This window comes from Ascidiella aspersa, chromosome 6, assembly GCF_963924565.1.
Source record: "Ascidiella aspersa chromosome 6, kaAscAspe10.2, whole genome shotgun sequence".
NCBI classification, from domain to species: domain Eukaryota; kingdom Metazoa; phylum Chordata; class Ascidiacea; order Phlebobranchia; family Ascidiidae; genus Ascidiella; species Ascidiella aspersa.
Window position 1 is genome coordinate 23,054,509 of NC_139452.1, and position 102,242 is coordinate 23,156,750.

The 102,242-nt window shown below is 38.1% G+C and overlaps 7 protein-coding genes across 7 annotated transcripts; 4 read left to right on the forward strand and 3 right to left on the reverse strand.

Annotated features, from left to right (window-relative positions):
• Positions 1 to 5,293: 5,293 nt before the first annotated feature.
• On the reverse strand, positions 5,294 to 9,125 carry LOC146140850 (uncharacterized). The gene is made up of 8 exons (XM_083392722.1): positions 9,045 to 9,125; positions 8,230 to 8,344; positions 8,039 to 8,161; positions 7,753 to 7,818; positions 6,496 to 6,537; positions 6,122 to 6,294; positions 5,879 to 5,982; positions 5,294 to 5,446 (listed from the first exon to the last, which is right to left on the reverse strand). Exons 1-7 carry the CDS (start codon positions 9,123 to 9,125, stop codon positions 5,971 to 5,973), a joined length of 612 nt encoding a protein of 203 aa, XP_083248848.1. The 3' UTR covers positions 5,294 to 5,446; positions 5,879 to 5,970.
• Positions 9,126 to 17,717: 8,592 nt separating this feature from the next.
• LOC146140851 (NACHT, LRR and PYD domains-containing protein 14-like) lies at positions 17,718 to 28,666 on the forward strand. Its single transcript, XM_083391864.1, has 10 exons — positions 17,718 to 17,903; positions 18,780 to 18,849; positions 20,884 to 22,673; positions 23,343 to 23,504; positions 23,655 to 23,816; positions 24,013 to 24,174; positions 24,303 to 24,464; positions 26,009 to 26,170; positions 26,370 to 26,522; positions 26,941 to 28,666. The coding sequence occupies exons 1-10, from the start codon at positions 17,769 to 17,771 to the stop codon at positions 27,019 to 27,021; spliced, it is 3,039 nt and encodes a 1,012-aa protein (XP_083247990.1). The 5' UTR covers positions 17,718 to 17,768; the 3' UTR covers positions 27,022 to 28,666.
• Positions 28,667 to 50,570: 21,904 nt separating this feature from the next.
• Positions 50,571 to 57,040, forward strand: LOC146140852 (uncharacterized). The gene is made up of 4 exons (XM_083392073.1): positions 50,571 to 50,985; positions 52,146 to 52,222; positions 55,715 to 56,100; positions 56,173 to 57,040. The coding sequence occupies exons 1-4, from the start codon at positions 50,588 to 50,590 to the stop codon at positions 56,350 to 56,352; spliced, it is 1,041 nt and encodes a 346-aa protein (XP_083248199.1). The 5' UTR covers positions 50,571 to 50,587; the 3' UTR covers positions 56,353 to 57,040.
• A 2,347-nt stretch (positions 57,041 to 59,387) lies between these two features.
• Positions 59,388 to 70,940, reverse strand: LOC146140853 (KICSTOR complex protein SZT2-like). The gene has a single exon (XM_083392723.1). The coding sequence runs from the start codon at positions 70,938 to 70,940 to the stop codon at positions 60,213 to 60,215; it is 10,728 nt and encodes a 3,575-aa protein (XP_083248849.1). The 3' UTR covers positions 59,388 to 60,212.
• Positions 70,941 to 78,108: 7,168 nt separating this feature from the next.
• Positions 78,109 to 79,835, forward strand: LOC146140854 (peroxisome assembly protein 12-like). The gene is made up of 4 exons (XM_083391183.1): positions 78,109 to 78,284; positions 78,348 to 78,841; positions 78,926 to 79,135; positions 79,404 to 79,835. The coding sequence occupies exons 1-4, from the start codon at positions 78,153 to 78,155 to the stop codon at positions 79,552 to 79,554; spliced, it is 987 nt and encodes a 328-aa protein (XP_083247309.1). The 5' UTR covers positions 78,109 to 78,152; the 3' UTR covers positions 79,555 to 79,835.
• Positions 79,617 to 90,554, reverse strand: LOC146140855 (pre-rRNA-processing protein TSR1 homolog). The gene is made up of 17 exons (XM_083391182.1): positions 90,407 to 90,554; positions 89,016 to 89,119; positions 88,446 to 88,652; positions 87,878 to 88,034; positions 87,508 to 87,656; positions 87,244 to 87,354; positions 86,514 to 86,675; positions 86,075 to 86,234; positions 85,037 to 85,227; positions 82,742 to 82,932; positions 82,310 to 82,469; positions 81,706 to 81,816; positions 81,228 to 81,354; positions 80,970 to 81,086; positions 80,554 to 80,694; positions 80,071 to 80,145; positions 79,617 to 79,807 (listed from the first exon to the last, which is right to left on the reverse strand). Exons 1-17 carry the CDS (start codon positions 90,513 to 90,515, stop codon positions 79,632 to 79,634), a joined length of 2,448 nt encoding a protein of 815 aa, XP_083247308.1. The 5' UTR covers positions 90,516 to 90,554; the 3' UTR covers positions 79,617 to 79,631.
• A 4,065-nt stretch (positions 90,555 to 94,619) lies between these two features.
• Positions 94,620 to 97,090, forward strand: LOC146140856 (hematopoietic prostaglandin D synthase-like). The gene is made up of 4 exons (XM_083391502.1): positions 94,620 to 94,880; positions 95,169 to 95,371; positions 96,251 to 96,352; positions 96,877 to 97,090. Exons 1-4 carry the CDS (start codon positions 94,748 to 94,750, stop codon positions 97,042 to 97,044), a joined length of 606 nt encoding a protein of 201 aa, XP_083247628.1. The 5' UTR covers positions 94,620 to 94,747; the 3' UTR covers positions 97,045 to 97,090.
• The last annotated feature ends 5,152 nt before the right edge of the window (positions 97,091 to 102,242 follow it).

Consider the following 102,242-nt stretch of genomic DNA (forward strand, 5'->3'; position numbering starts at 1 on the left):
TTTAGTATAGGTTGGTCTATCATTTACAAAATGGCGTAAAATCTAAAGAAATTGTCAATATTTTATGCGGTATAGCTGCAGTAATGTGATATTTACCTGTGAATTTTGGTATGCGGTCACCGTTATGAAAACAGTTTGTGGGAATGCGAATGTTGACATCAATTGATGTCGTATATTGTTGATGTCACTGCTTCGGACAATGTGTATTCTGGGTTGATATCTGTGCATTGAATTTAAGACAATCTGCAATATATCCAAAAAAACTTTGGTTAGAAATGTGAAGAGGACAACCAAAACGCTTGAAATATATTGTTAGGCGTTTTATATTTGTTTATTTAAATAATACCCTCAAAATGTGGTAAAATATCAATTCCAATACATTTTTGTGTTAAAAGATACAGTTTAAGGGGCCACTGAGACAAGCTTACCTTATCCGTCGTTTTTGCGCTGCTCGAGTTTGTGAGTTTGACTTTATAAAAGGAAACGATGTCTTCCATCCATTTGGCACCGCAGGCGGGACTTTCCGGGTGAAGAAACAGCCGCTGCTGCATGTGGGGCTCTCCCCGACCAGCTACCATCCATTCTCCTTGCTGTAAAGTTCACAATGTAATATAAAGTTATTTTCTATATATAGAGATCAACATTTTAAAAAAGTTTCATTTATAAAGACGGACTATATTGTTAGAACTTTATATTGAATTAGATTGTCTGATAGCAAAGCTTCTACAAAACATATGAAATAATGCACGCCACTGCTGTTAAAGAAATGACGAACCGCCAAGATAAAATAATATAATATATTTATACCAACATTTTGTAAAAGATGGATTTATTATTACTTTTATGGTTAATTACAATGCCTGCTTGTCGTGCTTCATTAAAACGTATAAAATAATGCAAATAAATGACTTTTTATAGAAAATGCTGTTAAAGAAATGATGAACCGCCGAGATAAATTGTTTTTATACCTGAAACTTGTAGCGATGGTCATCCACGTTTACTATATCCATGAAAACACAATATTGAACGTTGGGATCCAAGCCTGAGATCTTGATTCGGTAGCCAGGAAACATACGCCTGGAATATTTTTAAAACAATATTTTAATATTATTAATGAATTTAACGTCAATACATGAAACTCAGGGCAAACATTAAACAATAGAACTGCAATTGCAGTGAGTAAAAAATATTAATACGCAAGCGTTTGTTGCTAGTTGTAGTTATTGTTTTCATCCCACAAAGGAACAATGGCGTTAAGAGAAAGCGAAAAGGAAACGTCGCCTTGAGCCGCCATTGTTGCATCTCTCGGCAGTAAAAGCGCTAATAGCGAGTGTTGCACTTCGAGCAGCAATTTGTTATTTCCTGGCCCGGGGGGCGAACGCGCCCTGCCGTTGTTCAGTGAGAGACGCGGCGGCTCGAGACCCGGCTTTATCCGAATGCACAATGGCTAATTAATTGTTACTGCTTGTAATTGTTTTCCGCTCCGGCCGGCGAAGTGAACTCTCACTTGCGACAAGGCATCAAACGAACCCCGCGCTGATAACGCTGTGATAGCCAAGGACGGGACCCGCAAAGCCCACAGGTAAATATTTGTCATCTCCAATAAAGAAAACAAGCTTGACATTCAAATATATAGTACAGCAAAATTATTTTTAACTTGTGTTCATGCTCACTTTTACATATCTTTATTATCATAGTCATACGATCAGAGATAGCAAAAAGTATTTTTCGCCAATTTTTCGGCTTCTTAACCCTTCCACGATAAAACGCACAAACAAACAGTTGCAAGCTTCTAATACAGTGTTTCCTAACCTTTTTAGCGCTCTTTTGAGCTTTCATGAAATTTTCTCGTAGTCTACAATGGCTGGCGAAAGTATATAAAATTGTAATAATAGGAATTAAAATCAATGTATTTATAACTTACGTGTTGAAAGAATGCATTAAACACAGTCTTGTAAGGTGAATAATATTTACAACACACAAACAAACAAACAAACAAACAAACAAACAAACAAACAATCAGACAATTAACTAATGGCTTTTTGTTGTTGCGTTTCGTAACTCACGCATTCTTCACAAATGTGCCTAAATAGCGCTTTCGATGACAAAGACATAACGAAAATCGTCTATTGCATTTTGCTAGGTAAACGAGCGTAAAGATGAGAAAGAGGTCTTCAGTATTCAATGACGTACCTTCCCGACTTGGTTACTATCATTTCGGTGCCAACTTGCGAGAAACTCTGCCACAGCTGCCGATCGAACAACTCCACGCTTAAATCCGGGTCGCTGGGGTCTCTCGGGGTGTTCAAGGTCATCGGAGGCGGTTGAAGGTCGTTCCTCATTAAATGGCGAAAGTCCGGAGGATGGGAGGCGTCAACCGAAACAACGGCATCTGTTGAAAAATAAGAAACGGAGTTTTTGGATTGCGGAATAATCGACTAATTTTTTTTTAATTTTTCAAGTTATGAAAAATTTAAGTTATGTCTGTACATTGCCCGTCTTATCCAAATTTAAAAGCATTCAATTTAAATGGGTTAAAATCTACGGCCGTTTAAAACAGTTGGTGGTTGTCGAATTGGAGCCTTATCCTATACTAGGTTGGTATTTGTGGCGATCCGATATCAAACTAATTTAGCAATTTTAAGTTGATGAAATAATAATATTATTATTATTTGTTAATATCAGGATCCAAGCCTGCTCCGACATCTTTCTTGTTGAATAAAGTTGTTTTGGATCTTTTTTACTAATTTTGTGGTTTGTTTGGGTAATTTTAGCAAATCTGCTCTAGATTGCGATCTCACAAAGCTTTTTCCACTTTGAAGGGTGATTTTTTAGAAAGTGGCTTTTTAAAGAAAAGTTAACTTATTACTGTTGTGAACATACTCAATACATTACGTTTGCATGTTTGACTAAATATACTAATGAGACCTTGCTTGGTGTCTGATCGTTGAATTGTGACCAAAAATATCGGTTATCGGTGTGACGGTGTCGTATTAATACGTATTCGACACCGCATCAACAGTTCCCATGTTCGCATAAATTAAACAGACGAATATAAACTATTGCTCACAACAGGTATCGCTTTTAAATGACTGGTTTCAAAAAATAAGATTCGAGATAACAGCATCCGGTAGATAGTTCGTTAAGCAAAAAATGTAAAATCTCAATCGGTTTGCTTGTGGTTCCTTCCAGTCACATACGAGCAAATCGTATTTGCTAAAAACGCGTTGGACAGCTAATGGTATATTACCTTCATTAACGCTTTGTGGGGCAAAGTTAGAAACAAATAAATCGTCCGAAACTTCAGAATAAGGTCGAAATCTTCCTTGAATCGGATGCATTTCAATAAATTATACAAACAGCTAAAGACTCTGCGTTATTCATTAAAATAATATAATATTTTAAATAGTGATACTGAGGTAGAAAAATGTAGTTATCATTCTGTTCAGGCGAATTCGTATTCAGCTTCTCGCTAAAAAAAATCTGATTTTACTGGCTTGCATGTAATAAAATGCTATTGCTTATCAATTCGTTCTCAGTGAACCCCGCCTATCACTGAAAACTTCTTACCCAGTAATCCAAATTAATAAAAATTTAATTACGGAATAATTTGTGAGAATAAACTGCTATATTATAAAGTACACAAATTTTGTCAACACTTCACTTTCCTAGAAGAGGCTAGCGAATACTAGTAGCTTCAAGCGTCTAAGTAACAATTTTTGTCTGTTTAAGTTTATCTGTCCCTTAGTTTTAAAAACGCAACGGTCCGATCCCGGCTTTGACGGCAAATGAATAATTTCCGGATAGCAACAAAAGAATCGTTTTAAGCCAACTTTCACCTGCACGTGCCTTCTTCGCTTGGATAGGTGATTCCCCGGCGTGCCGTGCGCTGCCGTAAAGCACCTTCAGAGCGCCGACCACAGTCGCCAAGATAAGAAAAGGGGAGACTTGTCGTGCCCGCGGGCGATTGGAGATGCCCCACGCGCGGCTCGGATCGAGTCACACCTTGGCAAAGAGTGGAATATCGCAGGCTTCGCTGTACGAGTGCGAATTGTGAAGCCGCAATTTGTTTTCTCGGCGATTCGATTTCGCGCCATGTTGGTTCACACCAATTTACGGAATCCGATTGTTGTGACGATTTCGTTAGGATCTATATTCTAGGTGTTTGTTTCCTTCTTTACTGATAAGTTTTGATTGGTTTTGATAGGTGAGTTGGGGTTTGTAGAACTTTCAGTTTATGATGGATTGAGGTAATATGTTAGCTATTGGTTTTCAAATTCATTCGATTCGATATCTAACGAATTGCATCGGACATATCACACTTCGTAAGTTACTTACCTTCCATTGTTTAGAACGCTGAAAATGGAATCCAAACTATCTTCTATGGTCGTTTCTCTACCAAGCCTACGTAATACGTCATACGTATAGCTAAGTAAGTAGACTAGAGCAACGTTTCTCAACCGGTGCGCCGCGGCGCACTGGTGCGCCATGGAAGGTTGCCAGGTGCGCCGCGAGCAAAAGGAAAAATATTTTGATTTGTAAAACATGTATTTTTTTACTTTCCTATTAAGCTCATTGATTGCACAGTACTTTTAAGCAGAAAACACAATAAGATCTTTAAAGTAACAGCATCGAATAATAATCTATAATACCATAATATCAACCCAGCAAACAATTTGACGTTGTTTAAACGTTATATTCACATCAAAAAAAAGTTGTAGTCACGTTATTCTGGTTCGTTGTTTTAACGTAAATGTGTAGACAGCCAGAAACGTTAAAATAACGTTGTGGTAAACGTCACTGTTAACGTTCCCTCAACGTCCTAATAACTTTTTTATATACGTCCTCGTAACGTTACCTAATGCCAGTCGAAACGTTATTATGACATTCAAAACAAACGTTGTTTTTACGTAAACGTGTAGACAGCCAGAAACGTCAAACTAACGTTGTGTGGTAAACGTCCTTAATAGCTTTATTTAACTATGTCGCCATTATGTTAAATTGTTGCGCAAGAAACGTTTTTAATAACTTCCAAACAAACGTATTTTTTCCGTAAATGTGTAAACAACATTTTTAAGTTACATGAGAAGGATTTTTGCCTGCATAAACAAACAGTCATCAACGCGTTATTATGGTGACAATGTAAATGTAAGTAAAAACATTGCCTATGCGAAAATCATAATAATTTACGTTCATTACTAAAAATGTCTGCAATATTACGCCATGGATAATATTCAATTAATCACAATACAGCGTAGTACTCAAGGTCTTTATTTATTAAAATTAGGAGCACACGATATGAAAAGTTATACGCGGACAAACCAAAAAACATCAAATATATGCACGTTATTGCTCCTCACTCCTCAGAGTCAGAAGAAAGATATGGAAAAGTTCCGCTTCCACTGCTGATAGAGGTGTTGCTGCTGTCACAAGTCTTGTTTTGTTTCTGTAACGATAAGAATTAACAACAACAATAATTTTTAATTCTTAATTGACAAATTCAATATGGTTGCTTAACAGGGCTGCGGAGTCGGCTAAAACTAACCCGAGTCTGACTCCAGCTGTAAGTTGGATATTTAGCAATCCGCTCATAGCGGTGTCATATGATTCAAAACCAACAATACATGGTTGGAAAATATTCAACCATATGCTATTACAACTTTTAACAGATTAATCAGTTTCTTAAATTGGTACTGCGCAAGAACAGGTCGCACTCTAGCAAAACAAACCGACTTTGTCGAGGCCCGAGGCCGACTCCGCAGCACTGGTTGCTAAGATCATTTTTTGGACAAAACATAATATAATACAATTAAATTGTACATTTTTTTGTGTAAGTTTTTTTTCCTTTTTTTGTGTAAGTTTTTTTTCATCAACTTACCGAAAAATTTGATCCACCCGGTTTGTTGGGCGCATGCTTCAGAAAAGCTGACACTTCGTCTTCTACAGCTTTAATTGTAGTATCATGAGCTTTTATAACTGTGCCTACAATATATACATCAAGATTTTGTCCCCTGGATAACGATTATACTCAACAATTATTAATATGGCAGGCAACTCTGATAAATAATACTACAACATATTATCAAAATAAACATTCTATGGTGAAAACAAAAAAACTTACTAAATATCTCCTAGTTGTCTTGTTTTTTAAATTTTCTTCCAATTCAGAAAATTCGATTTCATTGTCCAGTGGCACCATCTCAAAAAAATTGTTTTCCGCATCACTAGCGGAACTCTTAGTTTCCAGTAGTTTTAAAATTTTGTTTTGGTTGCCCAAAATCTTTCCTATTTGAACTAAAAACAATGAAAATATTTTTTTATCTTGGCAGAATTATTGTTTAAACAACTTGTTGCAAAAACAACAATAGTAAGAGCAAACATGAAAGGATTTAAAAGCAAAGTAAAAATATTTTTATATGCTGAAGCGATTTACAAAATCCTATAAAAGTTCTGTTCTATAATAACACATATAACCTAATTGTTTTAAAAAACAACCTGTCATTGTAGATTCGATGAATTCTTGACTGCTTGTAGTACCTAAAAAAACAAATATATACAAAAATATCTTACAATTTTATTGATATTCATTAACAGGGCTGCAGAGTCGGACTCAGGACTCAAGGAGTCACCTTGTTTTGCTGGAGATGGACTAGGGACTCCAGTAAGACCACGTAAAACTACCCGGGTCCCGAGTCCGACATGCACATACGCAGTACCAAATTTTAAAACTCAAATGGCGCCAACTGGAAATTGTAAAGGTGTAAAAGGCTCAAGTGCACTATTTGGCTCCTTAAATAACAACAAGGTCTAGATTTATAGTGCAACTAACTTAATTCACACTACTTAAAGAGTACCACTTACAAAACTTATACACAAATTACACTTTTTTTTTATTTTAACACATTTGATTTAACATATATATTTAAATCTGAAGAAATAAGGAAACTTCATTGCAAAGTAATATTTAAAGTAATGTTTAAGGTACTTTTACACAAGGCTTACATCAGTGATTCTCAACCTGTTTTGGCTTGCATCACCCCTACTAGTATTTTTAGCTTGGATTACTGTAACATCACAATAAACAAGATTGAAAAACCTTGTTGATTTGTTGCACTCTAATCGTATAAAAAATTGTAACCAGAAACTTAATAAAGCAAAAATGGGAATCCAAAGTAATTTGAAATGTCTCATGGCACCCTTGAGTGTTAGAAATTGCATCCCGGCTGAGAACCACTGGATACATCTTAGGGAATTTGAATGTATATTTTGAAGCTGTGGTTACCAACCTGGGTGTCGCAAGTGTTTTTTTGGGGGTCGCCATGCAGTATTTGATAAAAAAAAATTAACAAGAAATAAGCAATATGAACTAAAAGTTTCGCATTGTAGAAGAAAAAGCAACCATTACACTTTTCAATTAATAAATTAAGCATAGCTTCAGTCAAACAATGTGTAATAAAAATGAATGGACGCTCAAACTGTAACTTTAACTCATTGTGCAATGTGCACACTTAAATCTGGACATTTTAGCCAAATTTTGATACAATCTGTCTAGATTTTTTTACAATGTGAATTTTGCCATTTTTAAAATGTGTTTTTTTATTGACTCTGGTTTATGTATTATACACTATAATTGGGGGTCGGGCAAGTTAACGAAGACTTAAAAGGGGCCACAAGAAGAAAATGGTTGGAGAACCACTGTTTTAAAGGTTACACTGTTTGGCACATTTATTTAATATAAATACAAATAAATACCTTCATCAAATGATATATCTCCAAGGACTTTTTCAGTATGAACATCGTTCAATGAAGACCCTTTATCTCAAAAACAAAACATCACATAAAAAATACATATTAGTTGTTTACTTATTTTAAAGATAAAATGGTATTCAAAATATTGGTTAAAATGTATATACGTTAATTTGATGAAAAGTACCCCATTGCTATAATATTATTTGTTAATAAACATCTCCTCCAGTCTGTCAAACAACCTAAACTCAACTTTTGATAATCTCCTAGTAAACAAACATTAGCATCATACCTTCCTCATCTAAATATCTTCTTGGGCGCTTTTTTGGCCTTATACCTTCATGCAACTCACAACCCTCAATATTTGATGTTTCAAGAGCTTTGTTACACTTCACTAAAGCATCACTATAGTCACCTGAAAGGCATTGTTTATCAGCTTTCCAAAATAAATAACTAGCTGTCTGTTTGGTAATGCAATCTCACCTGAATAACCAAATACTCTCACATTATATATACTCCAATTGTCTTTGTCTGGTAATTGATTTTTTTTTGCTTTTTGTTTTGGATGATTATGTGGCCAATAACATTTCTTTTTCTTCTGTAAAATATAAAATATATATACACTGTGCAAATCACTCTATACAAAATTATTAAAAAACCTAATGTACCCAACCATTAACAATAAACATACATTGAATTAGGTGTGTATACAGAAATCTAATAAAGAGGGTCTCGGATTTTCAACTAAGCAAGTTCCCCATTTTCCGTCTGATGCTAATGATTGCTTTGAAAAGCCATACAACGCTGTGGGACAGTGGGCATTAATTATTTCAAATAATTGCTCTGCAAGAAGTGGTACGCCTGGCAGTGAGCGTCCAAGTGAAACAAGATCGAAAAAATGAATACACCTTCTTCATAGCAAATTTTTTTGGAGTACAAATGAACTATTGTATTTGCTGAAGTGTCGAATAAACAATTGCCGATCAGCCAACCTGAACGAATAGAGAAAGGTGACAGAGAAAAAAGTCCAGTGTTTATGGTAGGCCCAGGAGGAAACAAGAGACGAAGTCAACGTTTATCGATTTTGGCTTTGCATTAGCTTCATATGACTGAATTACATTAAAAAAATATTGTGCCTATACACCCCCTGGTTACGCCACTGCATTTAATCAAGTTTTACAAAGTGAGACTTTTCTGGGAATGCAAAAGTGTGACAAAGAGATAAATATTATTTAGATGTTAACTGTGATAGGTATTAAAAGCAATTAAGAATTTCATCCAACAAAAAATATATTTACATCATCCGTTGTAAAAATCCATGAATTGCACACAACTTCTACCGTTTCTTCATCCAGAAATTCAACAATTGCAAAGGACATCTAAGTACAGTACAAGATAACTATTTATGGGAAAAAATAAAAATTTGAATAGTACATTTTCATCTTATAAATGCAAGAAAGCTTTAATAAGAAGTTGAAAATATTCCAAAAGAATACAGAAAAAACTGGCAAACTACTATACCAAAGCTGTTTCACATGGCAACCATGTGATCCATTTAATTCAGAAAAGCTTCTTTTCAATATATAAATGTAACTGTTTATTTACAAACTAATGTGTACCTTACCTTGTATCCACTTTTGTTACTATGTAAAATATAAATGTATTACCTTTTAACAAAAATAAATCCTAAAAAAAGAGTCATTCTGTTAGTGATTTTACCCAAAAGTGTCCCAAATGAATGATAAAACAATACATTATTTAAATCAGGGGTCGGCAACCTACGGCCCGCCAATGAAATCCATCCGGCCCGCCGTCTCTCAGACAAATCAGACACGAGTCTATCATTGCAAAATTCATTATGCGTTTGGTTTTCTAACATTTTTTTATTTTCGGCAATGTAATACTTGTAAAAATTTAAAAGAAATATCTGTATACCAAAAAAAAATCGGACTTGCTATGATAGTTGTACTTTTTTGTTGCCATGCATCCATGTCAATAAAAGTTTTTTCATGACACCTAAGCAAGTTTGATGCATGTAATCCAGAGGAAACTGTTGAATCATGTTCATTGGCAACTCCAGGAAAGGTGAAATCCCTATGTGGTGCTCTTTGTTAATCTGGTCCCGGAAAGATTGATCACTTCTCATTTTAAATTTTACACATTCTGGGTATAGGTGATTCTTCCTAACCATAGACCCTTTTGTGTACAAAAATCACAACCATAATACCCATTAAATGATTTTGTTGATTTTACTATTGATCGGGCAGGGGCATCACATATAATGCTTTGAAGCTTGATATAAATTTTCTGACTTTTCCACATAAGAGATATAAATTTTCTGACTTTTCCACACAAGTTTATTTTGAAACAATGCTTTTATATCTTCTACAGTGTCTTTAAGAAAATCTAGATTAGCAGGTTTTGAACATCCATAAAATAGAGCAATAGGAAACACACATGATGGCTGTAAATTATTAATACTGCATAGAATAGGCCACAAACATTTATTTGAACTTTTAAAAAGTGGCAACCCATCAATATTCAACCATATATGTAGGATGTCTGGAAAGCGCTCATAAAATTTGGAAAGTTCAGATAAATGATTAAATAGCTGAGTTTGCAAGGAAAAGTAAAAATACTCCATTGAGGACCTTTGTTCCAAATTAACAGTTTTTGGAGTTGCTAGTAGTGTATGACAACTGGATGGCAAGTAAGAAATAACGGCGCTCTTTCACTATTGTACGTGAAAAGTTATGCAAAAAAAAATAATAATAATACCGCTTACCACAACGCATATTGTTTGGGTTAGGGTGCGGGTTAGCGTTTGGGTAAGGGTGGGTCAAGTAATATTTTGTTTATTATTAATAATAACTTGACCCACCCTCAACCAAACGCTAACCCGCAAATTTTAAAAAATTTTATTGCGGTACTTTTTTATGTCCTTACACAATGTAGAATTTTAAACTTATTCCAGCTTCTGTAGATGTTGTGTTTTATCGTTAATATTAACGTAACTCTATGTGCAATGTATAGTTTTGGAAATGGGATTTTAAGGTCTGGTTTAAAAAACTTGTTCGAAGAAAAAAACAAATCTGTTTTTTTAACTATTAGATAACTTTTTTACATTGTTTCATCAAACGTTTTTAAACGTTTTATATAATACGTTAGAATTTTACATTTGTATAACATTTACTCTATCCATTTTAAGCCTTAACTAAAAGACATTTTTCTTACAACGTTTCAGTCAAATGTTTAAAAAATGTTGTTTGTTAACATCAATATATGGTTTCGGTTTCACGCAACAAAAACGTTCTTTCAAAACGTTATATATTTTCAAGAAACAACAACCCACATTTTTTGACTGAAAACGTCCTGCGAGCGTCGGCATGTTACGATTATTACGACAACGTCTATTTTACGACTTTTGTAACGGTATTTAAACGTCATATATAATACGTTAGATTTTTACCCTGATATAACATTTACTCTATTATTTTCAAGCCTTAACTAGTGGACAACTTTCTTACAACGTTTCAGTTAAACGTTTAAAAAACGTTGTTTGTTAACATCAAAATATGGGCTGGGTTTCACGTAACAAAAACGTTTTTATTTCAAGTTATATTTTTTTGTCTAAAAAACGTCTTGAAAACGTATGAATGTTAAGGTTATCATGAAAACGTTTATTGTACGACTTTTATAACATTATTTTGACGTTATATTTAATACGTTAAAATTTGACCTATTTAAAACATTTACTTCATTATTTTTCTAGCAATAACCAACAGACAACCTTATTACAACGTTTCGAATGTCGTAACAACGTTACGTGTTTGCTGGGAAGACCACCGACATAATAACGCCAACTTCGCAGTAATAACTACGACAAAGTAAGAATTAAAGTCAAGATAAGACCTAAACATGTCGAAATAAGTCCGAAATGAATCGGAAAAAGATTTAAATGGACAACATAACGTCCAAGACTGTAGGGAAAGAGTATGCGATGATTGTGGGGCACCTGCGACTCTTGGTCGCCTTGTTTGCACTGGAGTCCTGATTAGGCCAACTGATTTCGATAATGACCTTCCCGAAAGCTCATAGTGCACTATATAATTTAGTCTACTCTCTGTTTGGTTTTTCCGTAGATACCCATTCCTAATAAATAAAACTGCGGACCAAGCAGATTACCAAAAACATTACAAGACACAAAAATCATTTTTTACACAAAATGCAGAGTTCAACATCCATTAACACTAGAACGACCGATATTTCGAACTACCTAGAGAGACCAAAAAAAAGTGGCTTTTTTGACGCATGGTGTAATTTTTCCGATTTATTGCGTTCAACGTAGCTAACGATCAACAACAATGTTTGCAGATAATGTCAGAATTTAGTTGTTATTTCCATCAACTTTATTTGACACATTTTAGACATAGTTTTGTGCAACACTTTCCGCAGATCGCCTCTTTACAGGTGCAACATATCAGTGTCGTTCTGTTGCGGCATTTGAAAGTTGAGCACGTCCTACGCTTTTTTGTGGGAGGTTCCAGATCCGCTATAGCTCCCTCATCACTTTGGTTGTTTGGTGACGTTGCACATAGCTCTTCAGCTACGCGTTGAATGTACTCACGACGACTACCTCTGTCTGTATATTTCTTTGTATAGTATTCAACTATTGATAATTGCAAGATCAATCACATTGTAAAAAAAATCTGCAAGGGCCATCTTCGACTTGTTGCCCTTATAGAATACATCCTTGCCATCTGGTCAACAACATCCACTCCTGCTTTAGTTTTGTTATAAAATAAAACTGTTTCTGGCTTCTTTTTAGCATTGTTTTCGGACAAAACAGTTACGTCCGGGTGAAGTGTGTTCAGCATAATAACAGATTTCGTTTTTTTGCACTGGTAACAACTCAAAGTTACACTTGTGGACGAGGTGGTAGTTTTGAAAAGTGTTGTTTCATGCAACTGTTGTTTTGACTTCGCAGCCTGGGGAAGTTCCCTACGATTTTGGCGAATAGTGCCAACACGACTGCTTTTTGCCTTGGCTAAGCGTACAGCAACATCCAGAGATGTAAAAAAATATCGCAGGTAACATTGTAGCCGTGCTTGAAGAGGGGTTGCGTCAGTTTCATTATAACACTAGTGGGCACACATATGGAAGGGTTTCGAGTCTCATCTTTGCCTAAAAATGGGTCACCGTTGTACAAATACGTGCTATCAGCATCAACCGCCATCCAAAATTTCAGTCCAAATTTATCTGGCTTGTTGGCCATGTACTAAATGAACTTTCATCTTGCTTTACACGAAAACAACTGTTCGTCAACTGTCATGTAAACATTTAGGAATTTATCTTCAACCAGTCGATGTCTTCTTTCACTCTTTATGTCAAATCGTAGAAATTTCATGATTTCCATAAACCTGTTCCTGAAAAGAGTCCGGCTGAACAAAGGGCACCCCCAAGATTACACAGACTAGAGCAAGGCAGGCCCCTTTGCCCTAGCACACCCAGAAATAACAAGGCCAATAAAATTGTCAAGTTTCTGTAGCGTTACACTCCACTTGTCATTCCCTGTAACACGATGAGCTTCAGATATAATACATTTCTGATTATTTCGAAGCATTGCTTCACTAAATATGATTCGGAAAGAAGAAGATGGACTTCCTTCAATTACACGGGTTGTTGAAAACGCAGTTGGACCAGGTCTGACGTTGACAATGTTTTGTTGTTGCAAGCGCCCTCTCTGCGTTTGACAGATAGATAACTTCTACCAAGAAGATCCATCCTTTCCTTTGAATTCTTGAAGTACTCCATCGTTTTCATCAGAATCAATAACGAATGCAGCGAAATGGGACTGAATAGGTGAGAAATTCCGTTACTTCCACAGTTATCAGTAGTAGCAGACGTACTATAGTGCACAAATGATTTCGTGAACCCTTCAGTACTAAATAGTCTTATTATAAAAATACAGTAGGCCTACAGCTACACGAAACTGACTGACGACGTTGCTGAAGCTAACTGTGGCAAAACCAGAGTTGTTAATTGCATCGAACACACACAGAAAAGACGTACGACTGTACGTTGGTTCCATTGTCTTTCTGCTTGTTACATCATTACAGAAGAATGCTGAATTATCAAATTGTTACGCATCGCAGTACAAAAACTGCCATGCGTCAAAAAAGCCACTTGGTCGTTTTAGGTAGTTTCATGTATAACTTTTTCATTTGAATTAGGCGAGTAACAAAAATCACACGTATGGCTGATCACAGGAAAAAAATAATTGTCAGGAAGTTTCAGTCAAAAATCGCAACATTTGACTGAATGCCAGCAGTTCAAAAATGAAAATGCGTCAAAAAAGCCACTTGGTCGTTCTAGTGTTAATGCTTCTACAAGATCTGTTCCCAGACTTATGGATGTATTTATTGCTAACAAGTTTTTCTTTGTCTCATTTGAGGGGCGCTGAACGCACATAATGGGGCGATATGTAAAAGTACTTTCCGCAAAATTCTATAAAGAGGTTACAGAAAAATAGTAACAAACAGCACTTCGATACTGTATGTATCATTTAAGCTTAAATGGCAACTTTCGTACTGCAAACTTGTAGTAGTTTCCCGCTCATTGTTAACTTCTGGCGTAATAAATGGCTTCCTTATGTAAGGTTGTTGGTTGTTGTGGTTGTTGGAAGTCTTGGTTCAGAAAGCTGAATTTTTCCTGGTAATACCACAACCTTAAACAATGTATGTATGTTAGGAAGTAATCTGGTCAAGAATTCTTATACCACAGCAAACATTTTAGGTTTGGGTAGTTTAAGCAATATTATAAAACAGTAATACTTGCACCAAACTCAATTGATTAGCCATCGCCTGAAGCCCATATAGGACAATTATAAATATATTATTGGCATTGTGTGATTGTGTAATTAGTCTTGGAAGGTGTTTCAAAACAAATATGCACAAAAGTCACCAAGGCTACAATTTTTAGAACTTGACCGGCTTCAGAAATTTTAGGAAGTCTAAATAAAATTTTCGGCGCCTTCTGCGCGTTTAATTATTATCATTCCTTCCTTTATCCGTTGGCTGCCTCGGATTTTTACTTATATTGTCTATTGGCTGTCGACATATATTTCGTAGGTGTGCCGCCGAATTGTTTAAGTTCTGTTGTTTTGCCGCAAGTGGAAAAAGAATGCGGAGCACGGTTCTAGAGAAAAGCCAGTAATCTTTTATGTTAAGCTGACAGGAAAACTGGATTCCATTATCAAGTTTAAAAAATGCAGTGTATAGTGTTATGTTTAGTATGCATGAAACTATATGCTGAATCATCAGCCATTTTAATTGCAGTAGCGCAGAGTAGTTTGTACAAATGTGATAATTGATAACGCAATTATTGTTGTATATGTAAATTATATGCCTTAATTTTTTGGTATGCACCTACGTTAATAATTTAAGGGGGCGATATGAAATAATATGGAGCCCAAGTGGGCACTAGTAAAAAAAAGGTTGGGAAACACTGGTCTATAGTGCATGGGTGGGCAACCTACAGCCCGCGGGCCAGATCCGGCCCACCAACGCAAATCATGTGGCCCGCGATCCATTTTGAAAACTGGGCACGAGGTCATCCTGATATACTGGCCATTTCAATTTAAGTAAAAGCATTTTTTTGCGCTTTGTGCAAATATTTTTCATCCATCGAGTGTAAATTGCGAACACCCAATTTTATCCCTTATTAATACTCGTTGCGATTGTTATAAGATGCGTAAAAAATCTACACGGTTAAAATTTAACGGGCCGCAGAAAACCGAGTTTTGTTTTGGCCAGCGACTAGAAAAAATTTGCCGACTCAGGCCTTAGTTGAATAGTGGTGATATTTGCATAGAGGTTAAGATATCTACAATCATATGTAATGTTGGCTCTATGAGGACACGTTTGATGATGTAGCGTAAAAAGTTATTCGCGGGAAGTGCTTTCTGGGGTCAGGAGCTCTTAAAGCTAGTGTTTTAATGACTGGAGTCAAAGGCGTCCAAACTTTCGTGTCCATGCAGCAAATTTTTGCTTCTTGTTTAGATGCGCCACACCACTTTTCAGTTTCGCTAAATTCACTATAGTTGCCATGTTAAGATTAGAAGTAATCCCAGTAAAACTCGTTTTTAGCTGTAAATTACTTGAATTCCTGTTGTAACTTTTTTTTAAAATCGGTTATTAACATTTTCGCAAGCACGCACGCATGTTTTGCATTATCACTGGGAAATAATGCGCCACTGATGGCGCATTATGCGTCATAAGTTAGCCAATACATTGGACTGAGACTTACGGTTAATTTAAAGTTATTGACGGGAAATAGGTAATTTGGAAAACTCTTATGTACAGCAATATTTAAAACACGTTTGTCGAAGAACCAGTTAATTACAATCATGGAAGAGTTCGGCAAAAGCGCAAATTTGCCCAGATTCGAAAGGTGCTAAAATCACACAATTCTTCCGAATTTACTTTTGTGTATACAAGAGCAAAAATGGCGGCTATTATTTCCATGTATGTCACATTTAATAAGAAGTGGATAAATATTTTGTTGGTTTTATTAATAGTGGTGTCCAAAGATTTTGTGGTGTCCAAGAAATATATTTGTTTGCCAGAAGCGACCGCAGTATGGTTGTATTGGAACTTGAACGAACAAACGCTTTTTAAACAACAACACTAAACTTAACAATTCACAAAGTTTTCAGAATTTTCAAATTCAAACACGCAATAATTGAGCAGTGGCCAAAAAACTGTTTTGTAGTGTTTAAAAGTCTCTATAGAATAGCTTGTATATCCAGCACTAAGATAATTCGATAAATAACGACACGAGAATTTTAACTAAGTACGTTGTACCAATGTATTATGAAAGCCACACACCCACCAAAGACGTGCTTTAACTGGCATTTGTTATATATTTAATACCTTTATAATACACATTAAAATAAGTTTAATTATTAAAGTGTACTAAACTGGAGTCGGAAGGGATACCAGTAAACTAGAATTGGGTTTAAAACCGTTTTGGGATTAAAACCGTTTCGATTTTCATTTAAAGTTTGTGTGTTGCAGTGTCCGTGGAAGAAAAGTCGCGGTTGAGTAAGTAACACAATTGAGTAATGTATTTTACAACCGACGTCAGTGATGGCGAGTCGTCACTGTAGTTCCGCTTTTTATCAATGTTGTGATTGTGACTTGTGAGCAGGCTTTTATGGTTTGGCTTAGGCAAGCGTTAAGCAGTTTAAGAGACAGAAACGACTTATTCAAAAAGTTATACTGGTTAATTCTCCGCTATATATAGCTGTAGGAGTATAGACTATCTTGTAATAGAACGATTACTTTGAAAGAATGTTTCGGCCTTAAAAACACCTGTAGAAAACTGAATAGTTTTGTATTGATAGAAATACTTGGCAGATATTAAACGAACTAGTATACATGTTGGATAATTTCTATTTGGATTTACGACAGGTTGTTTTAATAACTGAGTAACGTTTGAATGAATTAATGACGCATTTTGTTGCGTGTAGGAGATACCACTGAAATGGACGATTTGTTTGTCGAAAGGTTTCGTTTTTGCTAATATCATTCGACAACATCTATATTCGACCACTTCATGGTCAAGTGTTCCCCCTAGATCCGCCCTGATAGGCAGGTTTACAAATCAACTGGGAATGAGGCAAGGAAAAGTTAAGGTTTCAAAATTTGTCTGTTAAAATAATAGGCTTTTGTACAAAAGTCACGGTTCAGTGAAATCAACAAAGGAGAAAAGTTCACGGGTGATGTTTGCTTTGACCGATACGCTACCTGTGGTAATAACGCCAATGCAGACACGAGGCTGTTGCAGTTCCGCTTTTGGCCGATGTTGTGAAAACAGTTTTGAATTTATTAAATGTTGCTGCACCATCTGCAAAGACAAAAATAAACTTTTACTTTTGTATTTTGGTATTTGAACAGGTTTATGTAGTAATAAAGTAAATTACTAACACATTTTTGTTGAGTCTACCAAATATCACTACAATGGCTAGTTTTGTTCGTCGTGCCGTTGCATATTTTGCTAACATCATTGGACCACTTCTGCCAGCAGCACAACCAATGCCTCCTGTTGAACAGCACCAAGCTGAGGGACAAGATCAGGTGGAAATTAGAGAAAGCGTAAGTACAACAGCATTTTCCAGCAACTAGCGGAGATTTACCATAGCAGGAAATCGTACATAAGAAATGGGTATGTTTTAGAACGGTGTTTCTTAATCAGGTAAATGGTTCACCCCGGGGTGAATAAAATTTTTGCAGGTATGAACCAACTAAAAGGGGTAAATAAGGGTGAGACATATATTGCGTCACAATCGGCAATGTGGTGTTGATTTGTTTGTTGACTTTAATTTAGCTAGAAGCAGCAATAAAAATGGCAGTATTGGAATGACTAAGGCAATGACTTGACTTAAGCGCACTTAAGTCACTGTTTTCAAATGACCTGACTTGACTTGACTTGACTTAAGTCATTTGGGCCAAAAGACTTGACTTGACCAAAGTCTTTCAGACAAATGTCTTGACTTGACCTAAGTCTTTTAAACAAATGACTTGGGTTGGAATGAAGTGTTTTTTTTATAAAATTTAGTTATTTATTCAATTTTTTGCACATAAAACAAATTGTGTGATATATATTGTCTTTTTATTATTTTTTAGTTATTGTTCATGATCGTACGAGTTTAAAATTCAAATAGTTTAACGTTTCATTGTTATGACAAACGGAAGTGACTTGAAATTGACTTGTCGACTGGGACTTGACTTGTTATTTATTCAAAAAGACTTGGCTTTGACTTACGTTATTCTACAAAAACTTGTACGTTATTTTACAACAAAGTTTTAATCTAAGTTTGATTTAAGTGCGCAAAAGGCAAATTTTACTGCGCAAATCGTCTGGTGTGGTTGCGCCATTGCGCAGTTGCTCACCTTACAGGAAACACTGCCGGCACACCTTTTAAAGACCCTCGAAAATAGTTATGTTAATGTAACTGAATTAAATTGCAGAGAATACTCCATATTGGTGACATCATACAGAACTTTGGCCAAGAACCTGAAGTTGACATCGATCGGCTTGGTGAGATTATAAACGTTGTGCTTTACCAACTAGACATAAAACTGTGGATGAAAATCATTAATTAGGCCTTTGCGATGCTTGCGCACAGTAGTGACTGGAGGGTAGCCTCTATTGCAGGAGCGTGCAACCTTTTAAACTGCCGGGGCAAATGTGTGTATTCGGATTAGACCACGGGCCACTTGCATAGCTCGTCGTCCACCTGCTAGTGCACTGGTCGGCAAACTTTTTGTTGCGGCCCAAAGTAGTATTTTCAGAGCTACTTAAAGGTCAACTACTTATTACCACTACGAAAACAGTGGCGGATTCAGGGGAATATTTGGTTTTTATGTGAAATCTTAAAAATAAATATACGCGCGAAGAGCGAAAAATTTGCGTTTACATAGAGTTAAAGTTGGCAAAAAATATAGTTTTACAGGCTCACAAGACCACATATGGCACGTGGGTCTTTCCAAGCTGAGCCAATTTAAAACATTATACGCCACACCAATTGTTAAAATAAAGTGTAATGAATGTACGGCTATCATGCGGCCAACAACTGCGTTACATGATAACACCAAGCTATTCAAAAATAACTCGTGGTCCACAGTTGGCCTACCACTGTGTTAGTGATTACCACAAAAAAATTGCTCACACACGTACGTTGAACCGAACAATGCCACCTTAAAAGCGACGAATTTTCTCAGCTGTGTAAACTTATTTAGATCGAGATGTTCGCCGTAAAAAACTACTTTTTAGCTGCGCTGCGCAGAGAAATTTGTTTCTTTTTTTACAAATCATGTGAACATTGAAACTAAATATAAAATAATTACATTTCAAATGAGCGAAAAAGACCAAACGGACATTTTTAAGATTCTTTCTTTACATGACCATAAGTAGCTATTCGAAAGCATTTCAAAAACAAAAAAATTGCAGCGCTCAGTGCAATTCACTTTCACACAAAGTTGTACACTTTCAGCAACAGCATTCAAAACACATTTTGTAGTTTTATTTTGTTAGCAGGCCACGCTCTATTCTAATATGTTAGCAGGTCACATTCTATTCTAATTCTGATAAACTAAAAAATTACATGCTATATAAGGCGACCTAGAATAAGGAACAGTCAGGAAGTTTCAATATTTTAACAGTTACCTGAATGTTTAGTGGTGCGGGCCAAAAACCAAAGCACGCCGCGGGCCACATATTTTGGTTCCGCGGGCCGCATTTGGCCCGCGCAGGTTGCACGCCCCTGCTCTATTGCATTCTGTAGTGCCTTTACGCCAGAGTCAGTGGCGTGGAATGCTTACCCAAAATCACACAAGTGACGTCATTTGGCGTACAATATTTTCGGTCATAAAATTTACCATACCCAAATTGCCGTTTTTGGTGTACGATTTAAGCCAAAAAAAATTGGCGTGAATCTTTGACGGCCACAAATTATAGAATGCAGTCAATGGTGTGTGGTAGCGGGACAAATTCGGCCCGCTAATGAATATAACCCGGTCCACTACCTCCTTTATGATATGGGTAAGAGGCCATTTGTCATATTTTTGGCTATTTCAACTAGATTAATGCGAAAAATTTCCAACCTGAAGGCGTAATATCTACCCTGCATTGGAACTATCAACTATGGAAGTTTCGCTAGCTCTGTGCGTAATGGTCAATTAAAACAGCCCGCAGAGACGTTTCTGGGGTTGGTTTTGGCCCACGACCAGGAAATAATTGCCCACCTCTGCTTTATAGGACACACTGAGCTCAATACGTTTTTTCTCAATATTTTAAGAGTATATTTAGTGACGCGGGGACTGCAGTAATGATGCCGAAAATAATTTTACTTGCCTAATTTGTATAGCGTTATAAATTTAGAAGCAAGTTGTCTGGTTATGTTTCCTCTTATTAAACTTTTGTTACAGGCATAAGGTACTTCCGTTCCGTATAATGAAAGTTGTTTATAAGTGTTTATTTTGTATTTTTTGCGATTGTTATATTGATAAATTCTGAAATTTAGAAAACGCAGTTCTATCACGGTTTAACAATAAACTATTTTTGACTACCTAGGCGAGAAACTTCAACAGAAACTAAAAGAACACAACAACGCGTTGATAGGAAGTCGCGAGTGTTTACCGGTCCCCCCTGACATTATTCGCGAGCAAGAAAACACCACAGAGGAATTTGGGAGAAGCGGTCTTCGACAACTCTTGACGCTGAATCTGGGCGCCATCTTTTACACCATCTCACAGCTTTTTTCCGCAGCAAAAACAGATGCCGAGCAAAGAGCAAGAAAGAAAACAACCAATCGAGCTGCCAGGGATAAATATGTGAAGGAAAAAGGTAATATAGTCGGTGTCGTTGGTATTGCCGGTATTGGAAAAACGACCTTAGGCCATCAGTATTTGGAGTTAGTGACCCAAGCGCACACTAACATGCCAGAAACGTATGAATTTCACATTTCCTTGCGAGATTTTGATTACAAGGCCAAAATGAATGTCATGCAGTTTCTGCTCATGTCCTCCATTCCAAATTGGAAACACGATCCAGTAACCGATAAGGCCTTATTAGAAAAGCTAGATGCCTGTCCAAACGTGCTTATCATTATGGATGCATTGGACGAAGCAAAAATGAAAGATGTTTCTCTTGAAGCCCCTGACATGAATTTGTACGACTGTGGTAATCCAGAAGTTATCTTCAAAAATATTTCATCCGGTCATCTTCTTCCAAATGCTCACAAAATGGTTATCTCAAGACCGAAGGCTTTTCATCAGCTGGTAGCAAAATCGAAGCCTCTCTTCGTGGTGAAGTCAATCGGATTAGGAGAAGAGTCCCAGCAACTTCTGTTCAAGAGGATGTGCTGCAATCAGGCAGAGTTTAACGAGATTAATAGGCAACTTGCCTTAAATCCTATCATAAAAGCCCTTTGCTTTGTTCCTGTATTTCTTAAGCTATTTACGCCCTACGCAAAGAAACACCAGGATGGAGGCGCGGTGTACTCTTTGGCAGATGTCTTTTCTTCTTTTTTAGAAGACTGTGTCACATCGCAGCATTTCCGCCCTGACCCCTCCGAGCTGTACAAGCTATTTATACTTGCAATTACTGGAACATGTGACCAAAAGTATCTATTCGACGACAATGACATGTCTAAACATAACATCCAACTTGAACTTGTCGACTCCTTTCTGAATCTTCAGATTATGGTCAATGAATCACGGGTTAGGATTTTGGCTGGTCATAAAAAATATTTTTTTTCGCATCTTAACTGGCAAGAGTTCTTCTCCGCGCTCCACCTCATGTATTTTTTCGATCTCTCCTCAAATTTGAATGCTTTCCATAATCTGACGGGAAAGGACCAATGGGAGGTCGTCATGAGATTCTTGTTTGGCCTGAGTAACTCTAAAGTTCACGAAAAAGTGGTTGGAATATTTCCATCTCTTGCTGACCACGAAATCCATCATCAGTCTCAGGTGTCCGCATTGCAAACTATCTATGCTAAAATGGTATTTGACTACCGCAACTCTGTTCAAGATTTTACTGCATCATTTTTTAATCTGACCAATTACAACTCTTATGAGCAATGGTGTGACTTCCTATCCCAGCCAAGTGATTTCATATTGCTGAAGTTGTGTGGTTTTGCCTTTGAATCGAAAGACCCCAAAATCACGGAAACTATAGTGAACGCCATTCCTGACAAGATTGTGCTCATAAGGACCATCCTGCCTAGTGATGTGTTATATCTTTGTCACATTCTCGAAAAAACAACAAAAGAAATTACCTTCGTCATCGGATATTACCACCAACCGGCTACTTTCACTGGCCAGGGATTGAAAATGTTTTTGAAATCTGCCAAAGGAAAGGTTTGTACTGCTAAATACATAACAATAATATTAAGCCTGACGTATATTCCGGAATAGCCAAAAAAGGAGACGGGGATGCGAACATTTTTTGCACTATGTGCGAATAAATGTGCAAAAATGTGCGTACATTTTAAAATGCTTTCAAAAAAATGGGCACTTTTCTTTAACAATGTGCGCACATTTTGAACTGTCTTCAAAAATGTGCGCACTTTTTAACAATGTGCACACATTTTGAACTGCCTTTAAAAATGTGCGCACTTCTTTTAACAATGTGCAAACATTTTGGACTGCCTTCAAAAATGTGCGCACTTCTTTTAACAATGTGCACACATTTTGAACTGCCTTCAAAAATGTGTGCACTTCTTTTAACAATGTGCACACATTTTGAACTGCCTTCAAAAATGTGCGCACTTTTTTAAAAATGACATTGTTAAAAAAAGTGCGCACATTTTTTGCACATTTTGGCGTGCACATTTTTGCGCACATTGTGCAAAATAATGTCACGTCCCCTGTTGCAAAAACGGTTATTTAATAAATCAAATCGTAATTGTTGAAAATGAATATAGAGTTATTCGAAACGTTCAAAAGATACCTACTTCTGTATGGGCTTTAATATTCTTCTTACGTCAAATCGTAATTGATTAAAATAAACGGTTTATTTTTCTTTAGATTTTAAAATTGCACATCAGCAATGTGAAAGTTGACGTCGATGATTTAGAGGTGCTTGCCCGACATATTCCACAAATGGAGGAGCTTGGTTTTACGTCTTGCAACCTCACCAGTCAGATGTTTAACATTATATCAGATGCCTTGATGAGGCGAACAACACCGGTAAAACTAACGTACTTGCACACAAAATAACTTACTTGCACATAAAACGTTTTTATCGAATAGAAAGCAATAATGTAAAATATATCTTTAAAAAATGTAGTTTTTACCTATAAAAAAATCTTACTTTAAAATGCGGTTTTTAACATATAGATAAGCGTGTTTGAACTAAGCAGCAACCAAGTTGATGCTGATTGCATGTTCCACATCATTCGATGCCTCAAAATGATTACAAGACTGGACTTTCTGAAAATGCAATTTTCGATTGGAGAATTTCGTCGTTTGACCAGCAATATTGCTATTCGACATGAGCCGGTAACAAAACAGTTCAACTTATACAACTGCTCATTTCTCTAAAACAAAACCGCATTTATCAACAATTAAAAAAGGAAGAATAAAAGTGAAGAACGTTGTCATATATTAATGCAATATTTTACCTTTAACTCAATGACGAGATCCGATATCAATAAGGTGCGATAACGTATTTGCTAAAGCACACTTTCCTGCTTAGCTTAAATGGTTTGCCGTGTCGGAAAACCATCTGGGACCCCATGAACTGCAATCCCTGGCAAGCTGCGTCCACCAGCTGGAAATCCTTACTATGTGTTCGTGCAGAATAGATGGTACCGACATTAAACCACTGACAGATGCTATAGAGGCGTCAAATCGAAAGGTATTTTTGGCAAAACTTTTATAAAATGATCAAAAATTTAACATAAGCTTATGAGGTTGATTATACTTGTAAGTATAATGTAACTAGAACACTTTGTTATGCTGATACGGAGTACACTTTTTATGCAGATTCGATGGTTAGACTTCACTGACAATGCTATCGGAAAAGAGGGTTTAGACTACATTGCAGATTGCGTTGGAAATGTCGAGGTTCTCAGAATCAGCAGCTGCGACGCTGGAGGAAATGATTTTAAGAAGTTAACTCAGAACATTGCAGCACTGGATAACCCGGTAAGTAACTGCCCGATATGCATTCGGATTCCTACCGAAAGAAAGTCCAAGGATTACTATGGCATCCCAATTCACCCCTTTTCTAAATAAATTGTAACCTTTTAAATCAGCTCCTTTTTTCGATGTTAGTTCATATTGCATGCAATCCTAATCTGTAACATACTAAGTAACACGTTCAAGTTCAGATAAGCACATGTCACTTCGCAATTCATTTAAAAAGATTTTAGCGTGGATTATTGTGATAATATAAATGGAACAATAGGCAAGAGGGTATACACAAAGCTGTTTTCTTTGTGGGCGGGATCCGGTATTTTCAGTGTTCCCCTTGTGTAAATAGAGCAACTTTAAAGAGAGGCTCTGTCAACATTCCACGCAGACGTTTGATTGTAATCGTATATACAGGAATAACAAAGACAGCAAATTGCCAACAAACTTTTTCACAGATACTACTCGACTTCAAACCTTTAAACCTAAAATGTTATACTAACATACCTGATAAACATATTTAGGGTGGACCCTATCCCCAACAGGGGACGTGGCGTTATTTTGCACAATGTGCGCAAAAATGTGCGCGCAAAAATGTGCACGCTAAAATGTGCAAAGCGCACATGGTTAAAAAAAGTGAGCACATTTTTGAAGACAGTTCTAAATGTGCGCACATTGTTAAAGAAAAGTGGGCACTTTTTTGAACCTCTTTTAAAATGTGCGCACATTTTTTGCACATTTTGGCGTGCACATTTTTGCGCACATTGTGCAAAAAATGTTCACAACCCCGTCTCCATATCCCGGTCACCAATTGTATGGCATGCATTTGGTCTCAAATAAGTCTTCTGCATTTGGTTTGTATTTATGATGAAAAAATAGTTTTCCTGCGTGTTAAATACTTTTAAGAGCAGTGCTATGCTATGCGTTTTCATGCACGTGTCGTTTGGCTTGGGACATGCCAAACATATGACTGCGCCCAAAGCAGGGTTGCATGAGTGGGAAAAGTTAGTAGGCGGCTGTCCGACGTCCGCTATACGGGAGTCTTCGAATAGATAATCTAGCCAAATTTATATAAATGTTTGTTGTTGGACGGATTATCCAGTATCCTGATAAAGTTTCTCTTTAGTTATTTTTTTATTTTAAAGATATATCTACAACGTTTTGCTTATAACTTTGAAAGAAGATTCGGAAGAAAAATATTAAAGTACCTCATTAACTGTATAAGAAACAAAAATTAATAAGATCTGATTTTCTCAAAAATTATTAACGATTCCGTGGTACAATTTTGCAAGTCTTTAGAGTCATAAGCAGTAATTAGTGGATAATTTGGAATTTAGTGTATTGCGGTGAATGTTAAATAATTTTAGGTCACATTTTGTCAAAATAATTTAATTGAAAGCATTTGCCAGCATGCTGAAACGGTATTTACGGCATTGAATTAAGAACGACAAGGTTATAGATAAAACGCAAATCTATCGTAACTATTTCTGCTCGCGGATTGTGCAGTGGAGTTATTTTCTGCCATGCATGTGGCTTTGTAAAACGATTGCAATTCTCAGATGGATTGGCTTCACGTGAGTGGCAACTGTCTGCAGAAAAGCGGAGTGGCGTACCTGTCCGGCTGCATACGAAACGTCTTGTCACTTTCCATGATGCATTGCAACTTGAACGACGAACAGTTGAAAATTCTGTGCCAGGCCATTTCAAAACGAAACGGTCGCGTAAGTGCATACTCTTCAATATTTGTGTTCTTTGAACAAGTAAAACACCTTAATTGTGAGCAGCACAATATAATTATGCCCCTTATAGTACATTCCACAAAGGTTTTTTTCTCCTACGATACTATGTTTTTTAATATCAAAATACACACGAATAATATCGAAATCGCCTTCTTAACAACAAATATATTTATGGTTGAAGATGGGTTTGTTGGATATAAGATTCAACATTCTTGGGGATGAGTCAGCCAGGTACCTTGACTCATGCTTAAACAACATCACGCGTCTGGAGATTAAAGGATGCAATTTTTCTGATCATGCTCTTCAGTTTATCCGTTCGTCACGGGATCGAAACGTAAGTCGGAACATTACATAAACTTAACATGTAAGTCGAAAATGGCTCAAACAAGGTTGGAGGTCGAACATTTAAAGCGTGATAAAACAAATTACGCTACTCGGACAGATAAAAGTCATGTGAAGTTAGCATAAGCAGGGCTAGACCTTTGCATAACATACAGCCACGGGTGTGTTGGCCGAACTTTAATAACCTATGAACTGTAACTATAGATTTAACTATGGGTTAAAATGGATGTTTTCAATAAGCGTCAATTGTTTAAATTTGCGATTGGGTACAACGCGATCAAATGAAAACAAAAAACAGCAGCAGAACGTTTATTTAAAAGCTTTAAGGTTTAATAAAATATTATTGGTGGAAGGCAATCGTGAACACTACTCAATGCAAAAAACATCCAAATTATTTCCTATGTATTCAGCTCTGTGTTGTGGATGTCTTGCAAGACGAGCTTGAATCATCGCCGTCTTCCGATCAAACTACCCCGAAGGGTCACCAATGAAATATCGGAAATGAAAAACCGAACTGGATTAGCTTTATTGAATTTTGAGCATTTATATTAGCGGTTGACGAACATTATGTATGTGTTTCGCCATTTGTTTCTTTTAGCCCATTTGTGCAACAAAATTCCTAAATTCATCAAATTAAGGTCTATAAATGGCCAACATAATCCCTGAAACTGTTAGGGAGAGGGTATGGGACGACCGTGAGCCATCGGCCTTGCATCGGCCGTTTTGGTGTCGACGTTTGGATACTCTAATTTGACCAGCGCCGTAATGGCGTCGCTGTCTTGGCACCGGATTGTTTTTCCCGGTTTGGGGTTAGTGGTGGGTAATGGTAAGGTTAGAAATTGGGTTTAAATTACTAGGGGATTGAGTGATTCAGTAAGGGGTTGGATTTTAGGGTTAGGTAAAACGTTGCAAAGGCCAGAGTCTGACCATTTAGGTCTTATTCCGACGTATTTAGGACTTATTCCGATTTAGACGTTATGTCAACTATTAGGTATTAGTTCTATTTTGGTCGTATTTCAAACTGCGTTTTAATCGCATTGACATTGTTTTTATTTCGGTCTTAAAACTGGAGTCCGAAAATGCATTAGCTGTATTCCGAAAATACATTAGCAACCTAAAATAATTTGAGTACTTTGGACATTTTATTGCACCAAAAACGAAAATGTGCCGCTTTGAGACTATTTTACTATTTCTATTGCATAAACGTCACGCCCCTTCATTAAAGGCATGCATATTGCATATGGTGTAGGTCAGTGGTTCTTAAACTTTTTTTACCGCGGACCCCTACATTTTTTTTATGCTTTGCATGGACCCCGGTAGACAACAAATGCTCCAAAATGACGTCATAAATTGCCACAAAACAAATAGACTTCATGACTCTGTTATTAAGTGTTTTCTTTTAAAAGTATACACTTGTTTTTTAATTAGGCCTTCATGGACCCCCTAAAACAAGTTCACGGACCCCCAGGGGGTCCATGGACCCCAGTTTAAGAACCCCTGGTGTAGGTTGACCGAAAACGATACAAGTCTGACTCTTTGTATGAGCACAAAATCTGTAAAAAAATTGATTCTTTTTTAGTCTTGTTTCATAAAAATGGACATTTTGTATAGGAGCCATGTGGTTTTCAAATATTTCAGGTAGTTTGGTATTTTTAAACTTTACCGGTAGCCTATACTATTTTCAAAATGTCTATTTTGTAAATATCTTTGATTTTTTGAATTGTACGGCTTTCATAAAGGGGCGCCCAAATGCATTTCACACAATATATACTGGCACACAATTTAGTAATATGCTGATTACAGATGTACTAAGTTAGATTATAAAAAAAGTTTTTATATAACTTGCCTTCTTTTAGTAATTATAATAAATTATAAGCTTTGTAGACAAATAGGCAATTATAACTACTTTAATAAAAGCATAAAGTGCGTAACAAAATAAGTTATTTGATTCTGCTTTTATATGTATATAATATGTTTTTTTTATTTAGAGTTTAGTGCGTTGTGTACAAATAGCCTTTTCTAGTTTTTGTCCTTACCAGATTAACTGATTCTGTAAGCTCTTCCGTAATGTTTATTTGGCTTTCTTCTAATTGCCTTGTTTTTGTACCAATGTATTTTTGGATGCTGCAAACAGAATAAAAAAAATCTAACAACTGTCTCGAAATAATTTTCTTCGTAAATTTTAAATGTATCATTGCGTTATTAATCTTCAAAAGGGAATGGCTAAATAAATTTCATACCCACTAGATATATAACCACATACTTTTTTGTTGCGATTTCCCTTCGAGATATATTTTGTTAATACATCAGTTTCATCGTAGTTCGCAGATGGACAGGCGTTATCCACCTTGCAGACTAGCCCAAAATAGCCAGACATTCGTCTTCAGAACACGTTTTACTCCTTTCAAAAACGAGGGCATTAAAAAATAAAGTACCGCTATAGAGATGAGTATCAACCCGTCTTTCTTATTTCTTTGCATCGCGAAAAGTATGAAAAAATTGGCGTTAATTTAATGGCTTGGTTGTATTCTTAATTTGGACTTTACGTGGTGACGTTGTGTGTTACGCAATCCACTTCGAAAAGCAACTTAATTAGTTTTTAATCTAATTATTATGAACCTAGGCAATAACACAGTATTATTTATTTTTAGACCCCAAAGTGAAGATAATATTGTGTTGTTTAAATTCTTTTTAAAAACCAACAACGTTTGTAAATTTCGTACATCAAACTCTTGTTAGTTAAAATGCAAAAAAAATCATTGAGGCAAAATCTGGATAAAAACATGCGTTTCGCGATGGAAGTGTTTTGCAAGTGCTCTTGTTATACTTTTTAGTATCGTTTTGCGAATGAAGTGACATACTTTTATCTTGAAATACAATGTTTCGACATTGCACACAAATCGTAGATAACAGAGATCAATTGACCGTTCCTAGAACACATATTTAGGTGCCTTGATACACTTCTTTAAAGTAGCTGGGCCCTGTGCATCGCTATTTATCTATAGCCAAGACAACCTTAATAACATTTAATATAGAAAATTTCAAGTTCGGATGGTGCATTTATTTTTACCTTTGCACCTCGTGATTTTTTGGTAATTCTTCACTTAATTATTATGTTTTGTTATCTAGTTACGTAACTTATATGCAAGTCACTGAAAAACTCTTACACAAGTGTGTGCAACTGCGATCTAACCCTTCAGAAGTCTTTTTTTTTCGTACATAGTTCCGACGCGCTAAACTCCTGTTAGCTCGGTTCGTTCAAAAATTATTTTTAAATAACCACTTTTGACAATTGAACGCAACATCTATTTTTTAGATTTTCAGGAAAGTTCATAAAGTTGCACGATTTATTGGATATGGCTAAAATGACTGACGATGTGTACGTTTTAGATTTATATTACCTGCGGAAATGGCACAAGTAAATCTTTTCAAATGTACCGCTGCGTTGTGGAGCACTGAAATACAACTGTTGTACTTTGTAAGTGACGTTTAAAAGACAAATAAAATACAAGTTGGTAAAGTTCAAACTTTTTAAATGATATGAACATTTGACGTACAAAGTAAATGATGACGTAATCGCAATGATTACGTAACTACAACACGGGTGTTTCATTTGAGATTACAAGCAAGGAGAAGATATATAGCGGTTTTCACGTTCATTTTCACATTACAATCTTCTTTATCGTCAGCGATATTCTAGTCATTTCCTATTTCGGTTCGAAACTGTTGCACAAGATCAACTGATTCCATAAGCTCTTCAGTAATGTTTACGTTGCTTTCTTTTAACTGCTTTATTTTTGTATCAATGTATTTTTGGATGCTACCAACAGAATACAAAAATCCAACAACTTGTCTCGTAAATTTTAATTGTGTCACTGCGCTCTTTATCTTCAGAGGGTATGTCTAAAAAAATGTTATTATACCCACTAAAGATATGACGATATACTTCTTCATTGTAAATTCCCTTAAAGATATATTTTGTTAATATATCTGTTTTACCGTATTTAGCAGATGGGTCTATCGCAATAACAGGTTTTATCCATCTTGAAGAGTAGCCAAAAATAGCCAAGCAGCCATTCTTCTTCAGAACACGCTTTACTTCTTTCAAAAAAGAGGGCATGTCAAAATAGTGGGCCGCCATAGCGCTGATTACCAAGTCCACACTGTTGTCCGGAACATTACCAAGTCCACACTGTTTTTTATCCTCTCCAACATGGTAAGCGACATGCTTCAACTGATTTGGATTGTTGGCTTTAAGAATTTGACTCGCGCTAACATCGAAGCCCAACACTTTGTGAAAATACGGAGCGAATGGTTTCGTTGCTTGTCCAGATTCGCAGCCAACGTCAATCATACAGTCGTACACATTTTGCGTTGAATTGTTTTTCTTCCTAAGATAGCTCATAACAGTTTTGTAACTTCATCCGTATAGTTTATGCGATACTTGGCGCATAATTTAGCATTTTTTTAGTCGAAATAACGCAACATGTCGATGTTACACTTGTTGTACTGAATTAACAATAAACTTTTAACAAATTTCAACAGAACTTGCCTTTTTTGCTGGGAATAAAGTTTGCCTCCTAATTGCTGAATATGATTAAGTGGTTTGTTGTCATCACTTTCATATTTCGACGTGCCATGTTTGTTTAAAGGAGACGACCCGGATACCGCCTACGCCGGTATATCGACAAGGCGTTTCCTGAAACAATAGGTCAATGTGGTATTATTTTAATCAGACCACCCTGAAGTTTTGTTACTTTAAATAAGGCAGATTTGGTTCGTCTAGAAAGTTATAGTTCAAAACGTAAGTGGAATAATCAAAGTAACATTTTTTAACTATTCGTGTATTTGTTTATCGATTAGCAAAACGAAATTTTAGTGGTGGAGCTGGTATGTAGAGGGATGTGAATACCGAGAGATAATTCCTGGCCTGTAGATCCTTCAATGTGAAGTTGCCTGTTCTAGCAGAATGCGGCAAGCATTGGCGTATGGTTGTTCTCGACTCGCTCCTCTCTGAGCCTGTGTAGCTCAGTTGATAGGGCGAGAGTTCGATCCTCTGTTGGTAGTTCGTGAGTTCGAGCCGGTAGGTCTTAAGTTTGAAATTTCGGAGGTCGTGAGCCTGTCCTTCTTGTATCATTGATATTCTTCGAGTCTGCGATGGCTTTCGGTGTACTAATGATACGTAGGCCAGTATTATCGTTGGTCAAAAAGCAGCTTTACAAGGGCTAGATCACAGTCGTTAATACACATATGTGAGATGTGAGTGCATGTTTCATTGAATAGTTAGAGAAGCATATTTTGTGTGTTTTACGTAGTTCGCTATGAGACAGACATTTTCTTTTCTTTTAATAAAATCACGTGGCCGGTGATAGACCTGGCACAGGCCGGGCACAGCGGTCGACGTATCCCTTGCAAAATTTAATAGATTTTAAAGGGGTATCTGGGTTTCCTAGGAGTTTTGTTTTGCTGAACTAAAATATTTATTTGTGCGACCAGGAATTTTTTAAACATCAAAAAAAAAAACGTTTACGTCATTAAGGAGTAACCTCAGAACACCATGCAGTTACTATAGATTGTTAAAATAAACTGAGTTTGATGGGTGTAAAATGATTCTCAAGAGGTTGTCTGGGTGGTCGACATGTACTGCTTGTTAAACGAAATTTGAACAAGAAAAAACAAACAAAAAACTAAAAACTTAGCAGCATGGAAGAAGCTCCCGCTGTATTTATAACATTTACTTCAGTACCGTAAATAAGTCGTGATTCTAAACCATTGTTATGTCATAGAAGCACAACGAAGTTGTATTATTTGGGACAAAAGTCGTTGATATGCAAATAAACTTTAAACCAGTGGTTCTTAACCTTTTATGGCTTGCGGCACCTCTCAGAAATAATAAATAAACTACCGCACCCCTACAAGATTTTTCCGTTGGTAATTCACTAGAATATCACAATAAACGGAACTGGAACAACACACATCAACTCTACACAACGTAGGAGGTTATAACTAGATTTATTCCACTCTAATTTTACACAAAAATTTGTGTTGACATAAATCAGTATTTCAAAGATTCTCAAATATCTCTCGACCCCCTTGGACATTAGAAATGGCACCCCAGGGTGACGCTGCGGTGCACCGCACGACGCATTTGGGCCAAAAATGTTTTTATGAAAATAGGCGATTTTATCCAAATAGCTACGACGAAAAAGGATCGAGATTTGCTCAAAGCGCTAACGATTTTTGAATTTACGATATTTAAAATGAACAAAAAATGCAGTTTGGAAAATTGGCATGGCCACGTGGCCCCCTTGGATTCGTCATTGCCTAAGAGCCCCGTAAATACTTTGTAAAGCCTGATGTTTGTATCAAAGCGAAAATTTGGCATAGCCTAATTACCATGAAACTCTATTCCGATTGAAATATTTTGATATTCATTTTTGTTGGTCTGATTTGGTATGATTGAGAAAACTGCATTCCATCAAAAAAAATTCTTTTTGCAGTTTCTTTTTCTCGATTTTATACAGGTTGACTCGCCTTTAAAATAACAAGACACGACATTTAATCTGGTTTTCGCAAATACGAGGTGCTTGATTTTTGCAAAGAAATGTTTTTGCATGCTTTGCGTCATTCCCGTTCAAATGTTGGAGCATATGCGTGTTCCTCCTTGCAGCGCATGCATTCACGATAACGCAATATGTCGATACATCAAACATTGCCTGCACCAACGAAAAGTAAGGCAAATCCAGTTTGTTGTGAGATTCGCATTCACGACTTTGTCGATACTATTTGCACACCCGATCCGTTAGAAATTAGTGCTTCTCTAAGCAAAAAGGTCTACGACAATTAGGGCATCCAATGGTAGAAAAGTCTAGACTTTTAGACCTTGAGGTCCTGGCAATGCACTGATTTGGACCTTTAGGAAACTCCCGGCGTAGATAAATTGAAAATATTCGTTGAACATTCACAAAAGATTACAAAAAGTGTGAGATGGAATTAATAACACTTGACCCACCCCAACCCAAACGCTAACCCGAACCCTAACCCAAATAATGTGCGTTAATGTAATAATTATTTGAATGCTGGGGGAAAAAACAAACTCGGTGGGCATAAGATAGTTTCTCGTGACGTCCATGGTATATAGGATTGTTACGTCACATATTGATGTATTAGGGCCTAAAGCGTTTATATAATTATTAAATCAACGCACAATATTTGATTCAGGGTGCTGGTTAGCGCTTGGGTTTGGGTTGGTCAAGTATTATTAAACTTAATTGTCCGAGACCTCAGTCTAAAAAAAGTCGGGCTTTTTGACCCTTCGGATGCACAAATTGTCGTAGACCTTTTTGCTTATAAATAATTTCTAACGGATCGGCTGATTTACACATGCTGGTTTATACAGCAGTGGCTTTTTGCAAATATATTTTGAAACAATTTGTTTTTTTCTAAAATGTATATTATAATAAATTGATTTTCTTTTGAATAATAGTAGATTCGTTGAAAGTCTGTAATGGGTCACTTAGTGGCACGCGTTATTTTTTGTCCCCTATTCGGCATATATAGTCTCCACGCGTTGGAAAACTTGTTTACTAAGGTATTTTGTCGAAAAAAGTGCAACGAATAAGGCAATAATACACACTATATCAAACGTGACTTTTTTGCTTTGTTAATAAAAGAATTGTATTTTTATTTGAAATTTTGCGGGTTGTCTATGTTTAAGGGTTTCTAGCTTCTTGCTCCTTTAGGTAAACTAAACAACAAACCACTATTGCTATATTTGTTTTTTGCAGCACGCAAACACCGCCATGTTACGTTACTACAAGTCAAAAAAGATTGCCGAAATGTACGCCAAGTATCGCATGGACTATAGCCAAGATGTTATTAAAACTGTTATGAGTTATCTTAGAAGCAAAAACAGCACAACACAAGAAAGGAATGACTACATGTTAGACGTTGGTTGTGAAACCAGCCAAGCAACCAAACAGTTTGATCCATATTTTGGCAAAGTGGTTGGCTTTAATATAAGCGCAAATCAAATATTTGTATTTACCTGATGCCTAGCATTTTCTGTCACATGGCCAAGTTTAGTGATGCGTTTTCCAATATTAATACATAAATTATTTATGTAGGATCAAAGCATATTCAACAAATTATGACATTCTACAAAATGTAGGCAAATCGATTAGCGATGGTATGTTTATTTTTGTTAAATTTTGACGAAAAATAATTAGTGAAAAGTGCTTCAATTAACAAAATTAAAAAAACAGAATTATTTGTAAATTGTGAAAATTATTTTTTTGAAACAACAAACGTATGACAGATTTCAATCCCTAGCGGCGATGGGCGATGTAATTGTAATTAATATAATTGACAAGGCAAAATACATTTCCAGTCAATAACATCAAACAATCATTTTCTATTTATTTATTCATTGCTTTTAAAGTAAAATTAAATCGAATGTTAAAGAACAAAATTAAAAGGTTAAATGACTAGAACGATATATGATATGTATTAATGATATAGATGAATGTTGTTTAATTTTAATTGATGCAATTTACTTCTTGGTAAACTGATGATTATACCACCAACATCGGCACTCCATTCATGTCGCTATCTGAAATACGATTAGAATAGGTAACAAAATTACGCAATTTATGTAGTTTGGAAAACCAGTGGACTAGTTATATCAAAATTTTTTGCTCTAAACAGCAGTGTAAAACTACTTAAAAATAGCAGTAAGGGTGAAAGTATAATGTTTTTTTTTTCAACAGTTTTCAGCGAAGACGTCACAAAATATGATCTGTTTGGTCTGTGACCACATAAGCGTGCCCTCTTTGGTCGGTGGTCAATGCTGGTACAGCTATTTTTTGTTAAAATGTATTAAAACGGGTCAAATTAATCTTTAAAATGCTGTTATAATTACTTGCATTTAAGCAATTAGTTGCTAATGCCAAACTGCATAATTGTTCAAAAAACAACAATTTCAAGGGTGACTTGCAATATTTTATTCTACTTGTGCTTGTTATAACTTTTCCATATTAAATAACAAAAAAAATAATTAAAGGTTGTTAAAATTCTACGACTTTTGTACACTCAAATAGCTGATATTAATATTTATTTGCCTTTAATTAGTTTCCGTTGTTTTGTTCAATCCATTGAATAACCCACAATCATCATAAACACTATATAACAGGCCAACATCTAAAAAAGGTATTTTGGCAAAATTAGACACATCTTTGTGCAATGTTAATGTGGAACTGTGGATGCTAGTACGGAAACGGTTGGGAAGGACTGGTTCAATAGCACCTATCGAATTTTATTGATATTTCTGGTAGGCATTTCATTTACATACGACCTTTATGTTAAGACATTATCGTAGCATTTTTTTGTTATAACTTTTTTGTTTAGTGTAGAAATAATTATCGTATACCTATGGTTTGATCTAACCTTTCTTTGCAAATAGTGGTTGGCTTTTGTCCATCTTGATCTCCAACTTTTCCAAACCTGACGTTTCCAACAAAGTGGATCGTTTCATCTGGAATATAATTAAAAGTATCGTTTTATAAAAAAAAAAAAAAAAGTAAATACGCTTCATGCTTTAACTTGAATAAATCTAAAATAGCAATGTTGATGATATTGTGTTAAAGTTTAAACGAAATTGTATGTAAAACGCTAAATATCCTAATATTTTTCTTACGTCTTTTTCTTGCAGTTTGTTAGTTGTTTTGCAGTACCCACTGCTTTTGTAAGACTTTTGTCTTCTGGGCACATTTTTTCTTAGACGAGTCATTTTTAGGCCTTGCTGCAAATATAAAAAGTTTGTTTTTAAATTTTAAATTAAATAGCAAACATTGCTTTCCATTTAGCAACTTATGATTTAAACACTTGATTTTCTACTCTACTTTGTCCTAAATACTAATTTCAAGTGAAAGTGTTAAACATTGTGCGAAATGCCATATTCTTACGAGATGTACAAATGTTTTAGCCAACTAGGTTATAGTTCACTTTGCTGACTCTTTTAGATATAATTTTGTAGGCCAAAGTTAAATCAGAGTAACGCCGTAGCGCCTGTGTGAAAGCGGTATTAATAGAATGGCGCGTTTACTTGTCTCATTTATCTATGTAGCTATAAAGATCTTATTTTTGGTCTCCGTAAATTCCACTTTTTTTTGCATTTGATTTAAACAGTGAATAAAAAATGAAAAATGATCATATAACCTAAAAAGCTATAGAGTTCCTTTGTTTTGTGTCTGAAATAGGTCACTAAATTAGGGAAAGGCGCGAACGTGATTTACTATTTAAGCAGTAAATTCGCCTGGTGCTAGCCTTGTGTAAGCTTCCTGAAGCCGCATGATATAGCTGATAATTTAAAAAAATATTGTGGTATTTATCATTAAACCAAAGTGCAACGTTGTGTGTTTTGTTTAAATGGAACGACTAAGCACACCACCTTGGCTATACGTCTGGCATATTTTACTTAACAGAAACCCGTGACATATGTCGATCGGGAATCACTAACAAAGTAAAACCTTAAGTCTTGCCAGCAATTATTCAAATTGCGCGAAATTTGATTTTATATAAACACCCTTAAAAATCCGATTGAAATATGTTTGTTACGCCGATTTAATCTGACTAGTGATGCTACCTGCCAACTCCACAACTATAAATACCTATCAAAAGTATATTGCATACAATTTGAAATAAAACGTTATCTAAAAGCACTAATGAACGTATGTTTGTTTCAAAGTTAATGTAAGACAAGTCCGCCACCGTCTACTACGACGACTGCCGGCTAACGACTGAGCGAAAATGCCGCTAAGACATAGCATGTTATAGTCATTACGTACAAAAAAAGAAACACGAAAGTTACACGTCATATTGGGCCATTTAAGACAGGCCGGTACTTTAACAAACGTGTCTAGGCACTCTTTTAAAAATTATGGCCATTCTAAAGGCCAATTTCGGTGCCAAAGCGTGAGCGGATAAGTGGTTTATTTTTGCAGACTGTAATTAAACATGCAGCGCAAGTCGTCGGTCGTGCAGCGCACGGATGCACGAACGCTTATACGTAAATAAATTGAACTTCAACGAAAAGTTCAGAAGTTTCAATCAAATGAACGAAATTGCTTTAACAGCATAACAACACGGAAAATTTTGCAACATCCAATATTATGTTATGCCGCGGAATGTAAAATTTGGCAAGCGAACATTGGAACGCGTAATCCAAGATCCTATATAGTTATCTGATTGTAATATAACTTAATGATAATAAGAACTCTGTGATTTGGCTTATGGCAATTGACCGATTCAAGTGTTTAATGTGTTGGTAAAAACGTAACAATTTTTATATACAGTTTTGGTGTTAGGTATGCTTGAGTGAACTGCATTTCATCAATAAAGTTTTTTTTTGGAATTTCTTCACAATTTTTTACAGGTTGACTCGCCAATGTTCGTGCAAGTTTTGCGTCATTCCCGTTTGAATGTCAAGTATTTGCGTGTTTCCTCCTTGCAGCGCAATCCTTCGCAACAGGAATAGTTAAAAGTCGATAAATCAAAAATTGCACGCAATGCAAAGGTAGGGAGGAAATCCAGTTTGTAGTGAGATTCGAATTCACGACCTCACCGATGCTATTTACATATGCTGGTTGCAGTGTCTTTTTGCAAATATGTTTTGAAACAATTTATTATTTTTAGAAAATGTTTATTATATTAAGTAGCTTATATTTAGAATATTAGTATACCGAAATAATAAACGCAGTGGTCTTAAAGATTTATTTTGGATAACGCCATGTTATGACGTGGCTGTATAACGCCATCTCTAATAATACATTCAAGTATTTAGTATTTTGCTTGCTGTGGTCCTTGTACAATTTTAAGTTGTGTAGGCCTGGTGATATGTTTGATTGGAGTAACATGCGAAACAGGTGCAGATAGAGAGGTGTACACTGCCTCCAGGTCTCAAGGTTCCGCATTTAAATTTGCGGTGGTAAAATATGTTTTTTCGTAAGAGCACCAAGATAACTTATAACAGTTTTACTATCATTTTAGCTATAGCGATACTTGGCGTACAATTCGGCAATCTTTTTTGACTTGTAGTAACGTAACATGGCGGACTGGCGGTGTTTGCACGATAACAAAATAAACACATATAGCAATGGTTGTTCGTTTTTTAGATTTTCTGAAAGAGCAAGAAGATAAATACCCTTCATCATAGAAAAAAAACTGTTTTTATTAAGAAAGCTTATATAATGATGTCACGCTTGATAAAATGTGCATTTTTGCCTCATTAGTTGCACTTTGCTGTGTTACAAAGCGACCTATTATAGATTTTCGACAAAGCTACTTTAATTTTAAAACTATTCTATTTATTACAGTAAACATTTTGGAAAATAAAAAAATATTTCAAAACATATTTGCAAAAACACATTGCTGTCTAATTCAGCATATGTAAATAGTATCGGCGAGGTCGTGAATGCGAATCTCGCTACAAACTGGATTTGCTTTACATTGCATTGCGTGCAATTTTTGATTTATCGACTTTTAATTTTTCTTGTTGCTAAGGATTGCGCTGCAAGGAGGAAACACGCAAATACTTGACATTCAAACGGGAATGACGCAAAACTTGCACGAACATTTTTGTTTGCGAAAAACATGCACCTCGTAGTTGTGAAAACCCGATTTAAATGTTGTGTCTTGTTATTTTACCGGTGAGGCAACCTGTGAAAAATTGTGAAGAAATTGCAAAATACAAATTTTTTGATTGCATGCAGTTTTCTCAAACACACCAAAAATGTATATCAAAATAAGTTAATCGGAATTAAGTTTTCATGGTAATAAGCTATATGACAAGTTTCCGCTTTGATACAAAGATCACTCAGTATAAGTCACTGGGCTCTTGGGCAGTGACGGATCAAAGTGGGACCACGTGGCCACGCCCCCCTCACCGAACTGCATTTTTGTCCGTTTAACTAGTAAATACAAAATTATCTGGTTTGATGTTAAATACCCCAAATACTTTTTTTTAATCATCGGCTTTACCATGCGGATTCAGCAAGCTTACTCAAGGCTGGTAACACGTGAATTAGAGATTGAATGTTCACAGCGCATTCGCGCGTTTTCCTAATTTAGTGACCGATTTCAGACACAAAACACAAAACTGCTTTTTACGTTATAGGTTAATTTTTTTTATACGCTGTTTTAACCTAATCCAAAAATAATGGGAATTCATGAAGACAAAGAAGTATATCTTTGGAGCCACACAGATAAGTGAGATAATTAAACACGCCATTCCACTATTGCCGCTTTAACACAGGCTGTGAGGTGTTTGTCTGATTCTGAGAAAGCATTTCCGATTTCAGACAAATTAGCATCAAACAGAATAAGGACTACCAAATATTTCACTTTGGCGTACAAAATTATGTCTAAGAAATTGTCGGTAAAGCTTGTGAATTGTCTAAAACATCTGTCCATTTCGTAAGAATATAACATTTCGTAAAAATTTTAATACTTTTATTTCAGGTTTTTGTTTTGGGGGCCATTAATTTTTTTTCAGATTATTTCCTGTTGAAAAGATTTTTTAAGTGATTTATGAGTATGCGACGATCCATGAATAATAAGTCTCGGCGTCGCAGGTATTGCGTGTTGAAGATATGCTATAGGAACACTGCTGTACAATTGTAAAGAATATGATGTTAAGATGAAGGTTAAAACATCTACACACAGCAAAACCTCTACACATATCAAATGTTTGCGTGTGTGCTGCAACAAGTGGTATATTTTAAAAGCCAAGCGCGTTACTCCAACCTAGGCTTAATATAACAGCTATACAATTGATATATAGTAATAAAACACAAGGCTATTTTGTATCTAACGTGTAAAGAGTGCTATATTTGGTCATCTTTACAAATAACACGATACACAGCCCAAAGAAGTGTTAATGAAAATACAAACACATTTTTTCTGTGCAACCTCGAGGTTCATATAATATAGTCCCTCTTGCCAATTTGAAATGTGAATTAACGTCGCATGACAGTACTAAAAAATATTTAACTTTGGCCTACAAAATTATATCTAAGAAATTATCAGCAAAGAATTTTTTAAACTTTTACGTTTATCTTGAAATTAGAGGCGGATTCAGGAATTTTGTTTAAGGGGTCATTAACATTTTTTCGGAATATTTTTCAAAAAAATTAAACGTCATGATTAGGGCATTTTTAGGAATCGTGCTGTTGTCGAATGAACTGGTGTTCAATATTATGCAAGTGAAGTTAGGTAAATCGCGCGAAGCACAAATAATTAGATAATTCGGCAGCAATTGCATTTTGCGCAAAGCTGTGGAAACGCAGCAGATATAAAAACATTACACGCCGGTGCCTTTAGGCAAAAAGGAATTTTTTTAAATAATTTAGAGCAGGGGTTCTCAACCTGTAAGCTATGGCCCCCTAAATAAAATTTAATAAAAATTGGCTACTAGTACAGCAATAAGTTGTGGACTCCTGAAAGCCGTAAGAAGGCACGACAACCCGATTGGGCTTTGAGAAAGATAGTTTGACATGTTTGGGGCAAAACTAAGCAATCCGTACCCTACAAGCTTAATGAAATTGACATGCCATTGCTGCTGCCTTCACCATCGACATATCGTTGTGAGTGTGGGTTTTCAACAATGTTACTTCTGAAGAGAAAGCATATTCAACATGCTGTCTTGGATATTCAATAAGACATGCGGCTGGCTCTTTTCACCACTCAACCAGCAATTAAGACATTTTCAGAGCAAAAATAAGCTCAACCATCACTTTACCTGAATATGTAATAACTAATTAATGTATACTATAATTTATTGTGTGTTGTATTTATATCATTCTTATCATTCTATTATTCTATTATTAACTACCGGTTTCTGTATAAACCAGTTTTTTAATTAAAATGACGTTTTTTAATTTTTTAGGTTGAAAAAAGTAGAGGCTATTGGTTTTTCGAAATTTTTAAAGGGGGCCACGGTTTAACATAGGTTGAGAACCCCTGATTTAAAGTATGCGGAAATCCATAAATAATACGTCAAGGCGTCACAGGTATTTCGTGTTGAAGATAGGTATAGGAACACTGCTGTGCCAGTGTACCTTGAGGACGTAATAATCACCTCGACCGCGATTAGAATGAAAAATACCATTTTAATCATAGCTTATTGCAAACAAATTACTCCCGAGGCTTCTAAAAAGCGACAAAATTGTCTGCATTTAGGTTCTTTGTTTATTTCCCTTTATGACATCAGTTTCGATATAATCAGTGATTAGTTCAAGAATTTTTTGGCATTTAAAGCAAAGAAAGGAATATCCATTATATAGTGTGAGGTCTGTAAGCACGACCTCGGCCATAGCTAACGCTACTCTATAACCTACGCTACGCAGGCACAGTCGAGAAACAATCATATTTCATGATTGCCTGCTGCCAGTGTTGTAAACAAGTCATTTTGAAATAACTTAAGTCCAAGTATTTTGCGAAAATAACAAGTTAAGTCCCAGTCCAAGTTATCGTTTTTTCCAAGTCAAGTCCCAGTCAAGTCATTATGAGAGCAAGTCAATTTCAAGTCATGTCATTGACATAAAAGTAAATTGTTAAACTATTGAAATTGGTAAAATTGTCCCATCATAAGCAACAATTTAACTAAAAAACTAACACAAACGCAATATACAGCACTTAAAGTGATTAATGTGCAAAACTTAAAATAAATTTTAATAAAAAACACTTAGTTTAATCCCAACTTATTTGACATAATGACTTAAGTCCAAGTCAAGTCATTTGTCCAAAAGACTTAAGTAAAGTAAAGTCATTTTGGTCAAAAGACTTAAGTCAAGTCAAGTCATTTGAAAACATTTTTTTATGTGCCTATATCCGGGTAAGCAACAGTTATCAATATAAATGTGCACCAGAATAAATGTTTTCCATCGCCAAACATGCCACTATTGGCCACTATTGAAAAAAACGTTGAAATGTAACGATAAGAAGAAATACAACTGGAAATATTACGTGTGCCTGTCAAGGGTGGCATGTTAACTGGGGCAACAAATTTCGCTAGGATCGCAAGGATCGCTAGGATCGCAAGGATTGCAAGGATCGCAAGGATCGCAAGGATCGCAAGGATCGCTGGGATCGCTAGGATCGCAAGGATCGCTAGGATCGCTAGGATCGCAAGGATCGCGAGGATCGCGAGGATCGCTAGGATCGCTAGGATCGCAAGGATCGCAAGGATCGCTAGGATCGCTAGGATCGCAAGGATCGCAAGGATCGCAAGGATCGCGAGGATCGCTAGGATCGCTAGGATCGCAAGGATCGCAAGGATCGCTAGGATCGCTAGGATCGCTAGGATCGCTAGGATCGCAAGGATCGCAAGGATCGCTAGGATCGCTAGGATCGCAAGGATCGCTGGTAGGAAGAGGTGTCCACGTTTCTGCCAAGCATCGTTAAAATAGCAGTAACAACTTCTGGCAGGGAATCAAATGTCGAATGCGTTTAAAAAAACGGTTGTTCGGATAGTAAGCCTTATTTGGCAGCAATATTCCTATGACCGTAATTTCCATTGTGCACCGTCTAAAAACAGACAAAATTAAAAATATGTGTAGAAAAGTAAAATGGACACTTCCGGCGCAATTTTTTTTGGAGTTGAAAATTGTATTTCGGGTTGGAAGTGATAGTTATGGGTGTTATTTGGGGTTATAGTTCTTGATTTCCAACACATTTCAGTTATGTACCAATTTAAGCAGAACCTTAGGAAGTGAGCCACAAACAATTTTCAAAACAAAAGTGGGCCACGACTATAAAAAGGTTAAGAACCCCTGCTCTACAACGTTATGATGTTGTCATTTGAACTAGATTAGCGCTTCTTGCGCCGTGGAAGACTGACTGCCAAGTGCCAAAGTGCGTCGTGTACAAACGGAAAACGAACGGTATTCAAAAATATTGGACATACATTTTTAATTTTTTTTTTTGAAATGTAACAAAAACTTGCAAGAAATTTAAAAGAAATGCCGGTATAACCTCCCCAAAATCGCGCTCGCTTCCCACGCCAGGTGCGCCCGGAGTTGAATAGGTTAACACACACCGAACTAGATTAACCATTTAGGTTATCGCGTTTTCTTAAAGTGTTTTTTACACTTTTCAATATGAATAACGACATGTGGATTTGAATTTTAGGCCAAACAAACACTTTTTGTCCCGCTTTGCGCCAATGCTTTACTGCCTCTTAAAAGTAAATAAACACGTTTTTAAGTGCAAAAAATGTCCGAGGCCTGTCTGATTCACAGTTGTTCTAACATTTTAATAACACATTTTTTAGTTATCATTTTGTGCGGCCCGCAGAGACCTTTTTAGTTTGGTTTTGGCCCGCGACTAGAAAAAGGTTGCCGACCCCTGATTTAGAGCAACACGTTTAGCAGAGTAATGACTTACCCATAAAACAAAGTTATCCTAACAATGTTTTCCTATAGGTGCACTTTCTGAACACTCAATTTAAAGTGGTACAATTGAAAACATTTATTGACCATCAATTTTACAGCAAAGTGTAAATATGACTCTTAGATGAAAAAAATGTATCTACAGTAGAAAAAAAATCAACTTTGACCGTGTGACCTACAAAAGCAGTGGGCCCTAGCAAACAACTAACAAAGTGCTAGAAAAAGATGTTAGAACATTTAAAAATTGAGATAATATGATCTTTACATAAATTTCCGTTTAATACAACAGCAACTTTTTCTATCGTGAATTCATTTAAACTAAAGCATCAAGTGTATTCATCCTTCGTCATTTTTTTCAATAGTTCACTCAATATCTCTTACTTTTGTTTTGATCCTCAAATGCCAAATCGAGGATTTTAGCTTTATTTTCAATCATACTTAAACTGGGTGTGTATAAATCAATTTACCCGTCGAGATTTTATACAACGCACCTAGGGGCACGTGAAAGGGGTCTTATTCAATATTCAGCGTACCATCCAAAGAGTTTTATTTCAAATTCTTTGTTTTGACTGATAGACCAAAAATGCCGTTGGACAAAAGAGAGTTTTTGTTAAAGTCTGAATTAGAAGATGCGAACTAGAATTCGATCACACAAGCTATTAACAAGTTAGATTAGAATTATATAGATTTAGCCGCATTTTGCTCTAATTCATTGAATTAGCAAACTAGATTTAGTTAGTTGTCCAAGTCTGCATACAACAACACTATCATCGTATTGTAGAGCTGTTTTTGCAGTTGGAGATTTATTACCACCAGATGGCGTCAAAAAGCTAAGAAGTAAGACGGGGAGTCGAAAAAGCAAATCGACAAATATTTGTTTGTAAGTTTAATGTTTATGAAAGTATAAGTATGTTTTTACGTGAATGTATGAAGTTTCACAAACTCAAGCCATAATGTGTAGTCATAAAAATGCAATCTCAAGAAACCTGCTTATCCATGTGCGCAAATAGGCAGCTGAAATCGTAGTCTATGACTACACTCGAAGAAAATGCGATAAAACATTTACGCGAAGCAAATGCAGGTCCACTAAACTGGCGGACTACAGTTCTTATCCGGGCCTCTAAAGCGTTAAATATATGGACTAAAATATGTCCAGTTTATAGCAGACCTTAAATTCCCTTGCATTTACGGGGTTACCAGACCTGTTCCATTCGCACTAAGAAAAATTAACTGAATAGCTTAAGCCGTTCTAGTTTTGGGTCTTTACTAGATTTGCACTAATTTCGTTGTGATAATGATGCTATATGTATAATTTAGTGGTTCCCAACATTTTTCCATAGCGACCCAAAATTAGGAAAATATTTGGACTTGTAAAATAAATATTGAACTGGTAAAAAAAACTCGCGATTTTTGCGGTTGTGAGCAAGGTTTGTCATTTCTTTTTTAAATTTTAAACATTTCTAATGAGTGTGTGTATTTCACAACACTTTTTTTACTTTTGATGAAACACGAACCTAATCCATCACGTGACTCACGTCAAATATATGAAGGGATTATAAAAATATATACTTCCAGGTTCGTGTTTTTCTAATGACGTGCAAATTGTGATGAATTCTTTTTTAGTCACACCCTTGGGTTAAACAGAGTGGTGTGAAGCTACAACAATAAGATTGAAAAACAGCTGTGAGCTTTGAGTGTTGTACTATTGTTAATATAAATAAGACGTAATTGAATGGCAATTAAATAATTAGGAGTACACTGGCCGTGACTGACAATATTAACTTACTGTACAAAACCCATGAATCCTTATGTGAGTGATTCTGATACGGGATTACTCTTGGGGTTCGACGCAGCTGTTTCAAGGGTTAGGCGAGAACGTCCTCTGAAACGTAAAGGCTGTTAATTCAAGCTAAATCCGAATCTCTTTTATGTAACAAGGTGTCATGTAACGTTATAAATTGAAAGTTTTTGGCCAACTTAACCTTTTGATTTATACCCAGTTTCAGCTGCTAGGAGGAAGAAACAAATACTGAGAGAAAATTTGGGGTTTGACGAAATCTTGCAGAATAACATAGCGGTTCGACAGGTTGCCAAAGGTTAAGAACCACTGCCTTATGTGAAATATTATGACTCATGTCCTCAAACATGCCGCATAAAATGGAACCTATTAAGAGCATACGAAATAACAAAACCAAGGAAGTGGGGTATTTGATTACTTAGTAACAAGATAAAGAAGGCAGGGGAAACGATAAGCAAACAAAAAACTGGCAGTTGACTTTAACTTATCCAGTATTTTATATACCTATACATTTTGTTGGGATAATTAAAAATTTGCAATATAATGTCTTGCTTCAGTAAACGAAAAGACAATTCTTTCTAAAAATATCTTCCATTTTTTTACCTTGTCTTACAAAGAACCTATACTTTTAGAACCAAGTCCAATAGTACACAGATTTTATATATTTAATTAGAAATACAAGTCCATCCTTTTACTATTTTTGCTTGGCAATTACATAAAAGAAGTACTATTGTTTCTACAGGAGTTTTTATAGTTAATTAATATTATCAGTCGATCCAGTCACTTATTTAGCTGGTTCGTTTGCAGCCGATCAATACTCCAAATAAATACAGAAGACACAACTGTATTATGGTCAGTTTTATTGCTGCCTTTGGACGGCAGAACGACACGACAGATTAAGAGGGTGTTTGAGCGAAGTGTGCTGATTTGAACCTGGGAAATAAAGTCTTGCTTTGTCTCACAGATATGACTAGAGCTCTATAAGCAAGTGAGCTTGTAAACCACACCTGATTGTGCAGAGTATGCCTACAGCTAATCTAAGATTTTACATTGATATAGTTGCGCTAATTAAACACCAAGCGATAAGATGATTGCCCTATTGTTCAGAAAAAGTCTTACCTATAAAATGTCGTAAAAGTGGACCAAAAAATAAAAAAGCCTAAATATGCGCTGAAGTCAGCTTTACAAATATGCCATTGATTTTGGATCCCACGATGGAAGATGTTATAAAATTTTAAACTGTGTAATCGTTCAAAGCATTGAGGTTACAGCGACGTCAGCCAGGCCGGAGTTGCTTTACTAAAACTAAGAAGTTAAACTTTTTCAGAAAAATCTCCAAGTTGAGCAAAACACTGCCCTTTAGTTTACTTTAGAGTTAGACGAAGCTTCCTGCGTAACTTATTTTTAATTTCAAAGAAGTTGTATCAAATTTTGTCAGAGCTGAAACAGCAACTATTACTTGTCTATGAAAGTCAAACAAAAAAAGTAATTTAAATACATAGGTTGCAATTTAAGGATGCATATGACAATTGCGAAGTCCCTATTAGTTACATTTGGAATTATTTTGTTACGTAATGCCCCATAAGTGTATTTCAACACACTTTTAAGGCATCCGTCACTTCCCCTAACATGTTTGTCAGTAGATTCTAATTAAGCAGTCAACAGTTTTAATGGGAATACTATTTTTAATTCAAATCCTGAATCGTCGCAAGAAATTTGTCAAAAACTTTTAAGACTGCTATCCTAACGTTGCTTTTCTGTGCTGGCAAACCTTAAACTGGTACAGCAAAAACTGCAGATGCTTACTTTAACGTCGTTTATGTAGAATCAATTGCCACGCCTTGCCACAAAGTGTCAAAAAAAACAGGTTAAAAACAGGTTACTATACAGGTCAACTAGTCGCACGAATATACATCACAATATACGAATATTACGTCACAATGTTCAGTGACAGATGGCGGAGTAACGCAACGTCTGGGATTATAAAGTAGTTTTAAAGGAGCGGTTAACTTTCTAACAGTTTTGCCTGGTGGACCCTTTGCAATTTTGATATTTTGCGGCCCTGCAAAAATTTAAGGGTCAGTTGACCAATGTTTCTTATAGTACCGGTACACTAGTACAGTCACCATTCTATATCTAATCTCTAATGTAAAATCTTTCTAACTATTGCGAACGATTCGCTTATAGCAGGAAGTACAGCAGAATGTATGCCTTGTGATGTTACAAGAGCCATCATAAAATACGCTATCTTATCGAAAAATAATAGGGCATAACTAATGACTAATTATGATGACAGATAACGTTTAAAGACTTAAAGACTAATTTTTATTGCAGACCCTCTAAAACTGCTGTACGGGACCCTATAGTTCAGTGGTTCTCAAACTGGGGTCCGCGATCCATTTGGGGTCCGCGAGACAATTTTCTGGGACCGCGAAGCAACTAACAAACCATTCAACACTACGTTCCTGAAGAAGAAAATGTTTTGTGCATCAAAATTTTCAAGGAACTTACTTTACCAAGGGAACACACACAATAATAATAGCTATGCTGTACATAGACCTAATTGTGAGACAAAATAAGAAAGCCAAACTTAGGCTCGACCTATACGCAAAGGTGACATTACGTCAACGTAATTCCAACGTGTTTGCACTCGTCACCCAGGCTACGATTAGTTGTTCATTCACGTGATTGCAAGTTTCGAGAGTGGAATTGTGCATTGTGATGTCATAGTGTTGTTGCGTTGCGCTAATGAGAATTTGTTTTTTATGGCTTGCTGCGCTGTCACCGTGGGCGGTCACGGTTTAAAACTTTTCGTGATTGCTTCACTCAAATAAAGTGATTCGTTAGAGGGTCAACTTTTTCCGTGGATGTATATTTTGAAAGGGAGACCGTGAGCAATTTAAAAAGTTGCTGGGGGACCGTTGCGTATTTTTTTTCAAAAAGTTTGAGAACCACTTCTTTAGACCTCAGTTTGGGAACAATTTTTTTAAAGGGATAACGCAATTTGTGACAAACCATTTTGGTCAGACTATTGGATCACGTTTGCTCAGATTTTCGCAGCACAGAGGGTAAACTCTTTGTGTTTTTAAAAACTTAGAAACATAAAATACAGCAGTCTTTTCGTTCTTTTACCTGGCGCGTTTTTCAGTGCCGATCTCGCCATTATAATACGAAAATCCCATTTAAAAGCGTAGGCGTGAACGTGTGTGGTGCACGTGAGCCTGGTTTCGCCCGCTTATAGAAACCTTCGTCCAAAAACATATTTACACGCAGTATTACAAACACATTTTATTGAAAGAAGAAGCAGTCTCATTTTGGCGCCCCTGTGCCTTGGCGCCCGGGGACATATGTACCCCACCACCACCCCCCTTAGCTACGCCTCTGGCCTGGCGTTGCATGAATAAAAAAAAAATTACCAACTCTAAACTAATAAAAAAAAATCGCTTTGCACAAATGCTTTGTCGCCTTCTCTTTGATTGTATTTAGACTAAATTTTTATTCGCGCAAAATCCTTACTTGCTTTACAAGGTCCCGTTGACGTTTCTGACATCGTCCTAATAACAAAAATGAGTTCAGTTGAATTGTCATCAGCGTGTTTATTGCTTTAACAGCAAAATTAAGGCGCTTTTAGTTAAAAAAGTCAGTCTCTGGGATTGATCGATTTGCAAGGTGTCCATACGTTTATGTAGAAATTGTTTTAACTTTCACTGTTATACTCCCTGGTAAACAACCATTAAAGGTCATGATATCAGCCGATTTACACATACGTACACGTTGCATAATAATAATAATAATAATAATAGTAATTAATGTAGCTTTATTTATTTTACATTTTTATTGTTTTAAGTAGTTTTTTACCATTTATTTGTTTACCGAAATGCGTATTTATATTTAAAGTTTTAGACCATACTGACGGATTGTTGTTGGGAGTGGTGCGCTACTCAAGCTATTAAAAAAAATTAGAACTTTTAATGTCGGCATTATGTGCTCTGTTAGAGAGCAAGTTCTGTTGTGAAAACGCATACTAAACTAATAAATGTAGCCTGAGGTATTCAGCCGGCTCGAGGTTAAATTTGTCGCCCGTATGCGCGAAGGACCACAATTCGCAGACCTCACAGCTTCGCAAATTTACACGGGCCACGGACCGCCATACACACCATATTACAGCCTACCGACAGCTCCATACATGTCGCAACCGCATTCTTCGGGCCCTACCCGGAGTATTACGCAAGAGTTTGCCAAACGCGCACCAAGAGAGCGCACTGTTCCGGTAAATCGTACAGCGCTCGTTAAAAATATTGCGAAAGTTTATGTGTTTAGGCGGCAAGGTAAAGCGTACAATATGCGCCGCTATTATTATTTCGCGGCCTCATGTCGTTGTACAACCAGGCCATCGCTTTTGATGTTAATTTGTTCAGTGAAATGCCACCGGCCGTTTATAGCTACTATTAACAATCAGGATTTAGGTCACGGGGCACCAAAAATAGGGTAATAAGAAAGGCTAAGCAGTTAAGTCAACAAGCACATCCAAATTGTAAAAACGGCTCTATAACTGGAAAGGGCGCCATCGGCACAATCTAGTTTCTCACCACGCAGCGGCCTTTCTCGTTTATCCTGGAAAGGGCCTTGAGGACATAAACTTAGGGAAAGGCTGTGTAGTTCGAGAGTTTTATCCTTTCAGCCACCGCAGAGTTGTTCCAGCTTTGTGTGAATGTGAACAGGTGTCTGCGGTTGCTTGTTAGGCTTTTGCACTGCGCTTGTTGGGAAAATAAACCTCTATCTTTCTTGTAGCCTGAAAGGACAGTAGAAAGGGTAATGGACGTCAGCTTGCTGTACTTGCTGTTGGCGGCACTTTTGGCGACGCACCATCGCGTAAACGGCAAATCTGCGACCGGAACGCACGACCTACATCCCGGCAAAAGTCGAGCTTCGTTTGCGAGAGTTTTACTGGCGACGGTGAGAATCGAAGACGTTTCGTCGGGTGACGTTTACCACGAGTCGCTTCAGTTGCCCAGCAGTGGCGACCGCGATACACGCTGCGGGCATTTCCAAGTGCCTAGAAACGGATTCTACCGGTTCCTGTTGACGAGAAAGCGAGATTCGGCGGTGTTCGGCCTGCGGCTGAGCGACGGAAATCACACAATGGCGCTACTGTCGCTTGGCCCAAGTTGGACGGCAAACACAGATGAGTACTATCTGGAAATCGGCGACAGGTAAAGCAGGTTTAACATAAAGGTAACTTGATGAAGAACAAAATGCACCTCAACAAACTCTATACGATAAGCTATATAGGGTAAATTCTTATGAATCCCAAAAGCGTTCTGGCGATTAGCAATTCAATGTAACTCCCGTTGGTTAAATAAGTTCTTCATGCGAAAAGTAACAGCACCAATCGTCGACTATTTGCGGATCGCTGGCAGCTAAGCATCACAAATAAAAGCCCAATTTGACAGCAGTCGCTAAGGCAGAATTGTAAACTGACAACTACCAGTGGCCAAGCGGTCGAATTTACCGGCCGTCTATAACATTGCCAAAGCGCCAAAAAGCCGCCTTTTAAATCCGCGAGCGTATGGGCTAAATATAAACGAAAAGGGCGCACGTACGCGTCATGGAATACACAAATTAAACAGGGCCCGTTGTCGGGAGGCTCGGTGTATGTGGGGCTGCGTGAGACCAGACAGCACGTGCTCGCTCGCTACATTTACAGCCGATATGAAAGCATTGTACCGCGCACGGCGAGCAAACAGCCGCCGCGCCTCAGACCGGCTCGCTTTTCTGCTTGTGGCTTTTGGCCTTTTCGCCCGGCTCGCTGTTTCTGGTGCGGTGGAATGCCAAGTACGCGCCTTCGGTTGAAACAAGCCGAATATTTCGCGTTTAGCAGCATTTAAGCGCCGCGTTGCAAACTTGCACTGTGTGTTGACGAAACCTGCTAAACATGTAAGAAGAAATCTGCGGTTGTCAAATTGAGCGAAGTTGATTTCTTCAAGCATCCTTAACGCGCGCACGCGTCATAAGAACGTTGCTCTATATTAAGGTCCTAAGCATATCGCAAATAGTGGTCGCAAACAGAATGTACTGTAAATAGGAGACACACAGTCGGAAACAAAAACTAAACTTTTTTGATTTTCAATTGTTTAAAGATCGGTCGGCACAAATATTCTAAACATGATAAAAATATTCGGCTAAAATTTTATTGTTGTAATACCGTTTTTATGAAAGTCACTTGCTTGATTAAAATATTGATAATGAATATATGTTGCAAATAGTTATATTTTGCTAAACTGTAAACCATTTACAGTTAACTATTGGTAGATAGTTACTCGTTAAGAAATTTTTGCAAAAGTGACAATTTTGTTATACTTTTGTTTTGCAGAATTACATTTTCGTTGGTTAAAGCTCATCAGGCAAACCAGGAAATCGATGGAACAGAAGAAACTTTAGAGAATGAAGGTAACACTGATTGGTAAAAAGTTTGCCACAGTAAAGTTAGACCTTTTTGAGATTTCTGTTGTATTTTCTCTTGTTTGACTTTGTAATTTTAAAAAGGCAGTCCGTAAACATAATTCTTTCTTAACGAATCTTTTCGATTTAATGATAATGTCAAGGGATCATAAATACTACATCGTTTGCTGTTAAAACCTATACAGATACTAATTTTTCGTAATTCTCTTCATTATTTAGTTTGTCCCATTGACTGTAGCGTCAAGGAAATGCGTTGCTCAAACTATACCTAGGCCTACTCTTTTTCTCACCTTAATTGGAAAATGAAGTTACCAAATGAAGCTTATTTCGTGACAAAACAATGCTTCGTTACCACTCTATAGAACAGGGGTTCTTAAACTGGGGTCCATGGACCCCTTGGGGGTATACCAATGAAGTAATCAATTTATAAAAAAAAAAACGATTTAATTAGAAACAAAACGGGTTTGCACTGAATGTATTTAGACTTAATTTTTTTCACCATTTTTGGACAAAAATCAGCAAATTTATAAAAGTTATTTGTACTGTAGCGTCAATTTATGACGTCATTTTGAATTATTTTTGCCTACAGTGGTCCATGCGAGCTAAAAGAAAATTTTAGAGGTCCGCGGTGAAAAAAGTTTAAGAACCCCTGCTATAGAAACACCAGTTTAGTGAAATATTTAAAAAACTTCTATAATATTCAATTTTAGTACGCGAAAACGTAGAGCTTTGATCGTACTAAGATGCCCACTTTATAATACAGTTGTACAATATTTGGCTTTCATAAGTTACAAACAAAATTGCATCTGTGTTTTTTAAGTTTTCGTCTATTTTTAGACATCTTAACGCTCTACCTAATCACTTAATTCAGGGTGGTACAAGTTGTAAACGGACATATTTCGGTTTGACAAAAACTATGCGTGCCACAAAAAGAACTTCGTCTCAATCAAAGGAATGCGTTTGTTGCACTAATTAATCTTAGCGGCGTATAAGGATTGCTGCACGGCAGTTTTCCCTTTAAGGTGAGCAACTCCGAAATTGCGCAGCCACACCAAACAAATTACGCAGTAAAATTTGCCTTTTGCGCACTTACATCATTCTCAAATTAAAAATAAAATATCTTTACATTTTGGCCACAACAGTTTGATTTCATATTGGCCATTTTTCGTTAATGTTCGTATCTAAAAGCAAGTAAACAAATCAAATTTTACGTGATTTCTGTGCAAATACAGCCGTGTGGTCAATGGCCCTCACAAATTTAGAAAATCATTTTGATAAATGCAAATTAGCAAGAAGTGCGCGATATTGGATTGCGTGATAAAGGCATCACGTAGCTTATCTTGCTAAATTGGACGTTTTGTCAAAGTAACTCAAATAATAAAATCGCAGTTGCACATACAAGTTTCTTGAGAATATTTGTTTCATGACGTCACGCTTTGTGACGTAATCTCTAAAATTTTCAGAACTCGTCCCCATATAAAATCATGCCCCTGCCCACTCAGCCTTAAAATATTCTTGCGCACTACAAAAAATATTTGCGCAGTAGAAAATTTTTTTAGAGGGAACACTGCTGCACGGCCAATGCCTCTGTCGTGTTTTAGTTAACTAACTCCAGAAAATTAATCTACAGTGCAATTCTACTTACAGTTAGCAAATAATTTAGCAGTTACAACAACACTGCATTTGAATGTATAAGTCTTTGTCTGGGTCAGCAAAGAGGAAAAACGATGGCTATTATATATATTACCGTAAAAGGGTAAAAAGGCATAGAATTTATTATAATATAGTAATATAGTCACGTTCACTCATTGATGTGTAACTTCTTTATAGCACCAGAAGCATTGCTATCAATGACGGTATACAACAAAAAGATAGTGAGCGCAAAAACGCTGCACGCATTCTGCATGCCATTTGTTTTAGCTTGCCAATTTTGCTCGTGAGAGTCTTACTGTTATCCTTATTGATTACGTATGTGCTGTGAGGCGAAACGAGAAAAAATTCATTACGTTAAAAAAATAACTGCGGGCCTTAAAAAATTCTTCAGCATAATTTAATTTACAGACTTAAGTATACACGATTAGAACCAAACTGGAAAATAATTCTTAATTGTTCTATACGAGTAAAACACAACAAATGTATTTCTTCCGTTTAATTGCAATTTTGAATACGCATTTCGTCAAGCCGGGCGGGGATATAGGATTTTGTTTGGGGTGGTCCTGAAAAAAAAATTATAGTTACGTAGGAAAATTACGTCACAACATCACATCTACACTTGACGCGACAAAGAAGTTAAGTTAAGAACACCACACAGTTCCTACATATTGTCAAAGCTTTAGGTTGAACAGGTGTTACTTTCAATCCAAAAGCTAGGCCTACATAACGAAGATGATATCGATTCGCGCAAGGCAAAAACACCTTAATCGTTTAAGTTGACAAAACTCGAAGCGTAGGTGCTACACATACGACGCCTTTTGCAATTACATTTGTGTTCTTAACAATAGTTCAGTTAAAAATTTGGTCGCTAATTTTTTTTTAAAACCAACCAGTTTCGACATTTGAATTAAGTCCGTCCTTGAGAACCGTTGCACGTCCCTGAAGTATATCAAATGGGTTACGTTGGCGAAAATTGTAACTTTAGGCCAATAGACAGGCGTAGTTGTAGAAATTTTGTTTGGGGGGGTGGGGCTTGAATCTTTTTTCACAGACGATTTCACAAAGTAAGTTACGTCAAAACGTGACGTCATTAAATGATCTTAAGAAAACTCTATATAAAGTTCGCTTACTATAGATTGGATGTTCTGTCATAATGAAAATAATAAAAAAAAAACTCCTATGCATATATCTACAACCTAGAATAACATTAATCTCATCGTCATACGGCGCTTTTGCTTCCTAGATAAGTTGGATGAAAGTCGAACTAATTAAAATAACATTCGCCCGATGGTCTAATATGTTTTGCATTTAGTTAGTTAAGTTGGCAAAAAATCTTTATGAAAAGTATGGCCACATGTCTTGCGTGATCAGCACATCGGATTGTAGGCCTACAGTGATACAAAAAAAACTCTGTAGGCACCAACATCAAACAATTACTCTCTGTATGTGGAACTCCCTAACAGAAAAGGGTGGCAGCGATCATAAGAGTTTCAGCAAACCAAAAAGTTAAAAAAGTGTGTTGAATTGAATCTGTATTTAAATTCTTTGCGATACAAAGTTAACTGTCTTGCGACTTTAGAAGGCATAATTTAAACAGAATCTCACCTTTTGCATTGTATTTCACCGACTTTAGTTACAAGGGTATTTCTGATTGAATATTACTAATTTAAGCTTCATGACATTTGTAACTAGATAAAATTGTAATAACAGTCTGTTGTCTAACTGCTTAAGATGCTAAGTGTGAATATCAAACAGAGTTGTACCGACACTATATGAGCCAATTTCACTATAATTACAATTTATGAGGTCGTATCTTATTACATGCAGGTCGAAAAGCAAAAAACAGTCCAAGTCGTAGAAAACTTTTAAAGAAGAGAGGAGCAGTTTCACAGAGCGGACCAGACACACCAACTTGTCGTAAAGACGAATCGAAGGCGGTCGCATTTTCGGTTGCTTCCACTAAGAGTTTTGTCAACAAGGGGTCGAGTTCGAGGTACAGAAATCGAACTTCGGGATTTGGTCAAGTTTTGCCGGCGGATAACGGCAGACTGACGTTCGACAAAACTTTTGTAAACGAGGGCTTCGCGTTCCGTACGGAACTTGGGGAGTTTGTGGCCCCTGTCAAAGGGGTCTATTACTTCTCGTTTACGGTTGGAAAATATCCACGCAAATATCTCTCCGTGTCGCTAATGAAAAACGACAACCTCTTTCAAGTAAGTGCATTTATTTCTAATTATCATAAAACACTTGGCTTTGAATTTCACCGTAAACGTGTTTATTTCCAGGTGTTGATATACAACGACAGCAAGTCAAGGCGAAAGGAGATGCAAGGCCAAAACGTCATGCTGAAACTGCTACAGGGTGACACTGTTTGGCTTAAAACTTTCAACCGCAAGGATTACGCCGTGTTCAGTAATCATGGGAACTATATTACCTTTAACGGCTACCTCTTGCATTCGTTATGACGCTAAATGTCAAAATCGCACATATTTTCTTTGTGTTTATGAAAGATGTTTCTTTTACAGCATCGGAACGGAACACACAGCAATGCAGCAGGCGAACGAAATTTTGCCAAGATTGTTTTAAACCGGTGGTTACCAATATTTTTTTTTCTTTTTTGCATCGTACAGAAAACACAAATAGATTATGGCACCCTTACTGATTTTTTTGCAACTGTTTTTTTGTAATGTAACAAAAAGGAAAAAAAACACACTTTAATATGCAACGTGTCCTCGGCCTTAAAATGCAATTTGTCTTCAGTTGGACTTATTTTGTAACATACACTATCTGTGCACAATGTAAGCAAACATTTGTTCTTTTGTTTCAATTAAAACGTACACCAATAACTGTAAGCAGAAGCGTACGTAGGAAAAAATACTAAAAAAGAATCCAAAATTCGGAACAATTGAACAAACTGTGGTGTTTGCCCAATATTAGCCAGTTAAACTAGAATTTGCAGTTTTCATTATAACTAGAGACCTCCCTGTAACGTTCTATGGCGCACGTTTTTAAGAAGAGTTTTAGTAAGGGGGCCACCAAGCAGTGTTGTAATGACTTAAGTCAATGACTTGACTTAAGTGCACTTAAGTCACTGTTTTTAAATGACTTGACTTGACTTAAGTCATTTGGGCAAAATGACTTGACTTGACTTAAGTCTTTTGGACAAATGACTTGACTTGACTTCACTAAAGTCTTTTGGACAAATGACTTGGGTTAAAATAAATTGTTTTAATTAAGCAATTATTTATAAAACTGCGTTATTTATCCCAATCTTTGCACATAAAAGAGTTTTCTTGTAATATGCTGCTTTAGTGTTATTTTTGACTTGAGTTTCTCATAATCATCGGAGGAGTTTGCCGGTTTTCATAATTTAAAGTTTTACTTTTTTGACAAGGGCTGGGCTTGAAATTGACTTGCTCTAATTATGACTTGACTGGGACTTGACTTGGGCAACCGATGACTTGGACTGGGACTTGACTTGTTATTTTTGCAAAAGACTTGACTTGGACTTAAGTTATTTTACGAATGACTTGACTGGGACTTAAGTTATTTCAAAATGACTTGTTTACAACACTGCCACCAAGTATTGCGAGCGAATAAAGGGGGCCCACCACTCATGAAACGTTGAGAACCACTGATCTAAAATAATGTTTGCGTTTTGTGAAAAGTACCAAGTCGTTTACAATACCTGGTACGTAGTCTACTTGCATATATATTGCAACTGGTATACGAACAACGCACGACTTAAAATATTACTACTAAATCATTTGTAGGCCTATGCCAAATTTACGAATACGAAAAATCCACCTTTCCTTTTGTTTAACTAATCACGTCGCTCAAACTAACACTTGCTAAGGTTTGTTATTAAAAATGTCATAAAATAATTTGCTTTTAACCTGAAATGTGCTTCACGCATAGGCCTAACGTTTTTTAGTTGTCTAAAAAATTCTGGATAAAAATGCTGAAATAGTAAATTTGTTCTTTCAAAGAAAAGCAAAATGTTTGTCAAAGTGACTCAAGCTAAATCTGTTTGCAAACCATAAAATCACATTTTTAATAATTCAAAGGTCTAACTTTAAGGTATTTTAAAAGTTTTTTTTATTGTATTTAAACAAATTTCCAACGGAATTGTATGTTATACCTCTGCAGTTTTTACATTGTAATGTTTCCAGTTTTTATTTAACTAAAAATTATTCCGTTTGTAAAGTACTGTTATTATTTAAAACCGCTTTTGTTGTCAAACTTTGACCTGCGTTTAATAGATTTTGAGGCCTACCTTCTATTCGACACATGTACTTGCGAAATCGCCGAATAAAGTTTAATGTATACTTTACGAATAGTAAAATACCATAAAAATCTTCAGTTGAAAAACTTTTAAAATCCATGCTTAGTTGATATAATGTATCGGCAAGGAAGTATTGAAGCTAAAGGACTTGCTTGACGGGGTACCGAAGAATGCGATAACAATGAAAATGCATTTTTGATTGCCATTTAAACTTTTTGCATTTGCACAAATTTGATTTCTAGTTTTAAGCATAGCTTAATGTATGTTTCACCAAATTTTGACGTTTTTGCAAACATTTGTGCTATAGGCTAAATTTAACATTTCAAAGTTTGTTCTTGTGGTTTTATCACATTTGCTCTATGTAACTTCTCGTAATGATGTCACGTTTTAACATAAATTGTAAATTTGTCTTAAAATAAAGTTAACAGAAGAAAAGTAATAACATAAAAAAATTTACGTTGACGTTATTTTAGGAAATCCTAAAATATTGAGATGTAAATGTTTTCAAATATTTTGTTTAAATTGCAAGTCTTGTTTAGAAAACAGATACCTACAACGCACATGTCTTTGTTCGTTGGATTTAAAGAAAATGGTTTATAACGCCATTTCTCACAGCCAAACGCTGACATAACTTTCATTCTAGCTGCCCCACTCTAAATCACAGTGCTTAACACAAAATAATATTAGTCTACCTTTTGTCAAATAAAAAATATCTTTGGCAAAGATATTCATTTCTAGTTTTATTAACCTTGATATTCAGAGCAGATCTAAGATTTTAAGGGCAGCTCAGACGGCTATCACAATGTTTACTTTTTCGGTGTTAAACCTTTTGGTATTATGACAAGTTTTGAATAATACTGTATAGAGTTAATGGTGGTTTTTGCGTTATCTTATTATGTTTCCTTAATGCCTAGTTATTTTAAAAACTATTTACTTTGCTGCCAAGTTCATAAAAGACCTTCACATATAAAGGAAATACGAGAAAATATTAGTGTTCCAAATTTTATAGGGGTTCGAACAGTTTAAGAAAACTACTAGCGTGGTTCTTTTTGGTATGATATCCTGCCTAGTAACTACATCAAGCTTTAATAATAAGGCAAACGTTTTGGAAAGGTATGGTGACATTCAACATTTGCATTAGAAAAACACGAATTAAGAACAAAGACAAATGGAAGAAAACAAAGAACACTTTAAACGATATTATGATCGGCATGATTGATGGTGAAACGAACAGATTGACATACAATTTAACTTCAACATACTTATTAATCATCAGTCAATAAACTAATGATGAAATTTTGTATTTATATTTATATGTTTGTTTTCCTATCGTAATCGTGTAACAACTGACATTTCATATTATGTTAGTTTGGACAGCATTTTTTCTCTTTTGAGCCCAAGTTTTCCGTGAGGAAAAAACAGTTTTGTGACTAAACTTGATTTAAATGCGACAAATAAACATTGTGAATAACGATAAAATACACAACATATATTTTGTTAAAGTTCGCTTATTGGTATTCGTCAACTGAAATAAAATTCAAATCCCACCATATATGACCGATAAAATAAAAAAAACTCGCCCAGAAAAGTTATTGCACGCTGGTGGCGTTTCAAATTCTATATAAAGGTAAATCGCATTGCCACGTTAGCACCAGCATTTAGATTTATAAGACTGAGGTAAAATTAGAACTGAAAGCCTTGCGTACATGCATTTCAGTCACGTGCATTTTTAGTTCGAGCAGGTCATACTACCAAAAGATTTACGACAACCAAAACATATCGATATATATTTAGTTTGATAACTATAGTAGCCGAAAGAAATGAGCAAGCAAGCTGCATTTGCGATCGCCATCAACACGATGATGAAAATGTGTTATCGCCACTTTTTAATCAAAAAAAAGTAGATAGATGTGTTCGTATTAACCTGTGTAAATTGTCTCACTGTGAGGAATATTTTTTTTATGTGAATAAGACAAAAACACCCGCCGACTGCTGTTACGGTGCTGTTTGCGCTCGGAACAAGCAGATAAAACATTCGCGCTACCACCAGTGCGACCAGAAATCCAGGCACATCTCGTTCAGCACAAGACGAAGCAGCCTTTCCAGCTCCACTGCGACATCTTGCGGTGGCGGGCAGGGACCTTGAGCCGCGCTCTCGATACTCACAAGGTTGCTGTCACAGTCGGCGGACACCGATACAAGGCATTCGGCCGTTTTACCAATCACGCAAACGACGTGCGCGCTGCCGTCGGGCGACGCAAAAGCGGTTGCCGTCTTTGGGAAGCGCTTAAGCAGGCGTCTCTGCAGGTCGCGCACTCGCCGTGCTGCGTTACCGCGTCGCAGCAGCTTGAACATGCGCGGATCGGCTTCGTCGGCTCGCTCGGCGCACATCAGCTGGCGAAGGCGGGCAAATTCGTCCATAGACAGCGCGCCTCCGCTGCTTGACTTCTCACCGTTACAGCTAAGCACGAGGCGTCGCCAGAGCTGCCTGCGGTGGCACTCAGTCTCCGCTCGCGCCCCAGCTTCGCGAAGAAAGTCCTCGGTGCGCTTGCCCTCGCAAAACACGAAGCACGACGCGTCGTGTACATGCTCTGGACCGCTTCCAAACGGGCCGGCGCCTATCTCCAGCACGCCGTGCAGCTTGGCCACGGTTTTGGCGATGGTGCTGTGAGCAACGGCCGAGTAGCGGCGTGCCAGCTTGGACGAGCCTTTGTCGGCCGGCGATCGCTTCGGTTCGGCGGCGTTCTGCATGGCAGGGCGGATCGTTACCAGTATAAAGTAGTCCAGCATTAGGACACCGGGACCGCTGCCCGCGCCGCTGGTCACCACAACGCTTATGTTTCTGTTTGAGTGCGTTTCGGCGCCGCAGCCGTCGACGTGCCGCTCATTTAGCGGGTTGGCCGCGCAGAGTAGCACCGGCTGCTGATTAACTGGGCCGAAGCGACGCATGCCGAAGTTTTGCGCGTGCTCGACGATATGCGCGTACAGCTGCTGGCTAGTTACGTCCACGCAAGGCACCGCGACGCTTCCACGCAACAGATGATGGGCTAGATCGCTCAGCAGAGGTTGGTAGCAGTCGGCCAGTGAGCGCAGTATCTCGACGAGAGGACATTGGGCGCCGACTGACGCCGTTTTGCCGGCGATGCAGTTCTGCAGTTCGCGCAGTTGCAGGTTAAGGGTGAAGCCGATCACCTCCATCGCGCTCTTGTACTTGTCGCACGCGTTCAGGAAGTTGATGGCCGACTTGGGCCGGTTCCAGCCGCGCGGTTCCTGCGACACCGACAAGCTGCTGGTGATGTACATCTTGACGACGACCTCGTCCGACCGAAACGTGACCGAGATGAGGATGACACCGCCCGACATTACGCGGAAGAGGTAGCGGGGAGAGGCGGAGTCTTTGCCCGAACCAGACTTAAGGGAGTCGACTTGCAGCGTAGAGAAACCCTTCCAGTGCTGGGCGTAAATGTCAAAGTAGCGGTCTGAAAGCTGCTCTTGGTCGAATTCCGGCTGTTCCTTGTTTTGCTCGTCTTCGCTTGAATCGAGCGTGGCCAGTTTGCCGATGGAATCGCCCGATTTCCGTCGGTAGCTTTCCAGGAACGAGCTTCTCCGCGCCAGCTGCTGTTTGGGTGGTCCCGAGTCCGCGCGGACTTTGACTTTTTCGCGCGAGTAAACGTTGGCGAAGCGGCGGCGAGCTGCGCGACTGAAAAGCACGGGGGCGATTTGCGTGTGGAAGTGGCGAGCGTGCGCGAGGAGCACGGCCATTGTGGTGGAGCTCACAACGCACACGTTGGAGGGACTGTCGCGATACTTCTCGAACAGATTACTAAGATGCATGCCTTCCTCCATGAGCCTGTACTTGATCTTAGCAATTCCGAGCAGCTGTTGGCCGTACAGGTAGGCAGGGTCGCGGCCTGTAGCCTTACCGCGGTCGATCAGCGGCACGGCTTTGGCGTCGCAGTACATGTCGTCGAAGTACTTGTCCACGAACGGGCTGGCCGATTTTTGGCGCTCTGGCGGGAAACTGGCGTGCTTGGCCAGCGTTTCGATCTTAAACGCGCCGGTGTCGTTGTTGCGCTCTGACTTGCGCTGCTGTGTGGTGAAGTGCTGGAAGAGGCCGAGCTTCTGGAAGGTGACGCCTTGCAGCATGTTGTGACGGGCGTTGTGGAAAGCCACGCATTGCGACAGTTGCCTCTGTACTGCGCTGACCCGGTCGCTGGAGACATTGTACAAGAAGACTGACAGCTCGCCGTTTTCGCCCGAAACGGCCAGGGCGAAATGCTGGCGCGATATGTAGGAAGTGGACGATATGAGGGCGTGCTGTGGACAGGGGCTCACTTCAGGTTTGTTCGCTTCGTCGTGAGGCTGGTACTTGTTGATTGCCACGTTTGGCCGCTGCAGATCCGTCGAGCGCCCGATGCTTCGCTTCCACAGGTAGAAGTTCTTGGAGACGGCCAGGGTGGGCATAGGCACGCCGGTCTGTTTGCGGCTCTGCGCCGTGTGTAGCTTCCACCCGGCACTGGGCTCCGGTCTGGTGAAGAGAAATACCTTGGAGTCGGCGAGATGCGAAGGAAGCAGTCGGACCAGGTTCTCGGTGCAGAGTCGCAGGCTCGACTCGTTCTTCATGTGAAATGTTGAAGACGTGATTGATGGGCATTTCAGCTCGCTCATGTGCGCAAGCCACTTAGGAAGAAAGTGCGAGTAGGTTTCGCTCAGTTTTTCGGTGGTATTGTGCTGTTTGACTGCGCTTTGCTGAGTGGTGGGAATATTGGTGGTGGGTGAAGCACTTGTCCTGGTCGCCACGCCGCTCAGCTTTGACTGAATGGTGCTCAGAAGTGTGGGTTGCTGCAAAGGAGCGTTATCCGACTGCGGGGCGTCGAATAGCTTTCGCATAGTCTCGGTTTTCGCTGGCGAAACCACCGTACTCTCGAACAGAGAACGCTTGACGGCCTGCTCCACCAGCATGTCGCAAAAAGTATGACGAATTGCGGACTTAAAGCGCGGGTTTAGGCCTTCCAGCTTCAGAGAGCCCCTCTTCCATATGCGAAAACAAACTTTGGAACATGCTGCTTCCGCTGTATCATCGGGCGATTCGCTGGCTTTCTCGCAAAGGATAACTTCGGTTAGGGCTACCGCGTCTTCGAAATTTAAGCGTTCGAAGTCGCACGGAGCGGCGTCCTCCTGGCAGACAGCGTCAAGATGTATACAGGCGATGCCGTGTCCCTGACGACCCTTCTCGAAAGCGCTGCTGTGCAGGTAGATGCAGCTCGGGGCGCCGCCAACAGCTGTGACCTTTCTTCCTGGCGAAACGGCGTCGCAATTTCCCTTGGCCGCGGTCGACGAGAGAAAAAAGCCGTTCGGATTGTTAGGCTCTGTATAGCGCGGCACGATCACAAACTGCTGGATGTTCTGATGCAGGTAGAAGAGGAAGGCTGGGAGGCTGGACTTGTTGAGCAACGCGCTGGATGCGCGGAAAGATACCACGTCGTCGCGTTCGCGTGGCACCGGAAAACCCCCACTGGTGCTTATTGTCCGCGGCTGAATTAAAGCCACGTCAGCTGGTGTTAACTTGAACATCTGGTTCCTGGACAGCATGACGGTGATGCATTCCAGCACCGCGTCGTTAAGTTTCCGCTCTACGCTCTCGCGCACTTTGAGAAGCTCGTCTTCGTGGCGAGAGCAGCTGTGGACGCCGAACCAGGCGATGACCAGCCGCGGGTCGTTCTCGTTGTTAACCGAGTAGAGGCTCTCCCGCGATTCGCGAACGTGCGAAGGAACAAGGTCCAGGTTGGCGCTGGTAGACATCACGGAGCTGCGACGGCTGCTCGTCTCGCTCCTGGCGTGGACTTCGAGCCGCATCCGGCAGTAGTAAATGGCACCGTCCTCCATGCGGAAGACGAACATGTTCTTCTGGTTGATGACTGCGAAGTTTTTAAGGAAGGAGCGGACCGTGGACATGGCCGACGGAGTTGTGGATGTCACTCCAAGGCCGCTCAAATTGGCGCTGATCCGCGGGTGGAGGATGATTGTGTCCTCGCGGACCTGATCACACTCAAAGTGTCCGGGTGGGAGGTTCATGGCAGCCGCTAGATAGTCGACCTGCTGATGCAGCACGTCCTCTCCCGACCCCAAGTCGTCGTGAGCGTCGGTGGTGCGGTAAACGGAAGAGGAGTAGTCGTCGCTTCTTCCCCATACATCCTCCACTTCTTCTTCGACGAGGAGCGTGTGGCAGAGGTGGCTTTCGTGGAGTTTGCGCAGCAGAAGGGTCTGATTGACGGCGCGACACGCGCAGTGGACGTTCTCGACGATCGCGCGAAAAATGTGCGTCTGCTCCAGCTGAAAGGACTTGATCACGCGTCCGCTTCCGCGCCGGTGAAAGAAGATCTTGGCGCAGTCGCTTTCCAGCTTGACGATCAGCCAGAAGTTGGGCATCTGGCTGTTGGCCTCTTGCAGCGACTGAAGGTAGTAGTCGTCGTCTTCGGTGTCGCTCACCTCGCCCTCGTAGCCGGAAGCGATGAGGCTGCTCTGACTGAAATGTCGTGGCGAGTTGTCGGACATGGGACTCAGCCCCAGATCGCGGCCGAACGGCTGCCGGCTCCCGAACGAGTGCTCGGCGCTGAGCTTACTATGGTCGGATGCAGCGCCGGCGGGAAAGCTGAAGTGAATGTCGGCGTGCGAGTAATTGACCGGCGTCACCGGCATCGACATAGAGCTATCTTTAAGCAGGTTCAGCTGCGCGTACGACTCCTTACCGCAGCTGAGCGAGGCGTGGAGGGGCTGGTGGGTAAAGGGCGCCGGCGACGAAATATGGCGCAGCGGTTGTAGAGGCGTAGACTTGCTGCTCGCAGTCACTTTGTACAGCTTGGAGCCTGTTGTGTCCAGGTGGATGTTGGAGACCGATGAAGAGCGCTTGGCGTTGTGGCCGGCGCTGGAAAGTTCGACCGACGACGAGGCCTTGTGCAGGTTTCTCTCGCACGGGTTGTCGTGCTCTCGCTGGTAGAGCGACACGCAGCTTCGCCTGCTGTACTTTAAGCCCTGCTTACCGCGAGAGGAGCTTCGTTCGGCTCGCTTGTCTTCGTCCGGGAGCGGCGTTGAAGTCTGCTTTTCGTCGGCCATCATAAGAGTGCCGGTCTTGGTTATGATACATGTAAAGCAGGGGTCGCACACTAGTGAATCCGGCTCGTCGATGTTGCCGAAGGTGATCGGCAGAAAACCAGTCGAATCGCGCTCCAGGCTGAGGTAGTAGTAGCCCTCTTCCTTTTTAAGCTTATACTTTTTGAAGCGAATGCTCTCGAATTCGTTGGCGAACAAGTCGCGGCTGCTCTCGGCGCCGAAAATGAACTGCAAGGGGACGGCTTGCATCAGGCAGTTGCTGGAACGTTTGGCCACGATATGCTCGGCAACCTGGTCCAAAGCGCTTGTAGTAATCGCCTCACAAGATCGCAGCGACGACACAATTTCGTCCTGCAGCAGCCAAAGGATGCTGGCCTTTACGCCTTCAATGCACGGCAAGCAATCAAGCGGCAAGTCAGATGAGTCAACTTCTTGTTCAGGATCCGTACACGACGGACAATCTTGATCGGATTGAACGACAGGTAGGTAGAGCCAGATTAGATCAAGGGTGATCTTGATCTGTGAAAGGTCCACCTCATCACATGGCTTCTCGAACGAGTCGAGCACAGCGGCCAGGTTGGTGGGAAGGCTGCGCACTGACACTGTGCCGTGGTTGCCGGTGCTTTTGTCGCGCACAGTGCACGTCATACAGAGAAAGAGCGGCGGTTCTTCAGCACCGAAATCGGATGAAGCGGACGGCGTATCGTCTTCGCGCGTTGGTGTGTCCTTTTCGAAAGTGAAAATCGGTTTCGCGCCTAAATCGGCGGCGCTCACAGGCTTGCTGGCGAACTGCACGTCGTCGTTATCGCTGTCCGCTTGTCCGCTGAAAGTTCGCCGCGAGCGCCTGCTGTCCTTGCTCGGCGCGTCCACGCAGTAGTAGAGGTCCTGGGCAGTTGGGATGGCGCAACAGTGCTTGTGTAGCACAGAGTGGAAAAACTTTTCCAGCTGTTCGTTGGAGCCGGACAAATGGCGCGAGTGGAATGTAGAAAGCGTTGAAAGAGGGAACCTGGGAAGGTTGTGCCAACCGCTTTTCGCGCCCGCGTTGATCTTGTTAAAGTAGACCACCTGCTTGACGGGCAGCGTCTGCGTGAGTGTGCGCTCGCGCTGACGGCCCTGCGCCTTCCGCTTGCGGGATTCGAACTGCTCTTCCTCAGAACTGCTGCTGTCGCGTTCGCACTCACTAGCGCGCTGACGCACCGTTGTGAATGCGCTGCGCCGACCGGTTGGGTTCAGGCTCACACCAGTGAGACTCACGTCATCAGCTTGCCGCCCTTCTTCGGGTAACACGGCTTGGTTTGCCCTCACAAAAGCGGAACACTTCTCAGGCGAAGTGCTTGTTGGTGTCTTCTCGTTAGTCAGTGAGTCGATTGTAAGCGGTAAAGTCGCCGAGGTGGCGGAAGGTTTCGGCATGGCGAAATCGCTCTTCATCTCGTTACAAATGTCCTCAATGTCCACCTCCGCTTCCGAGTCAGCGGCGTGCGGGAGAACGCTAAGCGAGCTGGGCGCCAGGTGTTGCGCCTTGAACTCGACAACTTGCGGCGAGTTGAGCAGCATGAAGTTGGTGATGTCGATTTCTTCGATGAACTCGTGGCAGATCACGTCGGTGGCGATTTGCAGGTCGTCGCCGCTCACCGCTTGATCCTTCTTCTGCAGCGCAGCGAACACTCCGGCGACAAACGAACGCTTGAAAGCGTCCACGATCAGCGAGCAAAAGCCGCTCAGGCGAAAGTTCTCCTGGGAGACGAGCGGGAAAACGTCGTCGGCACATTCCACGTTGACCGGCGAGTGAGGTTTAAAGCCCTCGCTGGTTTCGCGTGACGGGGTGCTCCTGAAAACGTGATGGTGGTTGTGGTCCTTTAGGTCACCAACCGACTCGCAGCGGGTGAAACGGTGGTCCTGGACGCTATCCGGCCATTTGAGGCGCCCGTTACTGCGTACGCTCTGCAGTGCCGAGCTAACCAGCATCTGCATTGAGCAGTTGTACACGTAGACCGGAAGGGTGCGAGCACTGCCGGCCGAGCCGTGAAGCCGCGGCGAGCCCTCGCCCGACGAGGTCATTCGTTTGATGGAGATGCGACGCGCGATGCGGTACTTGTGCTGGTTTTCGTTCGTGTCTCTCAGCAGGGACGAGAACGGGAGAACGGGGTCGGGCGTTGTTTCACCTATTTCGCCAGCACTTTCATCGCCCGCTAGACCGGCTTTGCTTTTAGGGTGGAAAAGGAGCAGCAGGTCTTCGAAGGTGGACGGGAAAAGCACAACGAACACCTGGCCGTTGTCGCCCTGCTTCAGAAAGCAGCTCCACTTGCCGGGTTCTGGCGCTTCGTCAGCGCCGTCTGATTCGCTATGCTTAGACAGGACCCCGTCCTTGCAGAAGTACGCGTTAAGCGAGGATTGGTCGGCCTCAGAAAGACAGACTTCGGAGTTGCAAAAGCGCTCCAACGAGACTTGGAAGTTGGAGAAAAGCCATTTGTTGGGGCCGCTCGTTTCCGCCTGGTCCTGTAGCAGTGTGTTGAACTGCAGAGTGACGCGTTGGCTCTGCTCAAGCAGATCGACCAGGTTGAACATGCACGGGAAAAAGGTAGTGTCCTCGTTGACGGCGAAGCTCTTTAGGGATCCGTGCTGCTGGCAGGACTGCAGCCGCTCGAACGAGCCTTTTTCGCTGCCCACGTCGTCTGAAATCAGCGTGTCGTTGCTCATCGATATGTCCTGGGCTGCCGAGGCCGGGTAGCAGTCGATCTCCTGCGGCAAAGTGTTGATACCGCTCAGCGACTGGCACATGAGCTGCAAGTGCTCCAGGGTGATCACGTTGCTAATACAGTTGGTATCGTAGCCCGCGATTGAGGCGGCCAGCTGATCGCAGCTCAGCCCGTCGTAGTAAGGAACGGCCACCGGTTCGCCCATCAGCTGACGAAATCCGGACGAAGAACTGCCGGCGCTGGCGTGCGGCGAAAAGCGCGATTGCAAGATGAGGCCGTCCTGTGGCTCGCACCAGATCTCCATAGCGAGGAGGTTCTCTTTGCTGTTGTCTGGCACAGTGGACGCCGCCGCAGCGGCCGTGGTGTCCATCGAGTCCTCGTCTTCCTCTTCTGACTCATTGGCGCTCTGCGACGCGTCGGAGGTCTTAATCTTCGGCGGAAAGAGGACGCACTGAACAAGGCAGGAGGGAGTTTCTCCGGCACAGGTGTCTTCGTCGAAGTTCGACTCCATTGGAAACTCGCGCGCGAGGTTGACGATTCCTTGTGCGGAATGCGCCACGTGGTAGCCCTCGGCCATACGCAGCTTCATAAGCAGACTGGGGAGACTGTAGGCGGTGTCCAGGGAAAGCTGTGGGGTGGCGCCGGACACGTTGGACAACGACCAGACGTAGCGCCTGTGCTTAAGGTACCAGCGCAGCTCGCGGCTTGGAGCGTTGTGCTGGGTCGCGTTCGGGCCGCGGTGGAAGTAAGCGCGAGGTTCTGTGTGCTGAGAGCGGAGGAGGTAGTCGCGCGGGATTTGACCGCGGCGGACCAAGATCCTATCGAGCGGCTTTGTCAGCAGCACCACGTTCGGGTGCTTGTCGGATAGCTGATGCGGGCGCACTACGGGCGAAGCGCGAGAACTGGAATGACGCACACGCTTGAGGCTGGTAGGTGCCGTGCCCGTGCCCAGCGAGGCCACCTGGTTTTTCAGCTCGTCAATGTGCTGTTTTCGCGTGCTGCCGGGCACGCCGATGAGGAAAGCCAGCTTGAGGACGATCAGCGGCGACTTGTTGATAAGGCGAACAAGGAAGAAGTATCTGGGCACGTTGCTGCCGTCGTCGTAGACGAACTGCACGTAGGTGTGGCCTTCCAAGAGCACGAACTTACACCACTTGCGCAGCATGGCCAGCAGCTGGGCGAAGACGAACTTACAGTGAACGACGCCGTCCGACGAGTGCGAGTAAAGGTCCTTGGGCAGCGGCGTGTCGTGCTTGAGAATGACCTGAACGTGGTGAATGTGCAACCAGCGTTGCCATATCGAGATGTCGAGCGAGAGTACAGGCTTCCAGTAGGACGAGAAAGTGGGCGGTAGGAAGTCGGCGGGCGCGGCCAGGGCGAACTGGGTCGAGCCTGGCGTGTGGTAGAAGACGCTCTGAGTTTGCGCAAGCATTTCCGATACAGCGTAACGGTCCGGGTCGCTGCTGAAGGAGGCAAGGTATTGCAGCATGTGGTCTGAGTGCTGAAGGTCCTGTAGAAATAGCAGGAAGCGGTGGACCACCAGTTTGCGTGAGCGCGTCCACCGTTCAAGCGGCTTACCGCGGCTGATGTCGCGCAGAAACTCGTAAGTGCCGATTACGTGCACTTCGACCTTGCAAAGGTTTTTGACCAGCGGCCAGCCCGAGGCTACAGTGTACTGCACACTGGTGTGGTTCTTCCACCATCGCAGAACCAGCACAACCTGTATGAGGCTCTTGGGAAACGAAACGCTGACGATCTCGTAGCCCTCACGAAGGCGCGAGCTTACAACGGTGGCGAGGGAAACGCGCAGGTTTTTCTCACCCTGTTTGCGAGTGATGAGCGTCGGGGACTGCGCCGGAGTTCCGGTAAGGTTGCGCAGCTCAAAGTCGGAGCCGCCGCCTTGCCTGGCGAAAAATGTAGGCGCACGGGCCTCAAGTTGTTCGCGCTTTGAGACTTGGAAGGACCAGAAGAGCAGCGCGCGGTGGTAGTAGTTCATGTCAGGCTTTACGCCGGTCGGGATGCGGAAGGTGTCGATGTAGCTTCCCTTGGTTGAGAGCGCCACGAAACGCATGAGCTCGGTGTGCGAAACGCAGCCGAAGTTGCACAGCGGAAAGTCGGAAGGGTTGACGTGCACGAACGAACAGGAAGCGGTCGCGTTCTGGCACAGGTTCAGGATCTTGTCCAAACCGGTCGGCTCCGGTTCGCCGATCACGCCGTCGGTAAAGATAACAATGCCCGAGCTAGTGTTAGGCGGTAGCAGCTTGAGCGCCAAGAGCGACGTTTTCACGATGGCTGTAAGAAGGTCGTCGTGTCGCTGTAGGTTGCCGGGCGATGTTTGCTGGTTGCCAGAGCCCATGTACCTTGTGTTGTACAGCTCGGCTTTGACTGTTTGCAGCACGCAAGGCAACACTGCCTGGTTAAGACGGCAGCCCTGCACGATCACCTTCTGGTAAAAGCCCTGCTCTAAATGCTGCGTGTCGGCGCGGCCTGCGTGCTTCCATTGCGCGAAAACGGTCAAGTATATATTGGGCGCGACATCGCGCTCTGATCTGGGCACTTTGAGGGTGTGCAGAAGCGAGAAAAGGCACTCTTCCAGGTTGAGAAGTATCGCTTCGAGCATGACGCACTCCTGGTAGGTATCAACTCGCAAAACCGACGCCGATAAGTCGAGAGCGAACACAAAGCGATAACCGCTCGACAAAAAAGACACGGAGGTGCGCGGAGTCAGCAAATAGCCTTGATCGCTTGGCGCCGTTTCGCCATCGCGACCAATAACCGAGAGCACTTCGAGGCCAGTTTTTTCCGCCTCTTCTCGGTCGCAGTCGCCCGCCGCCGACGAAGGCAGTAGTGGAGTGTTGAGGTGCTTGAGGTACCAGGTGAGGCGGATGTTGCGCGAAATTCGGAACTTCTTGTTGAGCAAGAGGAACACCTCGCAAGCGTCGCGCGTCGAGTCGGCCTTCATTCTAGACAGAAAAGAATTTGAAGCGGTTAAATGTAAAACAAAATTTCCGGTTTCACTTTTCAAAAATAGCTTTCACTTTTTTATTTTGACAAAAGATACGTGACAACTGTGAATAGGCAAAAAACAGTTTTAAGCAGTTAAATGTGAAAAAAAGTTTTCCATTTTTTTTACTTTTCTAGTTTCCCATTTTTTAAGTCGAACACCTCGCGAGTATCGCTCGTCGATTCAGCCTTTATAGGAGGCAAAAAACTGTTTTGATTGTGAAAAAATTAACTTTATTTTTTTTACTTTTCCTCTTTTCCTTTTTTAAAATAAATTTTTTGACAATTTTTTTATTTTTGACATACGTGACAACAGTCAATGGGTGACAATCAGTCAATATAATCCAATATTATACACATTCTCATTGGATTATAAAAATAGGAAAATGGATTTTCTGAAAACGGCCTTTCTACAAGTTTCTGGAAAATCTAAAAAGTTTTTCTTGTCTAGTGTGCAGCGTTCCCGCTAAGTGCATTTCATTTGGGTGGCCAAATTCGTGTCACGTACGACAAAAAAGTGTCCAAATTAGTTGGATTTAAACTACGTGCAAATAAAACAGTGCTCAGATTAATTTTAGTCGAGCTACGTACTAAGAAAAAGTGCACAAATTAGTTTTTTTAGAGCTATGTACGAACTATAAGTGCCTAAATTAGTTTTATTCGAACTATACGTTTAAACAAAAAAAAAACAGCCCGATTTGCGTTGCCCAGGTTAAATTAAATAGTTACCAGTTTAATTCGAACTGTGTGGTAAACGACTACTAGCGTTGTTTCCGTCAGAAGGCCAAAAATGCGAAAATAGTTTTTCGAATGGCATAACATTTTTACTTATGCCTAAGCGTTGCGCTACGTGGCGCTACCCGTTCGGTAAATAAAAATCTTATACAGGTGATGTTTTTTTTGCATTTTGCGGTGAAACACGTAGCTCAAACAATAAGGGTAGGGCCTGGGTGGAAGCGGCATTGAATCGACTGGAGTGGTTTAAATTATCGAAACTATCTGGGTGAATAAAATCAATTTAAATTCTTCGTCTTTGTTAATTAAAGCTCTCAAAAAAATTTTCAAAACTTTTGAAAAACCTCCAGGGATAGGCCCAACAGCGGTACATTTTTTGAAACAAAATTGATTTGTGTAATCGTACCAATTATTTGTAAAAAGGACTTTTTAACCACACGGTTTAAAAATAAAGTTAAAAACGTGTTTAATTATATTTAAGGAGGCAGTAAAGTGTTGACGCAAAGCGCGAAAAAAGCGTTTGTTTGGTTTAAAATTCAAGTTCACACGCCGTCATCCATACTACTAATGAAAAGTGTAATAAAACTACTTTTTGAGGAAACGCGATAACAATGGGTAAACTTGTTTAGTGTTGGTTAAGTTCGGTCGCACCTGACGAGCGAAACGAGTGCGTTTTTTTTTGGTATACTGGCATTTCTTTTAAATTTCTTGCATGTTTTTATTACATTGCTGATAAGAGTAAAATATAAAAAAATATATGTGCAATATTTTTGAATACGTTTTCCGTTTGTCCGCGCCGCCCTTGTCTGCAGGCTTTCACGCCGCAACGGTAAAGCGTGAACCTATAGTTTAAAAGACAGCATCAAAACTAAACAAACGGGAAATATAAAGATCATTCGCGCAAAGCGCGAAAAGTTTTCTCACAAGTTAGTTAAAATTGTCAAAAAGTATGTGAAATGGACTCGTATCTAGTTTTTCAAAGAGGCGGCGGGCCGGATGAATTACACTGGCGTGCCGGATCCGGCCCGCGGGCCGTAGGTTGCCGACCCCTGGTCTAAGTGTTGCATGATTTAACACACTTCACACTTTATTCTTGGTTTGTTGTACGATACCAAGTGATGCTTAAAGAAAGTATGTTAAGGTTAGTGCAAATATGGTAGCAGTAATTTGTTTCCGCGGCTGTTAAGTTAACACGTAATGCATACCTGGACAGCCAACGTAAGAAAAATTCGTAAACCGTTCATAAGTAAAAATTACCTGCAGTTAAAACTGACACAATAAACGCGATATTTTGCGAAGAAGTCATTAAGCTTTTAAATAACGAATGTTTAAAAGTGAAAATTGGTTTGACCATTGGGAAAGAGCGCTACACTCAGGGGCGTATCCAGAAATCCAAAAAGGGGGGGTCGCGAATTTTCAACTTAAGGAATTCCCCGTTTTTTGTCCGACGTTAATGACGTCATAAAATAGTGACAAATATGACGTCATAAATTAGCGATTGTAATGACGTTATAAGTAATATCAGAAACAGCCAATAACGTCCAGCAAAAGCAAACTTTTAGACGCAAAGCGAACACGTGCGTTATCGACACTCCTGCCAGGCGCCACTCTGCGAAACCGCTTATTGTGCAATCGTTAACTTCAGGCGAAAAACTAAAACAAGACCGTGCAATATTTGTGATTGATTTTGGTAGATCGTTTTTCCCCGGTGTTATTTGATAAGCGCAACATCTACAAAAACGCCACTTCAATAATAAATCTATTTGAGTGTTTTTAACCTTTTTAACTGAGTGCACACCTGGCGAGCGAAGCGAGCGTGATTTTTTTGGTGGGAATGACGGCATTTCTTTTAATTTCTTGCAAGTTTTTATTACATTGCCGAAAATAAAAATAAAAAAACGTTAAAAAATATATGTTCAATATTAATGAATACGTTTTCGTTTGTCCGCGACGCACTTGGCAGCCTTCCACGGCGCAACGGTAGAGAAGCGCTAAGCGCTGATCTTCAAAAGAAAGCACAAAAACGTAAAAAAACGGACGCTGAAAGAACATTCGCGCGAAGCGCGAAAATTTTTCGCACTTAGTAGTTAAAATACTCAAAAAGTATTTAAAATGGACTCGTGAGTAGTTTGTCAATAGTGTTTTTGTTTGAAAGTTCAACGCTTAGTCTACACGTCAAACTCCTGTGAAAACGATGTGTCACACCTATGCCATCTGAACTTGTGCTGTTTCTTGCGTCGTGTTTTGTATATGCAGATAGAAGTTGTGCATTTTTATACACAATTAAGTAAATAAAAATTAATAAAACTCATATCGCTGAGTGCCACTCAAGAATAATATAACAAAAAAAATTTGCAAGGGCGCCGTGAGGAAACATTTTGAGAACCACAGATTTAAACCAAATAATAAGTAGAGATGTTTGTAAAATCTAAGGATGAGTAGCAATACTGGTGGCTTCGATGTTCATTATTAAGATATTTTAATTATGATGAGAAATCTAGTTCAGTGTTTTACACATTGGGTTATATTTAGTACCATGGTTAGGGCAATATTTAAAAACCTTATGAATTTTAAGTTAACTTGTAATGAAATGGCACATATTGGATTGGACGGTAGGAAGTCACATCCCAATGCAAGTCATTTGCCAATTTGCCAAAGCTAAACATAAGATTAACTTTACAGCATTGCATCAAAGTTTAATTATTATTAAACAAATAAAATTTAGAAAAACATAACATTCTGAAAGAGATTTTGCATAGAAAATAACAAAAACAATAACAAAGTTAACATTACTTACATTTAACGATTTGCCTTTACCCAATTTTACCAAAATGTATTCAATTATAGCACCTTAATTTGAACAAGTTATTTTGTAACAAATATTTAAGTTAAAAAACTGAACTTAAGTTGAGTCATTACAACACTGGCTATAGGTAAATAACACAAAAAGTACCAAAAATATCTAGTGATTATATTAAGCTAATGGTAAATTAATTGTTTTCACACATGAATAAAGAATACCAACCTTAAAAAAGTTTATTTGGAGATCACTTTCATTTCACAGGCAAAATCTGAAATAATTAAAACAGGTCAATTTCAAATGTCAAAAAGTTGACAGGTAATACAATTAAAGAAGGCTTTCATTAAAAAAAACAATTCATAAAAATAAAACTGCATTAACGTATTTCTGAAAATCCACGAGCCTCTAACTTAACAAATTACTAACGGACAATCTGAATTGAATACATACTTTTCTTGTTTAATAACAAAATAAATGAGGAAAGGGCACCTGATTCTTATCTATTTAACACAGTTCAACAGGACTTCTACTTTGGAGAGAAGTATCAAACATACAAATGACTAATGGTGGAAAATTAGGAAACTTGATGAGATTTGTAGGTTTAAAGTCGTTTATTATTAATTAGGGCAGTGGTTCTCAAACTGGGGTCCGCGGTCGTTTTGGGGTCCGCAAGACAATTTTCTAGGACCGCGAAGCACCTAACAAAAATCAACACAACGCTCCTAAAGAAGAAACTTTTTTGTGCAATAAAGCTTTCAAGCAACTTGCTTTTCCAAATCAAGCTAATTAGTTGTTTATTAACGTGATTGCACGCTTGAAGTTGAATTGTCCATTGTGATGTCATAGTATTGCGTTGTGCTAGTGAGAATTACGTTTTGACAGCTTTTGCGCTGCCACTGCTACGGTCACGGTTTTGAAACTTATCGTGATTGCTTCACTTAAATAAATGATTCGTTAAGAGGTTAACATAGCCGAGCTGATAGCAAAGAAGCAAGTGCACCCGTCCCATTGATACCATTAAAACAACGTGTTATTTTGTGTTTATCTGTGTATATTTTTAAGGGCCGTGAGCAATTAAAAATAATTGCTGGGGGACCGTTGCGTATTTTTCTTTTTAAAGTTTGAGAACCACTGAATTAGGGGATTAATTTGCCTTCTTGAAATTCATAAGGTTAACATGATAACTATGGATGCTGGTAGGTTTCGTTTACTTTAAGGGTACTATGAACTGAGTCTTTCCGGAACATAATAATAACAACCAACATTCATATATCCATTCATTCCAATTATATATTCCATTAATTAGAACTAGTGCTCACTTAAAAGGTAGTTCTAGGAATGTTTGAAAATACATCTATAAACTATAGTTTATTCAAGCACTATTCCCAAAAGAGTACAATTGCTAAACCACTGGCCAAAAAGGTTGCTAGAAATAATACGTAAAATAAAATTTACGAAATTGTGTACAAATGCAAAAGTTCATAGATTTTGCAATGCAAAAAAAGTGTTTGGAGAATCTAAGCAAAACAATAAAAGCGCATATATTATCAATACTTACTGAATGTATGCTTTGCTCTCAATTTTTTTGAAAATGAGGAGAAGAGCATGCTTCCTTTAAATAATTTTACAAAACCAGCAAACATGAGCCATAAATCAAATTTTAGTAAATATGCCAAAGCATACTAACTGAATAACAGTAAAAAAGGAATTATCTGAACACACCTTTGGACATTTGGCCTGCGGTTGCACTCTCCACCACAGACTTAGCTACGCATTTCGTGGAAAATTTCCATGATATGCATTTGGCTGGGAAAAGTCACTTCAAAGCAGTTGTGCTCATGGTTTTTGGTAGTAATTCATTTAGTCCCCCGACAATTTTATCTAAATGCAATACAGCTGAAAGTGTTATATCATAATAAGCATAATTCAATCTTTTATTTGTGCAATATCGTAAATGATTGCTTCCGGCATGGAAAATAAACAAAGTGCACCCAAAACCGTGCATACAACATTGCCCATACTAAAGCGCGATATTTGTTTCAGTGAATTTAAAACGTTTTTTGTTCCAGTGTTGGACTTTCACCTACCGGGCACACAATCTTAGCAGAAACTTAGTACAGCTACGCAGTTTGGAGCTGCTTCAACATCTCCCCCATGCAATATTCAAGGTTTCTAATGTGATTTGAACACCAACATATGTGGTTTTGGGTTAAAGTTGAAGTTTGGGTTCAGGTGGGTAATGTTTTATGATATTTGCTCTCCAATTTTCTAATTTCAATTATCAGGACTAGTTTCGGTACTTCACCTCAGTGTTCTCCAACCAATGGGTCACATCACACATGGGGTTGCCTTTACCTTTTGTAAGGTCACCATCACTCCCCAAGTCCTGCAGTTTTAGTGGTTTTATTGCGCAATTACTATAATAAAATGGTACAACAAATAAAACAGAATCTGGGTCTGGGCGTGTGCATAATTTAAACAAAATCTATTGTTTGTGTTATTTAGCCCAAGCATTACTAATCTGAAAACAAACTGGGGTCACAAATGCAGATATTAGTTTAATTAAATTAGGGGTCGGGTAATAAAAAAGTTGGAGATACTTCTATACCTAACAAAAAATGTGGTATTCTACACTAGCAACCGAAAATTAAACGGCGCTCTTTTACTTATGTACGTGAAAATTAATAAAAAAAAACTTTCTTTATAGTGCCGCATACCACAACGCATATTGTGAGGGTTAGCGTTTGGTTGAGGGTGGGTCAAGTTATTATTAATAATAAACATAATATTACTTGACCCACCCTCACCCAAACGCTAACCCGCACCCTAACCCAAACAATATGCGTTGTGGTATGCGGTATTATTTTGTTTTTTGCATAACTTTTCACGTACATAAGTAAAAGAGCGCCGTTTAATTTTCGGTTGCTAGTGTAGAATACCACATTTTTTGTTAGGTAGAGAAGTGTCTCCAACTTTTTTATTACCCGACCCCTAATTTAATTAAACTGATATCTGCATTTGTGTCATTTTAACCTAAAATTGCAAAAATACACAAACTAATTATATTTTTATTTTTGTTTGGCTTTTTTAATATGATTTAGTCTAAGATTTTGCGTTATACACAGACTGTATAGGTTTGTATTTCACTGTATTACACAATATCATCAGTTGACTCTACACATAGGATGGGTGTAATTTATTTTGGTTAGGTTAATTAACAGTTATTACACTGCGTTATTTTAGCACTACTCTTACTGTTGCCAAAGGGTTGAAGTAACTTAACCTTATTAAAATTTCAATAATTAATATCGTGGGCGATAATACGTTTAGAAGAAATATATTTTTCGCATATCCGAGTACAAGAATATAAGCACAGGTGTAATCCATTATTTTCAGACAAGTTATTTTACAGAATAAACAGTGTTACAAATGCCGCATATTTTTAATTTATTATAGTAATGATGGCTTAATAATATAAAATATATGAAAATGAAAAACCCTAAAAATTGGACGTATAGTTTTCCAAGTTTTTAACATAAAAAACTTTAGATAACAAAAGGGTATTTCCCTAACGAGCTATAGCCATTTGTTTTTTCTTCGTCAAAATTACTTTTAAACAAGGGTTGGCATAACGATATGGCGGAATTGACTGAGGCACTTTCTACTGCTTTATTGGCCCAGAGAGAAGGTCTTCCATCTATTTTTGAAGTAAAAGCGCAAGATAGCCTGCAAGAATCAATCTGTCCAGCTGTGAAACATATTGTTAAGGTATGTTATTGTTCTTAATGCAAAAATAGTAATCATTGCCGGTACATTTCCTATTTTATTTAGATATTTGCACAAAACAATCCAGCAAAGTTTGGCTGGATTCTTCGTTGGTATGACGAACTCTTCACTATTGTTGAACTTTCCATTCAACAGCATTTTCTTAGTTCACACCTTGCTTCATTCTCAGAATATTACTACGACCTGCACCGAAAAGAAGACGCTAAAGCTGTCTTCAATAAAAGCAAATATTTGAAGTTTGGATTAAAAATGCACCTAAAATGCCTTGCTGCATTATGCATTTTTCCGTATCTGCTACGAAAACTTGACAACTACTACTGTCAAATTAAAGAACAGAGAAATGTAGAATTTCAAGAAATATCAATTTTGAAAAAAATTGTATATCAAGTTTACCCTTACATACACGCTTTGTGGAATGGACTTATTCTATACTACAACTTTATGTATGCCATAGGAAAAGTAGAATTCCATGCACCTTTGTATCATTTACTAAAAATGAAACTTATGAGAAACAGCCCATTTGATTCCAACTTATCAAGGCAAGTACTATGTTTATAATTAATAATTCACAAACTTTTATAATTCACAAACACAACTTACACCTTCTGTGATTTTTGTTTCAGTTATCAAAACACCTTTACACGACTTGTGACACAGTTTTTATCTGGAGGTGTGCACATCGCAATTTTTATCATCCAATTCATAGAGCGGTGGTACAGCGAAGAAAATGAGGATATTGTAAAACAAGCCACACAAACTCCGATCTTGGAGCCTCCAATCTTTAAGCAACGTCCACTTGTTCCAGAAAAGGGAAAATGCCCACTTTGTCATAGGTATGTGGAATTTAATTGAACATGTGTTTTTATTTTTTGTCAGACTTAAAGTTGGAGAGAAATTATATTTACCTAACAAGCTATTTTTAATAAATATCGTCTGGTAGCTACAGTCTAAATACAATATACATTTGCATTTTAAACATATACCAAATTTACTGTAATAACACTAAAGATGAGTTGTACTAAAATGCTATAAAGTTGGACTTTTCATAATTATACTTCATATATAATTTCCTAAAAACTGAGCAATTTTCCTTTTTTTCAGTGTTATTCACAATGAAGCTGCACTTATGACATCTGGGTATGTTTTCTGTTACACCTGCATTTACAAGCATGTGAGGGCAACTAATAGATGTCCAGTAACAGGATACCAAACTAATCTAAACCACGTTATTAAAGTGTATCCTCTTTCCTGATGAAGCCCAGGCATGATGTTAGTATTTCTTTTGTAAACAATAATTGCAACTTCAAGTAAGCGTAAATCCTTTTATTTTCAATTAAAAAATTCCTCGTCGTACATCTGTTCTGATGACGACTCTTCGGCAACAATTGCCGGGGTTACAGGGTTGTAAGACCACACTGGAAAAACTCTTTTATACAACATCATCATTACAGTGTCTTGGGAGGTTAATTGTGAATCAAAGACGCATTTCATGTGGCCATGTGTACCTGTGAAAAAATACGTGTTTTTCTGTCTGCTATATCTATGCAATCAATAAACGTTAGAAATATGTGCCTATAATATTATCGCTCGACTGGCAGTTCAGTTTTCGGTAAGCAAAATGAAAGATGACAATATAAAGTTTAAAAGATGTATTTAACAGTCAGCAATCAGCATATGAACTGCTCGATTTTATGGAAACCTTTAATGGCTTGCATTGCTTTGTTAAATGACAATGTCAGCTTAGTTTGGTGCACAGTATTATGCTCACCTAACGGTTCTTTGATATGACCTCGTCTACCCCACTTTGTTCGCAGCTCAACAGGTTTGAACCATGTTACATCATCTGAAATCATATATACTTTAATTGGCATCAAGCATAAAATTTAGTTTATAAACCATGGTCACCAATAGCAAAAAGTATATTTTCATGTAATGTGTGATTTTTTTTTTAATTATACAAAAATCAAAGGTTGACCATGTGCCAATAATTAAACAAAATAACAGTGTTGTAATAACTGAAGTCATTGGGTTAAGTAAACACTTTTTTATAAAATCAAGCTAGTGAGGTATTGCTCATAATCGAATAAGTTTACCAATTTGAATAACTAGTTTAACGCTTTACTTTAATTAAATGACTAGTACCTTTAAACATAATAAAGATTCCTAAAACACTTTTTTAAATAAACCACAAAGCTCGAATAAGCAGCATGGTTTAAAAGTGTTTTTTGTTAATTTACTCTTTCACACCCACCTCTATTGAAAAACATGTATCTGATGGTTGCAGCTCTCTTGTTTATGCGGAAGGGATGACCAGATAGAATGATACGCTTGACAACTACCCGATCTGGGTCAATTTTATACAAAGTCCCAGTTGCTACTGGCTGCATGTCGCCTAATTAAATACAATTGGTTTAACTGTTTAAATTATTGAGGCATACCGAAAATTTTTAAATAAGACTTTCTATGAAATTTAAGTAAAATGTATTTGTAAATGGCCGTATTTGTCTAATAATAAATCGGGTATTCAGGTGGCACTACTTAAAGCCAAATTGTATTATATTCTCGGCAAGCTTAAATTTGGAATTGACAAGAGCTTCATCTAACAGATTGGTCATATGTAGACAGGATTACTTTACTAAGCTTGGAACACTTCTGATAAAATCCTACCTGAGCCAATAGACTTGAATGCTAGTACATTTGCAGGAGGAAAAGTTATTGGAGCATAGACAGATGCAACTACAACTCCACTGGCTCCCAAAAATCTCTCCATTTTGAATTTTGACCCTTCATAGGAAAGTGTACCAATAAAACAACGGCATTGCAAAAGAAAATTTGTCAAACAAAATTTTCTCATATGTACACAACTGCAAAAATGTTACATTTGCTGGCTAATGCAAGGTCAATTACCAATATACAAAAACAAACCTAAAGAATGTTGAGAGAAAACAGGCTTGGCTTTGAACTGACGAAATCCAACATGAAAGATGAGCTCATCTTTGCTTTTGATTGAATGTTCCCCAAACTGTTTAATGGCAAAATGCAAGACACTCATCTGCAATGGAATTTAGTTTAATAAATAACTATTTTTGTAGTAAAACATACAGTTTTTAACAATATTACAAAAAGGTCAGATTTTTTGGCTTTGATTTTTAAACAACCTAATATGTATGCAGGAAAATAGTGAGTCATTTTTGCTTTACTCTCTGTTATTAATTAAGTTTGTTTATTGGAACAATTTTTTGTCAGAGATGGACATTATGCTTTTAGACTAATGGAGTAGTATGCATAGACAAGAAATACATTCCCATCAGTTTAGTGGCAAATATCAAGGATTTTAGTTTTTATCTTCATGTATATGTAGAATTGGACATCCCATTGTTAATACATTTAGAAGAACAACTACCTTTTGTTCATGAGGAAATAATCCAAATGCTGTTAGCTGAGAAGAAGGTGAAAACTTGTCACAGAAAGCTTTCGGCACATTTTTCAGGTGAATCGTGACATAAGTTCCAGGCTAAATAAAGAAAATGTTTAAAACTACTTTCATTACAGAGTGTACAAAATATTTACACTTGAATAAAGAAACTTACCACAGACCACTGGCTAGGAAAACGAAGGTATACCACTATTGTTTACTAAACAAACAATAGACAGATATACTAAACAATAGACAGATATACTAAACAATAGACAGATATACCCGGTTACCAATAATATGGGCAATATTCCACTCCTTCAGTCGCTGACTGATTTAACATAGTGATTGGTTTACTGTTTTACGTCTTGTAAAGGTAATTATGGAAGATACAAGTTGTATAATTTATAATGTAGTTAAATTGAATGTAATTTGTATTATGGGTTCAATTAAATAAACTTGTTACTGTATTTCAAAATTATATAAAAAAACAGTCATCAGTATCGAATTTCTGTTGTCATGAAACATAAAAACAGTTGACAGTGGCAGTAAAAAATAATAGGGGTCAGCTCTAATATTTAAAAAAACTTGCCTCTATACAAAATTCTTCATTGGGCAGTGTCTTTCTTATTCGTCTCTTCATGTTGTCGAAGGATTGAAATTGAAATATCCGAGCATAATCAGATGGAAGGTTCTCCTTGGGGTCCCATGGTGATGATCTGAAGCTTTTCAATCCCCTGAATTTCTGAAACCTAAAAATTTTAAAGAATTAAACAAGGCAATTAAATCATTTGTGGTGTGGTGTCTTGGTTAAGCTGAAACAGAATTATTAAACCCAGAATTACCTTAAAAGTGTTAAACCTAATAAATTAACCAATAAATACAACAGTTAATCTTAAACCTAAAATAAATTAGTCCAAAAATACAAGAGAAGCACACAAATAACATGGACACAAAAAACAGCTAAATTTGTTGTTTTACAAAAAATAACAGAAAAATTATATTTAAAAAAGTTATTTCTGACCTTATTCGAGCAGCCACATCTACGGGTGTGTCAATTTCATCAGGGAACATCTCATTGCTTCGTTCCTCCCTGAAGCGTGCTAATTGATCCTTGTCATTGTCACCTTCAGCCATTGCTTCATCGTACTGACTTGCTGTCTCTTCAAACCCCACTGTGGACATTGATACAGATTGCATATCGTCTTCATCAACCTGTTGGCCATTTAAAAAGAGAGTTCTCAAAGAAAATTATACACCTGGTAACTGAGTCAAACTTTGTTTTGTGCAGTGTTAAAATATTAACACACCAATACCAGCTATAAAACATACACACCTTGAAATTTTAAACTGATAGGCGATAGGCAAACATCACAATATCAGGGGTTGGGAACAGTTTTAGTTGAGGGAGCCATAAAAGCTAAATACTTTATTTCCATGAACACATATTATATTTTTCAACATCTAGTTTAGGTTGGTAAAAAAAGTGATTTTACTGCTTATTTTATTTCTACATATTAGGCGCGAAAAAAATGCATTGGCAAAGTTTGCAAAACTTTACCCACAGTCTGCCATGATACAAACACTGGGGCCTTCTAGATTTAGAGATTCCGTGAAAAAACAGCCAAGTACAGACAAATAGGATTTAGGCGAAATGCAGAAAATCTTTTACTGTTTGTTTTAACTAAGTAAAAAAATACAGTTTGAAAAGTGTCATGATACCGTGCAGTTTTATTCAAATCTTGCTTCTTGCTTTATGGTATGATAGGTTAGATTTTTCTGCGATCAAGATTACTTCATCAAAAGCATATGGTATCACAAATAAGGTCGCAAGCCATAAGTTCCCTGCCACTGCCATAATTTCATTAGTTTTATAAAAAATACTGTGGATTAATCCTTGCTTACTTGGCTATATGTCTATTTACATGACACTAAAAAGGTTATTTTCTAAAATTAGAAATAGTTTCGCCTCTCACTCAAAAATCTTTTAACTCACACAGTGTGAGAACCACTGATTTTGATACTACAAACAGATTTCAAAGAGCAAAAAATTAAAACATTCAAATTAATTACTACAAAAGAGTAGAAAGTAAGTAAACAATTTAAATGAAAATAGAAATACTCAAATTGTTTTACATAAATGCAGACAGCCAGAAACATTATTTACTAAGTACAACATTTGGACTTCGGCCATAAGACCAGAATAAGAACAACATCAATGTCGGACAAAAACACACTTTAGAATATGATCAAAAATAGACTAATACCTAATTGTGTTAATAACATTTAAATCAAAATAAGTCCTAAATTTGATGGAATAAGACCTAATTTTTCTAAATCGGTGATTTTAGAACTTATTCCAACAGGTTAAGGTGTAATTCAAAATATTTAAATCAGTGTTTCTCAACCGCCGGTCAGAGGACCAGGCTTGTCCATAACATTAAGAACATTGCCAGTTTCATAATTTGCAGCATTGGATGTAACATAGAGTTAATAGTCTCATTTAGACTTCATCGTACGTCACAATGCTGCAATTGTTGTGCACAACTGCTTAAAAGTAGGCTAGGCCGACAAATAATTTAAGTATTATAATTTAAGTCCAGTTGTATGTAAATGCTAAAAAGAAATGTAAACGCTAAAAAGAATTTTAGTTGCATGCTTTTGTCCTAATTACTTTTGGGGTTTCAAAGTCCATACAGAAGTAGGTATCATTTTTAACAGTTTGAATAACTCTTATTCATTTTCAAATAAAGAGTTATTCAAATTGTTCAAAATGATACCTACTTCTGTATGGGCTTTGATATTCTCACTACATCTTACTACAACCTCCAACCATTATGCTTCAAACTTTTTGGGTTTTTATTTTTTATTTTTGAAGGTCCAAATTTATTTTGAAATTTTACCGGTCCGTAAGCTAAAAAGGTTGAGAACCACTGATTTAGATCTTTTTCAGTCGCGGATATTACTGTGAATTTGGCTTAATTAGTTGGTTGGTCTTAATTCTACATTGTAGCGGCACTCTATTTTTATCGACGCACACAGTATTACTGCATCGAACCGGACATATTGCATTTTTCCTTTTGTTCCCTTCCTTTGAATTGCTTTGTGTAATTGTCTGCTCTTTTTCGCTGAACTCGAAGCAGCACAGAAAGCGTCTCGCTTCAACATTGTATTATAGATTATTCTGCCTTAGATATTGTTTCTTTGCAGGTGTTATTGTGTGTTCCACAACATCCAAAACAAATTTAACAAAAAAACTTAAAAAATTTTTAACAAAAAAAAAAAAAAAACTTAACAAAAAACAAAAAAATCCCTCCACCTGTGAAGCATCCTCTTCGCACGGCTCCAAGCCAACATCCACCATTTCCTCCTCTTCTTCACTTTCCTCCATGTCATCCTCGTCTGACAACTCCTTCCAATCCTCATCTTCATCGAGAATCCAAGCCGCTTGGTAGTCCGATGTACCCTTGGGAACCTTTTTGGTGAGCTTGCGTTTTGCAGACACCTCAGCTGAAAATTTGGGAAAATAGTTAATGGGAAAAAGTCGCACCATTAGTGAAAACTGAAAATGTATAAAAAAAATGAGTGTTTATTGCATCTGACATGGAAGTTTGAAGTATAACCTTAAAAATGAAAAAGTGAGATTAAAAATATTTTTTTACAATAAAACTTTTTATACCAAGCATAGGACCAGAGTTGGACAATAGGTCTCTTATTCAATGAATTAGAGCAAAATATCGCTAATTCCAATTCTAATTGCTATCTAATTTATAAATTGGTTGCATGCTATAATTCCAGTTTTAATCTAATTCAAGTTTTACCAAAACTACTACTCTGTCCATTTTAGTCTGTACATAGAAATCATACTAAATCCTTTGACAAAAGACTGTACAGGGCTATAGGTGAATTTTACAGTCTGTACATCATACAGTATGTTAAAAAAGTACCTCAAAAAACTTTGTGGTTAACAGCCCTATATTATAATGTATTACAATTGCAATTGCAACTTAAAGAGAAAATGATTGAGAATTAAATAATTTTTAATTTTTTTTAAATCATAGTTTATTTCTAGTTTTTAAGAATTTGGTAAGTAATTCTAATTAAGTTTAGAAACACTGAAATGCTCAATTTTCATTTTAATCTAATTTTACTAAGTCAAAAATAAATCTAGTTAAAGTCTGCATAGGACTTAAATATACTTTCTCTAAACATAAACCAACAAGCAACAAGCCAAAAGTTCCTCAAAAACATAAAAATGTTCAATTTTAAATTTTGATGTTAGGTTGGCTTTTTAAATTCAAGACTTTAAAGAGGATTAAAACTCTAGTAATTAGTAAAAGCAACAAACATATTGAACCTTCTGCTTCCCTAATTTCCTCTTCCGTTGGCCAGGTTTGTTCAGCATCAAGAGGGTCACTTTCAGCTTCCTGAATTAGATCCTGCTGTTGACTGGGATCTGGCAAAATCGTGCGCCCTCTTTTCTCAAAGGCATCGTGTGCAACTCCCTTGATGAAAACCTAAACACCAATGGTCATTTCATTGTTTGTGTGCTAGTTATGTAAAAACTTGAAGCATAGACTTTTTCATCAAAAATTATTTTTTGCCTAAAACTAAATTTAACCAAAAAAAATTGATGGTTGAACAAAAACACTTAATATAATAATACAATCCTTTCTTTTTTCAGTTCATCATTTGTGCGAATGACAAATAAAAAACAACTAAAATTACCCAGAAAGATCCATATTGGGAATTTAATTGCAATATAAGATTTTTGTAACAATACATGGCACTTATACCTTGTCGTCCATAGAGTTTTCATTTCGCTTGTCTGCTTTTCGCACATTAAATGGACAATGTTCTGCTACTTCGTCAACTTGTTCGATTTGAAAGTCTCCCCAACCAACGAGGTGCAAGAGTCTATTCACATCTAAGAGCGCACCACGAACATGGGCAGATATCTGAAAAGAAACCATGCTGCTTTGAGAAGGCAATTCTTGTACCTTGGTATAATAATAATTAATGGGTACAGCAAAACATATTTAAGCTAGTTTATCCACTTTTCCAGTTTTGTATGAAATGAAATCAGTGTTACACATTTAATATTTTTCTTGGAGAAATGTAGAAATATTATGACAAAACAATATATTTTTTGACTAAATTTTGACCTTGGGAGAAATACATCGATTTAAACAACATATTGATGTTTTAAGTACTGCATTAGTGTTGGCATCGTCAACCACATGTTTTTGATGTTTTACTGACTATCGGCAGAACACAAATCAATTATTTTTATATTTATGCAAAAATTATGAAAATGCTTAAGTTGATATTTTTGTTATTTCAAAACACTATAAACCTACTGCGATAAACTAGGCCTAGTGTTGAACAGAATATTGCTATAATAAAGATGTAATACAGTTAAAATTTTGTTGATTTTAAAACCGGACTATTGTTTTGTTTTATTTTTATTATTATAAAGATAAACAAAAAATCTGTCCTAAGATTTGTTCTGAAACACTTTTTTACCTTCACTAAACCAGATACAGAATCGTCATTGCCCTTGTATTCAATTTTTTCAACCAACATATAAGGCCTTCCATTTCTCATGCCAATGTTTCTTCGTTTTAATTCTGCAACCTATGTGACAAAAAATATCATATTGTTGTGGTATATGCATAACAAAACAAATAGTAAAGGTGTTTGAGAAACCAAGCATAATTTGAAATAAGCAGAATAATACTGTTTAAAATTGTGTCAAATTTAAATGGATGATTGTAAATTACTACTTACTGTTCTAAGCAAGTTAAATAGTTCTTGGTCAGAATCTGTGACAAGAAGTTTTGGGTCGACAAGATACTGCCCAATGACTTTGATCATTCCCTTTTTTGTAGGATTTCTTTCTTTCATTGGCAATGAAGTTAAACCAACAACGCAAAACACTAAAAATAATTAATTTTTCATGTGAAAACTTTACCACAAAGCACCAGAAGAATGCATAGCAGATTTGTTATACAGGTTTTTTGAAAATAACCCTATTTTTGATTCATACATATACAGGAGTGTAGCATTAGGGGGTGTCTAGGAGTATTGAGTATTAGGATAATTAGACTTTTGTAAAATTTTGTAATTATTTTATACCCCGATTATATGTAATACTTACAGACAGAAGAAACACCCTGTGCTAATAAGGTTGATAAAAGCTGAATTCCAGTGTCATCAATACATTCATCATGGCAAGAAACAAGAAAGACTATTGTATCGGAAACTTGACAACAGTTCAGCACATCTCCAATCAAACAACTTGCTGGCTTGACAATCTAAATTTGATAAACATATGCAAATTGCAAGATTTTTACTAATATGTGGATTGTTCACTTAAACAGTGTCTATTGCACACAGCATATTATATAACATTGGTCAGTTTTAAGAAGTTTGGCTCATTTTAACTTTTAAAAAGTATTTATGACCACTCTAAAACAAATTTAAATTGTAATTGAAGCCTCAATTTCAAGGCAGATATATTTTTAGGATACATAAAAGTTCTAGTATTTCTGGACTTAAGTTGAGTTATTTGGCCTAAAGTAGACAAATTAGGCCCTTAAAAAATAGAGAATATTTTTATTTAAAATTTAACAATTCTATTTTATTCAGCAAGTTAATTCACAAATACAAACGTGCACAGATAAGCACCTTATCACATAAAATATTTTATTACAACATTGCAGAACCTGAAAGCGGTGCTTTAATTTTGGAATGTTTACTGTAAATCCGGCAGAAGCAAGGGGTGACATGCTCGCACATTGCCCATCGTTTTGTCCAGAGCACTTAATTCGTTCATATAACTTGTCAATATCAACTGAATGGTGAAGTGGAACCAATGAAACCAAATGGGGAGGGCTCTGGCTCACACCAATAGACCGCTTTCTGTTCAAGACCTGTTCAACAATGCAAATCGATAGTTCGAAAACTTCAAATTGCTTTCGTTGCTATAAATTCATTAGTTGATTTTAAATTACTTTGATACATTTTCACAACCAATGTTTTTAGAGTTATGCCACAAACTTCAAGCATCTGGTGCATGTTTAATAAAAAGATTCTTCTTTGATTATTATTTAATGCTCTAGATAAATACTTGAAATCTTTTCAATTTTCGTTAAATAGATCTAAATAACTTTTAAATAATTGCTTTTGCTGCTATATATTTATTCAGTTCAGACATTTTAAATGCAGTTGATAAAAACGCTCTACATAAAATACTTCTTAATTTTGAATATTTTTAACAGTTTTTGTAGTTTTACCTCTTCACGTTTCTGCGAACGGATTTGTTGAGTTCTATTTCTTCGAGACTTTTTTTGCAAAACAGCCTTCTTTTTTTTAGAAATGACTTTAACACTTTGTCGACCTGTGTGATTTTAGACAAAATCAATATACTTTTCGCATAAACATTAGACAGAATATTTGATGCAAGATAAACATCTAAAGATTTGCCTTAAAATACAACACATTTTTTTGTCGAATACAGTATTACAGAAAGCTGGCGACTTGGCGACTATGTCGGCCAAAGAATCAGACAGAAAACCGAAGAAATTGGTCAAAAAAAATTACAAAAAAAAAATTACAAATTTGTTTTAGCAAGCCAGAGAGCCACAACCGTTCTCTTAGCCTCTGTTTACCTGTATTGATACGACGCTATCGCTATATAGAAGTTGAGAATTTGTATGAAAAAAAAAACACAGAAATATTATACAACGGTCTACTTCTCAAAAGGTGCAGATATTTGACCTGGCGATTACTCATATCGTTTGTTTACAGTAAATCTTGGATGACTGAAACAGGTGAAAGCTAGGGTTCCTCTTTTTTCCAGATTTTTTCACTCCCGGGAAACGGGATTGAAAAATGAAACTTCCCGGGAATCCCGGGAATCCCGGGATCCCGACGAAAAAATTATACATAAAATCACCTCATTTTGAGGTTGGTATTTATTTTATTTTAGCTTCAAACATTTAATTAAGCTCATTTATGGGCGTTCTTTCACTTATGTACGTAGAAAATTATGCAAAAAAACAAAAGAAAGAAATACCGCATACCACAACGCATATTGTTTGGGTTAAGGTGCGGGTTAGCCTTTGGGTGAGGGTGGGTCAAGTATTATTATGTTTATTATTCTTCACCCAAACGCTAACCCGCACCTTAACCCAAATAATTTGCGTTGTGGTAAGCGGTATTTAAAGACCGTTTTTTTTTATTAATTTTATACGTTCATAACTGGAGGGCCAGACCTTCTCTAATACGAGTCAGGACCCTTATTTGTGACGCATTTTTTTTGTTAGAATAAATTTAATTAGGTTTTTCCGCTGGTAAGCGCAAATCAAACAACTCACTTACGTTAACATGGTTGGTACTATTTTTTTTCTTTATATTAGTCAAAAACGGCAATATTTTTAAAGTTTTGCTAGGTTGCCAAATACCCGGGATTATAAAAAAAATTTCCCCGGATTCGGGATTGTTAATTCGCGGGAAACCCGGGAATTTCCCGTAGAAACATTCCCGAGAGGAACCCTAGTGAAAGCAAAGGGAACTATACGTTTTAGCTTAGCGGATCTCAAATATCACTAAACGGCGCATTCAAAGTGGCATACAGCGCCAAAGCGAAAACAGCAACACATCAGAAATTACCAAAAATGTTAACCTTTCAGTTGCTCGTCAATTTGTCCTTTGCTGCGATGTCTGCCAGATTTATGAGATTTATTTTGCTGCTTCCATATTCCTGGATTATGGCCTTGGCCTGTAGTCCCCATTACTGTTTTTACAGACAAGGAACCTGATTTTACATTTAATCACAGACTGTAGAGCAAAGCATCATGAAACCAAGTGTTAGGGAGTCACAAACATAGGTAACAAAGTTTGCCGACAAATTATATGACTATCCAACTATAATGTGACATTAATTCAAGATGATACAAGCTCGTATCAACACGTCTCAGCATGATGTCGATCTACTCGGTCTTTTTGGCTATGTAATTCATTATCAAACTACATAACTGTGAATAGTGTTGCACTGAATATGTGAATAATAGAAATCACCTTGACCCTTGCAAGATAAATGTCGACCTTAATTCCTGATCAGTAACAGCAAAATAATCTAGCAAAGCTAGCAATTCAGGTCAGACACATTAACCAGATCTTAAAAAGATATATATATATTTCGCCAACTAAGGCATCGTCAGTATATCTTAATTCGAATGAATTCATTACAGACTTTCAAGTTAAGTTGTAAACAAACTTAGACCCACGTGCGCATGACGTCACCCTAAATCCAGCTGTGTAAATCAATTCTTTTCTAACTAATGAAATAATAGAAATCAGTGGTTTTATTTTATAAGACCTAAAAATCAACAATAACTAAATAAAAAAAACGTATTAAGATCAACGGCATAATAAAACCAAATACGCAGTAATATTCAATACCGGTACAGAATAAGATAGAAATCGCCTGAATACGATAAAATCTGCCGGAATAAGTCCCAAATTCATCGGACTAAAGCCTAAATGGCCAAAACAACTCATGAAACTGTTTGGGGTTAGGTAATGTGTTGTATAGCCTTAATTCTGACAAGTTCGGTCCTATTCCGACGGGTTTCAGACTTACCCCGATTCATACGTCAATCTGACTATTAGGTTTTAGTCCTATTTTGTTCTGATTCCAAGCTGTGTTTGATTCAGACGTCGATGTTTGTTCTTAAAAACAAAATCTCTTATGGCTGGAGTCCGCGGATGATACTGGATATGTTTCTGACACAACTACAATGCAACTAAAGGTTTAGATTAAAAGAATTTACCTTTTGATAAACGTTGCCCAAAAATGAAACTTTGGTTTATGCTTTAAAGATATACCGGTACCAGCATTTTGTTTTACTTTTTTTAAATAACGTATGACTTCACGCACTTGTGTACAGAAGAGGCCAAACTACACATAAAATATGTGCCATAATAAAACGCCCAGCGTCCAACAGCTGCATCAATGCTCCGCTGGCGTCCGACAACGAGGCCGATTTGCGGTGATGTCGTGACGACTTTATAGGGTTCTCGCCGAAAAAAAATCGCCCGCCTTCGTTTGGAATCGGGTAGGCAACAGGACTCTCAAAATCAAAACGTGCACGTTGTGCGCGTATTATGCACTTGCGATATGTACGCGAACCGAAATGTGTACATTGTGCGCAAGACTGTGCCATTGCGATATGTGGCGACAAAGAGCACATTGCAAGGTACCAGTGCACGCTATACAGTAAAATAAATAACTTCATATGAAACGATTTTTTCGATGATGTTTTTGTATTGAGAAGATCAAGTAATTCATGTTACCTTTCGTGCAATTCTTTTTATTATTATATATCGTTTAATTGAGTCCCAATTATATGGATTTCCGATTATATGGAGTGGATTTATTATGCATTTTTTCTATCGATTCTTTTTATAATTATATTATATTTTTTTATTTGAGTCCCAATTATATGGATTTTTGATTATATGGGATAAATTTACTAAAAAAAAATGGCTTATCAACTGGAGGTAACTAAACCTGCAAATTTAGCATTAACCTGTAAAAAAAATTAAACGTTCATAATTTTTATTTACTCTGCTTATGTGGGCATGGTTATGACGTCATTGGGTATCGGATTGTGATACTTTTTGTCCACGATATTGGTTACCGGAATAAAATGTCAAGTTTTGGGAATCCCTACCCAATTGCATGTTGATAGGACCTTTTAAACGTAAGGAAACATTTCTTGTATTCTAAGATCTGTGTTTGACCATTTTTAATCTAATTCGACTGCAATATTGCTATTTAATTTTTGTAAGTTAGAAAAAATAATGTTAGAATTAGTTGAACATTGAATAGCGATACGTCAGCTGAGATTGTTTGTTTTTTAAATGATCAATGACTCCTAAAAATAATTTTCATAATTAGTGGCTCTATCGACCTCTCTGATTCAATGCATTTAATAAAAATACAAGCATTTTTATTATGAAATACATTTAAAATGAGTGATTGTACAACGTTAAGTCAGGCCATAATTCCGCAAATTTAAAAAATCTTCAACACAAAAGTTTATTTTACAAAACCAGAAATTGAAGGCGTCACAGCACGCATATAGCACAAAAACAATTAAGGGAACAAAATAAAACTCACTGCAGGGCGTAAACTAATCGTAATATAAAAAATGGAAATGGTTGAATACAAAATCTTTTAACGAAAGCGCAACCTAAACTGCAGCAGTAATATTTGCGAAATACTTTAAGCAAGATTATAAACGAAATACTATCGATAGATAGGTAATATGAAAATGCGACAGAAAAAAATTAAATATAAACTCAAATGACAAAGGAAAATGGAATTATAGTAAGGATAAATTAAAGCTGAACAAAAAATGAAAGGCTATCGAAATAAAAAAAATAACAAATGGCGCCTTTATCACAAGCGGTGAAAAAAGTAATCACGGAACACAAAGTGTGTACCTTTTTAGCCACTTTCGGCGCTCATGCACATTAAGAGCACATCAAATTCTCGTAAGGTGCACATTAGATGCATATTTAGTGCACATTTGGTGCAAATATTGCAAGTGCACAATGTGCACCTTCAAATGGGCACTGAACCGTGCACATATCGCAAGTGCACATTGTGCGCACAATGTGCACGTTTTGGTTCGTGCACATATGACTAGTACACATTGTGCGCACAATGTGCACCTTCGAATGCGGTGCACATATGACAAGTGCACATTTTGGTTTTGAGCCCGTCTCATCATTTCATTGGGGCCCTCTGCGCCAAAAACAACAACGTGTCAAGTTAGAACAATTAAGCCAAGGAAGCAGCCGGACCAATTCCGTTCCGAACGAGTGAGCGGCGCGATTTCCGATAGTTTAAAATTTCATTAAAATTTAGTTTTTAATTGCATTAAACAACATTTTAACTGTACTTCTGGGGCGTAAAACTTTATTAACTTGATTTAAATTATCGTTAGACGACGGAAATACAAATGCGTAAGCAACAAAAAAGTAGCCAGCCTATAAAATTGTCGTACAAAATACTGTGTGTTGCATAACAAGGCACAATTGATATGTCTGACTATTTCTGCACGAATATTTCCTCGATATGTGGTAAATTTAGCGGAAATACAGGATATTGTGAAAAGACAGCAGTGGGATTTTCAGTATTTTTTGCCAAAACCTTGGTCAAAGTAATAACTCAAAATGTTTAAAGTCTTATTTTTCATGTGCGCAATCTAATAGCCCTAAAATTGCAAACGAGTCGCGACTTAACATATTTACATCGCACTGTCTTTCCCGTGACCAAACAAACGGCGCAGGGTCACGAGGAACGGCTTGGGGGGTCACACTGTTACGTCACAGTCGAACGAGCTTGCGAGGGTTGCGCCAAAGTTGCGAGGTCACTGAAGCGAAACGTTCTTTGGTGATCGAACAAACGTGACATGGGGACTATGCCGAACCATATAGGCGTTATTTCGCCCCGATCACGCTTTGTGAAAAGAGTGGGCAATTTTTTTAGACAAGAGGACGCTTGAGAAACGAAAAATGTCTTGGCGCGCCGAATTGAGAAGATGATTTAAAATACACATAAAATAAAGTTTAATTCCTTTAAAAAGATAGCTTTAAATATTTTAGTTTTGACAAGCTAGTAAGAGTTTCGGAAAGAGTGAGGATGCCTTGCATGTGAATTTCATTAAAAAAAATATTACAAAATTACGAATAAAACTTAAGGCATATAATTTATATTAAAAAAACTTTGATGAAAAAAAGCCGCGGGCCGAACTAAATTGCTTAGCTGCCGAATTTGGCCCGCGGTCCGTAGTTTGCCCAGGGCTGCTTTAGTAAATGATTTACGATTGTTCTAGATTTGCTGACTCATTGTACGCAGGGAATAAAACGAACTGCAAGTCACAATCGCTCACCAGAAACTGATTTACACAGCACAGGATCTCAGCAGCAAAATTACAACAACAAATTCATTATGGCAACTTACAAACTTGTGTACTTTGATGGTATGGGAAGAGCTGAAATGGCTCGTCTCATTTTTGCACAAGCAGGCCAGGATTACGAAGATAAGCGTATACAAGGTGCGGAATGGGCAGAAGAGAAAAAAAGTAAGTCGCAAATCGTATTAAAGTTACTAAAATTAACAGTTACTTGTATCTATAGTTGTAAAAAATGTTTAAAGTTGTTGACAAATATTACCAATAAACGGGTATGTTTGAAAGTTAAGCTTGCATTACCAATTTTCAGATATGCCTTTCGGACAAGTTCCAGTGCTGTTTATGTTCTATAGTTGCAATAAAATGTTTATAAGGGTGAAGATTATATTTTGGCAAAGCCTATATTACTAAAAAACGGTTTCTGTTTGAAAGATTAAGCTTGCATTACCAATTTTTTAGATACGCCGTTCGGACAAGTGCCAGTACTGTTTGTGGACGATAAGCCACTGTCGCAAAGTGGGGCGATCGTTCGCTTTCTCGCCAGAGAATTCGGTTTGTGCGGCGAATCTTCACTTCAGGCAGCCTACATCGACATGGTTGCGGAAACCCTGGGGGACGTCGCCGGCAAACTCCCTTTCATGGAAAAAGATCCGGCCTTGAAGGTTGTAACACACTTATAGTGCTTAAAATAAATTTAATGATTGAAATGTTTCAGATGCGTGGCGTCAATCCAAAGATAATATAATTTCGTTACCTGTTAAAATGCACCTAAATATATCCGATGCTATAGGTATACTGTCTAACATTGTCGTATAAAATATCCATGTAGTTCATCTTTACTGAGCAATCATTTTTATCATTTACTGTATAAGTCCATCCTTGCGCAAAACAGCAAAATAACATAATGGTTGTAATAGTTTTAATCAAGAAAAAGTTAAGAATTGAGCGAAATTAACCCACGCGGTTACACACTGTATTCGTTCATAATAATCCGTTATTACCGGGTTTGCGTTTAAAGAAAACAATAGCGAAAATAAATGACTTGATTGGTTTATTATAACTTTTTGGGAGTCTTGTTTCTCCTAACTTTTACTAATAAAACGATTAGGCACATGTCATAGCCTTCACTCTAAGCATATACTGTTTAATAAGTTATCCTTGCGTAAAACAGCACACTAAAAATACTAGTTGGTTAATTTGTTTTACTATTACAACGGTTAACCGAGAAGAGTAGAGAATTGAGCGAGTTAACCCTTACGGTTACATACTGTATTCGATCATGATTCGGTATAACAAGACCTGGTTTGCGAATGCCGTATACAGAAAGAAAAGCGAAAATAAATGACTTGATTGTTTTTATTGAACAACTTTTTAGGAGTCTTCTTGTTTCTCCTAACTTTGAACTATAAAAACGATTAGGCATGTGTCAATCATGTCTAACGGTTAATCGAGAAAGTAAAAAATTAAGCGAATTAATCCTTATTGGGTTACCCACTGTATTCGTTCATGATTCGTAACCAAGACTGATTTTCCGTTCACAGAAAGAAAAAGCGGAAAAGGCGAAAAACGACAACATAACGCCGGTCCTCTGTAAAATGGAGAAAAAGCTGGCCGAGAAAAAGGGAGATTACATGATTGGCACGGTGAGTGTGCTCGGTAAACAAGGCGGACGCGGGCGTGTCCGAAGCGGTCCAACGTCCATCAATAAAAGGCGCATTATTCTCCGCTCGATTACGCGTTTGTTTTCGTTACCTGACCAATGACGCCAGAACAATGGTGGCGCACCTTTGGGCAGGAAATTTAAACACATGAATGGAAAACTTTTAGTAAATATTGATTTTATTACAAAGCTTTTACTGTAACCTCCCGCCAAATAATTTAATGCTGTGTAATGATGAGTTTTCTTACAACAATATTTTTTAACTTTATAGTAAATCTCAAAGCCAAAAGGTCGATATCATCATGATAAATACGTTTTGATATGTACTTGTATCATCATCAGTTAATATTAACATTTGGCTTAAAGATTCATTATTAATTGTTACCTTTATGGATTTTGAAAGCAAGCTACATTACAGATCCGTGCATAGTGTACTCATAAATATTGTTTTTAATTATGACATGGCAAAGAGTTTTCAATACTGACATTTTACTTTCGTTTGTTTAGAAACTGAGCTACGCCGACATTGCCCTGATGCAGATCAGCTTTGCCCTTGAAGGCTTCTTCCCTGGTATCATGGATCAATACCCGACGTTGAAAGGAATCCGAAACCGCGTTGCTGCGCTAGAAAATATCAAGAAATGGCTTGATTCTCGACCAAAAACGGCTTTTTAGGTTAAACGAAAGTATAAACTGTTCGTGCGTAAATAAAACAATTCAAACAAAAAAGTGTTATTTTTGCTGTTACGTGTAACTTCAAGCCAGAAAGAGCCCCTTGTGCATTAGACCGGCTAAATGTGTAGAAAGTGGAGTGTATTTTAGTGGGGTCTGTGAATCCATTGGTGATAAATGCAAACTTGTTATGGGCATTGAAGGCCTTTAGTTAAAATCTTAGTTTTGCTTTCAAAGATAAAAAAAAACTTTCGAAAAGAAAATACTTCAATTGGTGGGCCAACTGTAAGGCATTCGTCTTGAACTATTTAAAAAAGATTCCAGTATTGCATTTCTTGAAATTTTTACATTTAAAAAACAGCTGGTATCTTAAGTCTCACATTCTTTTTAAGACGTTATGTTTAAAAGTTCCATGCTGACTCTGGTCCATGCGAACCAAAAAGTGTTATGCGTAAAAGTTTAGTATCCGCCTTTAAAGAGTTTGGGAGCCCCTGGTGTACAAAAAGTCAGTTCTGTATGTATAACAAACCCTTTGCTTAACTCATGCCCAAACTTGATGTACGGCTTAAAAATGATTTCCCTGGGAACAACCAGATTATTATATAAGTTAAGATATCATTATAGGTTCGATAAATGTCCGATTTGTGATTGGCCAAACTGGGCAGTGAAATGGCGATAAGAGTCAGTTTGTCAAATATTTGATTAACTGTGCGCAGTCATATGATTCTTTGCTAGCCTAAATTCGCAATTTGTTAAAAAAATTGAACTGCTTTGTTCAGGGTCTGTGGGTAAAGGCAGCGCGCCATTCAACACACGCTTATAGCAAACAATAAGATATAATAATACTCAATTCACACCAAGCGCATTGAGTGTTGAAAGGCCCTTTACTTAGGGCCGCCGGCAGAAAATTTTCCAGGGAGGATGGGGGCAATATAAATATATACACATATACACATAATTTTACTTCAGTACATATGATAATATTATATATAAATACGATTATATATCAGTCTTAATGTTTATACAAACTGATTGTGTTTCATTAGTAACTTTAAAAAAACTGAGTCACCAAATATAAAGTATATTATAATTCAGAAGCATTTATTAATTAACTTTAGACAAAGTTTATTTAGATATTGAAACCAAAATTAGACAGTGTTTATTTAAATAGCAATTTTAGTCTCTTCTGGTGTCACTTCCATTTTTGTCAATAACTGTTTCTATATTTTTTTTCTTTTTGTGTTCAATTTGTCGCGATGCTCAGCCAGCATGTATAAGTAAAGAGTCGATCTTAGCCATGTCTTGACTAGGGGTGTTCAAAGAAGATTATTTGAATCCTTGGATTCGAATCCAAATGGGATCGTATCCAATTCTTCCGTTTATTTCGGGTAATTGGAAACGACATAATTGAATTGTTTGCCGCAAGGTTGCGCCTAATTGTACGCCTACATACGTGAGTGGCAAGTTTAGATTAAGGCCTGTCGCTGCGGTAAAACATGTAACGTGCTTGCTTTAAATATAGCTTTGTAATGTAGTGTCAGCAATTTTTCGGGCGACGAATGACTTGGCGTCTTGCGATACGCTTCGCCTAAAGGTCTTGCGATACGCTTCGCCTATAATATCAACCAAGCGTTATTGTGGAAGCGACTAGCGCAGGGTTTATGCCCGCGAGCCATATATGGCTCTTTCGATGAAAGAATTTTGCCAGCAGATAAATATTAGCTATCATTCTAGCACAATGGTTCTCAAACTTTTTTATAAAATTACGCAACGGTCCCCTAGCAATTTTTTAAATCGCCCACGGTCCCCTTTAAAATATACACGATTAACACAAAGTAACACCTTGGTTTTAATGGTATCAATTGGACGGGCGCACTTGCTTTACTATCAGATTGGCAATGTTTGGTTTTGTTGATAGGCTACCGTATTTAGTATTGTAACGCTAACGAAATCACCTTATTTGAGTGAAGAAGTCAAGAAAATTTTCAAAACGTGACCGTACAGCTCACAGTAGCAGCGCAGCAAGTCATAAAAACTAAATTCTCATTAGCACAAAGCAACATTATGAAGTCACAATGTACAATTCAGCTCAAAGCATGCAATCATGTGAATGAACAACTAATCGTAGCTTGTGGTAACGAGCGCAAACGAGTTGGAATTACGTACTAGCGTAATGTCACTTTGCGTCGAGCCTGAGTTTTGGTCTTTTGTCCCTCAATTAGGCCTATGTACGGCATAGGAACGTCGTGTTGATTTTTTGTTAGGTGCTTGGCGGTCCCAGAAAATTGTCTCGCGGACCCCAGGTTGAGAACCACTGTTCTACCATGATGTGAATAAAACTGCACGCGGTCATAGCCCCTTTTCAAATTAAATATACATTTTTTAAAACAGGACAAGTAGCAAGTGCAATTGCCCCCCGTTGCACAAGCCAAATTTAGTTGATTACGGAACTACATTGAAGCTGAATAGTTTACTATAGGTCAGTGGACAGGGACGAATCCAAAGGACACCAGGCCAAGGCCCAACAATTATATTTGTGCCAGCTTTAACTATGTAAATACAAATTTTGTAGCCGTTTGTTTTTCTAAGTTTTGTATGTTTAAGGGAAATTTATTAAGCTCCCAATAAAAACGGAAATAAACTCTACAATAAAAGACACACACACATATGTGTTTAATAACAAATATGTCTTTCATTGATTGATACGGAGCTGTTGATCCCATTCATTGTGGAGTTGCTTGTAGGCCTACGATCCAAATGTAACAAGCTATAAGTTGTTTCTCGACTCGCTCCTCTCTAAGCCTTTGTATATAGCTCAGTTGGTAGAGCGACGATCTCGGTTTGACCGGGGGTCGCGAGCTCGAACCTTTCTGCAGGCTATAGTTGTTTTGTGAAGTTGCTTGTAAGCCTAACAAGCTATACGTTGTTTCTCGACTCGCTCCTATGTAAGCCTTTGTAGCTCAGTTGGTAGAGCGACGATCTCGGTTTGACCGGGGGTCGCGAGCTCGAACCTTTCTGCAGGCTATAGTTGTTTTGTGAAGTTGCTTGTAAGCCTAACAAGCTATACGTTGTTTCTCGACTCGCTCCTATGTAAGCCTTTGTAGCTCAGTTGGTAGAGTGACGACCTCGCTATGACCGGGGGTCGCGAGCTCGAAACTTTCTGCAGGCTATAGTTGTTTTGTAAAGTTGCTTGTAAGCCTAACAAGCTATACGTTGTTTCTCGACTCGCTCCTATGTAAGCCTTTGTAGCTCAGTTGGTAGAGTGACGATCTCGCAATGGCCGGGGGTCTCGAGCTCGAACCTCTCTGCAGGCCAGTTGTTTTTCTGGCCTGCCCTGCTTGCATCATTGATCGACAGAATCGGCGAGTCTGCGATAGCTTTATGGTGTAGCCTAATTCTACAAAGTGCAAATTCTGTTAAATAGGTGCTATTATTTCAAGCAATATTTGAATATTTGTTCTGTTCTTAAAACCGTCGCCATATATTTTTAAACTGAAAGTTTTGTCAATCAAATAAACGTAATTTTTTCTTGCAGCCGTTTAGATTGCATTCAATAGGCTATATATATTACGCACGAGTACGAAAAAACTGTTATATCATGTTACGTTACTTATAGCGTAACTTTGTGACGTCACCAGAAAATGCTATGTCCAAACAAAAATCCTGGATCTGCCCTAGACAGTGGAATATTAAGCCTTTATACCATTTTAAACTATTTGCTACGAATCGACTACATTCACTGAAAACTAATATAGGCCTATTCGCTGTTTATCATATTGCAATTTTTGCGGTTTTCTACATGACTTACCATAATTATGTTGTCTTATTGCGTTCTTTCAGGACTTTGGGTTCTTCTTGAATTAAAGTTGGAATAAATTTCCAATACTAAACTAAACAAAGTGACTGCATCAAAGACGAAAACAATTTTTGCTACATATGTGGAAGCTTCATTAGACACCAACCATAAGACCGAAGGACACCAGCCATAAGACCAAAATGAGACAACATCAACGTAAACATAAACACAGTTCGGAATAAGACCAAAAATAGGACTAATACCTAATTATCGTAATAGCCTACAGTCTAAATCGGAATAAGGCCTAAATGGCCAGAATCAGGCATAGGCCTATACAACAGTTTACCTAACCCCAAACCCCATCCCTAACTTCACTAATAATTCTAACCCAAACCAATTACCCACCACTACATGTAACCCCAAACAAAATCCGGTGCCAAAACAGAGGCGCCATAACGGTACCGTTCAAACTAGGGCGCCCATAGGCTACGTCGACACAAAACTGGCCGATGCCAGGCCCATGGCCCTCGATCGTCCTATACCAGACCTGGACAACATACGGCCCGCGGCTTATTTTCCTTAAAATACTAGTCTAAGCGAAAAAGGGCAAGTTTCTTGTACTACATGCTTGGTTGTATCGTAAACACTTTTTCCAGGGACGGATTTATTTATAATCCCGCCAAATTCGATTTTTAGCCTATTTTAAATATTAAAACGAAAATTGTTTTCGCGCTTAGCGCGAATCTCTTCTGTCTTTCTCGTATATTCCACGCGATTTTTGGCAACTTTACAAACAAATAGCGCCCTCTCCACTGTGACACTCTCTCCAACGAAAATTTAACAAACTTAACCCTCATATTCGTATATTTTTGCGCGCCCGTCTTTAAAATATGAACGTAATAGCGACCGTTATCTAAACTCTGAAATATACCGACTCACCTTTGTTAACCTAATTTATTTAATGCCATGTTTTCAATTAAATTTTGAGTCAACGCGTCCCACAACTTGATAAACGCCAATATATCAAGCAGTGTACTTTCTTTTTTTGTCTGTGCTCAATGCTTTACGACCCCTTCTAAATCTAAATTAAAGTCTGCATTTTAATACAAATACAGTCGCATTCTTTCGCGCTTCGTGCAAAGTCCTGTGGCCTTTTTAAATTCATTAAAATTGCACATTTATGCACAACTCCTAACATAATAACAAATTCGTTAGCTTAGTTGTTTTATACCGTCATCAGTGTATGACGTCACTTTGTGTGTATTGAGGTCCTCATTTTCGACCCGGCCCGTCACAACATTTTAAAATTGTCATGCGCCCCGCGGTTAAAAATAATTGGCCACCCCTGTCCATTACCCTCTCCTTATACAGTATTACGCGTTATTTTGGTCATTTTAGCTTTATT

What these genes read in the sequence shown, in the direction of transcription:
- LOC146140850 (XM_083392722.1), bottom strand. Translation starts at nt 9,125, where the DNA reads ATGTCCTTTGCAATTGTTGAATTTCTGGATGAAGAAACGGTAGAAGTT. An exon ending in GAGAGTATTTGGTTATTCAG is followed by an intron (nt 8,162 to 8,229) that starts GTGAGATTGCAT and finishes AATGCCTTTCAG; the next exon opens with GTGACTATAGTGATGCTTTA. An exon ending in CATCGAATCTACAATGACAG is followed by an intron (nt 6,295 to 6,495) that starts GTTGTTTTTTAA and finishes CATTGTTTTTAG; the next exon opens with TTCAAATAGGAAAGATTTTG.
- LOC146140851 (XM_083391864.1), top strand. Translation starts at nt 17,769, where the DNA reads ATGGCTAGTTTTGTTCGTCGTGCCGTTGCATATTTTGCTAACATCATT. An exon ending in AGGTGGAAATTAGAGAAAGC is followed by an intron (nt 17,904 to 18,779) that starts GTAAGTACAACA and finishes ATTAAATTGCAG; the next exon opens with AGAATACTCCATATTGGTGA. An exon ending in AGTTGACATCGATCGGCTTG is followed by an intron (nt 18,850 to 20,883) that starts GTGAGATTATAA and finishes TTGACTACCTAG; the next exon opens with GCGAGAAACTTCAACAGAAA.
- LOC146140852 (XM_083392073.1), top strand. Translation starts at nt 50,588, where the DNA reads ATGGACGTCAGCTTGCTGTACTTGCTGTTGGCGGCACTTTTGGCGACG. An exon ending in TATCTGGAAATCGGCGACAG is followed by an intron (nt 50,986 to 52,145) that starts GTAAAGCAGGTT and finishes TTTGTTTTGCAG; the next exon opens with AATTACATTTTCGTTGGTTA. An exon ending in AGAAACTTTAGAGAATGAAG is followed by an intron (nt 52,223 to 55,714) that starts GTAACACTGATT and finishes TATTACATGCAG; the next exon opens with GTCGAAAAGCAAAAAACAGT.
- LOC146140853 (XM_083392723.1), bottom strand. Translation starts at nt 70,940, where the DNA reads ATGAAGGCCGACTCGACGCGCGACGCTTGCGAGGTGTTCCTCTTGCTC.
- LOC146140854 (XM_083391183.1), top strand. Translation starts at nt 78,153, where the DNA reads ATGGCGGAATTGACTGAGGCACTTTCTACTGCTTTATTGGCCCAGAGA. An exon ending in CTGTGAAACATATTGTTAAG is followed by an intron (nt 78,285 to 78,347) that starts GTATGTTATTGT and finishes TATTTTATTTAG; the next exon opens with ATATTTGCACAAAACAATCC. An exon ending in TTTGATTCCAACTTATCAAG is followed by an intron (nt 78,842 to 78,925) that starts GCAAGTACTATG and finishes TTTTTGTTTCAG; the next exon opens with TTATCAAAACACCTTTACAC.
- LOC146140855 (XM_083391182.1), bottom strand. Translation starts at nt 90,515, where the DNA reads ATGGGGACTACAGGCCAAGGCCATAATCCAGGAATATGGAAGCAGCAA. An exon ending in GTTCGCAGAAACGTGAAGAG is followed by an intron (nt 88,653 to 89,015) that starts GTAAAACTACAA and finishes ATTGTTGAACAG; the next exon opens with GTCTTGAACAGAAAGCGGTC. An exon ending in TTTCTCTCAACATTCTTTAG is followed by an intron (nt 81,087 to 81,227) that starts GTTTGTTTTTGT and finishes TTTCCTATGAAG; the next exon opens with GGTCAAAATTCAAAATGGAG.
- LOC146140856 (XM_083391502.1), top strand. Translation starts at nt 94,748, where the DNA reads ATGGCAACTTACAAACTTGTGTACTTTGATGGTATGGGAAGAGCTGAA. An exon ending in AAAAAGATCCGGCCTTGAAG is followed by an intron (nt 95,372 to 96,250) that starts GTTGTAACACAC and finishes TTCCGTTCACAG; the next exon opens with AAAGAAAAAGCGGAAAAGGC. An exon ending in GAGATTACATGATTGGCACG is followed by an intron (nt 96,353 to 96,876) that starts GTGAGTGTGCTC and finishes TCGTTTGTTTAG; the next exon opens with AAACTGAGCTACGCCGACAT.